Source organism: Sminthopsis crassicaudata, chromosome 5 (assembly GCF_048593235.1).
Source record: "Sminthopsis crassicaudata isolate SCR6 chromosome 5, ASM4859323v1, whole genome shotgun sequence".
Lineage (NCBI taxonomy): Eukaryota > Metazoa > Chordata > Mammalia > Dasyuromorphia > Dasyuridae > Sminthopsis > Sminthopsis crassicaudata.
The window spans coordinates 243195346-243325155 of NC_133621.1; the positions used below are offsets into that span (position 1 = coordinate 243195346).

The window sequence follows — 129810 nt, forward strand, 5'->3', positions numbered from 1 at the left end:
GGGCTGGTGCTCTATCCACTGCACCACCTAGCTGCCCCGATTTTACTTCTGAAAGTGTGTGTATCTGTGAATAGGTTGATTATCAAGTATTTCATAATTCTACAGTTATTTTGAATGGAATCTCATTTATCTCTTCCTGCTGTTTTTTTTTTTTGGGGGGGGGAAAGAAATATATAGAAATTTATGTGAATTTATTGTATATTGTGAAACATTGTTTAAGTTATTGTTTCAATTAATTTTAGTTGATTCTAAGTAATTCATCATATTGATACTATTTGAGTGGTCTAGATTCCTGGTGGTCTAGAGGTTAGTGGCTATAAGAGAGTTATTAAGAATCCCCTTTAAATCGGCCACAGGTTTTAGGAGTGAAAGAATTCACTCATTCCTGAATATTAGTTGCAAAATGAAAGTTTATTGTTAGGTAGAAATCAGTTTACCCAGAGACTGACTTCTATAGTGGCAGATCTATGGAAAATGGAGTTTTGCTTTGAGAATGCAGTTCTCAATGGACAGAAAGTCCTGATAGCAAAGGGAGCTGCCAAGGTCCATCTGCAAAGACTTTAGTTGATGGAAGCTTATTATATTGGATATCTTAGTGGAGGTTGGGAAGCCTGAGCAGATCAGAACTAATGGGGCCGGGTGGCCCAAGCAAGTCATAATGGGGGCTGGGAAAAACCCGGATCTGCTATTGGAATTCAAAGGGATGCTTTTTGACCAGGATTTATAATTGAATCAAAGGCTCTGGCATCCTGGAAAGATAACTTGTCTGGGGAGGATATGCCTCAGTCAGGAGGAGCTGGGAATCTGAAAGGAATTACAGCTCAATAGGAAATACAGGTTCTTAAAGGGACCCCAATCTGCTTCAATATCACCTGCCAAACATGATAATTTTGTTTCCTTTTTGCCTATTATTATTCCTTTCATTTCTTTTTCTTGTCTTATTGCTATGGCTAGCACTTTTAGCACTGTATCAATTTGTTCTCATCCACTCATTCTGTCAGAGGAGGTTTTCACATGCTTGGGGTAGACATTCCCCTAACTCACCATGTAGGTGGCTGAAGCAGGTGTTGTAGAGTGCTTAGAGTGAGCAAATATTAAAGATACCACAGTTATCCACTGCATCACAAGCCAGTAGTACTGACTTTTGTCTTTCCACTAGACTTTGATGACTCTGGAAGAGAGAGTCTGACAACTTTGTGTAATTCTGCTTCACTTAACTCCAACTCACACACAACTCCAGGCATTACTTGTATTGTCATTGGTCCACTTTGGAAATGAAGGAGGAACAACAACTGTTTAGCACATTAAAGAATGGTCTTTAATGTGCTAAATGTTTGTAGCAAATAATGTGCAAAAATGTTTGTAGCAGCCCTTTTTTGTAGTATCAAGGAACAGGAAACTGTGGGGATGCAGTTGAGGAATGGCTGAATAAATTACGGTATATTGATATAATAGAATATTATTGTTCTATGAGAAATGATGAGCAGGCTGACTTACAAGAACTAAGTGAAGTGAATAGAACCAAGGGAATATTGTATACAGTAACAACAAGATTATGTGATGATCAACTATGATAGACTTAGCTCTTCTCAGCAATTCTGTGATCCAAAGCAATTCCAATAAACTTTGGATGGAAAATGCTATGCACAACCAGAGAATTTTTAAGTTTAAAGTATATTTCTTGTAGATCACATATTTTGGATTCTGCTTCCTCATTTATTTGGCTTCTTTTAAAGAATTTTCTATTTCTATTTTTCTTTTAAACTCAAGGGAATATATAGATCAGAGGAGGCATCATATGATTATAGGCTTAGGATCACTTTCACTTAAGAAATGATTCATACAATCATAAGATCATAAATTTTGGATGGAAAGAACTTATTTTACAGATGTGGAAACTGAGGCTCAGAAGGGTTAAATAATTTGTCCAAGTTCACACAAATGACAGAATCAGGATTCTAAATCCTATGTTTTTCTCTGCATAGGGTTACTTCTGAAATAAGAATTAACATTTAAATCACATATTAAAGTTTTCAAAGCACTTTATAAATTTGAACTTCATAACAACCTTGTGAGGTATGAGCTTCTTATTACCTCTATTTTGCAGGTTAGGTATATGAAATAAATCTAGGTTAAGTGACTTGCTCATAGTCATCTAACTAGTAAGTGTCTAAGAGAAGATTTGAACTCAGGTCTTCCTAACTTCCTCGGTACTATTTCTATATGAATACACTGACAAAAATTGCATAAAATGAGAAGGTATAGAGGGTTGGATTCTGAGTTATTAGATGGAATACTTGAACAAAGAACTCAGGAAACATTAAAAGTAAGGATTTCAGGAGTTTCCTAGCTCAATTACCTTTAGACAAATCACTTATTTCCTTAACACAAAACAAGGAATTGAATTACATTTCTTCTAAAGGGTTTTGATTTAATTAAAATTATCCCTGAATAAACATTTCTCAAGAACTTTTATCTGGTCCTTTCAGTAGAACCACTTTTAGTAGATCAATTAATTAATTATGAAGATTATATTGCCAAATAGAAACATTTGCAAAGCAATAGTTTCTTTTCTAGTAAGTTTGGGTGAGTGGTGTCAAACACAGGGTTGTTGAACAGTCTGTAGAACATTAGGAACAAATTACAGTGTAATTGGGAAATAGTTAACAAAATAAATTCAAATACAATAAAATAGTGGTAATGTTAATATGTGATTTTCTAAGTCAACATGAGGCCCATAGGGATTCTTATGTGGTGCACATTACAATTATCTTCTTCCTTCTTCCATCAGCTCCATTACTTTCATTTGGTTCTATTTGGCAATACGAACTTCATCATTACTTAATTGACCTACTGATGATGAGGTCTAGAATTGGGGTACCTAAATGAAATTAGGGTTTGAGGTCTAGTGGCAGGTTCGGGGTACAGGGAGTCAAATAGATCTCCCCTGCAGCCCCTTTGGATTCGGCGCAAGGATACAGAGTTAAATGAGGTCTAGTGGTGGTGCAAGAGGAATTTACAGACCTGAAAACCTAGATTGATAAAAGAGGTTTATTTTGAGGTTTGGAAGTAAAGTTAAAGAATAATTAGCAAAAGGTGAAGGTAGAGATAAAAGGGCACCTGAAATAGGATTCCAGTGGGCAGAGAGTCTTTGGTGCCAGCCATGGTGATGACATGTTTAGACCCTCTGCAAAAAGAGGACTCCAGCTTGGCTCTTTTATAATGAGAGATCTAGCTAAAGGGGCCTGTGGGTGGAGTCCCATAATGGCTCCAGGCTGGGTTTCAGCCGAAGTTAGAATTTGAATTGAATTCAATGGGTTTCAGGACTGAGCAGTCCCCACCCAGATAACAAAGATGAAACAGTTTGTGCTTGGGGTGGGGTCCCCTCCCAGATGAAAAGTAGAAGGGGGTTTTCTTCTTTAAGGATTTTTCAGAGTTTTGGGGTTTCCTCTTCACTACTGTTCCCAGGTGATCCTTAAGATCTATGAAGTAATCTTTTGTTAGTTTGATTGGTATGATGTTGAATTAGCAAATATATTTAAGTTGTATTATCATTTTTATTATATTACCTTGGCCGTGGATTTCTCTAATTTTAGTTCAAATTTCCCTTGCATTTGTTTAGTTGTTTTTTCAATTGTGTCCAATTCTTTGTGATCCTTTTTGGAGTTTTCTTGGCAAGGATACAAGAATAGTTTGCTATTTCTTTTTCCAGCTCATTTTACAGTTGAAGAAACAAAACAAAGACTTGCCTAGGGTCATATAGCTAGTGTCTGAGATCAGATTTGAACGCAAGAAGATGAATCTTCCTGATTCCAGGCCTACTACACTATCTGCTATGCCAATTAGCTGCCCTGGAGTTAATTATATCCAGTATTTATTCAGTATAGGCCAAATGTGCCCAGTTATCTTGGCATACTCTGGGGCTTTTGTTACTTTCAGCCCTTTTCCTGAGAAGAAAATTTTGGAGAGGAGTAATAGAAGATGACTCTTAGGTTATCAACCTGGGTGTCTGAAAGGAATGCTTACCCTAGGGTGTGCAATTACACTTGATCTAAATTCTATGCTTAACTTCTATTGTTAAGTATCTACAATCAATATCAGTCTTTTCTTCCTAAGCACTTACTGTTTATATTCCTTATTTGCTTTCTGTTCTTTTTAGTATTAACTTTTTTTTTTTTTTTACTTTTCAAACTGCTAGAAAAAAAATCAGTCTATATTTATTGGCTCTATTTCTTTTCCTTTTACTCTCTTCTAGCAATCTGACTTCTCACATTATTATTTAACTGAAACTTCTTAGAGTTTGGGAGAGAAGGAGGGAGGTGCAGAGCTAATTGCTACTGTGTCCTTGTTGAATATACTTTCTATGATATGACTAAATAAATCTCCTTATGTTAACTATTGAATTACCTGATATTATCTTATTTTACCCCAATAACAAGCCTGAACTAACTACATGCCAGTTTTAGTCAACGACTTTTCTCCCTACAGGCAGTGAGGTATTGAGGTCTTAAATGAAGTTCAAAAAATTACCTACTCTTCATTATTTCTTTACAAGGAACAAAAATGCTTGCCAGTCAAGCTTGATGTGATTGGAGTACTACTGCCAATTGATTGGCCAAAAACTCAGTCATACCCTTGGTGGCTCTTTACAATGTAAGATACACTTTCTCTAGAAAGTTAGTTAAGAAGAGGAAACAACTCTGAAAAAGATGAGCTTTTTGAGTAAGCTATAAAATGCTTGGGAATCTACCTACCAAGACATATACAGTAATAATATGAACACAATTACAAAAGATTCTTTGTAAAAATAAAGACTTGGAAATAACTGGAGAAATGTTAATTGCACATGGGTAGGCTATATCATTACAATAGTAATGACAATACTACCTAAATAATTTGTTTATTCAGTACTATTGTTGAGGGTGGTATTCTTTGTTTGATCTCCAACTTCTTTTGGGACTTGGACCTTTGATACAAGATGTGGTCAAACTAGTTTGGGCTATCTGAGGTGGCCAGGGTTTTACAGCCCCCATTCTAATCTGCTCAGATAGACCAAATGGCATCAGGAAATTCCTTTTGGGAAGAGACTTCTGTCTATCCCCAAAAGATAACAAGAGAGTCCTTATCTTAATTTACATCACTCTCAGGAACCTCCTACATCACTGCATCAAAAGAGAGAACGGGAATCTTCTCTTTGCAAATGGCCTTGTACTATGCAGCCATTTTGCCCACCGGCTCTCCGGTGTTTCCATTCTAATCAATAAAGACTATGTTTCCATACAGCATTAAGTAGCAAATTCCTTTGCTGCCAAACCCGCCATTGGTTACTTTGGGGAAGGAAGGAGAGAGAGAAAGGAACTGACCTATCTTTGTTTAGACCACAATTTACTCATCATTTACTACTCATCACTATTACAAGTAAATTACCAAAGAATTGATTTATAGAGCCAGAAAAATGATAAAATTCATCTAGATGAATAAAAGTTCAAGAATATTAATTTTTTAAAATGGGAATACCAGATCTCAAACAATATTAAAAAGCTGTAATTGTGAAAACAATTTGGTAATAGGTAAGATAAACAGAGGTTGATCAGTGCAACAGTTTAGATTCATAATATGCAGAAGCAAATGGGCATAGTAATCTAGTATTTAATAAACTCAAAGATAGCAGTTACTGGGACAAAAACTGTTGGAAAAACTAAAAAGTAGTCTGGCAGACACTAGGCCAGAATGACATCTCATATATTGGATGCCAAGATAAGCTCAAAATGGATACATGATTTAGATATAAAGCATTATATATCATAAACAAATTGGAGTGTGGAAGAAATTACTTGTTGGATCTATGAATAGGGAAGAGTTTATGACCAAACCAGAAATATGAAAGTACAGAAAGTAAAATGAATAATATTTAATACATAAAATTTAAAAATTTGTAAATAAAACCAATGACGCTAAAATGAGAAGAAAAGCACAAAACTGGGAGATAATCTTTGCAGCAAGTTTCTTTGAGAAAAATGTAATTTCTACAATGTATAGAAAACGGAGTCAAATTTATAAGATTAAAAGCTATTTCCCAGTTAGTAAAGGGTCACAAGATATAAATAAACAGTTTTCAGAAGAAATACAGGCTAATTAATAAAAATATGAAAAAAAAACCTAAATTGCTAATAATTAAACATAAATTAAGGCAATTTGGAGGTACCATCTTATATCCATAAGACTGGAAAAGGAAAATAACAAATGCTGAGAGGATATGGGAAAACACTAAATGCATTGTAGAACTGTAAACTTTTCCAACCATTTTGGAAAGCAATTTGGAATGATGACTAAAATGTTGTTAAATTGTAAATTGACCCAGTGACACAGCTACTCAGTTTATGTGCCAAAGAAGTAAAAAAAAAGATGAAAAAAAAGTATTTAAAAAATACTTATAGCAGCTTTTTTATGTTGTGGTAGCAAAGAATTGGAAACTGAGGGGATATCCATCAATTGGGTAATGATTGAACAAGTTATTGAAAAAGAATATGATGGAATACTATTATGCTGTAAGAAATGATGAATGGATAGTTTCATTTTTTTTTCTGTAGATGATCATTTTTTTAAATTTTATTTTATAATCATAACTTTTTATTTGACAGTACATATGCATGGGTAATTTTTTATAACATTATCCCTTGCACTTACTTCTGTTCAGATTTTTTCCCTTCCTCCCCCAATCCCCTCCCCCAGATGGCAGGCAGTCTTATACATGTTAAATATATTACAATATATTCTAGATACAATATATGTGTATAGAACCGAATTTCTTGTTGCACAGGAAGAATTGGATTCAGAAGGTAAAAATAACAGTTTTACACTCATTTCCCAGTGTTCCTTTTCTGGAAGTAGCTGATTCTGTCCATCATTAATCAATTGGAATTGGATTAGCTCTTCTCTATGTTGAAGATATCCACTTCCATCAGAATACATCCTCGTACAGTATCATTGTTGAAGTGTATAATGATCTTCTGGTTCTGCTCATTTCACTCAGCATCAGTTGATGTAAGTCTCTCCAAGCCTCTCTGTATTTCTCCTGTTGGTCATTTCTTACAGAGCAATAATATTCCATAACATTCATATACCATAATTTACCCAACCATTCTCCAATTGATGGACATCCATTCATCTTCCAGCTTCTAGCCACTATGAAAAAGGCTGCCACAAACATTTTGGCACATACAGGTCCCTTTCCCTTCTTTAGTATTTTCTTGGGATATAAGCCCAGTAGTAGTAGTATGGCTGGGTCAAAGGGTATGCACATTTTGATAACTTTTTGGGCATAATTCCAGATTGCTCTCCAGAATGGTTGGATTCTTTCACAACTCCACCAATGCATCAGTGTCCCAGTTTTCCCACAGCCCCTCCAACATTCATCGTTATTTGTTCCTGTCATCTTAGCCAATCTGACAGGTGTGTAGTGGTATATCAGAGTTGTCTTAATTTGCATTTCTCTGATCAATAGTGATTTGGAACACTCTTTCATATGAGTGGAAATAGTTTTAATTTCATCATCTGAAAATTGTCTGTTCATATCCTTTGACCATTTATCAATTGGAGAATGGCTTGATTTCTTATAAATTAAAGTCATTTCTCTGTATATTTTGGAGATGAGGCCTTTATCAGAACCTTTAACTGTAAAAATGTTTTCCCAATTTGTTACTTCCCTTTTAATCTTGTTTGCATTAGTTTTGTTTGTGCAGAAACTTTTTAATTTGGTGTAATCAAAATGTTCTATTTTGTGATCAATAATGGTCTTTAGTTCTCCCTTGGACACAAACTCCTTCCTCCTCCACAAGTCTGAGAGGTAAACCATCCCATGTTCCTCCAATTTATTTATGATTTCGTTCTTTATGCCTAAATCTTGGACCCATTTTGATCTTATCTTAGTATGTGGTGTTAAATGTGGGTCCATGCCTAGTTTCTGCCATACTAATTTCCAGTTTTCCCAGCAGTTTTTGTCAAATAATGAATTCTTATTCCAAAATTTGGGATCTTTGGGTTTGTCAAAGATTAGATTGCTATTTTTATTCACTATCTTGCCCTGTGCGCCTAACCTATGCCACTAATCAACTAGTCTATTTCTTAGCCAATACCAAATGGTTTCGGTGACTGTTGCTTTATAATACAGTTCTAGATCAGGTACAGCTAGACCACCTTCACTTAATTTTTTTTTTCATTACTTCCCTTGAAATTCTCGACCTTTTGTTGTTCCATATGAATTCTGTTGTTATTTTTTCTAGGTTATTAAAATCGTTTCTTGGAAGTCTGATTGGTATAGCATTAAATAAATAGATTAGTTTAGGGAGTATTGTCATCTTAATTATATTCGCTCGGCCTATCCAAGAGCACTGAATGTCTTTCCAATTATTTAAATCTGACTTTATTTTTGTGGCAAGTGTTTTGTAATTTTGCTCATATAATTCCTGACTCTCCTTTGGTAGATATATTCCCAAATATTTTATACTATCGACCGTTATTTTGAATGGAATTTCTCTTTGTATCTCTTGCTGTTGGATTGTGTTGGTAATGTATAAAAATGCTGAGGATTTATGTGGATTTATTTTGTATCCTGCAACTTTGCTAAAATTCTGAATTATTTCTAAGATGAATGGATAGTTTCAGAAAAACCAGGAAAGTCTTAATGGATTCATGCAAAAGTGAAGTGAGCAGAATGAGAGCAATTTACATAGTAACAACAATATTATAAAGATAGTAAACTTTGACTATCTTCATTCTAACATATGACTAACCTAATTCTAAAAGACTCCTAATGAAACATGATTTCCATCTCCAAAAAGAAAACTGTTGGACTCGAGTGCAAATTAAAGAAAATTTTCTATTTCTTTCTTTTTTTTGGAACATGGATAATGTAGACATTTGTTTTGAATGTTTATACATATTTGTAATGGGTTTTTATTTTTCTAGCTTTCTAAATGGAGAATTTGCAATAGAAAATAAAATTAAGAAAAAAAGAAAACTTTTAGGCTGTGTCAGGAAGAAACATGCATTTTTGGACATGAACAATTTAGGGAATTTGTTTTGCCTCACTGTGCATATTTGTTTTTTATTTAATTATTTTTTATTTATTTATTTATTTTTTTATTCATTTTTCCAAATTATGATGGCAGGTAATCCCATACATTTTACATGTGTTACAATATAACCTAGATACAATATATGTGTGTAAATACCATTTTCTTGTTGCACATTAAGTATTAGCTTCCGAAGGTATAAGTAACCTGGGTAGATGGACAGTAGTGCTAACAATTTACATTCACTTCCCAGTGTTCCTTCTCTGGGTGTAGTTATTTCTGTCCATCATTGATCAACTGGAAGGGAGTTGGATCTTCTCTATGTTGAAGATTTCCACTTCCATCAGAATACATCCTCATATAGTATTGTTGTTGAAGTGTATAGTGATCTTCTGGTTCTGCTCATTTCACTCAGCATCAGTTGATTTAAGTCTCTCCAGGCCTCTCTGTATTCATCCTGCTGGTCATTTCTTACAGAACAATAATATTCCATAACCTTCATATACCATAATTTACCCAACCATTCTCCAACTGATGGACATGCATTCATCTTCCAGTTTCTAGCTACTACAAAAAGAGCTGCCACAAACATTTTGGCACATACAGGTCCCTTTCCACTCTTTAGTATTTCTTTGGGATATAAGCCCAATAACAGCAATGCTGGGTCAAAGGGTATGGCTGTGCATATTTGTTACTAGGTTTTGTTTTTCTTTTCAGTGTGGGAGAGATGAGGGAGAGAAAATAAAAGCTTGTTAGTAGAAAAACTAAATTAAATTTAAAAAAAAAAAAACTTTTGGGCTTTAGCAAAGCTAATTTTGGGGAAATAGGACTGTTCCTAGAAGGTATGCTTAATATCTAATATGATAACAATTTTGGCATGGCCAATATAAGAATTTTTTTTAAACTATATACATTTGTTACCAGGGTTTTGTTTTTGTTCTTTTCAATGTGGTGCAGGTAGCAGAGAAAATAAATGTTAGTTAGTTGAAAAGCTATGTTAAATTAAAAACAAATAAAAAGAAAATCTATGGGTTAATAGCAAGGCTAAACTTAGGAAAGTGTACTTTCCAATGCACATATTACAAGGCAGACTTGTAATATCTAAAGCAGTAACATTTTTGTTCATATGGCTAAGGTGTGAAATTGTTTTGTTTGACTATGCATATTTGTTGCAAGGATTTTTTTCTTCCCGCCTTCACAATCCCCAGGAGGGATGCTTGTAACTCGAAAAATAAAAAATGAAATTGAACGATATACGTCAGAATCTTGTGAGCTCAAGGCCAGATTGTGACAGAGGCAAAAGCAAACCTGCATCATATAAAGTTTTTTTTTTTTTTTCCCCTCCTTATGGATATAAATGGCTCTAAGGCTTATTATGTAGGTTTTACTTAGTTACCTTTACTTTGCACAGCATTGTAGTTCGGAAAACTGAGCAGGAAGGTTTGAGTTCTATTTGCGGTCCCAGACTGCAGCTCGCCAAGGAAGAGCTCGGCCTGGTGAGCGGCCTCCAACCAGCGAGGGCGCTGTTGCAGCGGGCGGCCTGGCTCTTCGGGGGCGGCTGCGCGGGAGGAGGCGGATCTTCGGAGCCAGCGTGACCGGCGGGTGCAGGTCCCCGCCTAAGTTGGGCACCTGAGGCTTCGCAGCTTGGCTGCCGTGTTCTCACGCCGCTGCGCCTCCGCGGGTTCCCGCAGCATCCCCCATGGCGCCGTCTCGGCTGCAGCTCAGCATTCGCACCGCTTACTCGGCGGTCGGCTGTATGATGGGTCTCTCCGCCTTTCTCGTCTGGACCTTCGTTTTCCCCCAGCCCGGGACCGCCGCTATGGGGGGCCTCGCAGGTACCGGCGGGGGCGGGAGGGCGGATGAGAACCTTCCTTCGGCCTGAAGCTCTTTGCTCCCTCCAGCTTCTTGTGCCTGGGCTCCCTGTTCCTTCCCTTCCCGAGGAAGGTCATCTTCCTCTGCTGCTCGGGGGCTCCGTGAGAGGGCTCATTTGAATAGAGCTGCATAGCTGCCCCGGCTCGCGCCCGGACCTTGGGGTTGCGCTTTTCTGTTTCCTCGGGCACTCGGATAGGCCGGACCCCCGCCCTGTGCAGCTTGGTCGCTGGCCTCCACTCCCACCGAACGCCCGCCTGCGTTTTAGGATTATTCTTAACACCTGCTCTTTACTACCCCGAACTCAAGGCTGAACTCAAGTGGTGAGGGCTCCAGGCGCCTCTTATTCCGCTGGCCTTAGTGTATCTATGCAGCTTTTCTCCATCGGTGGAACTGCGGCCCTTCTCCTAAGGCCTAGAAGTGATGAGGAGGCAGGGATAGGAAGCTGTCAAAGTGGGGCCTGTTCCCGGGGGTTGCCATGGGGAGGAAGGAATTGAGCCACTTCTTTTTGCATTTAGAAATGCCCATCTGGAACCTAGGGCCTTGCGGGTTACAGCTGTCCAGTATTGCCCAAGAGTCTGGTGGGGACCTTTTCTTGGACCCAAGGGTAACGCAGTAACCCTTCCCTCAGGAGCTGGTCAGTGCTGTAGACATTGTTTATTCAGATGGATTCCTGTGCTAACAAAAAGGGTAGGTGGGAATGTATTCGGGTGTGGTAAGAAAATCCTCAACTCTAGGTCAGCAGACTTTACTGTTGTGTCTGCTTTCTCTTCTCTAAAAGATGGCACCATCCCTTTTAAAATAAGATTATCTATGGGAAGCCACTTTGAACAACAAAAAAAAAACAAAATATGAAGCTTCTGTGATTATGCTTGATTATGAATACTCAGGTACTCTGCCTAGATGTTTGAATGTCAGTCTTTGAAAAATGACCAAATCTGCAGATTTTTAAAAATTTATTGCATCTCTGTGTGAAGAAAAATGTGGATTTTGCTACAAAATAGGGCCCTAATAATAAAAGCTTCCATTATCTCCATTGATTCTCATTTATATAAAACCTTTGAGTAAATCTCATTTTACAGATGAAGAGACATGGAGATCAAATGACTTGAGCAGAACTTGAACACAGGTTTTAACTTGCACACCAGTAATCTTTTTGCTCTTTCACATGCTTTGGGTACAAAGATGCCCCATAAAAGTAATGAGTGAAGGGAGTGGGAGAGAAGCAAGGATAGGTGTGTGTTTTTGTCAGTCAGAACCTTGTTCCTTTTACACCTGTTCAGACATGCCACATCCCTTATCAAGAGTAGCTGGCCAGTTTCTAGTCTGCATTCTCCAGCCCTGGCTCTTTCCCTGTCAGTTAACCCTGACTTTCTTTCTTTTTTTTTTTCTACCATAGATTTGCTCTGAATTTTTCCCCTTTGCCCCTCCATGAGACCTGCAACTTGATGGAAGGAGTTACCAAGGAAAATCAGCTGCAAAGTGATGAGATCCAGGGGAGAGAGACCAGTTTCTAGCAATAGAGAAACATTTCTTAAGGATATCCAGTCTGATCCCTTAAAAGGGGCCTGATAGACAAGGAGCTAAAACCTATTTAGTTGAGAAATCTTAAGTCACTTCGGCTTTAGATCTTTCATTTGTAACATGAAGAAATTGGACAAGATGATGTCTGAGGTCTCTTCTTACGATATGATTCTAATACTTAGTCATAAAATTAAATATCTTAACATCTGCAGAAAAGGCCTTCTAGTGTGTACTTTGTGTGCGCAAGTCACAAAAGGCAGAAGTGAGGCCCTAGGGAGTGCTGAGACTCTCCCAGGAGGGTGAATCTCTGGGACTATAAAGTACACCTTAATGTTGTAGCTATTAGTGAATGTATCTAGTGACCCACAATCTGGAACTAGGAGAAGCAGCTGCTTCTTGATAGAATTTGCATGCCATCATCCCTCTTTGCCTCCTAGATATTAGAGTCTTGGGGATAAGGGTGAACTCAGTAATTTTTTGCACAAAAGAAATTACATAGCTAACCTCTTGACTTGAGATCACATGGCTTTTGACCACTTGTTCAGAAAATGCTGAGTCATTGGAGAGCAGCTCCAGCTTTTTTTCTCTTCCCTCCTCAGGGGCATATGTCCAGTAGTGCTGGCATGTGAAGCTGTCTAGCATGATAACCAGACAGCAATGGAGTCATGCCAGAGAGGATAGTAGTGGAAGGAATTAGCTCTTGAGGTAGGTGGCACTGACCAAAATGGGGACAGCAGATGAAAGGACAAGCCCCACTTGCTGGGGCTTGTTTTAGATCTAAACAAAGCATGGCACGAGTTTTTAACATTAAAAAAAATTATGAATAATCCTTTAGCTCCAATGTATTGGGGGCTGGACTTTGTAGTATCATATGACTGATCCATATCTTCCCCATCAGGGGCACTGGAGGGCAGTGGTTCTGGGTAAATATGATGTGATAAGTTTGTTGCTGAGGTCTCATTTTGATGCCCATATTCTATGTGTTTTTTCTTGATGGGTCATATTTGTATTGAATCTTATGTGTGCTAAATAATGCTTCTATTTGGTGAACCCATTTTTTGGATTGAAAATAATCTGACAGGTACCATGTTTTCCCTTGTGCACACAGCTTTTCTGAACATATGTAACCATTTTTATTTAGGATATAGCATGGGCTCCTACGGAAGTTTCCTCAGGTGAAGTGGAGCAATTTGGGTGAGGGGGAGATACTGATGTAAATGATAGCGACATTTTGATTCTTTAATATTTCCACACTTCCTCTTTAAGAAATGAATGTTGTGAAGACTGGAGAGAGGTGGGTGTCTCCTTTCATTTCCCTCTCTTTTTAAAATATGAATCCACATGCCAAGATCCCCTTGGTCAGCATCTCCATTTGTCATTTAAAAAATTTCTAGCTCCAGAAAAAATGCTGAGTCACAGGAGAGCAGCTCTCTAGTCTCTGCTTGAAAATGTGGAGTTGTTGACTAGATTCCATCTTTGGAATCATGTTCTTTGTGATCCCCTCTGACCGTGAAGGACAATGTCTCTGAAATGATAGTCCGTTGAAACTTTTCTTTTCAAGAAACAGTGCTGATGGCATGATAGAGAAATGCCAAGTCTGAGTCCGTGTTTCAGTTATGATACTGTTATAGCTACGTAGCCTCATCTGCATTTAGTGCTTCTTCTTGGCCATAGAAGGGTACTTAATTGTGGTCTTGGCTTTTATTTAGTACTTTAAAGATACTGAAATACTATGGGAATCTAGTAGCCTGAATACCCTTATTTTCTAGAGAGAATGGGATGGTTGTGCTGAGAGCTTGTAGTTGGTCTATCCTCTTTTCCTCTGTATTTTAAAATTATTTTTTATTGTCCACACACATCAGTAGACATGAACATTCACTATAAAGAAAAAAAGTGGATTATGTATGAAACTTCGATGATATAAATTTTTAAAAATTATGTGTGGTTTGTTGTTTGATATCTTTCAAGTTTAATATGGTAATTTTAGCACCATTCTGCTTCTTTCCTTCTGAACTGCTTTCTGTTTTCTTCTAGTCTTTTTTATGGTAATTTTAGCACCATTCTGCTTCTTTCCTTCTGAACTGCTTTCTGTTTTCTTCTAGTCTTTTTTTAAATGATTCATTGACTTTTCTTTTTTATTAGTATCACTATCACTCCTTTTCTACTCTTTCCACTACCTCCCTCCAAAACAAAGGGAAATAAAAGCTCTCCTTTGTAACATATTCACACATTAGCTGTTTGTGGAAATGCATGTCTCATTCTGCACATCCAGTCCATTTCACTTCTTTCACATCAGTTTTTTGGAGTCAAGATTGATCATTAAGTTGATCACACAGAGTTCTTAATCTTTTCAATGTTGTAGTTATTGTATAAATTTTTCTCTCCCCATGTCTTTGATGACTACAGAACCCCTGGGACCATAACCACATTCAGAGGATTGGTGCTAAGCAACTGGCACTGCCTGGCACAGAATGATCCTGTTGTGCTGGCCTGATGGCTACTGTCATCCTGGGAAAAATGCCTCCCCACTCCTGAAGGACAGGTTCAGAGAAGGGTGGTGGCAGTGTGTGTGTGGGCATCAGCCCATCTTTCTTCCCCAAATTCTAACCCTAGGGGTCTCTCTAAGTATTGAAGAGGAACCCTGAAAGATATGTGGCCAGAACTAATCAGATCTGTCTCTTCTGCCATTTGAAAGAGGCAAAACCAGGGTTTGTTTGACATGATAGTTAGGAAATTTAGTGAGAGCATTCCATCAAATGATCTGTACCTGCTGTGAGGAGTAGAGATTTGGGGGGACTGGTTAAGAGAGAGGGAACAAAGATTTCTGTCCCACAAGTGTTATGATGGTCAGAAGTGAGATCCCAGAAAAGTAGGTGTTAGTAGTTTTCTTGTTTATGGAACAAAATATGGAAAGTACTTGAAGGGAAAAGAACAGAGAAGGGCTTAGAAAAGATGTGAAGGAAGGTGTAAGATCCCTTTGAAGGAAAGTGTGAGGTCCCTAAAGAACAGGGACAGGAAAGGGAAAATCACTTAGTCAGATAACTTTAGCATCTACTAATCAGCTTAATCTCCAGGGCTTTCCTTTTTTAGAGATAGGTAAAAGGAGCTTGTCTCTTGCCACTTCAGTTAGTGGGAGTTTTGACTACTGCCCCACTTCAAGAATACCTCCTTCCCCTAGAGGAGATATTCATACCTATGAATCTGTGCTCTTCAGCTTCCAGTAAGGAGGGCCAGGCTGACACTCTGCCCCCTTCTCCAGGTGTTTTGGCTCTCTGGACTCTGACGACACACGTGATGTATATTCAGGATTACTGGCGCACCTGGCTCAAAGGCCTTCGATGCTTCCTACTTGTGGGCATCTTCTTCTCTACTGTCTCCGTCACCGCATTCTGCACCTTCCTTGTCCTGGCCATCATTAGACATCACGGTGAGGGCCTGGAGTCCGTGAGGGTATGCAGCTGGAGTGAAATGGGTATAGGGGAGAGGTCAAACAGGAGGAACACTCTAAGACCAGACTCAAGACATACCATGTTTCAAGCAGTAGTAGTATCTGTGATGCCCATTGATCAGGTAAAAACTGAATTAATGGAGAATTGATAAAGTGTCATGAGTCTAGAGCATGTTCTACTTTCTAGAGATTTGTGAGGAGTATGGTTGTGCTGCAGTATAATAATGCATATGTACATACTGTTTTAAGTTCTATAACACATTTGTTTCAGATTTGGGATAAAAATAAGGTAGGGTGATTGAAGCATAGTAACCGCAGGTTTAAGGATAAAGAGCTATTATGACTGACCATCCTCTCAGATTCATCTTTTAGAAGCCTTGATCATCTTTACTGCCCCAGCCTGTGTCACTGTTTGTACCTACACTCTTTGGACCAGAAAATACTTAATTAGTTTTGGTTCTTCCTGTTGGGATAGTTCCATGATATAAAAGGCATCATGTAGCAGAGTGTGGGAAGGGATTGTTTTTAGCCTTGTATACAATAGCTCCCTTTTACTTGAGTGTTGGCACATAAGAAGCATTATAGAACAGGACCTGAAGTCATCTTTGGGTCTTTTATAACTATCCTTTCCTTGCTTCCTGCAGGCTTGACAGATCCCACCAGCTACTACCTCTCCTGTGTGTGGAGCTTCATCTCCTTCAAATGGGCCTTCTTGCTCAGCATATATGCCCATCGCTACCGAGCCGACTTTGCTGACATCAGCATCCTTAGTGACTTCTGATCTTGACTTCTTAACCTCCCCGATGGGGTGGTTCTTAGTGACTGGACTCAATTTCTAAGAAACAAGAATAGTTCTGTGCTTCTGTTGGGAGGCTCAGAAACCATGGCAGAGGATATGTTATTGGTGATGGTTGGGTGGGAGGGGCAGGGATTTTAGGATCTCCTAGGATATTCCCTCATGCTTTCTTTTTTAAGGTCCCTGGTGTGGTAAGGGCCTTGCCATCCTGCTTCTTGGCCTGTCTAGGGAAGAAGGGAATACTTTGTACTTTTTCATATGGGTCTATTTTCTTATCATAAGGTAACCCCTTTTAAAGTGGAAAATGGAGCAGTGGTTAGGAAAAGAATGCTGTGGACTTGTGTTATGGGCAAAACAATGGCTTAGGAAACCATTTTTATTGGTAAGGTCTGGAGATGACTGGAAGGAGAGGTAGTTTAGGTTCTTTCAGCTTGAAAGACTCCTCCCCTATTAGGGGCAGGATTCCTATAAGGGCAGGATTGGGCCTGAAGATTTTGTTAGTGAAACTATGGGAGCCCCTGAGAGAAGATTTCCCAGCTTCCCTCATTCCCTGTCCCCAAGAAGAGCCCCAAGAAGTAGAAAAAAAGGGCTGTTTCTTTTATTCTCCCAAAGGGTTTTCCCCTCTCTATAGACCCTGGGGTTAGGCAATAATCCTGCAGCTCTCAGAGCAGTGTTGTCTTGGGAAACCCAAATTAGGTGCAGATGTATTGGCAAATACTAGGGGCAGATGACCTTAAAAGAGATTTGGGAAGTTTGCAAAATAACTCAGACTGGGAGGGATGTTTCTTCCAGGTCAACCCCCATTCTTTGTCAACCCCCTCTTCTATTGTCCATCCAGTTTTACCTAAGCCACTTCCCTGGGGTTGAGGTAATCTACTATAGGCCTCTTGTTTTCTTTCCTTCTTTTAACTTTTCTCCCTATTTCTGGACAAAATAACTACTTTCTAATGCTGTGCCCTGACCCAGGGACCCTTAATAGACTGTAAGGGTCTGCTATATTTTTACATCATATTGGCATTGTGCATGCTTCAGTATTTAGCTCTTTGCTTCCCATTTCTAAAACTAGTTCTTGTGCCCACCCCAACCTCAATCATATTCCCATGTCAGTTACTTTAAGAAAAATACAACAGACAGCTGCTTTATCACTAAATGGCCTCTAGGTGTCACTTGTGGGTGTGAGAGCTCCTGAGGAGACTTGAGGATAACAGTAGAATGAAGGGACTGCTAGAAATGGGAGTCATCAGAGGTTGGAAGGTTATCCCTTCATAGAGTCAAACAGAGGGAAAATGAGGCAAGGATATTCATGGCCTTGGTTATGAAGTAGCTAGGTGGTATAAGGAATAGGGTGTGGAACCCTGAACTTAACTTGACTCTCATCTGTAAAATGGGGATAATACCTCCCTTTCAGGTTGGTTATGAGAATAAAGTGAGATAATATTTGTAAAGTAAAAAACTGTAAAAATGCTAGTTATTAGAATGAGGGAAGGGAACAAGCATTTTAAAGCAATGTATTAAGCATTGTTCTATGCATGCAAGATCTTATTTGAGCCTCACAGCAATCCTGTGATATGGGTATTATTATTATCCCCAACTTGAGTCAGACAGGTAAAGTGTCTTGCCCAGGGTCCTATAGCTAATTTGAGGCTAGATTAAAACTGGTCTTCCTGACTCCAGGTCTAGTACTCTTATCTGCTGCTCCGGGGAGCTTCCTAATATTATGTGATAAGATACATTCTTATGGAGTTGTCAGTGTACTTTATTCTAGATTTATGTTTTATTAAATTTTAATATATTATTACTGGACCAAGGTAGCCTGGGCCTTTCATGGTGCCCATTGTTTGTTCTGCAGTTCCAAGGAACCAGAAAGGGAAAGGGAAAGGAAGAAAGAACCATGGATTTTCAGCTCCTGGTGTGGAAGAAGGATCTCTGCTTCACCTTTTTTTCCTCCCCAGCAGGTGATGCGTTGTTAGTAACAATGTACACCACAACTAACTTTGTAACTTATTGCCCCCTTCCCCAGGCACAGGGTTTAGACCCATGGTGACTGGCAGCATTTAATTTCTCTGCTTAATGCAATGAGCCTCCAAGAACCACTGCCATACTGTTTTTTTCTTTGTACTTAAATAATTTGTCCCTTTCTGTGTACTCTGTCTATGGAATAATGTCTGGTCAAACATGTACAAGATATAGAGGAAATAATATCTCTAGATTTTGGAGAGTCTACCTTTCTCTGGCACAGTGGACTAAGCACTGGTTTTTGGAAATAGAAGTTCAGGGTTAAAATCTAGTACGTATTACCCATGTGTCATTAGAGTTATTTAATCTCTGGACTTCAGTTTCATCACCTATAAAATCAAGAGAATAGGTGAAGAAATCTTCCATCTATGGTTCCAAAAGCGTTAACAATATTCTTTCAGAAAGATGGGCTGGCACTGGCACCAGCAACCACATGTTGGGGAGTGGGAATAGAAGGAAGTTAAGCAAATATTAGAACCAATCTGAGTATTTTCAGAAAGGCGAGTATGAATAAAGAACAAGTACAAAAATTGCCACATCATCTCTCAAATTCTCTTTTCTATGTCTGACCTAGATCTATGCTCCCATGTACATACATATATACATGTGTGAGAATATGCACTCTTATGCACTTTATGTGCATATTGTGGCACACACTTTAACCAATTCATCACTAGGAAGTCTTGTCTTATGCAGTTTTAAAGCAAATAAACTTTTATTCAGGTTTTTTTCTTTTTTCTTAAACAAAAACATGCACATACACAGGAGTTTTGTGGAAGAGACATACATGCGCTCACACACACAAATACTTCTGGCCCCAAGCTGGAGCTAGGAAGCTTCTGTGCTGATGTCTCCAGGAGCAGTCCTCACTGACCCACATCTTAACCTTACCTCCTCTTTAGCTAAGGCAGTTCTATGTGGGGACAGGGAATGCAAGCCTGAATGGAAGCCTTAAGATGGAAAAGCTAAGGCTCCCTGTAAGTTATGTTGTATCCCAGAGAGAAGATAAAGGAGTTGGCACCATCTGCTTGGGAAAAAGGGACAGCTTGCTCACTTCCCAGGATAGTGAGATGGTTGAATCAAGGTATACACAATTCAGGCACTGAAGATGGGGTGGGGTGGATAATTATCTTAATTAGCAACTCTTAAAGATTATGCTATGTTCTAGTGCCTGGAAAGGGTGTCCCCAAAAGCTGAATAAGTTTGGGATAGAGAGATGACAGGATATCTAATCATGTACAGGGAGGAAGAAGTCACATAGGGCCTCACAATGGACCTATCTTCTCTCTTGAGCTCTAACTTCAGGAACGAGAGTTCACATTTCCATACAGATCTTGAGGCTCTGTGGCAAAGGGACTAGGGCCCCTGGAGTGGAGATAGGCACTTGGAGACTCCTGGATGAAAGCTGTCATCTTCGGTGAGCCAGAGGTCCTAGTAGGCCATGCTCCAGAGGGCTAGAGGAATCTGGCCTTGAAGAGGTACAGGAGTGGGAGAATGGCAGAGCACCATTCATTCTCTTATCTCTTTAATTTAATTCCTTTATGGAGACTTTTCCCTGTTCCCCTCCCTAGGGCTTGGGGATCATCCCAAGTTCTCTGGGGTGACTGTTAAGGAAAGGGAAGGGCCGACAGGCATCAGACCCTAGAACCTTTAGAATCTGAAACCTCAAAATGGTGGCCATTGATCTAGGTCTGAAGGTGATTTAAGTAGAAGGTGGATTGATTTGTCTTGAAGCCTTAGAGATTCATAGGCTCCTCCTCTTCCTCCATCAGCTGTTCTGAGGGCCTGATTTGGGAGGGAGAAGAGGCAGAAATTGGCTAGAGTTGGGAGAACAGAGGGAATGCTGAGGTGAGTGGGAGACCCTGCCATCTCTGGTTAAGCACTGAGAACAAAAGAAAAGTTAGCAAAGGTTAGATATACTCAAGAGAGAGAAGACTGGAGATCTGTGAATAACAGGTAAGATTCCTAAAGAGATTGTTGGTGGCACAGAGTAGGGGAGTTACCTCTTTTCAGTCAGGATGCCCACTGAGAGGGAGGCCAGTGCTGACACTGTCTCCACTTCTTCTGTGTCAGCCATTGCCATCGAGGGGACCCAGGAATCTGGACTGGAGGCCAACCACTGCATTGAACCCCAGTACTTACCTGTAATAAGAAGCAAGATTTAGGATTGATTCAACATACCACCCCCAAGAGTTCTGAACTCTATGAGTTCAGAACAGCTCTGTAGGTTCAGACATTGACATAAGCTCAGGCCACGCTTTCTTCCCCTTAAACCTCACTATGTGAACCCATTTTGCACTGTTTCCTAGCTCTCAGATAAAATGTGCAATGAAAGCAGACTTAAGAAAATACAAAGAAAAGCATGAATAAAGGTTTAGAGGCTGACAGGATAGTAAAAGCCAATGTGGAAGGGTGTGAGTAACAAGGGATCAGTTCTTAACATAGAAGAGAAAATGTGGGCTGCTGTGCTATTTAGCCTAAAGCATTTAGAAAGGCTCTCTTATTGATCAGTTTTGTGAGATTTGTATCCTTGTCCTGCTTCAAATTTGGGACTCAGGTAAATTTGTATAGGATATGCTTTCTGAAAGCCCCTTACTTGGACTATAATTGAGAAATCTACCCTATGGCTCTATTCCCAACCCTTTCTAGTACTGTTCTTATGAGCAACAATGTTTTCACCTAGTAGATTTCAATACCTATAGATTACATTTTGGGGGACTAGATTGGATTTTAATTCCCCAAATTTACACACACTTGAAATCCCAGGAACATTTACACAATTCCCAAATCAGGTAGGAACTAGAACCCTTATTAAGGTCTAAGCTCTGGCTAGCTGGCATAGGAGTACTTGCTATCAGGGGCATAGGATATCCCTTTACTCACTGTGCACCCGGATCACAGCTTCCAAGGATCTAATGGCATTTAAGTTGGGTTTCTGTTTCCAGCTCTCTTCAGAGAGGGGATCCACCTATAGGAAATGTACATACCGATCACCTATAGGGTCCAGATATCTTACCCTCACCCATATGTAGAGTCTCCTGGATTCTTGGCCTTGACCTGGCATAGAGATGCAGTTCTATGCCATAAGAACCTGTCTTCTCCATCCCAGTTAGGTACACAGAAGTATCTTACCTTGTTGCCTAGCAGGGCAGTCACACAGGCTTCAGAAGCATCGCAAATGGCTGTGAGATCATGGCCACCTTCCAAGGCCAAAACTACTGCTCCTCCTGCCAAACTCATCAGTTGCTGTGTCATGTACCCAAAACCTGGGATAGGAATGGATGGGGGGGCGGGCACAGAAGCAGAGGCTTCTTGTGCTTCTCTCTTCCCTATTTATTTTCTCTAATGCCTTGGGACCTCTTTATTCTCTAGGATGTCTCCCATCTATGACTATTTCCCAGGGCCAAGCTGGCTCCTCACCCTTGTGTTTGCCTCCTAGTCTCATCCATTAACTAGAAGAGCTGCCAGTTCAATCTGGGATACAACATCCTTGGGAGATGCCTTTATTGCTGACTTATTTCAACTGCTAGATTGTGGCTTGCCTCCCTAGGGAATTGGGGCAGTACCTTGTGCCCATAGTTCAACAAGATGAATAGATAATATGAATTGATAATAGGTCTTGGTTAACAGTTCACTAGGACCCTAAAAATTCCCTAATTTTGAGTGAGACAAATTCATCATGTTCATAAACACAAGCTGACCAAGGCCATATCCCTTCTCCCACTTCCCACTTTTCATGTTTCAGTCTCAGGATGAACATAATCTTTTTTACCCAACCTAGAAGTCAGTCACCCCTTGGGAATCTTCTTACACTTGGCTGAGACATGGTAGCCTCCCAGAGGTGGAGGGTGGCCATCTGCAGCATCAAACCCAGCCGACACCAGGACCAGGTCAGGAGAGAATTCTTGGGCGATGGGCATCACAACTGTTCTGTGGGGGCATATATATTCTCATTTGGGGAAGAGTAATTTTTGGGAGCAAAAGGGAACATTATCTGGAGCCTCAAAACCTGGTAAAATTCAGTCCTAGTGACCCAGATCATGGAACCTGAGAAAATCAGAACTGGCTCCCATTATCCCCAGACTTAGGATGGAGAGGGCCATAACTTACACAAATATTAGATTCTCCCAAATGAGAGAAAAGTACAAAGTTTTTGAGAATCTGTTTTCCCTCCCACTCTTCCATTGTCAGATAACCAAATATGTCTTTTTTCCTTTGTTAAGTTTGTTCTGTCCTTTTCTTAAATAGATTTTTTTTTTAAATTAAGGCATTCCTGGGACTTTTTACAATGTGATGAATTCTCCAGTCTTAATAATACTAGTCTCCTTACTTCCCACAATCGAAGGACTGTAAAATTGCTCCTCAAAGCTCATTTCCTTCACAAAGCCTTTTCTAACTAACCCACCTCAAATAGATAACTCTTAATTTCCATATAAGGAAACTGAAACAGAGAGCTTAACTGGCTTGCTCAGGCTCACACAGCTCCTATGTGTCTAAACTAGGATTTGAATTTGGGCCTTCCTTACTCCAGTCTAGTAATTGGGCCACTCAAGTGTCTTTCTGTGGTGATTGTTTAGTAGGTGGCTGGTTGTCTAACCTGGAGCTGTTGGAGGAATAGGCAAGACAGAGGACAATTTCAACCTATCTATCTTATTTTATCTCCCAAACTGCCTCAGAAATCCTGTTATTGAATACAGACCTGAAGGCTGCCAGGTATTCAGGGTCTCCCATGGGTGGGTCGAGACCTCCAGCCCAAGCAACATTAATGTTGAAGCCTTCTCCATTGCCAGCTCCCACCTTCAACACAGGAAAGAGAATGATAAAAGAAATCAAATGAGAGTCAGAGACTCAATGTTGGGAAGAATTTGAGAGATCATCTAGTTTTTAATCCTCTTATTTTATAGAGAAGAAAACAAGGTTAATTAATGGCAGAACTGGGACTAGAATTCAAGTCCCCTGATTCTCAATCTTAAGCACCTGCTGAGCAATTCATGTTGAATTATAGACTCTTTAAGCAAAGAATCAATGCTCTCAACTACCGCATCAAGAAGGGAAACATCATCCTTAGGGCCATCTTTACCTCTTCACTCCCACTCTTATATCCAATCAATTGCCAATTCTGTCATTTCTACTTAACTAACATTTCTTGTTAATATGCCCCTTTCTCTTCTGAAACTGCCATTATCTTATTGCAGGCCCTCATTATCTCATATCAGGACTGGTGTAATAGCCAGTCTCCCTGCTTCAAGTCTTTATACATTCCAGTCTATCCTTCCTTCAATTGCCAAAGTGGTCATAGGTCTGAATCGGTCACTCCTTCCCCACCTTTAACCCCCACATATATTTTCTGACAAATTCCATTGTTTCACTATTATCTTCAAAATCTAATATAAAATCCTGTTTTGACTTTTTAAAACCCTTCATAATCTGATCCCTTCCTATCTTTCCATTATTCTTATTTATATATTCTCCATGCACTTTGTAATCCATTGACACTGTCCTTTTTCCTCTTTCTCACACAAGACACTTCATCTCTTGCTTCTTTAATATTTTCACCGACTGCACCCCCCCCCCCATCCCTATTTCTGGAACTCTCTTTTCTCATCTATACCTCCTGGCTTCCTTGGTTCTCTTAAAGTCAATGTTTTGGATTTTTTTTCCCTGTGATAAATATTTCCTTCCCTTTGATTATTATCTTCAATGTATCCTGTCTATCTTGTTTGCACACAGCTGTCAGTATATTGTCTGTGCCATTAATATGTGAACTCCTTGGCCTTTCTTGTATCCCCAGCGTTTATCATCATATTAGGTATATAGTAAGCACTTACTAAATGCTTTTTGACTTTACCTGTTGGTAAAGATCCAGAAGAGTAATAGTAGTTGAAAATGGTCTGTACTTTTGTCCTCTGTTGACAATGCCTTCCTATATTCCTAGCTTTATGAAATATCCCTGCTCCTGAAGAATGGCAGATAAACTGAATATCTTTTCTATACTAAGCAGCTTGTAATCTAAAAAAATCCTGAAGGGATTATATGAAATGTGACAGGAACACTGGATTTTATGTCAAATGATCTGGTTTTGGGTCCTGACTCTGTTACTCTATAATTTGGGACAAATCACATGTTTGGGCTACAGTTTTCTCAAATATGAAATTAAAAGATTGAACTCTTAAGGTCCCTCCTGTTAGTAACATCCAATGGTTTAGTTTAGATGACAGCTTCTAATCAAACCTCACACCTGTGCTCTCTTCTATCTCAAATTATTTTGTATTCTATTATTCTAATTGGAAGATACAACAATATACACAAATGTTGTATCTTCCAATTAGAATAATAGTTTGAAGGCAGGAACTGTTAGTTGTTTCCTTTTTGTCACTGGCTCTTCATAACTTAATTTGGAGTTTTCTTGGCAAAGATACTAGAGTGGGTGGCCATTTCCTTCTCCAGCTCATTTTACAGGTGAGGAAACTGAGGCAATTAAGGTAAAATAACTTGCCCAGAGCCATACAGCTAAAAAGGTCTGAGGATTTGAACTCATGTCTTCCTGATTCCAGGTCTGGCACTCTAACCATTACACTACCTAGCTGCTTTAGTATTAAGTTTTATTTTGTTTTATTAAATAAGTTTTATTTATTTAGTATTTAGCTGCTTTAGTATTCCTAGCAGCTAACATAGAGAAGGCATTTAATAGATACTTTTTGAATTAGACTTAAGACAATTATTGTACTCAAGGACACTCAACATTGTTGAGGAAAAGAGGTTATACCTAATTTTGACTGAGACCAGGTATAGACATGTAAAGCATAGAGAGGCTACTCCATTCTGATCTCTTCTTTATCTCATACGTTTTCTCAATGTTTTTCTGCACTGCCTGGGCTGCCCCTACTGCAATCTCTCTCCTCAAAGAAACAGGGCCATTGATTTATCTTGCTGTCTTAGAAAAGCTTTAGAGAATCTAGGCACAAGAGGTAGACATTTCTTATTACTTAGAAAGACTCAGCCAAAAGGACTCTACAACTTTACCAATTCTAGATCCCTGGAAGGATTAATTATCCTGCCAGTCTCTATTCCAAGGAAGATGATAATCCCTGGAAAAGGAGTCAGTTTTTTGTTTTCTCTCTTTCCTAACCAGTTGACCCTCATTCTTCCATTTTACTGATAGTACTAAAATCCGAACTATAAGGGATTAAAGACAAGAAAGCTGACTGCCTATAGGATGATAAACCAGCTTGTGTCCACTGCTTTTTGTCAATATTGATAAGGCAATAGATGGAAGGAGGGACGGGGTTCTAAATGTTACCTCATCAACAGCCCCACTGCCTGGAAAGAAGTTGCCATCATCATGTCGATGTAGAGAGATATAGAGCACACTGGGGTCTTCATAGAAGGTTTGCTGAGTTCCATTGCCATGGTGAACATCCTGTTTTTGATGAAATGAACATTAGTGATGGAGGGAATAGTCTTAAGAACTAAATAATAGAATTGAGTAGAGCCTGGAGCCTGGGAGAGGACTGTGTTACCAGGCCAGCAATTTATATGACCATTAGAACATGCTTCTCACGTAAGGCCATATGAAATAAAGGGCTGCCCAATAGACTAAGGAAGGCCAGGTACAAGGACAGGAAAAAAGGCAACTGTAGATATCACTGGCAGAAGCTTTCTTCTACTTTGACTCCTAACCCCAAACTGCTGTACACTGCACACATACCTAGCCTATAAAAATAGTTAACAGTGAAGCTTTTACACTGATGACCTGATTGATCACTTGTGTCTAATTAAGCAAAGCAAGTTATTGTTATATGAAATATTGCTGGGTGTCATATAACTATGACATGACAAAACTATGATGCTCCCAGGTTGTGTGATACAGGGAATTCCTCACCTGAAGCACTGGAATCCCACTCCCTAATGTCTAGGTTTTTTGGTTGGTGTGTGTCCTTGGGAACCTGCCTCGCTGGGTTTGGGTCTAGAGAACAGTGTTGATTTGTGGGTCCTAGCAGAAGCCCCTTCGAGGGTTTTGTTAGTCAGTGTCTGCTCTGGTCAAAAGGATTAGAACTGGTCAGTTTTCTACAGATGACTGCTGTTCAACCTCTGCCACTTAACCTAGGCTCAGTCAGTTCTTGTGTAGAAGTAGAGTTTACCATTCATCTCAACTTTCCAGGGGGGACTTCTGACAAAAAAGCCAATACTGAGTCCTGGTTCTGCTGAACACTGACAGTTCTCTAAGCCTCTCTGAATCTCATTTCCCCATCTGTAAAATGAGACTAAGAGTATTGGTGCTACATCCTTCCTGGAGTTATGAAAAAAGTGTTCTGAAAGAAGAAAACTGTCTAACCTTAACATCACACCTGGAGAAAGAAAACAAATACTTGGTGGGCTAAGAATGTCAGACAGGGCTTTATCATCCATGATTGATCAATCTTGAGTAAGTCAATATATCCTTCTTGGGCATCAATTTGACTGTTTATATCTAGCTCCTTTACTTTTTTTTTTTTTTTTTAATATTCTTTTCCAGTGCTAGAGTAAAGCTATAATGAAATTCTAGAAAAGAGAGAGTTTCTGAGGAGAAAAGTATAAAAGACACATGAAATAGGCTTTAGAGGAACAATGATGTCATTCTTTAGCACCAATATCTCATTCTCTTAGGCTGTAGCCAGTAGAAACAAATTAGGGCAGCTGCAGTCAACCCAGCTTTGGAGCCTCCCCAGGTTTAGGAACTGTGTCCGGAGGAAAGCAACAGACTTACCCAGTCCACAATGAGTATCTTGCTAACCTTCCCTTGCTGCTGTAGCTGCCGACTTGCAATAGCCACGGAATTGAAGAAGCAAAACCCCCTGGGAAGAAGAAAATATTCCTATCAGTTTGAGCTTTCCCTAGGTCCCTCCCTCGATATAGCTCATATATAGCCTATGCATTTGTCTCTTCTAAGGAAGACACAGAGAGGGAAACTGGGGACAAGGAATGGCTTGCAAGCCTTCCATTTGGTAAATCTCTCAAGGGGCATTTATTTGTGGGTATACTGTAGAGATCAGCCTATTGCTTCTCTGGGAACTTTCTTACCCTTAACCTTCCCCCTCCCAGGCCTCCTACACCCAGCCCTTACATGGCAGTTGAATGGTCTGCATGGTGTCCTGGGGGCCGCACTACTGCAAAACCATTCTGGGGACAAAAAACATTAGTGTTAGAATTATCCAACCAGACCTCTGCTTCACACCTCTCTTCACAGCTTGATACCACCCTACCCTTTTCTTATACAAACTGATCCTGAAGCCCAGGCTCCTGGTTGTTATCTTGGCTGCCCTGATTAGGTCAGGAATGATCATGACCTCCCCAGTCCTAGTTTTCTCCTCAGTGCTTCACTTACATTTATATGCCCACTATAAGCTATCTTACTGTGACTTGACCTAGTTATTAACACTTCATCTATCATCCAATAAGCATTTATTAAATAATTACTATGTGCTAAGTACTATATAGAAGGCATGAAAAAAACAAACAAAAAAAAAAACCCAAGACAAGCTCTACTTTTAAGGAGCTTCCAGTCTACCTTGACTGGCTGATTTTACTTTGTCATTTTAATTATTTTTTGAGTCAATTTGTCTTAGATTCTAAGTGCTTAGAGTGTTCTGGAGAACCAGAACTAGGATTAAGCCAGATAGGTAGCCTCCTCAAGTACATACTAGGTGTGTGTGTTGGAGTATTGAGAAGGGGAGTTAGGGAGAGGAGGGATGAGTATAACAAAGGACATTGGTGACTTTAATTTATGTATTTTAATACCCCTGGATTTCATTCTGTGTGTGGCACAAAGGAATGTTATGTGCATGTGTGTGTATATAGTAATGTCACATATTTTATATAATGATAAAGGCATAACGTCTTTGGTACACAGTAATAAACGGGTACATTTTCCAAATTGTGTATAGAGAAATTAGGGTTAATGCTGTTAAAAGATTACATATATAGCCATTTTTTTTTATTAGGGATTGCAGGTTTTAAGAAAGATAATGTAATTATGAAGTTTAGAAAGAAATCAATCTCTACCTATACTATAGGGTGGTAAATTTATATCACTTATAAATATACATGAATCCAAAAGCTTCTTTGAGTTCTGGTGTCCAGCAAAAGGTCACATACAGAAAAGGGCACTTAAAGAATTTCTAAGATCTTAGAGCCAGAGAAGACATTAGAGAGATGACCTCATCCAATCCTCATTTTTAAAGACAGGAACTGAGGCCAAGATTGAAACCTGCCCAGAAAAGGCTAAGCTGTTTACTCAGCTGGTTAACACTTATATTTTGGATGGTTGAAATAAGGACCCCCCTCAAAGATAACTGAACTTACCAGTCTATAATTCTGAGTTCCTCTACCTACTAAATAATTGGTATTTTAGGGTTGAAACCCAATGTTGGACCTGCCTACCCCAATCCAAACCCTCACAAATCCATGATAGATTATAGGATAACTGCTGGATCTGAATTCTTAAAAACATCGTAATCCTGTTTTCCACCTCCTCTAACCCTCTTCTACTTTCATCTCTTACCTTTAGTTCTCGGGCAGCCACCTTGAAGGCAAGGTCAGTTACGCTTCCAGCAGCCCAACGGGCTGCATTTGAGGAGTGCAATTCATTCCAGATTGTATCTGTGTCCACCTGTAGGGGCCAGAATCACAGCCAATATCATCTAGGATTCTACAAATAGTGAAATGGTTTAAGGGCCCCCCCATAGAACAGGGATCAAAGCAGGCAGTAAGATGGGCAGTGCCCACTCCATGGCAAAAATGCCAAAGGTCAAAGATCTGGGTAAACAGTTCTGCCCCTCAAGGCTGAAGAAGGTAAGTGCCTTTCACTGTCCAGACTGGGTCAGGCCTGTTGAGGCTCTCAAATCCCATGTGCTTCCCCCCCCCCCCATTTTTAAGTCACTGGAACTAGTTCCAGATTGGTGGCACATCCTGCCACTGATATTATCCCTGCCTCCCATTCAGGTAAAGGGACATGGCATTACCTGGGTGGAGCTCAGGGTTTTAGTCAAGCTGGGGGTTTAAACCTCAGCTGACTCTGCTCAGGCCCTTTGGGATGGTCCAAGCTGGAGGGGCCGTCTGTACCACTGTCTTCCACTCAGGGCCCTAGCCTGGGCTGGGAGGCCTCCCTCAACCGAGCCCCAGGGCCATGGTTCCGCTCCCCTCAAAGGCTAGTGAGGGGCCAGGAGGGAATGGAAGGGAGGTGGGACAAGGTGGATCAAGAGAGACAAGGAAGGTAGAAAGTCATAAGAAACTGAAGAGAGAGAGAGAGAGAGAGAGAGAGAGAGAGAGAGAGAGAGAGAGAGAGAGGAGAGACAGACAGAGGTAAAGGGAAAAGGGAAGAGAAAACAGAAGTAACAACAGTTGGAAAAACCAGAAAGTGGCAGGAAATAGGGAGTTTTAAACAGGGTAGTAGCTGCTCCCAAATGGTCCTACCACCATTTGCAGCCTTCTGTTCTCCTTCCTGTACCCAAATACTGGCCCTGAATTTTATAATTTCATACTCCAAATTATAGCCATATATAGTAGTCTACTAGGGCATTCAGCCCTCCCACTAACTGGTGGGCTACAGCATGAGATATGAACATCCAGCATGGAAAAGACCCATTATGGTGGAGCAAAAAAGGATCCTATGGATACATTGATGCTCTCTGGGATGTGGGGCCACTAATCTATACCTGGAAGGCTAGACTTGTTTGATATTCATAAATAGCCTGATTAACTAGGTCTGATCACCAATTATACTTCAGGATAGGGATGAATGGAATCTAGAGCTTTTGCACAAGGGAGGCCCTGATATCACAAATTCAGATCTTGGTCCTGCTTCTCAGGCTCATGATTTATTCAGTCAATAATGATTTACATGTTTATTATGTTCTAGACAGTGTTCAGTGGTATGAAGGGTCCAAAAGAATCAAAGACAAATTGTTATCTTCCCTGGCCTTATGATCTAACAGGTCTTCTAGTCAATGGCAGGGAAGGAAAAGGGCTAAAAAGCTCTTTCTGGCATACAAACTAGGTAGGGAACTTAAGCACTAGGGAATGCAGAAAGGGAAAAGGAAGCTGGTAGAACAGGAATGTTGCCAGCAGGTATAATGCTCACTCAGTGGGCCACAAGGGAGCACTTACCCCAACCCCACCACAAGGCAGCATCACAAACATCCTCTGTGCCAGGATCCCTGCAGGGAGAGTGGGTACACAGAGAATTTTATGGCATATGAGTCTTCTCTACCCAATAGCAAAAGGATAGAAGAAATGGGGCAAAGGTGAAGAATGGAGAAGCAAAAGGAAAAGAGGATCTAAAAAAAAAAAAAAAAAAAGATGGTTGGGGTAAGCCCATAGACAAGGAGCAAAGTCTAGGACATCAAAGCTAGGTGACAAGTTGAAGAAGGGCAATAGAAAACTCAGGGGAAGGCCAGATCAACATTTGTGAGGATGTGAGGGATAGGTTTGGGGCAGGAGGTAGTATAGAGGAAACAAAATGGGGGAAAGGCTAGAGCTGGGAATGATGAAAAGGTTTGCAGAAGCTATAGGATAAGAAAGGCTAGACAAGATTTCCTACCTGCAAGCTTTCCATTGTCTAGTTTGAGTCGGCTGAGGGGGTTGGTGCCATAAAGCAGCACGTGTCTCTCATCATGGACTGACTGTAGCTCCTCCAATGAGGCCTTCCTGCCTCGGAGACACTGGGCAAACAGAAGTTGTTACAGCCCAGCTGAACTCCTTACTGCTGCTGCAGGTCTACCCTCTTCTGCTTGCTCCTCATCCTCCATACTCCTCTGTCCCCATTCCCTTTTCCTTCCACCCCCCATCCCCATCCCTCACCTCACACTGGCTCCGTAGCCCCCGTTCCTGTAGCCGTGACCAGATACTTTGGATTCGGCCTGCATGTTCAGGATGATTGCTGTTGTCCCCACAGGAGCACTGGTGTTTGAGCATCACTGAATCATAGACCAACCCTGCCAGGATGCCAGGCAACAAGATATTTTTTTTTGTGTGGGGACATCTCCCCACAGAACTATAGCTATGTTTGGTACTCTCAGATACCAAGTGCTTGGTCAAAGCTCAGCTTCCTTTTATAGGACCTAATGTAATTCTCTACAAACATTCTCAATTAGGACATTGTTCATCCTGATACATCTCCTTTTCTCCTTAAAACTATACACAGCTGCAACCATTGGTACTCTGCTAGCCTCCCATGTAGTTTCACAGATTCAAACCCACATGACTTTAGCCCAACACCTCCTCCCAAAGTTCAGAGTACTCATCCCAACAACCTCCTTACATGCCTACAATCATCATGACACAAGCCAATGTACCTCAGTTCCAAGCATGCATGCACATAGAAGTCACATTCAGACACAATTATAGACATGCAAATTAGCATATGTCTGTGTTGCCATGCCACAAGGCAAATTAAATGATAGTCTCATAGGATAATCTTAACACTGAATGTCTTAATGCTAAAGAGGTTTAGAGATTAGAATCTTGAAAACCTAAATGGTGGTATGGTGATAGCTCAGTGGATAGAGTGCCAGGTCTGGAGATTCAAGAAGAGCTGATTCTGGCCCTAGACATTTTCTATTTATAACTTCTCTGGTGAAAGAAATGGGAAACTACTCCAGTATCTTTGTCAAGAAAACTCCATGGACAATATGATGTGCAATTATCCTCAGGGACACAAAGAGTTGGGCATGACTGAATGACTGAATGATATTCCACAGTGCAGTAAATGAGAAATCTATCTATCTATCTATCTATCTATCTATCTATCTATCTATCTATCTTCTTTTACCCTTTATATCACTGCCATTGCACCAAGGTTTGAGGTGGAGTAATAAAGCACTCAAATAGTTTCCCATTATTTTTCTGATCACCATTCCTGAGAAAGAGGCAAGGGAGAGCAGAAGACAGAAGAGAGGACTGAAGTAAAGAGAAAAAATAAAAGAAGAGGAAAAGGAAAAAGAGAAACAAGGACAGGAGGAACCAACACACAAAGGAAGCCAAAAGACACTATGGCCATTCTTGTATAGTTTTAAATGATTCAGAAGCTGGAGGATGGAATGAAGGCCCCTTCTAGACTTTAGTGAGATAGCTCAGGCTCAACACTTAGCTACTTGGCCTATTCTTTGTTCTCTATCTCCCTCTCATCACTATTGTTAAAGCTCAGGTTGTCTGTCCCCTTTGCTCAGGATACCCTCCTGTACCTTCTATTAGAATTTCTACTTTCTTTCATAACATAGCTCAGAAGTTTACTACATGGGACCTTTTCAGAAGGGACCTCTTTCCCCAGTATTGAGTGCTCTCTGTGCTTTGATATCACTTTGTATTTATAAGGCAGGTGGTGGTGCTATACCTACAGACAGGAAGACTCCTCTCCCTGAGTTTAAATCTGGCCTTAGACACTTAACTAGTTTTGTGATTCTGAGCAAATCATGTAACTTTGCTTGCCTGTTTCCTCATCTGTGAAATAGGCTAGAGAAGAAAATGGCAAACCACGAAACAACTGAACAAAAATATTTTGTATTTGTACTATATGGCTTTAGGGACACATAAAATCCACAGGAACAGTTTTCTTGGCTTCATTAGCATCTTGTATACTTAATAGACATTTAATCAACATCTGTTAAACTGAACTGACCATCTTGTAGCTTGGCTCAGGCAAATCTCTGGAGAGAGCTGAGACTGTGTCTCCAGATAGAGACAAGGTACCGTAACAGGTCTAGGAGAAAAGACCTGCCTTCTGCCCAGTCTTTTCTTTTGGCTTACTGGGTTCTCTTGTCAGGGAAGGAAGGGGAATAGACTTCCTTCTCAGTTCTGCCTACTGAAATCCTGATCTTCTGGAATGCGGTTTTCTTTTTGAAGCCACCTCTGACTCTATTCTTCCCTACCAGACTATAGAAATGTTCTCTACATCTGTAAAATGTTGTTCAAAAACATATTGGGTCTATTTTTTACCCTCTCTATCACATACTATACATACTGTTTATGTACTGATTTCCGTACATAAACCATCCTCTTTCCTTGTGGTAGATTATAAGTTTCTTCTTTGCTTTTTTAATGCCAAGGAACATGGACATAATAAGTTCTTAAAAGATACTTTTGTTGTTGAAATTAAATATATGAGGATACTTCAGAGGATGTGGAATGGATAGGAAAATAGAAAACTTGTTTTCTCAGGTATCTCATGGAACCCGAGAGAAGATAGCTAGGAAGGGAAGGATTCCTAGATATAGGACACCAAACAGAATCTGGACAAATGCATCTTTCCTGGGCATTACACACTAAAGAAGCAGGGCTTCAGAATTCATGTACAGGGGCAGCTAGGTGGTGCAGTGGATATTGCACCAGTCCTGAAGTCAGGAGGACCTGAGCTCAAATCTGATCTCAGACACTAAACATGTTCTAGTTGTGTGACCCTGGGCAAATCACTTAACCCCAATTGCCTCAGCAAAAAAAAAAAAAGAAAAAAGAAAAGAAAGTGTAAAGGGATAGAACTGAGCAATGCACTTGGATAATGAAGCTTGTGAGACTAATTGCCAATTGGACAATTACCCTATTAACTTGTTTGAAGGTTGACCCTCCCCAGCTGTTCTGTGCTGACTTGATTGGTGGGACAAAGAAGGGGAAGTGACATGGGAGGAGTTGGAGGAGGAAGAGAAATTGAGACACAGAAGCTGACTCAGTCTCTCCCGGCCTAAGCCCCTGACCTTGACTGTAAAAGATCAAGAATAAAGATTTTTAGTGATCCTGACTCCAGCTGATTTCTGGGAAGACAGAGTTCCAGCAAGAAAGAAAGAAAAAGAATTCATGTACAAGAATGGATAAAGAGCAAGGGTTCTTAATTTGAGGTATATCATTTCTTAAATATTTTGATAACTATTTCAACATGATTGTTTTCCTTTGCAACTCTATGTATTTTGTCTTATGCATTCAAAAACATTATTCTGAGAAGGGAATTGTAGGTTTTACCAGACACATCTTAACCTACACACACACACACACACACACACACACACACACACACACACACACACACATTCTCAGTCTTACCAGTTGTATAGGGCAGGGTCCTGGCAGGGGTTTCAGGGCAAGATAGTGCTAAGGTCTGGTTAGGTGCTTCTAACGTTGGCAGGGAGATGGGAGCAGCTGGGGAGGACTGAGCCCTGGACAGGGGCCGATGTCCACTCTGGGTAGAGGGCAACAGTACTGAGTCCCCCAAACTTCCCCTGGGAAGCTGACCCAACAACTGTTGCTGCTGTTCCCACAGGAGTATCTGTAAGAGAAGACAGCTTTTTAATAATTTGATTTCTCCAGCCCTACACACTACTTATCTACTCTTGCCCCTACACAGTAGTTTTAAACTCAAATCAAAACACATGTCTGCTGGCTGCATATTGACTAGAAAACCTCAAATTAGCATTCTCTATATTGTTTTGTATTTTTATCTTGTTAAACATTTCCTAATTATATTTTAATCTGGTTGGATCAGGGTGCACTTGGGAATTTTGCCTGATGCATCTGCCAGCCCTCAAGTTTGACACCTGTGTTCCAGACTTCATAGGATAATAAGATGATAGATCTTGAAGCTGGAAGGGAATTTGGAGGCTGTGGAATCCAACCTTCTTATTCTATAGGTGAGGATACTGAAGTCCAGAAAGATTCAATGACTTCAGGGATAGTATCTGAACCCAAATTTTCCAACTCTAAAGTCAGAAGTCTTTCTTACTATATCAACTTAAAGTAATTTCCCCAGAAAGCCCTACCCGTGGATTCTACTGCTCATTACCACTGAGGCCCTTAGTGTTTCCCCAACTTCAAAAAGGCCTGGCTTAATTATTGTCATCTCTCAAAGACCCAGATCTTCATACTCCAGAATCAGGACCCAAACTGGGTTTTCCAGCAGTGTTCCTGCTAAGTAAGGTCAGAGCTGTTTCTTCTAGAAAAGGCATGAAGATTTCCCAGTGTTCCTCACTTAAGGGTGAATGTGTATTTAATCTTTGGCTAGTTAGTTTAGAACACAGAACTAACTAGTTAGAATACTAAGTCAATAAGGCCATGATCACTGTTCATATGGAAAAATTAACTCTGGTTTCCATAGCCACAGATTCAAACCTTAAGCTCCTGCCGATTGCCCTAAAATGTGTGCTGCTGGTCACAAAAGAGACTAGATGGGAAAATGTGAATGGTACATCCCTCTGGAGACAAAACTCAGACTGCTTGCCCTCTTGTGATGGTGAGCTGTTAAAATATAAGAAGGCTGTAACATTTTTGTTGTGTGTATATGACTTAAATTCAGTTGAGCTAATGCCATTGTGAAGCAGCTATTGTGGTGAAGCAGGAAAGAAAGATATTAGTGCCTTGGAGTTGCTTCCTGCTCTGATGGTCCCATCTCCTTCCTGTCCTGGCTGTGCTCCTATAACCCCTGCCCCCTGCCCAGAGAACTCTGTAAAAATGGGAGTCTCTGGCTGTTGAGGCTGTCTGTCTACCTGCTGGTGTTGCTGGGAGGAGGCAGCACTACCAACTTCAGGTTTCCCATGACCGGGATCTCTGTGTTCTGGGCCTTGGATGAGTGCCTCATTTGTCTCTAGGTCCTCTGCTGAAGGTATTTGCCGAAGTCGAGGCTTCTCACTTGGTTTTGTGGGCCTCTGAAGAAGAAAGATGCCAAGGGCTGTTAAGTGCAGTGAAGCAGGGGGTAGGAAGGAAGTAAGGTGGCATGGGCAAACCTGATCTGTTTACCCTGCCACTGACTCCTAGGAATCCATGTACTTTATCTGGTTGAGAGTAATTGCTGCCAGCCCACCCTGGTCTTAACGCCTTTCTCTCTAAACTTCTCCCTCCTCTTTTACATCAACTCATAGTAACCAAGTTTAGCACTTTATCAATATGCTCCCTGAATCCCACTTCTCCTCCTCCCCTCCCCACTGCACTTCCCACCTCACCTTGCTCTGTGAGTGCTGTTTTAGCCAATCCAGGTGGGGTTGCAGGGATCCCGGTGGCTGCGAAGCAGTGGTGCTTGGGGGCAGGGGCTCTGAGCGTGTCCGGCTCAGTGGTGTGTGAGGGCCTGACCCTGAAAGCCGTTCACTGGAGAGTAGTGATTGGGCAAAATGGAAGGGTAGTGGCCCAATCCCAGGCACTACGGAGAATGAGAATTAGGTGAAGAAGGAAGAAGGCAAACATGAAGAACATCTCAGAAGCTCAGAGTAGTTGGGTAGGGAGGAAGGAGGAGGACATGGTCCCTGGAGGAAGGGGGGGGGTGGAAATGTGGGCATAGAGGGGTGGGGCTTAGCAAGGAAGTTTGGAGGGCGGTTGGTAGAAGAGTTATAGGAGAGTCTTTCTGGGAAAAGACCAATCACTTCTGGCTATATATTTGTTATACATACATTTGGGTATAGGGACCAGTTCTCCTACAGTCTATTCTCTTCCTCCCTAATACCTTTCTCAGGAGTAAGATGAGACCTCACCAGTCAGCAGTGGGGGATGAGATATTGAGGGCTCCAGAATGAGGATGGGCTGTAGGTGGGATGCCAAAGTACCCCCTGCCTCAGATTCTAGGCCTGGGGGGAGGAAGAGGGGACCATGCGGGCTCCCCAGAACAGATCCCCGGGACCCCAAAGCAGGATGAATCCTTCGGTCACCATCAGCCTGGGAAAGAAGCAGAGGGTGAACTGGAGGAGGCTAGCTAAGAGAGAACTGAGTTATAGGGTAAGAATAAAGAAAATTTAAGATTGGATTGAGTGGAGGTTGATGAGGGAAAGACTTAGATGAAGAAAGAAGGAAGAAACAAATGCCAAGTAAGAGTTAGAAAGAGGTTTGGGGGCTTAGAGTGGAGAGGAAATACCCTGGCCACTTACCCTAGTGGTGGCAGGCAGGCCCAGGGTGATTTCTGGAAGTGTAGATACCGTTGACAAAGCAAATGGGGCGAGTGAACTTTCCTGGAGTCGAAGTCGTTGTGCTAAAAGTTCCTACCATAGGAAGCAGGAGGAGAGGTCACATCTTTCAGATTTTTCCCCAAATGAAACCATTCTCTCTAGGATCTGTACCCTAAATTCCCAAGAGTGCCAAGTTGAGTTCCAAAAGCTTGAAAGTACTCCAGTGGCCCTCCCTAGGTCCCATAAACTTTGCTTGGCAAGTATTTATAAGGATGGGGTATTTACCTCCGAGCCCATAGCAGGTATAGGACCATGTTCACTGTCATTGGGGGAGCTGCAACCTGAAACAGGAGTGCTGCTACTGCTAGGGGATGAATCTGGAATATTGGGAAAAAGGAAAGATGTCCAAAGATGAGGAACAAGGTCTAGTTCTGCTAACTCCTCAACATTCTCTTCTCTCATTCTTGCTCTCCAAGAGCAGACTTTTCATTCACCATTCTCTGCGTAGCCCCAACCCCAAAGTCAGTCTAGCAAATGGAATCCATTTGCTTAATCGAACTGCCCTTTCTCTGAAGTCAGGGATCACCTCCCACTGCTACCCACATGGAACTTTGACCTGGTTCCTGGCCTGTTTGGAAAAGTTCCCCTTTCTTCCCTAAATCCCCCTCACCCCCAAGGGGCTCAGTTGGACGTCGACGAAGGCTGGGAGGAGCACTCTCTTTGCGGAGGAGTGGATTCTTCCTCAGCTCCAAAGACTTCTTGGGCTTGTAACGTAGCTTCAGGTTGGGCTCTGAGACTGTAGAGAGTACTAGAGTCACCTCCTTGCCTCCCCGCCACTGACCCTCCAAGGAGTATCCCTCCCCTTATGTTTCCTTCCCTCTCTTATCTGTCCTTATATCCCCTGACATGAGTTATTTCTCCCATATTTTCTCTTACAGTCCCTTCCACCTCTTTCCCCTCTCCCCTTTCTCCCCTCCCTTCTCTCCCCAACTCACCTGTCTTACGAAGGGGAAAGTGTTCTGGAGAGTCACTGAGCAGGCTGGGGACCATAGGCAGGAAACTGTTCAGCATGGTGGAGGGTGTTCCTTCTGTTTCTAGAGACCCCAGGGTTCTGTGGAGAAGATGTTCAAACTGTTCCACAAGAGCTGGGACCCTAATGACTGGAGCAGCCTTTCATGTAATCATATCTATCTAGGTACCTAGGCTACCTCCATTACCAATGCTTCTTATAATCCTGGTGCGATGCATTGAGAGGTGCAGAACAGATTACACTGGGGGGTCTCTCAGGTAAGAGAGCAATGTGCAAGGTCAAGGGTCTGGAGTTAGACAGTGGGGAGGGGCACAAGGGATCACAAGCTGCCAGAAGACAGTTTTTGAGGCAGCTAGCTAGACCTGGGCCGGGCATTAGGAAAACCTGAATTCACATCTGGTTGAGTCACTTAGCCTTGCCTCAGTTTCTATGTCCATAAACTGAGGATAAATAATAGGACTTATCCCCCCGTTGTTGTGATGGTCAAATAGAATAATAGTTGTACAGTGCTTAGCACAGTGTCTGGCCCATTATATATATAAATACTAGCTCTTATTATCCCAGAAGGACATCAATGAGTTTTAGTAACTTTTTGTGTCATTTCATAGGACCATAGAATTTAGAGCTAGAAAAGAACCCAGATATCATTTAAACCAACCAATCATTTGAAACATGAGGAAACTGAGACCCAGTGGAAAAAAGCTGTTCAAGGTTACATCAGTGGCCAAGTCAGGATTTGAACATAGGCTCTCTGACTATCAATCTAATGGGCTTTCTTCTGTTTCAATCCCCTCAGTTTTCATAAGCAAAGGAACCGAAAACTGGAGCTGACTTGTCCAAGCTCACAGAGGTCGTAAGTAAAAGAACCAGGATTCAAACTTGGTCCTTAGATTCTGTCAGCATCTTTTTCATTCTACCCCACTGCTTTTCTGGACAGGCAGGAATTCAGTTACCCTCCACTGACCACTTATAGGCTCCCAAAGGCAGTACTGTAATCATAAATGACCTTTGCCTTAAGTCTTTCCTTTCTCTAAATCATACTCTCTTAGAGATCATGCTCTCCTAGAGCAAAGGTATCCTTTGTTCAATAAATTCCGGTGACTCCCATTAGTATCTCTAGGATCAAATACAATCTTTTCGTTTGACATTTAAAACCCTTCACAACCTGGCTCCAACCTATTTCTTCAGGATTTTTATATATATTCTGTACTCTGTGGTTCAACCAAACAGTCTTTGTCCTTACATATAATGTTATATATCTCCACGCCTTTGCATATGCTATTGCCCTTGCTTGAAATGCTCTTCCTCCTCTCTTTAGCTTCTAGTTTCCTTCAAATCCTACATAAGGCCTTTTATTATCCTCCCCAGCTAGTGGTGCCCCCTTCTCAATTACTTGTATATATTTATAAAAATATAAGTGTATATGTATTTGTATATATTTATAAGTTTCTTCTAATAGAAAGCAAGCAGATCTTTGAAGGCAGAGACTAATTGTTTAGCAACATTCCCGGTACACAGAAATCACTTAAAAAACTCTCAGTGATTAATCAGAGTAGTTCAGTGCACTATTATCTAGTATTTTGGAGGCTTTAAGGCTCTTGGGTCAGGTGGTCAGACCAATGGAGCATGGATTATTCTGGCTACTGAAGATGACCTGTCCTAAATATTGTGACACATGTTTGTATTGAAGAGGATTTTAAAGGAGGGGGACTTTGTAGGTAGTGGGCTGCTGTTGGATTTGTGTAAGGTATATATGTGTGAGAAGGCAACTGTGTTCTTTTTGTGGGATGGTTGGTGTCAGAGAGCTTGAGGGAGGTGAGGGAATGGAGGAAGCTGGTTTGTATGTGCTTTTGGGGTCATAGCTTTTTTGTTAGAAAGTAAGGAGTTAATGTACATTGATGAGAGGAGGGGAGGAAAGGACTCACCTGAAGGGGATGCTGGAATGGGTAGTTCTTTCCAATGCTGCCTGCTGCTTCTTCAGAATGACTTCAGCCAATTTCTGTTTCACAGCATGGCTGGCCACAGCACCTGGGGGTAGGGGAAATTAGAGTGTTGGAAGGAGTAGGTGGATGGTTCCTCATACACTCTCTGTCCAGCTTAGGCCCCTAGCACTGGATGTCCCCATCCCCTAGGCCTTTCTGCTCTTCTTCTCTGTTGAAGCCAGCAAACAAAGTTATACAACACATATATGATTAAGCCAGATAAATTGCTATGTTGGAGCTGACAGTTATGGAGAGGACCAGAGAATCTACAACACTTCTTTCTACCCCATCCCCCCTCCTTCCCTTGTCTCCTATTTCCCACCAAAGAGGTGGACAACCAGGGAAAGCCAACCAGCCCTGGTACTTGAACCAAAATGAGTCAGGGGCCTCTGGGGGTGAAAACCAATGAGATGAGATCTCCTTTATTTACTCCGTTTGCTCTTGTCCTTGTAGAGAAGTTGCCTAAGCTCCTGCTCTTGATGGCCTCCTGATGCCTCTTGCACTGGAGTCTCCAGGGAGAGCTGGGGATAGAGTGATGAAGAAAGATCAGGAGAGTAAAGGGGATAAGGGGCTGAGGGGTAGAAGCTTGAGTCTGGGTAGACACCAGTGAGGGAGACACTTAGGGACTAATGTGTGGTTGTATGGGGTAGATTTAGGGATGTATCTAAGGTCCTGGGAGAGACTTACCTGAATGTGTTCTACCTGTTGATGCTGGAGACCAGCAAGAAAGAGCTGATGGTGCAGATGCTGAGAGCGCTGAAGGGCCAGCAGAGTTGGTTCTGATGCAGGCTCCACAGGGGGCCTCTGCCCCACCCGAAGGTCCATGGGCTGGACCTGAGGAACTGACAGCCCAGAACAGATGGTGGAACTGGCTGAAGACACAAATTGGAAATACCAGGAAGCATTGCACAAAGGTGCCAGAGACCTACCCTGATCACTTCTCCTGCCCATCTCATCCACACACATGGCTTACAACTGAGGCTCTCTCTATGGGGCATAGCCAGCAAGCTTTGGAGTTGTTGAGCGAGTCCCTTTGGCCCTCTGTTTTGGCCCTCAGCCCCTATCATGCCCTTAATCCTTCTTTTATCTATGACTAATCCTGCTTTCTCTAGAATTCAAGGATCTCTTCCCAGTAGAGATAGACTTTAAATGGACTAAATATCAAGTTAACAGTTTGTTATGAACTCATTCAACTCCTCCACCAATATGGTAGGACCTAGACTCCTCTTGGTTTCCCCATATGCTAAATAAATAGAAAGGACCTGCATGAGAAGAAGCTAAATGGCTGGTACCTCCAAATTACAGTTCTTTAGGCTCCTAACTCCTGGTTACTGGGGCAATTTTAGCCACGAAAATGAATCGTTCAGTGCATTTGGGTCTATGCTAATGTAATGCCTGCATCCTCCAGTGCCCTCTGTACCCAGTGGCACAGCAGGGACTACAGGCACAGCTGCCTCTTCCTGGAGTGCCCTTCCCACCCACAGTCAGGCCAGTCCTTCCATGGTGCTAGGAACCCTGCCAAGGTTTTGGATGAAAATGGCTATTTATAGCCAGCTCCCAGAGCAGGTTCCACCAAGCACAGGCGGTCCCTTCAGTCAGAGAAGCTCAAGGTGGGGAGGAGGGAAGGAAGGAAGGAGGGAAAGTTGTAGAAGGTGGAGGGTAGTGCTTGTCCTACCTGGTAACACAGAACAGAACTGAAGAAATCTTCTAAAAGAGAGAGAGGGCTTTTATCTTTTTAAACATTGTAAATTAAAAAAAAATTTAGGGGGACATTTATGATGTAGGGAGATCCTTTAAAAGGGACTCCTTTAGCATAGCAGATTAGCATTCTTCCAGGCAATTTTTAATCTTAAAGAAGTGCCTGGGGCAATGGGAGGCTAAGTGAATTACCCCCAGGTAATTCCTAACAGTGCTCACAGAACCTCTTGCCAGACTGCAGGGCAAAAAGTTTTCCATTGAAATGGATGTCAAATGTTCCAAGGCTGAGCTTCCAGCCTCAAAGGAGGGCACACAGCAAGAAGCCATGCTGCTGGGTGTTAATGGAAAGGTGTGTAATATAGTAAGGAAGGATCCTAGCTTATGATCCAGGAAACTAGAGTTCTAGTCTTGACTCTTTCACTATCCAGCCATGGGACCTCAGAGGAGTCATGAAATTATAGAGATTATATCTCTGTGTACCTCAGTATCCCTATCTATAAAATAAGAAGTTTGGATTAGATCAGAAGTACTTAACCTTTTTGGTTGGACCTGGAAAAAATTATGTATGCTTTTTCATAATAACATTTTTAAATATTGAAGGATTATGACAGTAAAAATGCTATTCCTTTCCTCTGTTTCAAGTTCATATATTCTCTGATACTTTCTAGTTATATCATGCAAGTCACTTAATCTTTATATACTTCAGTTTCCCCATTTGTAAAATGGAGATATTAATAAAGGGAAGGCAGGCAGTAAGGGGAATTACCTTTTTAAAGGACCTGCCATGTGCCAGGTACTGTACTTTAAAGTACTTTACACTGTATTTTAAAATATTATAATAATGAACTAATAATAGCATTAGCAATAATAGCACCCTATTTGTGAAGACCAAATGAATTAATGTAGTACGCCAAGTTCTTTGCAGACCTTAAAACACTATCTACATCAATACAAATTTATATCAACTGACACTCAGTTAGTGGGCTTTTCAAGTGGGAGGGTTGCTGCCTAGGTACCTGGGAATCCCTCTCAAAGGAACCCTCCACAGTCTATCCTTATTGCTCTCTTACATAAACTCTCTGTTCCAGTCAAACAAGTTTATTCGCTGTTCATAGAGCACTCCATGCATCTATCTGGCTTCATGCTTGTGTTCACATAGTTCCTCTTACCTAGACTGTCCTCTTTACACTTTGCCATTTATCTTCACTCTATCTAGTCTTCAAGGTCCAACTCAGGGTTCTTCTCCTCCATGGTATCTTACCAGATCTATAGCATTTATTCTCTGGACCAGTTATCTGGCATTTTCCCCAATCTTCCTCACTAGTTTCAAAATTCTTCCTCCCACAGTATCTAAAATGGTATCACATGTATACTGGGAGAGTGGTTTTCCTTGTTACATTTTGTAGTAGGAGTCAGGCCTTCTTTTGTACCTTCTTTTGCTTTACTTTCCCTGTAACTCCTGCACATCTCAGTCTCTCTCTGTCCCCTACCTCTTCTCCTCATAGATCTCAGACACACTCGGTTCTTTCTTCAGATGAACCCTGTACCTTAATGTCCTAACTTATCTAACACAGGATGGATGTGGAAGTGAGGAGAATTGGGGGCATTATGGATTGGTCACTAACCAAGATTTCAGGTAGCTACTGGAAGTGGGTATGTAGAAGTAGATATTGGAGATATGGGAGTATGAGATTAAAGTTATAGTGGAAATCTCAAAGACTTTCAGTGGACCTGAAGCTGGAAGGCCTGAGTTAGAATCCTAGTTCTAGTGCTGGATACTGGGTAATCTTAGGCAAATGGTTTTTCTGAGCTTCAATTTATTCATCTATAAACTGGGAATAATAATACTCACTCTTCCTTTTTTACAGGGTTATTGTGAAATTATGTATGTGAAAATGATTTAATGCATATATGTGTACATATACATATGTAAAAATAAAACACACTGAATAACATTTGGTTCTAATCCCTCCCAGGCTGACCAGCAAGAGAAAAAAAAGGAACCCTAGGGTTTCAAGGAAGTTGTAGAGCAGGAGGTGGGGAATGGCAAGACATGGACAAACTGTACATAACCTCCTACACAAGGATTAAGCCTAAATAACAGAGCATAGATGGTATTCTTCTCCTTACCTCTCTACCCTGTCTCCTTAATAGATTCAATAAAGATAAGAAGAGGACCTGTCTTCTTCCTTCATTTTAAGCTCCCTTGAACCAGGGATGAGATCTAGGACTTTTAATTCTTCCCCATGAAACAAACCAACTTTTCTCCCTATTCACCTGAAGCTTAGAATTCTACCCCTACATTTTCATTCCATTTTCTTAAAGGTTTGCCTCTTCTCCTTTTCTTGTCCTTCAATTTCCTATTCTTCCTGTGCCCTGCCTATAGTACTCCTTCAATTCCCTAACTTTGAGGTCCAGCTCTTACCTGTGCCAGGGGGGCTGGGATACTGGGGGCCAGGGCTCACCTGGGTCCCATCTGCAAAGACAGAAAGATGAATGAGGAAGCTGCAGTGAAGAAAGTAAAATTAAGGAGAGACAGGGCAGAATGAAAAAAAAAAAAAAAAAGAAAGTACCAATACTAGGGGATCTCTGAGGCTTTCTATTTCCTCAACCTCATATCAGCCTGAGCTGTCACAAATCTGAAATCTTTATCATCAAATACAGATGTTGGCTGAGAGCATGTTTCTCAGCCTTCTTTCCTATCTATCCAAATGAGGTTCACATACATATGATCATAAAATCTAGATCTGAAAAAAGCCCATAGAGATGATCTATCCCAGAGATTCTTTTCTGGGGTTCCATTAATTTATTAAAAAATTTTTTTTGGTAACCCCATTTTGATATCGTTGATTCCCTTTGTAAGTAATCTGTATATTTTATATTATACATTTAAAATATCACTATGACACCCAAATCTTTGACATTATCAAATGGTTCAATGTCAAAAACTGATATAATTTTATCAGTAGAAATTACAACCTGTTTTATCACTGTACCCTAAAGACCTTGGGGCTTTTCCATCTGGCAAGCAATGGAAATCTTACCTATATGTTGCCTCCCTCATTAAAGGTGAGTTCCCTGAGAGTAGTGACTATCTTGTTTTTCTATTTGCATCCTAGTACTTAGAACAGTGTTTTGCACATAGTAATCTCTTCATAATTGCTTTATTCACCTATTCATTCATTTTCACTCATTTATTCAATTGTCATTCATAAGATTCATGAAGCTGCCAAAGAAGTCCATGACATAGAAAGCTCTGATCTATTCTAATCTCCTCTTTTTATGAAGAAACCAAAGATAGGAACAGAAATGATTTGCCTAACAGTATGCAAGGAGGAAGTAGCAGAGGTAAGATTCCTACCCAGGTACTTTGACCACAAATCTAAACACTCTTTCTTTCAATCTATTCCACTTTCCATCATGTACCTGTCTAGTCTAAAGTTGCTTCATGATAAGACAACTGCCCCATTTTGACAGTTCCCTTCTTATAATCTCTAAATCCATATAAGGATTTATCCCTTCCCTGAGACAGTCATTGTTCATCAGCGTGATGATGAGACACTCTCTTCTGTAGCTTGAATGTGAGAAACAGGAAGGACCCAGAAAAGAGAGTGTTGGATAAGTCTGAGACTAATAATTGGTATTAGAATAGTACATGGCATATGCTAAGTATTTAATAAATGCTTTACCTGAAGACCCAGAGAACTATTATTCACCCAATCTTGCAATTTCATTGCTACAGGAAACACCCAAATGTTTACTAATGCAAACAATTTCTGTTATGTAGAGTCTTGGAAAATTTCCAGAGAGACTTGTCCAATAGTCATATTCTCAGAATGTGTCAGAGATGAAACTTGAACTCAAATCTTCTTGATTCTGAGGCTAGCCTTTTATCACTATTTTACCTCTCAAGATAATAAAAATATTTTATATGATATTAAATCATTAAGAAGTATTTACTGCTGTATCCTCATAAGATTTACACTTTGGGTAGATATTATAAGTATTATCTTTATTTTACAGATGAGGAAACTGAGGTTGAAATATTAGGTGACATGCTCAAGGTCATACAGCAAATAAGTGGCAAAGTCAAGTTTGAATCTTAAGCCCAGAATTCTGGGTCTGGAGGAAAAGGCTGAAGTGAAAATGCCAGTCAGTAGTGGAAGTAGAGAATTAAGCCCTAGGAAAACTGGAGATGAGTGAGAGAATATATGGGACCTAGGAGAAGGGAAGTGAGGTTTAAGTGGCAGGGCAGCTATAAGTTGAGATATTGGGGAGAGGACCCTTAGACTAGGGCCACCTCTTATCTTCCTATCCTCTTCCCTACTTCCTTGCTGTAAAGATAGTCCCTTCCTGGCACAGCTTTCTTAAGCTGTTGGACCCAACTCATCTTTGTGCTTGGAATCAATATGGCCCTCAAGTTAGAACATGGCCCAAAAGTCATTCAGAAATGGCATCTGAGACCTCTTCTGGAGAAAGGAGATGAGACAGGTAAGAAAGAATGAGGCAGAGGCAAAGGTCTGTGTGCTTAGGGAAGATATTGGAAGGAGAAGGAGCCAAAGCCAGTGAAAGAACTTAAGGAAAAGGGCAGAGATACCTAGTGTGATAAGCCCTACTTCAGACTGTAATCTTAAATTCAGCCCTGAGGCTGGAGAAGAGGAAAGTTATCAGGCTGAAGTTCTGAGGCTACTTGGAGAGGTGCCAGTTTCAAAATTCTTTGATCAGAATGAGTAGATGTTGGTAACTCTTGCCTTCCTCAGAATACCTAGAGAAATGAAGAGAAAGGTAGGGAGAGGTCAAAAGGACTCAGGAAGAAGTGAGAAGGAATAGTAAGAAGGAGAACACACTGAAGAATGGTGCCTTAGGTGAACATACTCAACTGGTTAGTGCCGTTTTGTTCTGGTTTCCCGTTTAGCAGCAGCTATTTCCAAAGACTGAGATCAGAGAATTCCCATACAATTTAGGGGATGGAGAGGGCAGGACACAAGAGAATATAGAACTATACTTATTCATTGTCTCCTCTCTCTCATTCCCCTCAATTTGTTCAGCTTCCAAATCACACCAAAAACAGTCCTGACTTAATATTTTAACTCATAACTTCTGGGGCTGCTCTTATTCTCACTTATCCATTCTTCAAAGCTCAACTCAAGTATCAACTCCTCTTTGTAACCTTCTTTAACCACTCTAGTATAAAATGATCTCTATTTTCTGACTTCCTTAACTTCCAAGAATCTTGATGACTTTTCACAGGAACCACATACCATGAGTTTGGACACTTAACTTTGCATGCTGTTGTGCTCTTTTTAATCCACTCCTTTTGTCTCTTTAAAGTTTCTCTCACACTGTATTCTACTATCTCCATATTTCCTAAAGCTCCTACCACATTGTAGGGTCAGATGGTTACCACTGCAGACGCCCAATAGTTATTTGTTCAACAGATAAACATACTTCCTAGCCACCTTTCATATATCATCAGAATGGTTCTTTAGAAGTTGGCATTTTATCTTATAATCTGAGCAGATACCCCTTCCCATGTGAGAATTCTTCCTCCATTCTGGGACCAATAAGACCTTCATTTTTCCAAACAAATTCTACCTTATATCTCCAGAGAAGATGAGATAAAGGCCCATGACCCTCCAAGATTTTTGAAAGACAAGCTAAATCAAATCAACACCTATTTATACAAGTCTGTCTCTGTAGTTTTGACTCTATGGGGCATACTCAATCACCAATCAATCTCTTTTAGCCACTCTTCCACTTTATCCCAGCCCAATCACCTTAGGTCAGTGGATGTTACCACCTTTAATGCCCTTGAATTCAGCCAGATTTCCTTAAGCTTCTGCTTAGGGCTAGTAACCTCATACATTAGGCCCCATACTTACTTTCTCTCCAGGGAGGAAAAGAATCAATGGCTCTAAACTCTAAAGGGTTTGTTACTGGGCTTGAAAAGGATTTTTTCTGAAAACCGAGGTTATAAAAAATGTTCAAAAAAGCCCTATTCCTGGCAACTCGAACTGCTTTTCTGAAAGCAATTCCTGGTGAAATCATTTGGCATCCCTCTATACTGTGCTTAGCTTGGAAGCCTGAAGCCATATGGGGCAGAAAGGGAAATACCTCTTTCCCTTTGTCACACAGGCTAGAAACAAAGGCTTAGAGTGGAAAAAGAACCCTTTTAAGGTTTTGAAGTACAAAAAAGAACTAGAACGTAAACATGGATTGATTCTTAGTCTGGTGCTGAATTTGGGAACCTTGCCCTTTTATCATCTTCAAAGAACTGTTTTACCTGCAGTTAGGAAGAACTAAAAACAATGAGCAAAGAGGGAGGAAATGGGACTACCCTAGAGATTAGAAAAATGGAAGTGGTAGGTTGAGGATGAGGTGGGGCAGAATAAAGAGTGAGGAATGACCTGCCCAACTAATCATAGTAGCTTGAGGAAGAAAACTCTCCTTATATTCAAGGATCTTTCCTTTCAGCTTCTTTTTTTAAGAGTCCCAAAGATGGACCTCATTTTGCCTTCCTGGAGAAATGGAACCTTAAAATGTTTAGGTCTTGTTGAGGTTGTGTCCATTGAAATACCTTATTTGCCCTATAATTAGGAACCTGGCCACATTGGGCTAGACAGCCCTTAGGAACTTATGTCTCATCTTGCCCTGGTAGATTCAACCATAAACTATAATAGTGTCCCAACTGGCAGCAAGTAACCCCAGCAAGTACAAGTCTACCAACCCCAGTCCCTTCAACCTTTGTCATTATACTATTCTCTCCAGCTCCTGATTTATGGTTCAAGCTTGTGGCCTTAGCCTCATTTACTCAGCAGTTTAGAAGTAAAGAAAGTGCTGCAGAAAACAAAACACTATATTGACAGTAACAATAGTCAGTGAGCTTCAAGAAGTTGCTCAAGCTCTCAGTCTTGTCCCACACCAGACACATCACTGGCTGCACTGTATGGAGCGTATCAGACTAATGGCTCAGTTTCTATCCTAGACCCCAACCTTCTAAATCAATCATACCTTCCTTTTTCAGCCAACCAGGGGAAAGAGCAGGGGTGCCCTTGGATCACAGAAGTGCTGCCCCAGTAACCAAGTGAGGACAGAGAAAACAGATCTAAAAGGCAAGAATTCTACATCTTTGGTTGAATACCCCTTCCATCCCTCTTTGAGCTTATTTTCATTTTTGATTGGAAGGGGAGGTCATAGAAGTGAGAACAGTCATGAGAATTAAGAGCCAGAAAGGACTTCAGGAACCATTCAATCCAACTCCTCATTTTATGTATGTAGAAACTTGAGACCCAGAGAAATTAAGTGCTCAAGGTGATATAGATGGTGACAAGTGGGATTTGAAACCACACCTGATTTCTAATCCAGTTTTCTTTTCTGTTGGGTCATATTTGCTCAATAATATTTCCCTGCCAGAGCTAGGAAGAAAGTAAGCAATCTTAGGCACGAGCTGTTTTCAAGATGGATTCAGAAATCCTGCCCCACAAGTGTGACAGTAAAACAGGAAATTTAAGGATAGTCTTTGGTAAGAAGGGAGCTATTCTTCCTGCAAGAGGGCATAGGGTGGGAAAAGAATCTGGCAGAAATGGATAATAATCTCTAGAAGGCTTTGTCTTTCATGGGGAAAGTTTGTTAATATTTGGGCCTAAGATTTTTACTTCTTGCTATACAATCTTCTAAACTCAAAAGAGCTATTATTATTATCACATAAAACCTTGTCACCATTAATAGCTATTTGCCTACTTCTTCTACCATCTGAATCATTCTCTCTGGCTCAATTTCTTTGCATCTCTGGATGGAAAATTTCTATTTCATCCCTCTTACTATATTTTCTCTTCATTACCTCTATTTTATCTTTGTTCAACTCTCCACCTACCCCTGATCCCTACCCGTTCCATTCTTCTCCCTAGCTCTGTTCCCATTTCTCTTTACCATTCTCCACATTCTGTGCTCATCTGCTCCCCTTTTTCACTCCTGATCTCCCTACAGCTTCTCTCTGCACACAATGACTCTAATGCAGAGCTAGACCTCATCATCCATCTCCTAAAAGAACCACTCACTTTTTTTTTTTATACGCACTACATTCCAATCAAACTGTTTTCCTTGTGAATTATATTTCCTGCATTTGTGTGTTGGCAAGGTGGTCCCCTCCATCTAGAATCTCTCCTTTCTTCATCTCTTCCTTGGAGAACTCCTAGCTCCTTTTTTTTTTTTTTTTTGAGGCTGGGGTTAAGTGACTTGCCTAGGGTCACACAGCTAGGAAGTGTTAAGTGTCTGAGACCAGATTTAAACTTGGGTCCTCTTGGGTTCAGGGCTGATGCTCTATCCAGTGCGCCACCTAGCTGCCCCCTCCTAGCTCCTTTTAACTTTCAACTACAGTGTTACCTTCTTAAAGAGATCCTTTTCCAGATTTTCCCAGTTGTTAGTGTTCATAATCCCTTCACTATGTATTTATTTTTGCATATATCCTATATTTCTTTGAGAACATGTTATGTTCCCCTAGAATGCAAGCTCCTTGGTGGGAGGGACTGTCTTACTTGTACATTTGAATCCTTAGTACCTAGTGAGTTCTATCTAAATGCTTGCGGACTGGTTGCTCCTTCCACCATCATTTCCATTTGCACAAATCACCAGATGTGGACAAATACATGGTTGAAGATTGAGAGGAGAGTGAAGATGGGGAATAGGATCTTAGGATTTAGTGCTAAAAGAGGACAGATCTCACTCATCTAACTGCTTAATTACAGAGGAGTCAAATAAAGCTCAGAATAGTTACGTGATTTAAAGGCAAACAGGATATTTTTGTTCATAAGGATAATTTTTTCATATTTTTCATTCTTAGTCTGATATATATACTAGGCACTTAATAAATATAAATTTATGAGATGAACTGAAGCATATCTGCAGCAAGTTAGTTAGGTGACAATAGATAGATTGCCAGGCCTGCAGTCTGGAAGATTCCTCTCCTTGACTTCAAAATTGGCCACAGATACTTCCTAGCTGTGTGACCCTGCACAAGCCAATTAACCTTGTTTGTCTCAGTTTCCTTATCTGTGAAATGAGCTGGAAAAGGAAATAGTAAACTATTCCAATAAATCTCAAGAAACCCTAGATGGTTTTTCAAAGAGTTAGATATAGCTGAAAAACAACTTTAAAAAAGGACAAAATGTAGGAATAAATTTGAACAATTAAGAAGAAATGATGATCAACAGATCAATCAATAAGCATTTATTATGTACCGATATGTGCCAGGCACTTGCTAAACACTAAGGATAAAAAAAAAAAAAAAGATAAAAGATAAAAGATGATTCTTGCTCTGAAGGAGTTCATAGTCTAATGGAGGTGACAATAAGATATAGACAGGATAAATCAGTGATAATAAATAGAGGAAAGGCCCTAATTTTCTGCTGAACAAAGCAAGTAAGCTCTGATAGTGTCATGGGACAATGAAGCAGTGGGAAATAGAGGGAGAGGAGCAATATCAATAGTGGGGAGGGGGCTATTAGCGATATTTCCCTATGTCTAACCTGGTTCTGCTGTACTAATCCTTGGGTAGCTGATGGAACCTCAAGTTAGAACCTAATTCCACTGGTTTATCTATGCCTCCTGATTGTTTCATACTTATTATATAGGCAGTTGTATTGGTCATCAATGAGTCAGCTCCTCTGACAGTGGGGTAGAATAGGGGCCAGGTGGGATATCACACACCACAGGGACACCTTTTTTTTTTTTTTCCCCCTGAGACAATTGGAGTTAAATGACTTGCCCAGGGTCACATAGCTAGGAGTATTAAGTGTCTGAGGCCAAATTTGAACTCAAGTCCTCCTGTCTTCAAGGCTGGTGCTCTATACACTGTGCCATCTTGCTGCCCCACTACAGGGACAGCTTTACCTATCAGCAGAAGTGAAGCATCTTTAGAAGTTGGGAGTAGAAGGGAATGGTGCTAATTGAACCCATGGCAAAAGAGTGGGAGCACATTCCTGCTCAGGAGAAGGGTCAGGTTGAGCCAGGCTGAGACAAAAGTGTTAGAAACACAGCAGGCTGGGAAACTGGTTGGCAGGTACAGTAGTAGCTTTCTTCCATTGTAGGTTGTTGTACTCTACTCCCCTGTGCATCAGCCACCTTTGAGGCAGCCGCAATAGAGTTATTTTTAGCCTGTGACACCTGGGTATTTTGCTACCTCAGGATGTCCGGTTTGGAGCCTCTTTCTGGGAATCCCACAGGCTGCCGTTGTAAACAGCCCCACGAGGCCAGCAGTGTCGCCTGGGAGCCTGCCCAACCCCTTCTTTTTGCTCCTGCTTAGGGTGAGTCAAACAGGAAGTGGCTGTAACCATGACAGTGGGAGGGAAAGCTCCATGGGGGTGGGAGAAAGGCTTCCCTGGCTCCTTGCCTTTTGAAATCAATTAAACAAGTATTTATGAGTCAATAAGCATTTATTAAATGCCTACTATGTGCAAGCCTATATGTCTGGGGGATGGAGGGGTACAAATATAAAGAAACTTACTATCAAAAAACTTAAATTCTAGCAGGAGAGATAAAAACATATTTTAAATATAGAGAATAAATACAAAGTAGTTAAATACTGTGTAGTTTAGGAGAGGGGCCCCTAGCAGGTCATGAATGTGGTGGAGGGGAGAGGAAGGGATCAGGAACACAGATCAATCCTACTGGCAACAAGTGCTGGGAGCTGCCCAGTCTGCATATGCCAGGGACAGTGAAGCTGCCAAGTCCGAGTCATTAAACTCCAGGGAAAATCAGGATGCTGTAAAGGCTAAGGTCGGGGAAATCAAGGATATGAAAAACAGAGTCCTTTGAAGGCACTATTATTATCGCCATTTTACATTTGAGGAAACAGGCTACCTCAAGAGTTTGAGGCCAGATTTTAAATTCCTCACTTCCTCCCAATCCTTCAGCCATAGATTTTTCCTCATTGAGTTGAAAATTGAAATGGGGGCTGAAACAAAGGTTAGAAAACACAATGTTACTTCCTTTAATCTGGACTTTTTCCACAAAAGCTTTGGAGTCTATAACCTTCTGAGAATTATTCCTAAGATTTCTTTTCTCTAAGATATCCAGAGAGTTCTTATCATGACAGAAAGATCTTCAGGGACAGTTTGCATTCTCCCCCACCCGCCCATTTATAGGTGGGGGCTGGGAAGTTTGCTGAGATGTTTACCCAACATATTTATTATTTTAATCAAGTTTTGGGTGCATGAGTGTCAAAACCTGTCCCTGGTCAAAAGGAAATGAACAAGCCATTTTCAAAGAATATTTGCAAACTATCAGCAGCCATATGAAAGGCTGCTCCAAATCACTAAAGATAAGCAAATTAAAACAACTCTGAGGTTTCCCTTCACATCAAACAAACTGGCAAAGATAACAAAAAATAGAAATATTCAGTGTTGGAGGGGGTGTCAGAAGACAAAGTGCGCTGATACTCTAATGATAGAGCTTACTATAAGTTGGCCCAAACACTTTGGAAATACTCAAGAAAAGTCACTCAACTATTTATGCTCTTTGTCCCAAAGATCCTACCTACAAGTGTGATACAAAAACAAAATAAAACAAAACTCATTAAAAAAAATTCTGTTTAAAGCTATTTTTTTAAAAATTATTATTCCTTTCTTATATCAAGGAACATCCTCTCATCTCTCCTAATAGGCCTTAAAAGAGCCTTGGGGAATGGGCTAAGATTTAAAATAGAAAGGTAGTCAAACTGTCTGGCATTTTTGGGATCTTATTGATGTGAAAAATCAAGGAGGTGTGATTTGCTTAGAGTCTCATAATCCCCAGAAGGGACCTCAAAAGCTATGTAGTAAAGACCCATGGGAGTTGGGGGGAACCCACTAGGAACACATCCCAGTCTATTTTTGGACAGTTCTAATTGGCAAGAAGTTTTTCGTTATTACAAAGAACCTAAGTTATTCCTTGTTTTATTTTTTCACCTTCCTCATGAGATTGTGAGCACCCCTACTCCTTGAAGCTGTTTTTCTAAATAGTTCTAGGAGATTCTACTTGAGAAGTAGAGGAGGGATTAATTGGGACACAGATTACTCCCTCTGACTTTGGTATTCCTTCCACTACACCAGAAGTTCTCCAATTTATGTACTCAATATCTTTATACTATTAAAAATTATTAAAGATCTATCCAAAGAGTTTTGTGGGTTATATTTATGGATATTTATCATGTCAGAAATAAAAGCTAATTTTGAATTTGTAGACTCTGAAAGGGCTTCAGGGACCCCCCAGGATCCTGTAGTTCTTTTAGAACCAGTACACTACACCATGTTATTTCCTAATTCTGTGGGCCAAGGAAGTCCTATATACACAATAGTATATGGCATACTAGTATATAAGCATTGTATATTATTGAAGCTCTTTGTATATTACTGGCTTTGTTTTGATTTTCCAGTTCCTACAGATCTGTTTCTTGATTTTTAGGCTCAGTTTTGAATTACCTGCGTTGTTCTGGACTCTGGTATTTAAGTCTTCTTGGTATGGGTTTGTCTATCTGGATTCTGGCCATTTTCATTTAGACCTTGATTCTCCATCTTGCCTTGATGGTGCCTGTTGATAGCATAACCTGCCTAATCTTTTTACTCTCTAGCCTAATCTTAGTTCCTTCAGTACTAATTCCTAGCTCAGTATCCACTGTCCACTGACTCCCCCACCCTAGTATGACACTGAAATTGCTTAGAACAAAATCTTCCAACCTCCCAGATTTGTGCCTAAGAATCAACATGTTTCTAGAACTCTTTAGGAAAGATGCCTCCCCACTCCTTGTCTCAAGTCCTAAAACAGATGTACCTTGAAGTAAACTCTAGGCAAGAGATGCTGCAAAGATATCCATACAATGGAAAGAGTGCTGGATTTGGAAATGAGATTCATATACCAGCTTTGCCATATTTTACTCTCTGTTTAAACTTGGAGAAGTGACTCTATCTCTCTAAGCCTTAATTCTTTATCTATCAAATGTGGGAATTGTACTGTTGACCTCTAAGCTTCCACCAAGCTCTAAATCTATGACCCTCAAAAAGGTAACCTGGGCTAGTAACACAACTCAACCAACTTCAGTTATTTTCCAACCACATGCCTTCAGTCTTGCTCATGCTGACTGCACCTCTTACCCCAACTCATTTTTAATTTTTTTTTTTTAACCCCAACTCATGCTGTAGGGAATAGGCATTTGTCACTGTAGGAATCTTGCTTCATCCTGGTACCTGGAAGTAGAGGGTTATACATCTTAGGCCAAGCAACCTCTCTGGGAAGGCTCCCAGCCATTGTGCCAGTAGTGTCACAAATATTCATAAATCCACAAATAGCAAAAAACAATGAATGCTGGCACTCACACTGATGTCACATTAATATAATATTTGTATGAATTAATATGGCTCTTTGTTTCTAGTAGATGCCAAAGTACTCCATCTCAAACTATAGCCTGATTTTTTTTATTCCTCTGCCTGTTATTCTAAGAGACTAGCAAAGGCTGGACCAGTAGTATCCTCCATATTATCTCTGCTGTTTCCTGAACGATATAGTGGGAATACTTATAGAGATACATTGTAGGGAGTTGTTTTTGCTCACCTTATGGGTGACTAGACAGGATTACTAACTAGTTTCGCTTTCTCCTAGGAGTAGATGATGGCTGGCCAATATTCTTAGGGCAAGAGATAGCATTTCTACAAGCCTGGTTGTTGCTATTGTCTCCCTCCACTCAGAAAACCAAATTAAAAAAAAAAAAAAAAAAAGGCAAATCAGCTGTCATCTGGGTTGGTCATGCTCTCATTTTTGTTTCACCGTCTCACAAACCTTTAAAACACCTTCCACCTTCTTGCTGTCTAACAGCAATTCTTGCTATTTAGGGCTTCTGCTACAGAATTTTCCTTTTCTTCCCATCATAGTCTCAGGGTTCTTTAATTAATCAGAATTACTTGGAACTGTATTCCCTAGAGCTACAATTACATATCTATATACTCAGCAGAGTGCTAGACACACATTAGGCACCTAATAAAGGTCTTCTGACTCATTAATTCATGAACCGAGAAATGTTTTATACAACTTACTAGGCCTCTGTGCTAGAAATACTAGAGACTGACATCAGTGGCTTTCTCATTTCTTTTTTTGTCCCATGTTCATAGGATGTTTCAGCTGGAAGGGTCTCTCTTCGGGTATGCTAAGGATAGCGTTCCCTAAGTGCTTACAGAGATAGTGCTCCAAGTAGGGGCCAACAGAGGTTATTCCATTACTGGATGAGACAGCAGCCAATCTGATTCCCAGATCCAGGTGATTGACCCCTGGCTGACTTGGAAGATCTGCTTCATTAGGAAAGGTTGGAGGATTGGGGTGAGAGAAAATTTTAGATCCACGACAAAATTCTGGCTGCTGACATACCTGCTTTGCCAAGTCCCTCATAGGTGGAGGAACCTGACCTGGAGAATTTGGTCTAGTTCTCCCTATGTAGAAAAACTGAGTGAAATTGTTAATCTCTTATCTCCAACAATCCTGTCCCTACTCAGCACATCCTACTTCTACTCTACAATATCTTCAATCCAATTGTTCCCTTCCAAGGATAATCTGTTCTGAGTTGTCCCGTTCCCCCCCCCCCCCCCCCAGCAACAATTGCATCTCTTAATTGACAAAAACCAAGAACCTCCCATGGTCATCCAACATTTCCCTCCAAGTCTAGGTAGGGCAACCTCTCTCCTAGGCAATACTGATAGGTAAACACAGGTAAAGAGTTAATATTAGAAACCAGACAAGGATCCTAAGCCCCTTTACAACCTCAAATATCTGAAAAGGAGATTCCATATCCTCCTTCAATCACCCCTTCTTCATAGGTCCTACCAACTTTGAGATTCAAACAAGTAATTCCTGGAATATAAATTCCCTTTCTTCAAGGACCAGAAGGGGCTTAGGCATCCATCTCTGGGGTGATAGGGTATAGGGGTAACAAGGCTACTTGTCAGTATCTCCAGTGACTCACACCCAGGTCTCAGGGGAAACACAAAGCTGGGGCAAACAGCACTTAATCTCCACCCCCACCTCTATGCTGCCAGCCTCACATTTGCTAACTGAAACCGTTCTATTTTTAATTCTTAGGCTCCCCCTTGTCCGGGGTTCTTTCCCCCACCCCCAGTGCTACCAGCCCTGTCATTCTGAGAACACATTTCCAAATCCGAGACACTCTAGGTAGCTGATGTAGGGTTAATGGGGCCTAGGCTTAAGGGACTGGAGACTCTTAGCAAAACAACAACACTGTAATTGTACTCCCGAATTCCCCCACCCCAGACTCTTTCCGAAACAGTAGCCCCCAGCCCAACTCGACAAAATCCTGGTATCCTAGGAATTATTTGGGGTCCTGACAGAGCAGAATATCTACTGTAAGGATAAGAATCTGGCTTCTTGGAATTTCAGGAAGAAACAAAGAAAGATTCCCAGAGGCCAAGTTACCTAACAACTAAGACTGGGGAATAGAGCTGCACCAAACTATAGACTCCTTATAGAAAGGTTTCTGGATATTTAATCTTTCTGACAGTCAACAACTGTTGTTCCTTGCAGGGTCTCTCATACCCACTCCAGGGAATAGGATAATAGAAAATGGAAGCATATAAGAAGTCAGGGCAAGCCAGTGAAACCCAAAGTATATCTAGGCCCTTTATTATCACCCTAGCCTCCTTGCCCTATAATCTGCCAAGAAACATAGGGCTGATCTCACTGGGAAAGTACAGACCCCCAAAGATCAGGCGCATAGGAGATAAGCAGGCAATTGTGCTCTGTGGGGGTTGTATAGGAGGTCTGAGAGTAGGAACACATTCTTCCAGCCAATCTAGTATGGGAATGAATGACACAAAGACTAGGGTTGCTTCCTTAAGTCAAGGGGCAGGGAAGTCAGAAGACAGAATGGATGAGAGGATGTGAATGTTGAAAGTTGGTAACAGAGAGCTAACTCCAATCTAATCCTAAAGACAATTATAGTACAAGATAACTTGCCTGCATGGGGATAGAAGTGAGGGCCTAAGTAGCAACAGTTTTTCATTTAACTTATGAAAGCCTTAATTGGACTTAATCCCCTGACCATGGAAGCCTCACACAATTTAGGAACCAATGCCTCAGCCATTCTCCAAAAAGAAAACAGGAACAATCTATAACGGAGGCCTAGCTCTGGCTACCAGCTATCCTCTTTTCCCTTTAGCCTGGAATCTCTTGACTAGTTTGGTCTTGTCTATCTTCCAGACTATGTTTCTTCTTCCTGACTCTAACCCTTCTCTGGTTCTAAAGCTTGTTTCTGGTCCTGTACTAGTTTTGGCCTCTTTCTGACTTTGAAATTCTCTTTGGTTCAATTTTCTCAATAGCTATGGTGCCTCTCCCTGTTCCTGTCCCTTTCCTCTAGTTATTTCCCTTTTAGGCCATATTTCCTGTACAAGGTGAGGGTAGAGACTTTAAAGTATTCCAGAAACACTGCAGAGGAAGCAGAAATAGCAAGGCTGGGCCTAAGAGAGAGGAACATGGCTTACTGAAGCTCTATGTGGGTTGATAGAAAGGAAGAGAAAGAGGTAGTAGTAGGCAAAAAAGAGGCAAGGTTACTGGGCAGGAGACTCCATATAGGAATGTAACCCCATTACCACCATTCAATTAATCTAAAGGACCCTGAATATATGGTACTAGGGAAGAGAGACTCATGAAGAATAGATAACCTAAATGAATCATGAGAGCCAAGCCTTATCTAGTATGTCTCTTCCTTTCACTTGGTCTGTACCTCTTCCTCTTTGGCCCCAATCCTGTCTCCCCAAATTTCCTCTTTAATTCTTCTATTCCTTCCTAAACTTAGACTAAATCAGTCCCTTAGCCTCACCCTACAGCCTGGCTCATGATATCTTTGAAAAGGCAGCTTATTTTATATTCTGGGACATGGCCCCTCATCTCTCCATCAATTTCTCAGGATTTAATAACGAATACCACTACTTCACAAATGCCCAATGCCAGCTCATCCCATTAGCCAGATATAGCTAGAGCATAAAATGGGCTGGGAAGGAGGTGGGAAGGTGGATATTTCAAAGTATCCCAAAGAGAAAATACTAGGTACAGTAGCTCTGAGTTCAGGAAAAATGGTTTGATTTATGATCAAAAGCATCTGATCTATCAACCAAAAAAAGCTCCAGGTTTCCCCTGGAGAGGGATGAATTAAAAAGCAACATGGGTCCAAAAGAGGAAACATATCAGAGGAAGGAAATGATGGCAGCTGTAGAGCATTGTCCAGAGAACCTAATATGAGCATCATCATTATGTCAGGTGTATATGCACATACAGAGGTACAGTGTAACCCCTGTCCAAGAAACAGATGATGCTGGGTTCTTTAGTGAAAAGGGTATCTAATTTAGGCTCTACTGTTAACTGAGTAATGTTTGTCAAGTCATTTCATCATTCTTCTAAACTATAAAATGGAGTACTTGGAGTAATTGCACTAACTTCCTCACATATAAACCTTAAAGGTATGTTGGTGGTAAGGTGGATATGGACATGGAGCTGGGCTTGGAGTCAAGAAGAAATGACTTTAGATCTGATCTTTTAGCATTTCGTGCAATGCTGAGCAAGTCCTTCAGTCTCTTTGCCTCAGTTTCCTCAACTGCAAAAAGGGGATAATGATAATAATAGCATCTACATTCCAGGGTTGTTATGAGGATCAAATGAGATATGCACTTAGCACAATGCCTGGCACATAGCTGGTACTTTATAAATGTTACTCCCTCTCCCTTAACCCCATATCCATGTCAATTAATCTTATTTATTAAAGGTAATATTATTCTCTTCTCAGCCCTGCCACTAACTACATGTATAAGCCTGGGCACATCACTTAATCTCTTTAGGCCTAGGCTTTCTCATTTGTGAGAAAAATGGCATGGATTGATTATGATCTCTAAGGTCTTTTCCAGATTTAAAATCTTAAGTCTATGATAACATATTCTTATATGGATATACATATTCTACAAATAGGTACACACTTGCCCCCTCACACAGTCTACATATGTACAAATCCTTCAGAGACCATACTTTATACCCCAACATATCCTACAATATCATATAACTAACACAAACACACAAGGACATGCATCTTCCACATATACCATCTCAGCACACTTCCATATACCAACCAACATTTACTTGTACCTATATATGTTTTTATATAAACATATTGACACAAATAACATATTGCCTTATCTACAGATAGTCAGAATTTATTCCGCTACTTGACACTAGTCCAAGATCTGAATCATTTCATTCTAGTGATGCTCCCTCCACCCCATTTGCTCTAGTCAGAGAAACATATCTGTCCATCTCTTACTATATTACATTTTGGAGTTAGTTGACAGAGGAACTCAGCAAGGAAACTGGGCTTAGAGTTGAAGACCCGGGTGGTGCATTCAGTACCTTTGACAAAATTATTCTTATGTCAGCTTAACAATCGAAATGAGGAGGAGGCAAGGAGAAGCAGAAGAAAATGGAGGAAATAGGGACTCAGCCTAGATTCCCTCCTAGCTATTTCTTTACTGGGAAGAGTTGCCCCTATTTCCTTGGAGATCTAAATTCCTATTTTATATGACCTAGACTCCTTCAGTTTTACTCCTGAAAAAACAAAGAAACAGAATAGCCTGAGGATGGGAGGGGCTACTTAACCATTGCTTTCCCTTCCTTCCAAACTCCACTAAACTTGTGGGCATACTCTCCAACCTCTCCCAATATCATATGTATGACTGAAGGATCAAAAAGGTTAGGATTTGATGTGATGTAAAGTTTTTTGCTCCAATATTTGTTACTCTAAGGAATGAGCTGCCTAGGGGCATTTCCCAATGGCCTAGACCCCTGAATCCCTTTGGGAAAATTACCACAGAAACAAAGGAAAATATTACAAGGAAGCACAATACCCGGCTAAATCACCTGCTGACCCAGCTTCCTGCTGTGTTGGCCCTTCCAGCCTTGGGCTCCCCTTCTCCCTCCTCCCTCCTCCCTTTAGCATCAGCCTTCCCACTGATGCCCTCCCTCGGCCTGCTTCCTGGGGGAGGAGGATGGAGGATGGACATATTACAAAGGCCAATATCCCCACCCCTTCTACCTCTTTAAATCCACACAACAATGGTAGAAATGTCCCCAATATAAAGCCCCCCACCCCTTATCCCCCCCTCAAAGGAAATCTAAACTTCCTGTCCCAGAGGAAGTGCCCCATCTAGTGAACAGATTCAACATACACACCCAGTCAAAGGGGCCTTGAAGACTGGGCAGATCTCCCACCAAAGGTCTAACTTTATCTTCTGCTCCAGGACTATCCTACTATATGGCCCCCTCTCCAATCTCGAGCCCAGAATATGCCCGAGGCCATCGATTTTAGAGTGGGTAAGCAGAAAGGGCACAGGGCAGGCTGTTCAGGAAGCCAGGAAAGAGATGAAAATATGGATAAAGAAGGACTGAGTTAGGAATAAGAAGGCTGTAACCTAAGCAGCATGGTGCAGGACACGGGTACCTGCCCCAGGATTCAGGAACTTTTAGTTCTGCTACCATTAAGATTAGTTACCTTCAATTTCATCATCTGTCAAGTGGAGAAGGTTTAACCACTAAATGATCTCTAAGGTACATTTTCTAGCTCAAAAATCTGTTATTGTCAAAAGTCTGTTATTGTGAGAAGACAAGTTGACTTTGAGCTAGTTTCCCTTCCAATTCTTTTAGATTAGAGTTGCAAGTGCCTCTTCCAAAGAATGTCTCTAGGAATGCTCCTGGATCTTCAATGTGGCCTTACCATGAAGATCCTTACTCCTTCCAACTTTTACTCCACTAGCACATGTTTCCCACTTCATGGGATGGCAGTGAGAAAGAGTTTGAATTTCCCAGCCCTCGATTCTCTGAAGGTCCAAGTTAGGAACAAAATAGAGTTAAAGAATGCCTATAATGGCACAAGACTGGACACTAAAGTTGAGATTAGAAAGGCTAATTCTAGCCTCATCTGCACCAAATCTGCACCAAAAGCAATAAGACTTTTTTTCTCTCTGTTTTATTGATAGGAAAATTAAGGATCAAGGTTAAGGAATAGTCACTTAGGAAGGTTAAGAAAGCAGAATTTGGGGGGAGAAAAGGTCTTTCTGACCAAGCTGAGCATCCCCATTCAAGGCTTGGTTGCCATAAACAACAACAACATTTTGCAAATGTCTATTATGTACAAGACATGGTACCATTTCTCCTACGTGATCCTTTCCACCTCCACACACACATGAACACACCTATATACATATTTAAACACACACAAAGGAAACACAAAAATTCAAAGCTCAAGATCAGAGATTGATCCTTTTTTCCTTTGCATTTAAGCACAAGGCCTTACATGTAGTAGATACTTAATAAATGCTTACTGAGTGACAAAAATGTTATATTGTGTTACAAATTCAACTCTGAAGAAATAAGCACACAACCCAATAAATAATGAATTTGTTTACATTCACAGATAATCTTAGACATAAAGTCAGTAAAATACTATATTGAGGATATAACATCTTGGATACAACATCATGAGACAACTCTGACAGTGAAACAGCCCTCATCTGTAGCTAAAAGGCAGTGAGAGAATCCCTTTTTAACCCAGAATCCCTGAATTTCTATTGTAGCCTCATTGGGCCACATTCAATTAGCCCAATTCTGTTATGTGCCTTCCTAAGTCACAAGTAGGCAATATTCTAGTCCCCATTTGCTAGAGCAGCTGTGAAGAGGATGGTGGTAACTTGTTTTACATAATAAAATAGCAGACAGAATAAGGAGACAAGCTGAAAGACCAGGAAAGCAAAATTTCAAGAAAGGGCCAAGGACATTATAGCTTCAGGGCTGAGAAGAGAAGTTACTAAGATTAAGTGGTAAGGAAAGAGAATCCTTCAAGGAAATCCTAAACCATAATGGAGCTCTTGCTATTGGGAGCCTTGTGGGAGATTACAAGAAAGGTGCAGATTTAAAGCTTGAAGATAACTTTCTAAAGAAGCTGAATTCCCAGAAGATCTAGGTCCCAGACTCAATGCCTCATTTTCCTATCATATAAATTAAAAGGAAAGGCACAGCATCATAAAGTTTTAGGCAGACCATAGGATAGGTGGATTGGAATAGGCAGTTTCTCAGTGGAGAGGAGAAAAGCATAGGGGCCCCACGGAAATTAGAAAGATGGACAACAAAAAAAGGGTGGAGGGCATGAATTTTGTACAGGGGATCATATGCTGAATGGGACTCAAAGCAAAAAGCAAAACAAAACAAAACCATAAGTTGCCCAGCTGAGTTTGGCCTGAGGAACTTCTTCCTTTCTCTTCGAAGAAGCCTTCCCCCATTGAAAACACTTGTGTTCTAGAAGGAAATGCAGCTGTCTATGGCCCCAGTACCAGAGACTCTAGTCTTCTAGTGCAGACTCAATCTCCCCCACTCGGCAATTCTCCCATCCCCCAAATGCAAATTGTTATTCTCCACTTGCTTTGCCCTGGAACCTGCCAGGCGGTGCCTCCACTTTTCACTTTCAGACACGGGTCTCTATAAACATTAATGAATATTGGGGGGCAGGGGTTAGAGAGATGTAATGATCTCAAGAAAGCTCTCTTGGGCCCTAATTCTTCTGGTTTTTGATTTCTTCCTCTATAAAAGAAGAGTTCAACTAGATGCTTTTAGAGGTCCTCTAAAAGTCTATGGTAGTACCCCACACGGCAGGAGAGGTGTGACTTGGTCCCCAGGGCCTGGGGAGAGGTGATGTCTTACTTAGGAAGGCACCACAAGACAAATGGCCAGCACTGGTGCATAGCCCGGTCCCTTCTTCCCCTCTTTCCCTCCTCCCTCCCCTTCCTCCCCCCAGCAACAGCCTAGTGGACTGGCTTGGCATTCCCTCCCCAGGCTCAGGAGTGGGGCATGTAGACTCCGGGCAACAGAGCACAGGGAAGGCAGCCCGCGGGCCTCCCTCCCCTGATATGCTGCTACCCCAGGAGCGGGCCAATGTGGGAGCCCCACGGCCCAGGAACCGGCCCTATCTGGAGCTAGTCCCCCGTGGGGCCCAGACAATCCAAGGGCCCCAACCGTGGAGGAGAGGGAAGAAAACTCAGCACCAGCTTTGCGTCCAGCTGCATTGGAGGCCCTGCGGGCTCGGGGTGCGGTGGGAGGCCGGGACCGTGCCAACGCAGGGCAGGGGAGGAGGAGGCGGAGACCTGAGGCCGGGGCAGGGCCGGGCCCGGCGATGTACTCACCAGCACCGGGTCTGTGCATCCAGGGACCGGGGCCCTCAGAGCGGGGGGCTCATGGTGGGAATCTGGGCTGGCGCTAAGGGTCGGAGGCGCCGGCCTCACATCGCCGGAGGCACCAGAGGCTGCAGAAAATCAGCTAGACCTGGAGAGGAAGGGAGGGGGCCGAGAGGGGGAGGGTTCTGGCTGCGGGGCCGTCCGGGTAGGATGACAATGGAAGGAAATGCTTTATCTGAGTCTGAGAGCGGGCCAAGGGGGAGGGGAGAGGAGGGGAGGAGAAAAGAAGGGAGGAGGGTGCGCACAGCCCGCCCAGCCCAGTGCAGCCCAGCTCAGCCCAGCCGAGCACAACCCAGAGCTGCACTGGTCCACACACTACCCAGATACAGGCGCCACACTGAGGCTCGAAACAGACATACATAGTACAGCCGAGCAGAGACACACACAGCAGAAACTGACAAGCCTTACAAAGCCGAGAAGGCACGGCACCCAAAGACAGCTGACAAAGGGGATGCACAAAAATCAGATGCCCAGATGACACAAATACAGCAGCCAAACCCACACAGATGCACGCAGGAGCATAGTCACACACATATACACGCAATCCCTGATAATAGAGACACTCAAATGCATGCATAAACGCCCAGACTCATATTCACATATATGATATACACACCCATGATTCAGTAAGCAGAAATATACACCTGCAGAGAAAAAAAAAAAAAGATACATGGATACACATCTAGACATATACATTAAAGCACAGAAACACGGTAATTAATTTACGGGCAGAGTCCCACGCTTGGAATTCCTGTTACACACATAACTTTTGCAGAGAAAAGTTTCAAGATCTGATTTGAATCACTGCCTACCAATTTATCCCCACCCCCTTCCAATCTTCCTATCTTTGCTAGGGGGGATAAAAGGGAATTGCCTGATCCTATAAAAAGAAAAGAGGGTCACAACAATGTTTATTTTGAAAGTTTTGAGTGTTTTTTTAAAAGGAATTTCCCAAGGGATTTCCTTTCCTCCTACTTTCTCCTTCCTCTCTTCTCATTCCTCCCCCTCCAATTCCAGTTCCCCCTCCACCCTCCCTGTCCCTATGAGTCAAACTTCAGCAATGTGCCCAGTGTCTCCCAGTGCATTACAGTGAATTGCAGAAATGTTCCCATCTGTGAGTCGGAATGCAGCTGCCTTTAGTCCTCCCTTCCTAATAAATCTAGGGCAGGGATAGCCTGATCACAGAAATTCCTAACCCCCTCTCCAAACTGGAAGTAGAGGTCAGAGTCAAGGATCAGAAGCTAAGGACCTCCCTGCTATTTTCTGTTGGCCATTGGCTGGGTCCCTGGTTAAGTCTGAAATGCCACCACCTCTGGGATAGGGTGTGTCAGCCACTGTGAAGCAACATTGGCCCCTCCCATGTGTTGGGGGCCTTAAACTTGAAAGCAGGAAATGTCTTCCCAATTCTTCTCAGGATTAGGAAGCTACACCATTCTCTGTAGTCTATAAAACTCCTAAAGGGAAACTGAGGCTCAAAAGAAAGGTCTATGGGCTATAATTCATCGGGATGCCTATGTTGGAGCCAGAAACTTAATTTGTCTAAAAGAAAGAAGAAATTTGGGCCTAGTATAGGATCATAACCCTAAGAACATTGCAGAGAGGGTATCCTCCTCTCCCATGCACAATTCTTCCTCTTGTTAGCCATAGCCATACCCTAGGGCCAAGGCCTCATCATTTTGTACATTGGATGATTACTACAGAATCCTCCCTCTCAGCCTCCTAAAGACCTAGGGGTTTTAATGGACACCATGTGCAATATGAGTCAGCTGTGTGATGAGGTGGCCAAAACAATTAATTCACATTTAGACTACATAAATAGTACCCAGGGGGAGAATGTTCATAGGCAGTGTGGTACCATTGAAAGACTTCAGAATTTGATCCAAGAGACCTTGATGAAAAAGAGCCAATTACAGCCTCTCAGAGCCTCAGTTTCCTCATCTGCCAAATGGCAATGTAACTAGGGCAAAATAGGGCCTGGGAAAACTGCCCTTCCTTACGCTGGCTTAGAAGTTGGGTACTTTGGGAATGACAGGGCTCAGTGCTGCAGGGCTCTCCCTTTGAGACAAAGAAGCAATCCCTTCATTGGCCACTGAGTAGGAAGAGCCAATGATTCAGTAGACCTTTAAAAAGAGAATTACTCTGCCCTTGGACTCACTTCTCTTCCTCCTGAGGAGCATATGAGGAACCTCTTGCTAGAAGGATGGGGGAAGGGCTGATGCCCTTCTCCTATCCCAGCCTCTTGGTGATAGTTGCCATATATCACTGAGAATAGGATCTTCATGAAACTAATTTTTCTCACTGGGGTTGGGAGCAGGCACTGCTTGGATGGTACCTGATCTAGACTATATGCATAGAACCAAAGCTGAGAAAGGCTCCCTACTGATATAGGGAATAGGTGCAGTAACTTAGCCCCCTAGGTCCAGCTCAAAGAATTTAGTGGAGTACTATATATAATCCTTGCTTAATGCCATATCAGTTCAACAAACATTTATTAAGCATTTACATTAAGCCAGACAAAACTGGATCATCTCTAAAGAAGGGTGACCAGAATGTTGAAGGAACCTAGAAATAGAGACAAAAGTAAAATAGTTCCTGCCTCAGAGGAGTTTACATTTAACAGGGGAAACACTTCATCTTGCCATCTGCAAAACACATATGGGTATATGTCTAGCATATATAAAAAGCAGATCAGATACAAAGTAACTTTGGAAGGGAAGGCAGCTTGCCCAGTTTCCAGCAGTGAGGGAATTGGAAAGGTCTTGAGCTGATACTTGAAACAAACAAGAGGAATGAGTGCATTCCAGGCATATGAGAGAGAGAGATGGAGTGTTGTGTGAGGAATGGCAAATAGGCCAGGATGGAGTGCCCCCAGAGAATTAAGGTATAAGAAGACTGCAAAGGTAAGATTCGGCCAGATTGTAAAGAGCTTTAAATGCCACACAGAGTGTTTATAGTTAATTTTAGGATTAGTAATAAAAGGTCATTGGAGTTTATTGAGTATGGGGTGACAAGATCAGATCTAAATTTTAGGAAAATCACTTTGTTTACTATATAAAAGCTTGAAGTAGAGAGGAAAATAAATAGGTAAGAGGTGATGAAAAACCTGAACTAAGGTAGTAGCTATGTGATTAAAGGAGCATATTTGGGAAATTTGTTAAGAAATTGTATGTCAAATGAGTTGAGAGTAGATTTGAGTGAAACACTTAGGATTTGTATCTGGGTTCCTGGAATGATAGTGTTGCCTTTGATAGTAATATGAGAGTTCAGAACATGGGTAGGTTGATGGAAAAAAATAGTTATGTTTTGGATGTGTTTAATTTGAGATGCATATTACATATATATAGATAGATAGATATAGATATAGATATAGATATAGATGTAGCAAGTCACATAATTCTGTTTGTTTCAGTTCCTCCTCTGTAAGTCTATTGAGTGTGGGGTGGCTGTTGGAAGTTTGATTTTATCATTCCCCAAAATCAGGAGAGGGAGTGGCAGGTAGATTGAGGTCTGCTTGCCCCTCACCCATGCTTCTTCAACACTTTCCCATCCTTATTCCCCTCCCCTATCCTGACTGACCATCAGATTAATCCTGCCTGTATAGGTATGTGTGAGAGGGGGGAAAAAAGTCAGCCCAAACCTATTGATACATTTGAAAAATGAATGTAATGTGGGAGAAAAACCCCGGGAAGGGAGGCAACTAGGTGGCTCAGTGGATGGAACTTTAGACTTGGAGTCAGGAAGACATAAGTAAGACAAATCTGACAGAAAATCCTGCCTTAGATACACACTAGATGTGTGTGACTCTGGAGGACGTTGTGAACTTCAGAGTCTAGAGAATTCAGGACTGCCTATCTGTTTCCTAGAACCAACTTGGATCTAATTGATCCAAGGGCAATGTTTCCATTGGCAGCCAAAGACAGACTGGACATAGATTTACAGCCCTATAAGAGGTCCAGCAAGGAAGCTATATCATGACTAGGGAACTTTTTGAGCATTCCAAAATATGGGAAAAAGGACTTCCAGCTGCCTGGAAGAGACTATATTTCTCCTTTTCCACATGTACTCTCTGAGCTCAAGAACATTTTCCCTTGACTCTGTGCTATAGTGAAAGTGTGTCATAGCCAAGGGAAATTTTTTGTTATCACTTGCTACTGTACCATCTTAACAAATACTCCTTAGAAGCTACTTAAGGCTGACTAAAATGATTCTTAATTAGTTCATAAGCATTTTTCAGTTTTTCATAGATGCACCCCACAGCACTCCAATCCTTCAAGCTATCCGAGAACCCTGAGAAGATATAGTAACTAATCTCTGGAGATCTACCTCATCTGGATGAGTTGGATGTGGAATACGTACTTCACAGAATGCATTGCTGGAATACCAAAATTTCTTCATTTGTGTGCCCTTTTATAATATTTTTTCATTATACCTTAAAACATAGATGTGTTCATGATGCTGAGTTTTGTTTTTTTTTCATCATAGAAGTGGGGTTAGAAGGGACTTGGCTCCCTCCATTCAGGCTATGGCACGGAGATAAAGATTTAGGTAAGGTAAAGCAAAAGCTCAAGGATTGGAGAGTTCAAAAGCAAATTCTCCAAGGTTCCAGTAAGAAATGCTGAGGAAGATAGCCTTAATGGCAAATATAGCATAATTGTTTGACAAAAGCTGGCATTTGATAAATATTGTATAGACTTAGCACTAACTGAACATATTGAATAAATTCCATTTTGGAGATTCATCAACAACTGTCCCCCTTCAGATAAATTTAGGAACATCAGAAATTAAGGCTCTCTCTGTCTCTCTCTGTCTCTGTCTCTGTCTCTCTCTCTCTCTCTCTCTCTCTCTCTGTGTGTGTGTGTGTGTGTGTGTGTGTGTAGACCTCTGTGTTGTTTTTTTTTGTTTGTTTGTTTGTTTTTTTAATTAAATTAGTTCCTTTCTAAGATATTCAGTTCAGTTCACTTGATAGTAGCCAAGGCTCAGGGTTAAGGTTAGCATTTTGAACAAAAACATTTTTTATTATGGAAAAAAAAGATAAATATATGAGACTCAAGATTCTAGTTTGAGGAATAACCTCCCCAGCAATAAAGAAGTTCTTATAGTGTGAGTGGGATTTGGGAGGTAATGCTAGAGCCAATTGATAAATTTTCCCTGAAAATTTACACCTTAAAAATTGGCAAACTATAAATCAAGGCTTGATTTATTGTTTTTTTCTAGAATTAAGGAAGCAATGGGGAAATATTAATAATGCAGATTAAATTTTAAAGTGTGTCTGCATACATTTTGCCATCCTTCTCCCCTCCTCTCCCAGGACCAATTGTTAAACATTTACCAGTACATACCTGGTAGGTTTGGAGTTTTTTAGGTGAAATTAACATCAATAGTTTCTTCTGGTTTCCCTTGGCAGTCTTACTAGGCTCAATCTAAGGTCTTAGAGAGGCCAAGTAACTTCTCTGCTTGTTCACTGGATTAGGGGACTGTTTATAGTTTAGAAGATGCTTCATTTGTTCCAGGATTAGGTTTCTTCTTCCTCCTGTTGCTCTTTTTTTCCTTTTTCCCCCTCTCCTGTCTGTTTCTAGTTCATAAGGTTCTGGGAAATATGGTTCTTGCATGCCTTTTATTAATGTAAACATTTTCTTATGTTGTAGGACTGGGAGTAAGAGAGTTTGGATGATTAGTATTACTGGTGGGAAAAATAGTTATGTCAGAAGGGCTGGGTCATGATACCTAGAGGGAGGAGAGAGAGTAGTTGCATCAAGTTATAATACCCACATTTCAAGATGGGAAAGGGAGTGATCAGAGGAAGAAGAGATTGGTTTTTAATTTTTGATTAATTAAAAAAATAATACAAACTTTTTCTCAAAGGAAAAAAGTGGTAGAAGAGGAAAAAAGCAATCCATAAAACCAATAAATACATTGAAAAAAAATCTGAAAATATATTCCTGTGTTCTGTACCCATGAACCTCCCAGCTCCTCATTTCATTTTTAACCAAAGTGTGATATCTGAAGGTAAAGGAATATTATTGTGACATAAGAAATGATGAATGATATAATAAATTAATAATGAGTAATGATTACAGTAATATAAAAAAGAAAAACAAAAATTCCACCAAAACTGAGTATTCTGTAATTATAATGATCAGATTGGCTGTAATGAAGAACTAAGAAAATTCTGAGGGAGATAAAATGTATGTGAAATATTGTGTCTGCTTTGTTGATACATTTGATTCCCCTTGCCTGTTTTTGGTTTTTTTTTTTTTTTTTACTCTTTGTTACAAAACAAGAAAGGGGGTAGCAATATATTCAGAAATGAAACTGATGCAAAGTCAAAATAATTTGTTTTTTAAATTTAAGGAAAAGAAAATCACTTGGAGTAGTTGCTTTGTAGAGAAAGATAGAGCATTGGATAGAGAGGAGTAGGATTGCTTTACTGTAGAGGGAGACCCAGTTGAGATTAAATTGCATAAATTTGTAGTTGTCCCAAGCAGCATGGTTTTCCTCCATGTTCAGAAACTTATGATTGGAAGTTGAGGCAGATAGCAGAAGTAATCCAGGATGGAATTTGGCAAGGTATGGAGTGATCAGACAAGGGTTTAAAGGCTTAAAAGTAGAGAATAGAAGCAAGATGAACTAGTTCACCAAAGGATTGAAATTAAGAATATTAACTGGTGCAGGGGTGAAAGTAGTGGAGGCAATGGCAGTCACAGTAAGAGTGAAAAATAGTTTTTAGACTTTTAATTGAGATGATGAGAAGACCAGATCTCCCACAAACTGCAGCAGATATTTTTAAATTACACCAGAAATACTAATGCTTAAGATAACTAAAAAAGGCTCTTCTCTCCAGTAAAAACAAAACAAAGAAAAACAAAACTCTCAGAAAAGGACCCCAAGAAGTTGGGTAGAAAACATGCACCAGGAAAGCCTGTACAAGCTTTTGCAAATAAACTTTAAGTAAGACAGTGCTCCAAATAGGGAATCTAAATAATGATACCAAATACTAACCCCAGACTATCAGAGAGAATCAAGGAAATAACCAACCTCTACGGGTCACAGTGTAAAGAGACAGGGTTTAGACAAACTCTTCAGAACACTGGGAGTCATATGAACTGGGAGTCACATGGGAAATAGAGAAATTCATCATCTGAGCATACATAAGGGTAGTAGTGTTGGAGATTGTGGGAGGTGTACAGGAAGCCTGAAACCAAAGAAGGGAAGAACCATTTCTGATTTGGGACTCCTTTAAGAAGAATACAGATGCCAATCAAAGACAAAGCCCATAGTTCTCACATTAATCGCTAAGAGGCAATTAAAACAGAAGCCAGAGATTGAGGTAGAAGGTGAGCCTAAAACCAATCCTCTTTCTTCCCTTTCCCCACTTCCCCCCCCCCCCCCCCCATCAGCATTGGAAAAATCACAAAATTCCAATGCAAGGACTGAGACTGAAAATAATACTAAACAGAAGAAAGTACCAACACAATGAAGAAATACTATGGGTTAAGAGAAGCCCAAGATGTAAACTGAGAAAAAACAAGTAATCCCAAAACAAATACAGGCTGATGCTCAGAAAAAAACAAAATGACTTGGCCACAGGGACTTTAATAAAGATGGATGGAGGAAATAAGGTAAGAGATAAAAAGTGATAGTAGAATTCTTGAGGGAAAAAAAATAAAAAGAAAATAGCTTAGGAGATAAAATAAAAACCCTACCCAAATAGTGGACTCCCTGAAAAAATTGAATAGAATAAAGAAAACTCAATGGCAATATGAAACAACAAAAAGTATAAGAACAACATAAAAAGATTAAGAAAAGAACAAAATATATCTACTCTTTTTTTCTAAAAAAAATTAACCTTATTTTTTACTAAGTCAAGGAGAGATAATAATCACCAAATTTCCTAAAAACCACAATTAAAAAAAAAAAAAAAACTTGAACACCGTATTTAAATATATCATAAAATAATATTCCCCAGACCTATTATTAACCAAAGGACAAAGTAAAAATAGAAAAAATACAATCACTTTTTGTAAGAAACCTCAAACTGAAAACATTGAGGAAATTCAGTTAAAATCCAGAGCTTCCAAAACAAAGAAAAAATGCTTTGAGTAGTTATAAAGAAAAAATTAAAGTGTCAAGAATCCACAATCAGAATCACATAAGATTATGCTGCAATTATGCTAAGGAAAAGGAAATTTTAAAATAATAATTTCCAAAAAACAAACAAAAAAGACATAATAAAGAAAACTTACCCTACAAAACAATATAAAAATATAGAAATGAAAATAAAAATGGAATTGTAGTAAAATAAACTTTTAAGCATTCCTGATGAAAAGACAGAGATAAGTAGAAATTTTGAATTGCAACCAAAGGAGTCAAGAGAAACTTAGAAAAGTAAATACATTTGAGCAATTGGAGAAGGATAAACGATAATGAAATACTTATAGTCTAACTAAGGCTGAGAAAAGAGAAAGAAGTATTCTTAAGAATTCTGATGGGGTTTTTTTTTGTGTGTGTGGTTTTTTTTTAACAGTTAAATATTTTATTCACTTTGCAAGAATATTTAAGACAGAAAAATTGAGTGGGATGGCATATACACTAGTGAAACCAGATAAAATCAGGTAGATTGCTATACCTAGAGTCAGGAAAACACAAGTTCATTTCATACCTCAAGCATTTCCTACTTGATAGACCTTGAGCAAGTCTATTAAACCCTTGATTGCCTCCGTTTCTTTATCTGTTAAAGTGAGCATTATAATAACTTCCTTCCCAAGTCTTCTGAGAATCAAATAAGATGATAATTGTAAAGCACTTAGCATAATACCTGGCATATAGGAGTTTTTATATCAAGATTAAATTATAATTATTTTTTTTTATTAAGACAGTATAAAAGGATTAATTTGTCTCAAGTGCTTAACTGAAATCACATAAGATAAATTGGCAGGATACTCATTGAGTACAGTATTGTGATTTCCTTCAATTTGGAAGAATACTCACTGCCTAGAACATTCTCATTATCATCATTAAGAGGTAACATTTATACAGTGTTTAAAATCTGCATAAAACTTTACATGTTATCTCATCTTATGATAATTTATATATGATAATACATTTATAGGTGAGGAAACAAAGGCTGAGAATGGCTAAATAATTTGATTGGAGTCTCGAACTAGTTACTAAGGAATTCTGATGTTTTTAAGGTCAAAGAAGGAATTAATAAGACAAAAAAACATGATTTTGACATGTTTTTGTTCTGATTTGTTATTTTAAGAGAGGATAGAAAAGAAAGAGAAAATGAATACCTTGGAAAAGAAATAACAAAAGAGTAGGAACTTATTATTTTATGTGAATGGAGTGTTTGAGAAGAGTATACACATATGGAGAAAGGTGTAGGGAGAACAGGTGTCTAATATCCTTATTGGAACCATATAAAAGAGTTGAACATGCACATTGTAACACAGCAGGAAAACCAGGAAAGGGGTGAGAAGTTTAAGAGAAAGATTAGACTTAGGTAGGTAATAACCATAAGTAAAACAAACTTCAGGGATTGATCAACATAAGGACAGAAAAAGTATGAGAATCAGATATCACAGTGGGCTTGGTTAAGGAAGAAGGTAGATAGGTGTAGGAACGGCCCACTTCAATTATAGCTTACTAATGTTGATTAGATTTCTTCTTTCATTCCTGCCTTTCTTATTAAAGAGAGAGGTGGAAAGGAGAAAGAAAAAATACAATAGTGAGAATGTGAAGAAAGACAATTCATAATTAAAAACATAACTGAACTTAAATAAGAAATCACCCACAAAAATGGAGGAAGTATAGCAAGATAGAGTATAAATAACCGATCAAATATGCTATTTATAAAAGACACAATTGAAATGTAAAGTTTCAGATAAAATCAAATTGAGAGACTGAGATAGGATCTTTTAAAGATGTAGAGATATCAAACATAATCAAAGACAAAGCAACAATAGTCAATAGCAGCATACTTAAAAGAGATAAGCAAAGTGACTACATTAAGCTTACAGTCACCATAGATAATGAAATAAATACAGTATTCTGTATGTACATATGTATGTGTAAATATGTATATGCATATGACATTTGTCATAGTATCTAAGTACTTAAAGAAAAGTTAATTTAATTATAAGTGGAAAAGAGAGGAGAACCACAATATGTAGACCTACATTTTTGCCCTTTAAAATAAGCTTTTTTCCCTCAACCAAATACTAAACTTGAAATTCTAAAATTAAAAGGAGAAATTAAGAATATTGAAAGTAAAAAAAACTATTGAATTAATAAATAAAACTAACAGTTGGTTTTATGAAAAAAAAAACAATAAAATAGATAAACCTTTGGTAAATCAGATCAGAAGAAGGAAAGAGGAAAATCAAGTTGTCAGTCTTAAAAATGAAAAGGGGGAACTTTCCAACAATGAAGAAGAAATTAGAGCAATAATAAAAAGTTACTTTGCCCAACTTTATGCCAATAAATTTGATAACTTAAATGAAATGGATGACTATCTCCAAAAATATAGGCTTCCCAGATTAACAGAGGAGGAAGTAAATTGCTTAAATAGTCCCATTTCAGAAAAAGAAATTGAACAAGCTATTAATCAACCCCCTAGGAAAAAATCCCCAGAACCAGATGGATTTACATGTGAATTCTACCAAACATTTAAAAAAGAATAATTAGCCCCAATGTTATATAAACTATTTGAAAAAATATGGAATAAAGGAGTCTTACCAAACTCCTTTTATGATACAGACATGGTATTGATACCTAAACCAGGTAGGTTGAAAACTGGGAAAGAAAACTATAGACTAATCTGCTTAATAAATATTGATGCTAAAATCTTAAATAAGATATTAACAAAAAGACTACAGAAAATCATACCCAGGATAATACATTATGATCAAGTAGGAGTTATACCAGGAATGCAGGGCTGGTTTAATATTAGGAAAACTATTAGTATAATTAACCATATTAATAATCAAATTAACAAAAACCATATGATCATTTCAATAAATGCAAAAAAGCATTTGATAAAATACAACATCCATTCCTACTAAAAAACACTTGAGAGTATAGGAATAAATGGACTATTTCTTAAAATAGTCAGGAGCATACATTTTAAACTGTCAGTAAGCATCATATGTAATAGGGATAAACTGGAATCTTTCCCAGTAAGATCAGGAGTGAAACAAGATTACTGACTATCACCATTACTATTCAATATTGTATTAGAAGTGCTAGCCTCGGCAATAAGAGTCGAGAAAGAGATTAAAGGAATTAGAGTAGGTAATGAGGAAATCAAACTATCACTCTTTGCAGATGATATGATGGTATACTTAGAGAACCCCAGAGATTCTAATAAAAAGTTATTAGAAATAATTCACAACTTTAGCAAAGTTGCAGGATACAAAATAAATCCACATAAATCCTCAGCATTTTTATAAATCACCAACAAAATCCAACAGCAAGAGATACAAAGAGAAATTCCATTCAAAACAACTATCGAGAGTAAGTATAAAATATTTGGGAATCCATCTATCAAAGAAAAGTTAGGAATTATATGAGCAAAATTACAAAACACTTGCCACAAAAATAAAGTCAGATTTAAATAATTGGAAAGACATTAAATGCTCTTGGATAGGCCGAGCAAATATAATAAAGATGACAATACTCCCTAAACTAATCTATTTATTTAGTACTATACCAATCAGACTCCCAAGAAACTATTTTAATGACCTAGAAAAAAATAACAACAAAGTTCATATGGAAGAATAAAAGGTCGAGAATTTCAAGGGAACTAATGAAAAAAAAGTCAGATGAAGGTGGTCTAGGTATACCTGATCTAAAGCTATATTATATAGCAGCAGTAACCAAAACCATTTGGTATTGGCTAAGAAATAGACCAGTCGATCAGTGGAACAGATTAGGTACAAAGGACAAAAAAGGGTACATCTATAGCAATCTAGGGTTTGACAAACCCAAAGATACCAACATTTGGGATAAAAATTCATTATTTCAAAAAAACTGTTGGGAAAACTGGAAATTTGTATGGCAGAAATAGATATGGATCCACACTTAACACCATATACCAAGATAAGATCAAAATGGGTCCATGATTTAGGCATAAAGAATGAGATCATAAATAGATTAGAGGAACAGAGAATAGTCTAGACCTGTGGAGGAGGAAGGAATTTATGACCAGAGAAGAACTAGAGATCATTATCGATCACAAAATAGAAGATTTTGATTACATCAAACTAAAAAGTTTCTGTACAAACAATACTAATGCAAACAAGATTAGAAGGGAAGTAACAAATTGGGAAAATATTTTTACAGTTAAAGGTTCTGATAAAGGTCTCATTTCCAATATATCTATATATATATAATATATCAAAAGATATGAACAGACAATTCTCAGATGATGAAATTGAAATTATATCCACTCATATGAAAGTGTTCCAAATCATTGCTGATCAGAGAAATGCAAATTAAGACAACTCTGAGATACCACTACACACCTGTCAGATTGGCTAAGATGACAGGAACAAATAATGATGAATGTTGGAGGGGATGTGGGAAAACTGGGACAATAATACATTGTTGGTGGAGGGAGCTGTGAAAGAATCCGGCCATTCTGGAGAGCAATTTGAACTATGTCCAAAAAGTTATCAAACTGTGCATACTCTTTGATCCAACATTGCTGCTATTGGACTTATATCCCAAAGAAATACTAAAGAAGGGAAAGGGACCTGTATGTGCCAAAATGTTTGTGGCAGCCCTTTTTTTAGTGACTAGAAACTGGAAGATGAATGGATGTCCATCAATTGGAGAATGGTTGGGTAAATTATGGTATATGAATGTTATGAAATATTATTGCTCTGTAAGAAATGACCAGCAGGATGAATTCAGAAAGGTTTGGAGAGACTTACATGAACTGATGCTGAGTGAAATGAACAGAACCAGAAGATCGCTGTACACTTCCACAACAATGCTGTATGAAGATGTATTCTGATGGAAGTGGATATCTTCAACATAAAGAAGATCCATCCCACTTCCCAGTTGATCAATGATGGACAGAAACAACTACACCCAGAGAAGGAACACTGGGAAACGAATGTAAATTGTTAGCACTACTGTCTGTCTACTCAAGTTACTTATGTCTTCAGAATCTAATACTTAAAGTGCAACAAGAAAATTGGATTTACACACATATATTGTACCTAGGTTATACTGTAACACATGTAAAATATATGGGATTGCCTGTCATCTAGGGGAGGGAGTAGAGGGAGGGAGGGGAAAATTTGCAAAAATGAATACAAGAGATAATGTTATAAAAAATTACTCATACATATATACTGTCAAAAATTATAATTATAAAATTTTAAAAAATAATAAAAAAAGAAAAAAATAACAAAATTCATATGGAAGAACAAAAGGTCGAGAATTTCAAGGGAATTAATGAAAAAAAATCAAATGAAGGTGGCTTAGCTGTACCTGATCTGAAACTATATTATAAAGCAGCAGTCACAAAAAAACATTTTGTATTGGCTAAGAAATAGACTAGTTGATCAGGTTCACAGGACAAAATAGTGTACAACTATAGCAATCTAGTGTTTGAGAAACCCAAAGATACCAAGTTTAGGGATAAGAATTCATTATTTGACAAAAACTGCTGGGAAAACTGGAAATTAGTATGGCAGAAATTAGATATGGACCCACACTTAACACCATATACCAAGATAAGATCAAAATGGGTCCATGATTTAGGCATAAAGAATGAGATCATAAATAGATTAGAGGAACATAGGATAGTTTATCTCTCAGACTTGTGGAGGAGGAAGGAATCTGTGACCAAAGGAGAACTAGAGATCATTATTGATGACAAAATAGAAAATTTTGATTACATCAAATTAAAAAGCTTTTGTACAAACAAAACTAATGTAAACAAGATTAGAAGGGAAGTAACAAATTGGGAAAATATTTTTACAGTTAAAGGTTCTGATAAAGGCCTCATTTCCAAAATATATAGAGAATTGACTCTAATTTATAAGAAATCAAACCATTCTCCAGTTGATAAATGGTCAAAGGATATGAACAGACAATTTTCAGATGATGAAATTGAAACTATTTCCACTCATATGAAAGAGTGTTCCAAATCACTGTTGATCAGAGAAATGCAAATTAAGACAACTCTGATATACCACTACACACCTGTCAGATTGGCTAAGATGACAGGAACAAATAATGATGAATGTTGGAGGGGATGTGAGAAAACTGGGACACTGATGCATTGTTGGTGGAGTTGTGAAAGAATCCAACCATTCTGGAGAGCAATTTGGAACTATGCCCAAAAAGTTATCAAACTGTGCATACCCTTTGATCCAGCAATACTACTACTGGGCTTATATCCCATGATTTCCTCAATCATTCTTGCCATGGATGAAAACTCATCCCTTTTAGTTCTGTTCTTTTTTATGCCAAAAAAGTGCTACTATGAATATTTTTCTTCATATGGGCCCTTTCTTTGTTTTTTTTTTTTCCTTCTGGTTTCACATCTACATTAATTTTTAAAATATACATTTCTTTATAAATCATATTGGGAGAGAAAAATTAAGAACAAAAGGGAAAAACCATGAGAGAAAAAAAAAAAAAGGAAAAAACGGGGGAAAATTGAACACAACATGTGCTGATGTATATTTAGTCTCCACCTTTCCTTCTTTCTTTGATCTAGCCCTAGTAATGAATCACATTCATTACATAATCATAGGTGAATCACATGGTACGGGCTAGAACTTGAAACAAGGTGCTAAATCAGTGGAATTGATAGAGACAATGATTATTTAGCATGGTATTTAACAGTTCTCTAGTTTAGTACATGTACTTAGTACTTACTAAAGTTCCACAAAATCCACACCATTAAGAGAGCATATATAAGCTAGGAGTCTCAACCAGATTCAGTCCGGGAGATTCAGAAGCCAGAGCTCAAGCTCTCAGAACCAAGACACAGAAGACCTCTAAGAAAGCTAACTGAGCCACAGAAAGGAAACAAGACTTGGAAAGAGACAATAAAGGATTTATAATTTAATATCTGGCTGCATTTGGGGCGATTACTGAACTGAAACTCAACAGAGAATATTATAGAGAAGAATATTACACCGTGCCTTTTTTTTTTTTTAAATAGTTTCAAATTAATTTCCAGAAAGACTGGGATCAACTAATACTTCTAATAAGTGTGTATTAGTGCAGCTTTTTTCCTCACAGCTTTTTTAACAATGGTCACCTAAAATCTGTATTAATATACCTTGGGTTTCAGACTTTTTCAAAGAAATTCATTACAAAGATTTTCTTTCTCCAGTTTGGTGTTTCCCTTCAAATTTCAAGTTTTCTGTATTAAAACTGAGCTTATATCCCAAAGAAATACTAAAGAAAGGAAAGGGACCTGTATGTGCCAAAATGTTTGTGGGAGCCCTTTTTTTTGTGGCTAGAAACTGGAAAATGAGTGGATGCTCATCAATTGGAGAATGGTTGGGTAAATTGTGGTATATGAATGTTATGGAATATTATTGCTCTGTAAGAAATGACCAGCAGGAGGAATATAGAAAGGCTTGAAGAGACTTACATGAACTGATGCTGAGTGAAATGAGCAGAACCAGGAGATCATTATACACTTCAACGATACTGTATGAAGATGTATTCTGATTGAAGTGGATATCTTCAACATAAAGAAGATCTAATTCAGTTCCAGTTGATCAATGATAGATAGAAACAGCTATACCCAGAGAGGGAACACTGGGAATTGAGTATAAACTGTTTGTACGATTGTCTTTCTACCCAGGTTACTTTTACTTTCTGAATCCAGTTCTAATCATGCAACAAGAAATTTGGTTTTACACACATATATTGTATCTAGCATATACTGTAACACATTTAACATGCCTGTCATCTGGGGGAGGGGGTAGAGGGAGGGCAAAATTCAGAAAATAAGTGAGTACAAGGGATAATGTAAAAAAATTACCCATGCATATGTACTGTCAAAAAATTATAATTATAAAATTAATAAAAAAAAGATCGAATGACAAAAAAAGCAAGTTCTCATTCATAGTAAGTTGAAATCTGATTTGATTTGTCCATTGTAATAAAAGCTCTTCACAGACAAAAAAAAAAAAAATAAGCTTTTTTTTTTTTTTTTTTTTAAATTTTCAACCATTTATTTAGGTAAAGTAAACACAGTTACAGAACTTCCCAAGTTATTCTGTTACAATGAATGAGTTCATTTTCCAAACATCTCCAATGTGATTTTATTTAAAATTTTTTTTCTAGTTACATGTAAAACAAATTTTATATTTGTTTCCAAAACTTTGACTTCCAGATTCTTTCCCTTTATACTCCTCAATATGCCCCTCCACTTTGAAAAGGTACATGCCAAAAAATAACCACTCTCAATCACAATTTATTTAGCCATAACCCAATAGGATAGCTCCTTAGTTTTAATTTTTAATTATCAGAAAAAGAATTACCATAAAATATTTTTGTACAAATAGATCCCTTTCTTCTTTCTTGATTACTTTGGGGTATCAGTTAAGTAAGATGATATCTGAGTAGGCATAATTTTTTTAAATTTGGAAGCATAATTGTTGATGGAGGGGGTGTGATCCAATCATTCTGGAAAGCAATTAGGAACTATGCTCAAAGGGCTATAAAACTGTGCATATCCTTTGTCCCAGCAGTCTCACTACTGCGTCCATATCCCAAAGAGATCACACAAAAAGAAAGAGAACCCACATGTGTAAAAATATTTGTAGCAGCCTTTTTTGAAGTGGTAGGAAACTAGAAATTGAGTCGATATTCATCAGTTGGGAAATGGCTGAATAAGTTATGGTATATGAATATAAAATACTATTGTTTTATAAGAAATGATGAGCAGCTTAATTTCTTTCTTTCTTTTTTTTTTTTCTTGAGGCTGGGGTTAAGTGACTTGCCCATGGTCACACAGCTAGGAAGTGTTAAGTGTCTGAGACCAGATTTGAACTCCAGTCCTCCTGAATTCAGGGCTGGTGCTCTATCCACTGCGCCACCTAGCTGCCCCAAGTAGGTTAATTTCAGAAAAGCCTGGAAAGATTTACTTGAACTGATGCTGAGTGAAGTGAGAAGAATCAAGAGGACATTGTAAGCAGTAAAAAGAAGATTATGTAATGGTGGTGCCAAGATGGCAGAGATGACACACATTTCTCTCTGACCTTCTCTACAACCCTCACACTAATTAGGAAATCCAGCCTCTGAATTAGCTCTGGGCCAGCAGAACTCACAAATATTGGGAGTGCAACAAATTATCAGCAGAAGATAATTTCGAAGATAGCTAGAAAAGATCTGTTTCAATTGGAAACAGGAGAGAGGCAGATAGTGCAATCAGCTGATTACAAATGCCAGCACAATTAGTGTAGTGGCAGCGCAGAGTCCATGTGGCAGAGAATCTAGGAGAGGAAACAGACCACAGTTTCAATCAGAAAGGGGAGGGAGGCAGCCAGCACAACTCAGTACACAGCTGAGTACAAACACCAGCACAGACAGTGCAAAGTTCTGGGGCATTGCTGATTCCATGAGGTGGTACCAACTCCACATGGCAGAGAATCTATGGGGAAGAATCTACAGGAATCTATAGCAATGTTGGCCACTCTACCCTGATTGCAAGCTAGTAGATCAACAGAGAAGTGATAAAACATTCAACACAAACACAAAAGATTAATCAATTGTGAACCCCAAAACATCAGAATCTCAAGGGACATGGCCACACCCACCCAGCACCGGGAATGAATGAATCAGCATTGACCCAGTGCATCTGTGGTGAAAAACCTCCCCTGCCCTAAAGGCAGACCTAAACTTAAAAAAAAAAAAAAAAAAAAAAAAAAAAAAAAAAGAGTAAAAAAGTAAAGAGGACTCTGACAATAGATAGCTTTTATGACAAAATAGAAGAACAGATTTCAAACCCTGAGGAGACTAAAGGCAGATTGTCTCCAGATGAAGCCCCAAAAGGTGATATAACCTGGTTCTCATCACAAAAGGCTCTTCTAGAAGAAATTAAAAAGGATCTTTAAAAAGAGCTAGAAGAAAAATGGGGAAAGGAAATGAAAAATTTTCAAGAGGATTTGGAAAAGGCAGCACAGAAACTATCTGAAGAAAATTCACTACAAAATAGACTTAGTGAAATGGAAAAAACATATAACTCATTAAAAGATAGATTTGATAAAATGAAAAAAGGAAGCAACTCCCAGAAAAACAGAATTTGTGAAACAGAAAAAGAAAATAACTCTTTAAAAAACAGAATTTGTGAAATGGAAAAAAAATTCCATAGAACAAAACAACTCATTAAAAAATTCAATTAGACAAATTTTAAAAAGAAGTAAAAAAAATTGAATAAAGAAAATAATTCACTAAAAATAAGAATTGAACAAATGGAAATGAATGACTCCATAAGACAAGAAGAATCAGTCAAGCAAAACCAAAAATAAATGGAAAAATAGAAAAAAAATGTAAAATACCTAACAGGGAAAATAACCAACCTGGAAAAATAGACCTCAGAGAGACAATCTTCTAAGGGTTATTGGACTCCCTGAAATACATGATGAAAAAAAAGAGCCTAAACACTATCTTTCAGGAAATCATCAAAGAGAACTGCACAGGTATCATAGAAATAGAAGGTAAAATGACCATTGAAAGAATTCACTGTATACCTCCTGAAAGAGAGCACAAAAATAAAACTCCAAGGAATATCATAACTAAATTTGAGAACTATCAGACCAAGGAAAAATATTACAAGCAGCCAGAAAGAAACAATTCAAATACTGAGGAGCCAATAAGGATTACTGAGAACCTAGCAGCTTCCACTTTAAAGGATGAAGGGCCTGGAATCTGATATTCTGAAAAGCAAAGAAACTTGGAATTTAGCCAAGAATAAATTACTCTGCTAAACTGAGGATTTTTTTTCAGGGAAGAACATGGACATTCAATGAAACTGGTGATTCCATTTATATTTGATGATGGAGGTCAAAAAATTTGACCTCAAGAGAAGCATAAAAAAGTAAAAAGAAAAAAAAAAACTCTTGAGAACTATATTTCTGTTATGGGTTTACATTGAGAGTATATGTATAATCTGATTTTACTGTTATAAAAAAAGAAACTAGAGATGGAAAGGGGATTGTAACAGAAAAAAGGGGGAAAGTGAAGGTAAAACGAAGGAAATTACATCTAAGGAAGAGGCAAAGAAAACATATTATAATTGAAGGAAAGATGGGAGGGTGACGAATAGTGTGTGAATCTTACTCTCATCAGATTTGGCCCAAAGAAAGAATATTAGATATATTTGGTTTTACCAAGAAACATCTCTCATTTTACAAAAAGTGGGAGGGCAAAGGGAAAAAGGGAAGAGGTAGGCTAAATAAAAAGGAAAAGAGAAATAGTAGGGGAAAGATATAAGAAAGGGGGAGGATCTCTGAAGTGGGAGGACTGCTTGAGGCACGTAGTGCTCATAAGTAAAATAATGGGAAAGAAGGAAAGGGTAAAAGAAAAGAGAAAAATATAATTTGGGGTTAATAAGATGGCAGAAAATATAGAATTAGTAGTTTTAATTATAAATGTGAATGGGGTGAACTCTCCCATAAAATGTAAATGGATAGCAAATTGGATTAAAAGTCAGAATCCTACAATATGTTGTTTACAAGAAATACACTTAAAGCAGAGTGATATATACAGAGTAAAGGTAAAAGGCTGGAGCAGAATCTATTATGCTTCAGGTGAAGTAAAAAAAAGCAGGGGTAGCCATCCAGATCTCAGATCAAGCAAAAGCAAAAACTGATGTAATTAAGAGATAAGGAAGGAAACTATATCTTCCTAGAGGATACCACAGTTAATGAAGCAATATTAATATTAAACATATATGCACCAAGTGGTGTAGCATCTAAATTCTTAAAGGAGAAGTTAAGAAAGTTGCAATAAGAAATAAGACAGCAGCAAAACTATAATAGTGGGAGATCTCAACCTTGCTCTCTCAGAACTAGATAAATCAAAGCACAAAATAAAAAAGAAAGAAGTTAAAGAGGTAAATGGAATAATAGAAAAACTAGATATAATGGATCTTTGTGGAGAAAATTGAATGCATACAAAAAAGAGTACTCTTTGTTTTTGGCATTTCATAGAAACTATACAAAAATTGGCCATATATTAGGCCATAAAGACCTCAAAATCAAAGGGAGAAAGGCAGAAATAGTAAATTTTTTTTTCAGATATTGCATCAGATGATGCAATAAAAACTACATTCAATAAAAAGCCAGGGGAAAACAGACCAAAAAGAAATTGGAAACTAAATAATCTCATCCTAAAGAATGAGTGAAACAGTAAATCATAGACACAATCAATAATTTTATTCAAGAGAATGACAATAATGAGACATCATACCAAATTTTGTGGGATGCAGCCACAATGGTAATAAAATAGAGAAAGAGAAGATCAATAGATTGGGTTTGCAACTAAAAAAGCTAGAAAAAGTGCAAATTAAAAAACCTATCAAATACCAAATTTGAAATTCTAAAAATAAAAGGAGAGATTAATAACATTGAAAATAAAAAAAACTATTGAATTAATAAGTAAAAATGAATGAAAATAAAAATGAAAAAACAAACCCAACAAAATAGATAAACCTTTAGTTAATTTGATTAGAAAAAAGGAAAGAGGAGAATCAAATTGTTAGTCTCAAAAATGAAAAGGGAGAACTATCCAACAATGAAGAGGAAACTAGAGCAATTATCAGGAGTTACTTTGCCCAAATTCATGCCAATAAATTTGACAATCTAAGTGAAATGGAGGAATACCTACAAAAATATAAATTGCCAGATTTTTTTCCCCCCCCTGAGGCTGGGGTTAAGTGACTTGCCCAGGGTTACACAGTTAGGAAGTGTTAAGTATATGAGACAAGATTTGAACTCTGGTCCTCCTGAATTCAAGGCTGGTGCTCTATCCACTGCACCACCTAGCTGCCCCAAAATTTAAGCACAAGCTTTTAGGTCCTCCTTTGTCTCCTTATACTTTTTTTTTTTTTTTTTTTTTTTTTTTTTTTAAGGCTGGGGTTAAGTGACTTGCCCAGGGTCACAGCTAGGACATGTTAAGTGTCTAAGACCAAATTTGAACCCGGGTCCTCCTGAATTCAAGGCTGGTGCTCTATCCACTATGCCACCTAGCTGCCCCTAAATTGCCCAGATTAACAGGAGACAAGAAATTACTTAAATAGTCCCATTTTAGAAAAAGAAATAGAACAAGCTAATAATCAACTCCCTATGTAAAAATCCCCAGTACCAGATGGATTTATATATGAATTCTACCAATCATTTAAAGAACAATTAACTCTACTACTATATAAACTATTTGAAAAAATAGGGAATGAAGCACTCTTACCAAATTCCTTTTATGACATAGACATAGTACTGATACCTAAACCAGGTAGGACGAAAACAGAGAAAGAAAATTATAGACCAATCTCCCTAATGCATATTGATGCAAAAATCTTAAATAAAATATTAGCAAAGAGATTATAGATAATTATCCCCAGAATAATACACCATGACTAAGTAGGATTTATACCAGGAATGTAGGGCTGGTTCAGTATTCGGAAAACTATTAGCTTAATTGATTATATCAATTACCAGATTAACAAAAACCATATGATTATCTCAAGAGATGCAGAAAAAGCATTTGACAAAGTCAATACCCATTCCTATTAAAAACCCTAGAAGTATAAGAATAAATGGACTTTTTTCTACCCAGGTTACTTATACCTTCGGAATCCAATACTTAACGTGCAACAAGAAAATTGGATTTAAACACATATATTATATCTAGGTTATACTGTAACACATGTAAAATGTATGAGATTGCCTGTCATCTAGGGGAGAGAGTAGAGGGGAGGGAGGGGAAAATCTGGAAAAAGGAATACAAGGTATAATGTTATAAAAAATTTTCTCATGCATATATACTGTCAAAAAATGTATAATCATAAAATTAATAAAAAATAGTAACATCTATTTAAAACCATCAGCAAGCATCATGTATAATGGAGATAAACTAGAACCATTCCCAGTAAATTCAAAGGTGAAACAAGGTTGCCCACTATCACCATTGCTTTTCAATATTGTTTCATATGATGTTTTTTTTTTTTTTTTTGTTAAATTTGTTATTTTGATTATTGATATAGTCAATCTGCCTAGGGAAAGTCAGAAATTACATAAGTAAAACTACAAAACACTTTCCACACAAATAAAGTCAGATCTAAGCAATTGGAAAAATATCAAATGCTTGTGGATAGCTCGAGAGAATATAATAAAGATGACAATACTCCCTAATCTATTTATTTAGTGCTATACCAATCAAACTCCCAAGAAACTATTTTATGAACTAGGAAAAATAACAACAAAAGTCATCTGGAAGAACAAAAGGTCAAGAATATCGAAGGAATTAATTAAAAGGAAAAGCAAATGAAGGTGTCCTAGCTTTACCAGACCTAAAACTATATTATAAAGCAGCAATCATCAAAGCCATTTGGTACTGGCTAAGAAATAGAGAAGTTGATCAGTGAAATAGGTTAGGTTCAAAGCACAAAATAGCCAATAACTATAACAATTTAGTATTTGACAAACCAAAAGGCCCCACCTTTTGGAATAAGACTCTTTGACAAAAACTGCTGAGAAAATTGGAAACTAATATGGCAGAAAGTAGGCATAGACCCATACCTAACACTGTATATACCAAGATTAGGTCAAAATGGGTTCATGATCTAGACATAAAGAATTAGATCATAGGATAGCTTACCTCTCAGATTTGTGGAGGAGGAAGGAATTTGTGACCAAAGAAGAACTATTATTATTGTGACCAAACTATTATATTGTGACCAAAGAAGAACATTATTGATCATAAAATAGATAATTTTGATTATAGTTTTGTACAAACAGAACTAATGCAGACAAGATTAGAAAGGAAACAATAAACTGGAAAAACATTTTTATATCCAAAGGATCTGATAAAGGCCTCATTTTTAAAATGTATGGAGAATTGACTTAAATTTATAAGAATTCAAGCCATTCTCCAATTGATAAATGGCCAAATGATATGAACAGAAAATTTTCAGATGAAGAAATTGAAACTATTTGTAGCCACATGAAAAGGTGCTTCAAATCACTATTGATCAGAGAAATGCAACTTAAGACAACTCTAAGATACCATTACACACCTGTCAGATTGGCTAAGATGACAGAAAAAGATAATGAGAAATATTGGAGGGGATGTGGGAAAACTGGGACACTGATGCATTGTTGGTGGAGTTGTGAATGGATCCAACCATTTTGGAGAGCAATTTAAAACTATGCTCAAAAAATTATCAAACTGTGCATACCCTTTGATCCAGCAATATTTCTACTGGGATTATATCCCAAAGAGATCCTAAAGGAGGGAAAGGGACCCACATGTGCAAAAATGTTTGTGGCAGCTCTCTTTGTAGTGGCAAGAGACTAGAAACTGAGTGGATGCCCATCAATTGGAGAATGGCTGAATAAATTATGTTATATGAATGCTCTGGAATACTATTTTTCTGTAAGAAATGACCAGCAGGATGATTTCAGAGAGGCTTGGAGAGACTTATATGAACTGATGCTAAGTGAAATGAGCAGAACCAGGAGATCATTATACATGGCAACAAGAAGACTATACAATGATCAATTCTGATGGACGTGGCTTTCTTCAACATTGTGATGATTCAAACCAATTCCATTCATGCAGTGATGAAGAGAGCCATCCACATCCAGAGAGAAAACCATGGTAGCTGAGTGTGGAACACAACATAGCATTCTCACTCTCTCTGTTATTGCTTGCATTTTGTTTTCTTTCTCAATTTTTCTTTTTCTTCCTTCTTGATCTGATTTTTTTGTGCAACAAGATAACTGTATAAATATATTGGATCTAATATGTATTTCAACATATTTAACATGTATTGGACTACCTGCCAGCTAGGGGAAGGGTTAGGGGTAAGGAAGAGAAAATTTGGAACAAAAGGTGATGCAAAGGTCAATGATGGAAAAATTACCCATGCATATGCTTTGTAAATAAAAAAAGCTTTAATTAAAAAAAGAAGACGATTATGTGATAATCAACTGTGATGGACTTGCCTCTTTCCTACAATGCAATGATTCAAGGCAAATCCCATAGGGCTTGGGAGAGAAAATGCCATCGCCTCTAGAGAGAGTATATGGAGACTGAATACGTGTTAAAGCATAGTATTTTCACCTTTTTTGATTTGTTTTTATCTTATGTTTTTTCCCCTTTTGGTCTGATTTTTCTTGCAAAACATGACAAATATAGAAATATATTTAAAATGATTGTATATGTTTAACCTATATCAGATTGCTTGCTGTCTTGGGGAGGAGGGAAGGAAGGAAGGAAGAGAAAAAAACTTGGAACACAAAGTCTTACAAAAATGAATGTTGAAAACTATCTTTTTATGTATTTGGAAAAATAAAATACTTATTTATAAAATATTTGAAAATTTAAAAAAAGTTGAAGGAAGTTTCATTTTTCTTTACATCTCAACCAGCAGTGCATTAGTGTACTACAGCCCTTACAATATTGGTCAGTTTCTTCTTATGTAATTTTTTTCAGTTTAATAACCATGAAGCCTCAAAGTTGTTTTAATGGGTATTTCTCTAATTATTTGTGATTTATGGAATTTTTTTCATATGGTTCTTGATAGCTTGATATGCCTGTTCATATCCTTTGACTATTGGAAAATGGCTTTTAGTCTTTTTTTTTTTTTTTTTTTTTAGTTTTTATTTACCAGATATTTGCATGGGTAATTTTACAACATTGACAGTTGCCAAACCCTTTGTTCCAATCTCTCCCCTCCTTCCCCCCCCCCCCCAAATGGCAGGTCCACCAATACATGTCATATATGTTAGAGTATAAATTAAATACCATATATGTATACATGACCAAACAGTTGTTTTGCTGAACAAAAACAATCAGATTCTGAAACAGTGCACATCTAGCTTGTGAAGAAAATCCAAAATACAGGTGGACAAAATCAGAGGGATTGGAAATTCTATGTAGTGGTTCATAGTCATCTCCCAGAGTTCTTTCACTGGGTGTAGCTGGTTCAGTTCATTACTGCTCTATTGGAACTGATTTGGTTCATCTCATTGCTGGAGAGGGCCATGTCCATCAGAATTGATCATCATACAGTATTGTTGTTGAAGTATGTAATGATCTCCTGGTCCTGCTCATTTTACTCAGCATCAGTTCATGTAAGTCTCTCCAGGCCTTTCTGAAATCATGCTGTTGGTCATTTATTACAGAACAATTCCATACTATTCATATACCACAATTTATTCAGCCAATCTCCAATTGATGGGCATCCACAAAGTTTCCAGTTTCTGGCCACCACAAAGAGGGCTGCCATAAACATTCTTGCACATACAGGTCCCTTTCCCTTCTTTAAGATCTCTTTGGGATACAAACCCAGTAGCAACACTGCTGGGTCAAAGAGTATGCACAGTTTGATAACTTTTTGGGCATAGTTCCAAATTGCTCTCCATAATGGCTGGATGCATTCACAGTTCCACCAATAATGTATCAGTGTCCCTGTTTTCCCACATCCCCTCCAACATTCAGCATTATCTTTCCCTGTCATTCTAGCCAATCTGACAGGTATGTAGTGATATCTCAGAGTTGTCTTAATTTGCATTTCTCTGATTAATAATGATTTGGAGCATCTTTTCATATGACTAGAAATAGTTTCAATTTCTTTATCCGAGAATTGTCTGTTCATATCCTTTGACCATTTATCAATTGGAGATTGGCTTGATTTCTTATATATTAGAGTCAATTCTCTATATATTTTGGAAATGAGGCCTTTATCTGAACCTTTGACTGTAAAAATGTTTTCCCAGTTTATTGTTTCCCTTCTAATCTTATCTGCATTGGTTTTGTTTGTACAAAAATTTTTCAATTTGATATAATCAAAGCTTTCTATTGTGTGATCAATAATGATCTCTAGTTCTTCCTTGGATACGAATTCATTCCTCTTCCACAGGTCAGAGAGGTAAACTATCCTACGTTCCTCTAAATATCTATAATCTCATTCTTTATTCCTAGGTCATGAATCTATTTTGATCTGACCTTGGTGTAAGGTGTTAAATGTGGATCAATGCCTAGTTTCTGCCATATTAATTTACAATTTTCCCAGCAATTTTTGTCAAACATTGAGTTCTTATCCCAAAGGCTGGGGTCTTTGGGTTTGTCAAACACTAGGTTGTTAGAGTTATTGATTATTTTGTCCTTTGGACCTAACCTATTCCACTGATCAACTAGTCTGTTTCTTAGCCGATACCAAACGGTTTTGGTAACCGCTGCTTTAAAATATAATTTTAGATCTGGTACAGCTAGGCCACCTTCATCCGATTTTTTTTTTCATTAATTCCCTTGAAATTCTTGACCTTTTGTTTTTCCATATGAACTTTGTTGTTATTTTTTCTAGGTCATTAAATTAGTTTTTTGGGAGTCTGATTGGTATAGAGCTAAATAAATAGATTAGTTTAGGTAGTATTGTCATCTTTATTATATTTTCTTGCCCTATCCAAGAGCATTTACTATTTTTCCAATTGGTTAGATAGGACTTAATTTCTGTAGAAAGTGTTTTGTAGTTTTGCTCATATAGTTTCTGATTTTCTCTTGGCAGATAGATTCCTAAATATTTTATACTATCAGTAGTTACTTTAAATGGGATTTCTCTCTGTAACTCTAACTGTTGGACTTTGTTAGTGATGTATAAGAATGCTGATGATTTATGTGGATTTATTTTGTATCCTGCAACTTTGCTAAAGGTGTGGATTATTTCTAATAGCTTCTTAGTTGAATCTTTGGGATTCTCTAAGTATATACCATCATATCATCAGCAAAGAGTGATAATTTGGTTTCTTCATTACCTACTCTAATTCCTTTAATCTCTTTCTCCACTCTTATTGCCAAAGCTAGCAATTCTAATACAATATTCAATAGTAATGGTGATGGCTTTTAGTCTTATAAATTTGATTCAGTTCCCTATATAACTTGGAAATAAGACCTTGTTTCAAAGATCTTTTCCTGGTTATCTAGTTTCTTTCTAATTTTTAGTACATTAGATTTGCTTGTGTAAACTCTTCTTAATTTAATTTAATAAAATCAAAATTGTCTATTTTATCTTGTGTAATATTGAGCACTTGTTTGTCATGAATTCTTTCTCTGTGCATAAATCTGAAAGGTAATATATTCCTTGCTCTTCTAATTTGTTTATGATATGATGTTTTATATCTAGGTCATGTATTCATTTGGATCTTATTTTTGTGTGTGGGATGAGGTGTTGGTCTGAAACTAACTTCTTGCCAATCTGCTATCCTGTTTTCTTAGCATGGAAATAAAATATTTTTGTCTTTCCTCTAGTTAATGGGGTCTTTGGGTTTATCAAACACTATGCTACAGTATTAACCTCTTTATTTTTTATATCTAATCTGTTCCCCTGATCAACATTTTTTAAAAATTTAGAACAAATCCTTTGAAAGGTCACTTTTTTGTAATTCATTTTGAGATGTGGTATTGATAGACCTATTTCCTTCTCACTCTCATCCTTATTCCCATTGTTCTTGATGCTCTTGATCTTTTATTCTTCCATGTAAATATAATTTTTAAAAATAACTTTATGTAAGGGATATATGATGAAAGGCTTAGTTACTATCATGAATTTTAAGAAGCTTAATTTATTTATATTAATTATTAAGTTACATTAGTTATTAAATTATATTAATTTATATACTAATTATATATTAAATTATATTAAATTTATTTATATTAATTTAAGAAGCTTAAAGAAAAATGAAGTTTAAGTATATCATAGAATTTTAGTTTTAAATCTGGAAAGAATCTCAGAGGCTATGCAGCCCAACTACATGGCCTCAAAGGTCTAGATCTAGGATCCTCAAAAGTTGAGTAATACCAAAGAAAACTTCTATTCTAGACCTAATTCTGGCCAACAAGGAAGCCATTGCTGGTCCATCTTAGAACTAATTATAAAGAAGGGATAGAGAGGACAGATGAAAACAAAACTGTGCCAATGGCTATGAAATGACTGAAGGAGGAGTGCCTGGAGCTGGGTAAAATATCGAGAGATTCCAAGATCATTCACTGTATCCTAGGCCATTGCCTGTCACATTGACTTTTGTTTTGCAATAGATTTCTATGTATCTGGAGGAGAGAGTGTGGCTGATGACTTTGCACAACTTTTCATCACTTAAATCCAAATTCACTCACAAGACACCACCTTGAGATGTTAATGGTCCTCTTTAAATTGAAGGATGGATAGTAAATTTAAGGAGAGCCCACTTTCAGCTAGACTGGATGGAGAAAAGGAGAACCTGCATTGCAAAGTTGTCATGTGAGCTAAACTTTAAAAAATTAAGATATTGGGAAGGATGTATGATATATGGAGTAGACCATAATAACTGACAACTAGGAAGAAATTGTAGGTAAGGCATTAAAGGGAAAGTCAATATGTATGTTTGAGTTTTGTAATATAAGGGCAGAGAAGCATATACAGCCTGGGGAGGCTATAGAGAAGGTTCATTTAATAGTTCACAAAAGTCTATGAGATATAATGATTACTATAATGTAAAGGAAATTAATGATAAAGAATTCAGAACCAATGACTAATAGTATTGACTTGATGATGCAATCTGTCTCCTTCCCCTTGGTAGAGAGATTATGAACTAAAGATGTGAATTGAGGTATATGCTGACAGATAAAAAAAGAGAGGTCTAGACAAAGTGTTGCAATTCCTCATCAGCAAAGAGGCTGATGGGAAAGTGTAGTTCAGTAAGAAGAAGCTGCAGGATCATAGAGGTAGTCAGGATTTTTGAGCCCAGAGTTGAAGACAGAGGTCTAGAGAATATATAGATGTCACTAGCATCAATAGCCAACCAATCACAAGGGAAGATCATTATTACCTTTGGGTAATTATATATATATATATATATATATATATATATATATATATATAATGGAATTAGGATGACCAGCTTAGAGTCCTGGATAATAGTTCAGGGAAATACTTAATGAAGACTTAAATTGAAGGGTTGGAAGTATAAGGGGAGAGAAGAGGAGAGAGTTAAAAAATATTATCAAGATAGCATTGACAAAACTAAATAATTTATTGGATGTGGGGCATATGGTAGATGAAAGAGTGGCTCTGAAATTTTAAGACTGGGTAGATGGAAAGATGATGATATAATCAACAAAATTTGGGACTTCAGTTCAAAGGACAGATGTTTTGGAAATTATTATGAATTCAGTTTTGGATATGTTGAATGTGAGGTATCAATAAGTTGAAGTGCCTACAGAAATGAAGATTTCCCATAAGCAGTGAGAAGTGAGAGACTGGATCTTCAAGGAGAGTGGGGCTAGATATATAGAATTATAACCACCCATCTAGGGTTAATCATTGAAAAGAGAGATGTAATTAAACTAGCCAAGGAAGAGAATAGAAAGATAGAAGATAAGATGATTGAAGTTTGAGTCTTGGGGGTCATTCACATTTGAAGACAGGGAGGGAGGAGAAAAATAATCTAGCAAAAGAGATTATATAGGAGAAGCAGGAGAAAGGATGGCTATGAAAACTAAGAGGAAAGCATATCAAGAAAAAAGAGAAAAATCAACAATTGGAACAGGCAATTAAGCAGTTGTTGGAGTGGTAGAGATAGAAACTAGATGAGAGATGGCCTCTGAAGTACCTTTCAACTCTGAAATTCCATAATTTCATCATCCATACAACAGCCAGAAGCATTTTCAGAAAATCACAATTTTATTTTTTGCTGAGGCATTTGGGATTAAGTGATTTGCCCAGGGTCACACAGCTAGGAAATGTTAAGTGTCTGAGACCAGATTTGAACTTAGGTCCTCCTAACTTCAGGGCTGGTACTCTCTCTACTGTACCCAGAATCATAAAATTTTAAAACTAGGTTGAATACTGGAAATAACTTAAAGTGAAGGAAGAGGAGGGCAAAAAATTGCTGCCTTAACCAACTCTCCCTCATAATTCAATTGATATAATCACTATCCCTTTACAAATATAAATCCTTTCCCTTTTTATGAACCAGAAGAGCAATGTAATTGAAAAGATAATAATTGGTTATCCCTTCCCAACTTAAGAGAGAATCTAGTCAGTTTAAATTAGAGTAAAAATTAGCAGTTCAGGATGGGGGAAGGGAACAATTGAGAGGATATTTTTCTTCTTCCCTAATAACCATGGAAGCTAGCATCAGGGATGTTCACCCAGAAGGTGAGACTATAACTTAAATTTATAGTCAGTACAAGAGAATTCAAGGTACAGAAAGACATGGATACCAAAGGACATTCACTTGAGTCTGATTCTAGCCTTATGGAGCTTGATTGTTGATAGTGATGGAGAGCAGTTATGGACTTATGAAAATCACTATGTTCTATTAACCATTTTCCAATGACTAAATAGAGACAAATTATAAACTATTGGCAACTATATGAAAGAAATGTAAATTAAGGCATCTCCAGATTTTTGCCTTACACTCAGAATATTGGCAAATATGAAAAATTATATTAGAGGAGTCATAGAATGAAAAACACATAAATATGTCATTGGAGCTGTGGGAGGAGAGACATGATTCAGTGGAAAAAAGAAACAGGTTTGCAATCACACAACTTGAGTTCAAATCCTGGCTCAACTATTTACTTGTCAGTATGTCTTTAGAGAGGAGACTTATACTCTCTTTACTTAAGTTTCCTCATCTATAAAATGAGGAGACCAGAGCATATTCCATTGCAGGTTCTTTTCAACTCTAAGTCTATGATGACACTATGAATTGGTTCAAGAAATTTGGAATTATGCTAAGAAAATATCCATTTCTATTGACCCAGAGGTTTCACAAAACACAAAGTCTGTACCCACCAATTGTTAAATAGCTATAAAAATTGAGACATATGAATGTGATGGAATATTATCTTGCCATAAGAAAGTATGAATATGAAAAATTCAGAGCTACATCTCAAGATTTACATGAATAGATACAAATTAAAGTTAGCAGAACTAAGAAAACAATATATGAATATACTACAATGTAAATGGAAAGAACAAAAATAATTGAAACTTAACACTGAATAATTATAATGGACAACATTTTTCCTTAGAGAATGTACCTCCGGGGCAGCTAGGTGGTGCAGTGGATAGAGCACCAGCCTTGAATTCAGGAGGACCCGAGTTCAAATCTGGTCTCAGACACTTAACACTTCCTAGCTGTGTGACCCTGGGCAAGTCACTTAACCCCAGCCTCAAAAAGAAAAAAAAGAAAGGAAATGTATCTCCTTTTCATCTTATGAGTAGGGAACATTCAGACTATTTGCTGTTTTGATTAGTTTTGCTGAATACCTTTTTTCTGCCTTATGTTCCTCCTTTTTGTTACAAGGAATGGTTATTTGAGTAAAAGAGAGTGGAAGGATTTTTTTTTTTTTGGAAATAAATGTGATGTAAAAATAAGAAATATCAACAATTTTTTTTTCTGCTGAGGCAATTGAGGTTAAGCGACTTGCCCAGGGTCATACAGCTAGGAAGTGTTAAGTGTTTGAGGCTAAATTTGAATTCAGGTCCTCCTGACTTCAGGGCTGGTGTTCTATCCACTGCATCACCTAGCTGCCCCAACAGATTTTTTTTTTTAAATAAGAAAAAATAAACATCTAGTCTCTACTTATCTGAGAAAATAGATCCCTAAAGTTTAATTGACTTGCCCAAAATAACAATAGTAAAAAGATTCCAGGTTTTCTAACTTTTAATTGAGGGGTCTTTATACCACATCAAATTGATTTTGTAGATTAATTTAGGCTGTATCAATCTCTTTCCTTGGCACACAAATTTACGAATTGTAAGAAAACCAAAAAACATTACATTTTGGTGCCCAACATGGGACTAAGGACCTACATCTGTGACCCAGAATTAGGGTAAGAACAAAAATAGACAAGAAGGAAACTTTGTAAAGGGCTAAACTAGTGAGTGCTTCAGCTGAGATGGGACAAATGTTTAGAAAGGAGACTTCTTTTCCACTTCAAGGAAAATATGTAGAGAGCCTGGTTAAACTCATTAAAAACCAAGGTTTGATTGTAACTTGGATGCAGATCATTGAACTCTTTGAAATATTACAATACACATCTCCTTGGTTCTCTAAGGAAAAAGAATTAGATCCAGATGAATGGAAATTAGTAGGAGAGCAACTATGTGAATATTACTATGATAATGGACCTGATTCAATTCCCAAAGAAACATTTTATACATATAACTTAATACAATTGGCTTTAAGAAATTATATAAGTATTAGAATAAGAAAAAAGAATAAAGAGCAGGAGGGGGAAGATCCTGACAAGTTAGGTGAAAAGGATGAAGAATTAGATGAGAAAGGAGTTAAGTACAATTCTTATGAAATTAAGGAATGTGGTGCATCACAGCAGGAGCCATTAGAGCATTTCCCAACCCCTGACCTACCCTCCTCAATTAACCCTTCATGAGTGGAGGGTGAAGGAGGAAGGAGAGGGCCTATGACAAGATTACAAAAGGCACTAGTGAAAGCTAAAAAGGACAGAATATATCTGATTTGATAAATGCATACTCTGTGATTGAAGAATTTGATTCTTCAGGTCAAGCCAGGAGAAGATACACTCCTTTTGATCTGGAAATTATCAAAGATTTTAAAAAGGGTTGCACTCTTAATGGGGCTACATCATCTTATGTTAAGATGATATTAGAGAATTTGGCTTATGAAATTTTAACCCCTAGTGAATGGAAATCTATAGCAAGGACATGTTTAGAACCTGAACAAAACTTGTTGTGGCTTTTGGAGTATAGTGAATTATGTAAAATATAAGCCCAACAAAATAGGCAAACTGGAGTTAATATACAAATCACCTTTGACCAACTAGCAGGTAAAGATCAGTATGCAGACACTTCAACACAGATTAATTACCCAATAGCAGCATATGAGCAAATTGCTTCTGCTGCAATCAAAGCATAGGGTTCCCTCCCAGGAAAAAGATGGAGGGGAAGCCTTCACAAAAATAAAACAAGGTCCAAATGAACCCTTTGCTGATTTTGTGGGATGTCTGTAAACAGCTGTCATACGAATGATTGGAGAAAATGCGGCTACAGGAATAATGATCAAACAACTTGCAAGAGAAAATGCTAATGAGGCTTGTAGAAAAATTATATGGGGACTACACAAAGTTGCTCCTTTAGAGAAGATCATAAGATGCTGTACCACAGTGGGTACAAATGCCTTTTATACCCAGGCTATAATGCAGAACATGGAAAGAAAGGGTCCCTCCTGGCAAGGGACTTCCAGAGAGACTTGTCAATTCTTTCAATGTGGAAAAATAGGGCATGTTAAAGCTGAATGTAGGCATAGAGATAGAGTGAGAGGACAGGATGGGAGAACAAGACCCAAGACCCTGTGTCCAAGAGGCTTCCACTGGGCTTCAAACTGTAGATTGACACAGGGAAAGGAGAGGCAGGGCCCAGCTCCCAGACCTAAAAAAAAAACAACAAAAAAACAAAACAAAACAAAAAAAAAAAAACCAGGCGGGGCATGATGGCAGCTGAGTTTACATCCAAAGAATCTTTAGAAGCTCAATACTCTGATATGATTAATCAACAGAGAAGCAATCTGATAAAAGAAAGGGATTATATGATCAATCAGACAAAAAGCAATCAGATGGGAGAAAGGGATTACAATTGAAAAGAATTTAGGCTTTTTAACCCAACAGAAGAGCAGTATCCAGTGCAAGCAGATACAATGTAATTGCCAGGTGATAAGGAGATATTTAAAAGTGGTAAATGGAAAGGACTAGATAGGTTAACTTCTTGGGAGAGAGTGTTTGCTTGTATTTCTACAGATGGAGAAGGAATTAGATGGAGAGAGACAGACCTGAAGAGAGACAGAAAAAGAGAAAAAACCTTGAAATAGGAGAAGACCTATGCAGGACTTCAAAATCTGCAGGAATCATTGGATTCCCTAACAAAAGATGAGACTATTGCAGGACTTCAAAACTTGCAGGAATTATTGGATTCCTGTCACATGAAGTAATGGACAATAGATTGGTTTTGGACTATTTCTAGGATTTATGGACATGTATAATTCCTTGTGTTGATTCATGTTATTTGTTACATCACTACTAGCCTGTGTTATATTGCTATGTGCTTACGTAATAACTCCCATGTTGATGGATTTATGTATACCTGTTTCAAGTGAGACCCTTCAAAAACCTGCTAATCTGGTTTGATTCCCCATTTTCCTTTGGTTTTCATTTCCCTTCCTGTCAAGATGTCAAGGAGGGTGTGATCACCTCCTTTTTTGTTGTTTTCACCCCTCTTTTGAGGAGTCAAGGAAGGTGTGATCACCTCCTTTTGGGGGTTCTCACCTCCTTGAGGGGTCAGAGAGGGTGTGACCACCCTATGTTCTAAAACAAAAGAACGTGGGAGATGTTACGGGCCAGAACTCTGAACTTAAAACAAGGATTCTTACAAGGTGTTGTCAGTGGAATTGATAAAAACAATGGTTATCTAGTTTAACATGGTGCTTAATAGTTCTCTAGTTCAGTACATGTACTTAGTATTTAATATAGTTCCACAAGATTCACACTTATGGTAATGGAATATATAACAGCCAGTAAGGATGGATGAGATTCATTTTCATCCTCAGTCAGGCTCCTGGTGGCTTTCCTGGGGTACTGAGAGGCTTGGAGATAAAGCCACAGAAGACAGAGAGTAGAAGGTAGGAGCTCAAGCTCTCAGAGCTAAGGAAAGATTCATTTTTCCATCTTTATCAGTCTTGAGGTGTCTGACCTGAACTCCTGCATTTTCTCCACTGAAACTAAGTCCCTTTGAAGTCCAGGAGAAAGCTAGCTGAAGCCCCGCAAGGACAAGACTTTGAAGGAGATAATAAAGGATTTGGACTTTAACACCTGACTATCCTGGTGGTGATTACTGAACTGAAAAGAAGGCTGCCCCAAAGACCCCAAGAAAACCAGATTTTCCCTTTTGATCTTATTTTTTTGCTGCTCATTAACACAAATCCAAATTCTAGTTTTCAAAGTTACTGTATTAACTTGTTTCCTACCCATTTTTTATGATTGTCAAACTTGATTTTCTGTATTATCTATGCCATGGAACATTAAGAAACTTCAGCTCAAGATGGCTGCCTGAACAGAAAGTAGAAAAGCAGCTCTGCTTCAACTACTTCACTGAAAACATAAAAACTGTACCAGGCAAAATAATTATCAGGAAGTGATATGATTTCTTCTACCCCAGATCTATATTAAAAAATAGATCAGAAGTGCATGGAACATAGGAAAAGGGGATGTCAGTAAAGTCAGCATAAGTTCAAGTTAACAAGGTACAATGAAACTAGAGAACATCTGGAAACATTTTGAGAATTCCACAAAATCTATACAGATCTGTATGCACACAAATATATGTATATATTAATATATATTATATATATGTATTTATGTTTACATATTACACATATTGATTTAGGCTTATAATCAAGAATAACTTATTCTGTAAAGCTGAGCATAATCCTACAGAGAAAAAAAAATGGACCTTTAGTGAAATAGAGTATTTTTTTCTTACTAGTATTTTATTTTTCCAAATGAATGTAAAGATAGTTTTCAATATTCAGTTTTATAATTTTGAGTTCCTAATATTTCTCTTTTCCTTCTTTATTTCCTCCACCCTAAGATAGCAAACAATCTAATATAAGTTGTATATATTTTATATACTTTCAAATATGGAAATATATTTGTATGTTGTACAAGTAAATCAGACCAAAAGGGGGAAAAAACACAAGAAAGAAAAAGCAAACAAAGAAACAAACAAAAAGATGCTATGCTTCAATCCACATTCAGTCTCCATAGTTCTCCCTCTGGATGCAGATGTTATTTTCCATATCAAGTGAAATAGAGTATTTTCAAGAGTTCTTGATGAAAATACAAGAATTGAGTAAGAATTTTGAAGTACAAATACTAGGATCCAAAAAAATCTCAAAAGATAAAGTTATTTGAACATTAGGAAGGAGCTATGGATCCCTTCAGAAGTGTAATAAAGGTTATTGAAAGTAAAAAACAAAATAAAACAAAACAGAGGTCCCAGATGGGATTGATTCTGGTCAGAGGCTATTTCCTGAAAAAAGCAGGCAAAGCTACTCCCTGTAAATACAAGGGAACTCTATGCTCAAAGCCACAGCTCAGACCAGCACAGAAAATTTGGGATTGTACTTCCTTTATCCTAGGAGCAGAAATCAATCATAAAAGTAAAAAAGAGGAAATACCAAAAGAAAAAAATGAGCAAGAAAGAGAAAAGAAAGCTACTATTGTGATAGGGAAGACCAAAACACCAAATCAGACAAAGAAAAAATGTCCACAGAGGAAATTTAAAAGCGTGGTGATAGGAATTGGTCTCAAGTCCCCCCTTCTTCATCAAGCCAAGCACTTCTTGGAAGTGCTCACAAAAGACTTTAAAAGGCAAATAAAAGAGGTAAAAGATAAAATGAGAAATAAAATGAGATGTATGTAAGAAAGACTCAACAGCTTGGAAAAGGAGCTCCAGATCTCATGGACATTTTAAATTCAACATGTCTACAATAGGACTCATTATCCTTCTCCTCAAATGCAACCTTCTTTTGAAATTTTTTTCTGGATGTACTTTGTTTTTGCATTTTATATATATATATATGTATATATATATATATATGTATATATATATATATACATATATATATATATATAAATATATTCTTGTAATGTAGCAAAATGGTTAATTAAAAAATTCAGTGACCTCATTTGAAAGGATGAGAACATTCTACCTCAATAACAATTCTATCTCTCTAGAAAAAAAAATTGACAGAAATCTATTTTCTCTTCTTCCCATCATCCACTCCATTGTGGGGGGGGGGGGAAGGTAAAAAAGAAAAATAAATTCCTTTTAATAAACATACATAGCCAAGCAAAACAAAATTTTAAACTATATACAAAAATATGTGTATCCATCATCTTTCTGTCATGGATAGCATGTTTCATCATTGTTCTCTGGAATCATAGATGACCATTGTATTGTTCATAGTTCTTACAGCTTTCAAAGTTCTGTATGAATTATTTTCTGGGTTCTGTTCACTTCATTTTCTAGTCTCACATTATTTGATTTGTAGACATTATAAACTCAACATCAAATTGAATTATTTGTTTTTTCCAACTCCTTATTCTCACCTCTTCTAAATTTTCCTATTACTATTGTTAAAAGCATCTCTATCCTTTTAGTTATTACAGACTCAAAACAAAAGTTTCATCCAGTTTTGTTAGACTCATATCATCTCACAATATTCCCCCTTCTCTATTAAACAACTACCATACTGGGACAAGCTCTTATCATTTTATAACTGGACTACTACAATAAATAGCCAGTTGGTCTACTGGCCTCAGGTCTCTTCCCACTTCAATCCATTATTTATTCATTGCCAAAGTTATTTTCACCCCACCCCCACCCAATAATGGTTTCCTATTTGGGAACTTCTCTCCCTGCCCCTTCCCCACCGGAGTTTCTCCAGGATCAATTTTTTTTTTTTTTTTTTAAAGCTTTGGCATTAAAGTCCCTTTCAACCTAGTCTCATCTTATCCTTCCAGTCTTCTTATACTTTACTACCCACATCCAACACATACTCTAAAATTCAGTGATATTGGCCTTATTGTTCCTTGAGCAAGATTCTTTATTTCCAAACTTCTGCATTTTCATTAGCTTTCACCCATGACTGAAATATTCTTACCTGACTTCTTCCAAGTGTCAGCTCATATTCTACCTACCTCAGAGGCTTTTTCTGGTTCTCCCCAACCCCCAACCATTGCTAAGTATTTTCCCTCTGAGATTACTGTTCAAGGAAAATTAGCACATTTTGTATGAGAATTTGCTGAGCCTTTTTCAGGATTGCTTTCCACCTTCGGTGTCCACCTGCCACTCAACTCTCACCTATGGCTCCAAATGACTTCAAGAAGTTCCAAGAAGAATGCACAGTGACTCTATATACTGGTAAAACTGTCTTGACAAATGGGTTAAATCAGTTTGAGGGTAACTGACTGGTCTGAAACTTCTCAGTAGTAAAGGGAATGTCTGTCTCAAGTGTGTAAAAACTTCCCTTGACAAAAAGGTCAGAGAAGAACAGTTTGTTCCATTGGCCAAGAAGATGGCTGAAGTAGATGCTGTGAAGTGTTGAGATTGGTCAGATACTGAAGATACCAAGGTCATTCGCTGTATCCCTTGCCATCTCTAATCATGTTGACTTTTGTCTTGCTACTGGATTTCAACAATTCTGGAAATGAGATTGAGGCTGATGACTTTGTGCAACTCTGCTTCACTCACAACCAGAAGTCAAAACATTACCTTGAAATGTTGTGGTCCTTCTTGAAAATGAAGAACAACAATACTCTTTATCTTCTCTGTGAATATCTTGTATATACATAGTTCTTTGCATGTTGTAACCCTTATTAGAATATGAATTCCTTGACGGTGGTGACTGTGCTTTTACCTTTTTTTCCTACCACAGCACTGTGCCTGGTATGTAGTAAGGGTTTAATAAATGCTTATTGACTGATATAAATATGAATTATCCGGCCATTTCCCGTTTTTAATTTACACATGAATATCTTCCATGCCCCCAAAAAGAAATAATTCTTCCTTTTCAAGGTGCCAGTTGCAGAGAGGCAAATTTCAACTTAATTTAAGTGTAACAGGATTTGGTTTGGCATAGATTCCACAGAACATGTGCTGATCTGCCCTTGGTTGATTCCTATAGGCCACATATGCAGGCTCAGTACTGATGGATTTAGGTATTTTAGGATGGTGAAGCAATTTCCTTATTAGTCTTTTAGTCCTATGAAAAAAAGAGTATCTACATGAAAAGGATCAGTCATTGAGCCAGGAGTGACTGACTCAATAAATGTTACTAGAGTGATTCCACTCTCTAGTTTGATTTCTTTCTTCCTATCTTCCATTGGTGGCAGGACTCTTCGAATTTTTCTCTGGAGGAGTGGGAGATGGGCTGGTACCAGTAGAAATGGCAAATGAATAAACAAACAAACAAACAACCTTCCTCCATCCCCGCCCCCCCAAAAAAACTTGCATTTATTAGTTAGAGTAGGGGTTTACCTACGTGAACCGAGCCTGGTCTTTGAACCCTAGGCTGCCTTTTCTTCTTGTTGTTTCCTCCCCTGAGCCTAGATGACTGCACAGCAGTCTCAAGATTGATGTGTCCAGTCTTGTGAGTTCTAAATGGTAGAACACCTGAGTACAATTCAATTCGAGGAAGCAGAGGAAGTTTCTGTATTGTGATCACTACAGATAGTTGAAATAAGTTGTTCCAGAGATCCTTTCTAATTGTGTGATGATTTTGAGATGCCTTATGAATCTTTGTTTCTATCACTTTATCTAGAAGTAATTATCTTCTTTCCTTTCCCCAATCTTCATACTTCTCTAACCTTTTCCATGCATTTTTCCATTTTGATATGTATTTCTCATAGGATAGTACATGCTGGGTCCACTCTCCTAAATCTCACTCCCATCAACAAGTAGGAATGGCTGTTGGGGTTGTAAATATAACACAAAAGATTGGAGGTGTGGATTTCTTATGCTTTCACTTATAAGCCCATCCCAATTTGCTTCCCCCATTGATTATCAATTTATTATTAATTAGTGTCAATTATCAATTGATATCAGCTATTCAATAAGACTTAATTAGCTTTAAACATTTATTTGTTATATTAATTAATTCCAATATTAAAAAAATTATTTGGAATAATAGACAAAAAAAGGAGTCCTATCAAACTTCTTTTATGAAACAAATATGATGCTAAACCTAAACCAGAAAAAGAGAAAGAAAATTATAGAATAATTTCACTAATGAATATTGACAGAAAAATCCTAATAGCAATGTGTCACAAAGATTGTACATTGTGACCAAAAAGGTTTTATATCAGGAATGTAAGACTGTTTCAATATAAGAAAACAACATAATTGATTATACCACTAACAAAATTCACAACAATCATATGATTAAATCAATAGATGTAGAAAAAGCTTTTGACAAAAAAAAAATCAATTCATTCCTATTTTAAAAAAAACACCACTTAACATATATACAAATGTATTTTTCCTTATCATGTAAGAAACACCTGCCTAAAACCATCAACTACATATCTGTTGTTTCTTTTTTTTTTTTTTTTTTTTCCCCTGAGGCTGGGGTTAAGTGACTTGCCCAGGGTCACACAGCTAAGGAAGTGTTAGAAGTGTTAAGTGTCTGAGACCAGATTTGAACTCAGGTCCTCCTGAATTCAGGGCTGGTGCTCAATCCACTGTACCACCTAGCTGCCCCATATCTGTAGCCTTCTCAGGGTCAGGAATGAAGCAAGATTGCCCATTATAACCACTATTATTCAACAGTGTACTAAAAATTCTAATAAGAACATTTTAAGAGAAAGAAAAAAAAGGATTCAGAATGGCAATGAGAAAATAAAACTATTTTGTAGATTATATAATGATACACTTGGAAAATCTTAGAGATTCAACTTAAAATTAGTTGTTAACAATCAATAATTTTTTCACTCAAGCCACATGAATTGAAGTTTTGAAGCTCAAATGAATAGAATTTTCATGAGTCAATTCACTTTGGAAATAACTTCTCAATATGCTTCACTATTTTTCACAACTCAATAGAATTTGGTATCTTTTTTTTTCTTAAACAATACTAATCCTTTGGTTTTCATGCTAGTCTTGTAGTTGAATGCTTACTTGAGTTACAAACTCAAAGGATCTTTCCCTCTTTTTCTTTGTGGAATATTGAATGAAGTTGGGATATGCTTCTCAAGTGTTCCACTAATACTGAGATATGTTTCTTGTCTCTGAAGATATTCATCAAATGCTTTCAGGGCCTGAGATTTTCATATTTTTTATAATCTCAAATGCTGTGGCTTTAAGATTTTTTAAAGCAATTTTAATACTTTTGTTTACTTCAGGTATCTGTTGTTATTGTAAGCTTTCATTTTAATTTCTAATCAGTGTCTTCCTCAGGAAAGACATGGATCCTTTCCTGAGAAAAATTCTAAGCTAAGTCTATTATTCTATGATGTGATGTAATATCCCTTTTGCTATGGGGAAGACTATTAAGCTCTATGACTTTTTTTTTTTAACATGTATTCTGAGAATTTTACATAGACCTTTTCCTTCAAGTTAATTATTTTTTCCCCCTGAGGCAATTGGAATAAAGTAATTTGCTCAGAGTTAAATAGGAAGTGTTAAGTGTCTGAGGTCAAATTTGAACTCAGGTCATCCTGACTTCAGGGCTGATGCTCTATCCACTGCATCACCTAGCTACCCCTCAGGTTAATGCTAATGATTTTTCTCCAAGATTTTTCTCTTCTTAATATAATTATTAGGTCAACAAATCCTCTATATAAAGAGAGACTAGCAAGAGATTCCAATAACTTTTTGAAACTCCTGTATTGCTAGGAATTTTAGAAAAGTTTAAATCCTCTATTAATTATTAAATTATTAACTATTAAAACAAGAACAGATAAGCCCTTATTTTTCTTAAATTTTCCTTGTGTTTTCCCATGTTTTCGGCAGAAATAGGAATAGCAATCAAAATTATTGATTGTAGCAACTAATTTTTTAAGTTGAATCTCTAAGATTTTCCAAGTGTATCATCATATCATCTACAAAGTAGTTTTATTTTCTCATTGCCATTCTGATTCCATTCTCATTGGTATAGGAAACCCCTGGATGAGTAAACTGTCTTTGTCAACAAAAGTTGCCACCTTTTCTGTAACTTATAGTGAGGTGTCCAGAACTTTGAGGGATTAAGTGACTTGCAAATGTTGATAGAAGTTGGATGCATCAGAAATAGAACTTTTTTCCCCTCTGGTTTTCCTGGCTTATGGCCAGCTTTTTGTTTATTGCAACACATAGTCTCTCACATTTTAAAGAATATCTTGAAGGCAGAGCCAAAACGGCAGAGTAGCAGGAAGAAGTCCAGTAAGCTCCCTACCCTCCACCACCCCTCCAAAAATCTACAGATCTAGGAAATGAAGCAAATCAATTCCTGATGGGGAAATCTATGAAAAATTCACAATGAATCATTTACCAGCCTAGGTCAACATATAGATATAGAAAAAGAGGTCAGTGAAAACAAAGGCATGAGTCTGGCCAGGAAGGGAGCACTTCAGAGTCAGAGAAAATTCTAACTCCATCTGACTCGATCTCCAATTCTGCCTCTAACTCATGCTGGTAACTAGGGTAGGAACACTTGCCACGTAGTACCTATTTGTCATCTACTACTCAGTTCTGATTCACAGATCCAGTATAAACTGAGAAGAGGACCTGTGCCTTATGGTATTGTTCTAGGAATGATTGTAGGCCCTAGGTTATGGAAGTTCAAAAAGTTCAGAAGCAAGTAGTATATATTAGCTCAGACTTCTGGGAGCAGAGCAGAATCTCAGTGGCAGCCTCTGTCCTTGTCTAAAAACTGCAGAGGAACTGCCAGAATAGGAATCCCAGACCAGAGAGAATTCTGTCTTTTTGAAACAGCAAAACTTCCTAGTTAGTTGATAGTGGTTGTCCATTATTCCTCAGGACCCAAACTCAGGTCAGGAACATGTAGTGTTCCAACTAGAAGGGCAGGAATACAGTTTGTACTGAATCAGACTACTCTGGGATTAAAAATTTACAGATTCCCATCTGAAATTTCCCAGTGATGGTAGAATAACATATTCAATTCTCTAATGGGAATGTCAAGTCTGAAGCCAGGAAGTAAACTAGAAGAATGAGCAAATTAAAGAAAAAAACGTTCATAAAAACTCCAATATTACAGTGATAGGGGTGCTCAAGATACAAACTCAGAAAAAAGAGAATGATTCCAAAATATCCATAAGCAAAGTCTCAAGGAAAAACATCATTTGTACATAAATTCAACTAGAATTCCTAGAAAAGATGAAAAGAGTTAAAATATTAATATCTTTGTTTCTTAGCTGAAGTGGTAATCCTTTAACTAAGAGTCTGCTGTGTGACTATTTTTATTGATATTCATCAGCACTCTAGACATGAAACATCTGTATTACCCATATTAACTTCTGTACTTAATAATAAATTCCTCACATTATGAATATTAATACTTAAATATTCAAGTAATCAAAATTATATTGTAGAATCTGGTTTTATTTATAAAATGAAATCACTGGGAAAACTTTGTTCAAAAATATCCAAAAAATCCTTAATGAAAATCTCTCCAATGCAAAGGGTACCATCAATAAATCCCAGACAAGCTCTCATGATGTAGCCTGGAGATAACTTAAACTCTCACTCTTACTCTTTGGGGTGGCTTATTCACCCAGGCTGCACTCTTATGAGCAAGTCTTTTGTTTATGAGAACAATAAACTTTATCCCCGTACTAGAATCACTGGTCTGAATTAACTTGAATCTGACCTAGAAAAATACCTATGATGGCCTAGCTGTACCTGATCTAGAACTATATTATAAAGGAGCAGTCACTAAAACCATTTGGTATTGGCTAAGAAATAGAATAGTTGATCAGTGGAATAGATTAGGTTCACAGGACAACATAGTGAATAAAAATAGCAATTTAGTGTTTGACAAATTCAAAGATCCCACCTTTTGGGATAAGAATTCATTATTTGACAAAAACTGCTGGGAAAACTGGAAATTAGTATGGCAGAAACTAGGCATGGACCCACACTTAACACCACATACTAAGATAAGATCCAATGGGTCCATGATTTAGGCATAAAGAATGAGATCATAAATAAATTAGAGGAACATAGGATAGTTTACCTCTCAGACTTGTGGAGGAGGAAGGAATTTGTGACCAAAGGAGAACTAGAGATCATTATTGATGACAAAATAGAAAATTTTGATTACATCAAATTAAAAAGCTTTTGTACAAACAAAACTAATGCAAACAAGATTAGAAGAGAAGTAACAAATTGGGAAAACATTTTTACAGTTAAAGGTTCTGATAAAGGCCTCATTTCCAAAATATGTAGAGAATTGACTCTAATTTATAAGAAATCAAACCATTCTCCAATTGATAAATGGTCAAAGGATACAAACAGACAATTTTCAGATGATGAAATTGAAACTATTTCCACTCATATGAAAGAGTGTTCCAAATCACTATTGATCAGAGAAATGCAAATTAAGACAACTCTGATATACCACTACACACCTGTCAGATTGGCTAAGATGACAGGAACAAATAATGATGAATGTTGGAGGGGATGTGGGAAAACTGAGACACTGATGCATTCATTGTTGGTGGAGTTGTGAAAGAATCCGGCCATTCTGGAGAGCAATTTGGAACTATGCCCAAAAAGTTATCAAACTGTGCATACCCTTTGATCCAGCAGTGCTACTACTGGGCTTATATCCCAAAGAAATACTAAAGAAGGGAAAGGGATGTATGTGCCAAAATGTTTGTGGGAGCCCTTTTTTTAGTGGCTAGAAACTGGAAAATGAATGGATGCCCATCGATTGGAGAATGGTTGGGTAAATGATGGTATATGAATGTTATGGAATATTATTTTCTGTAAGAAATGACCAGCAGGATGAATATGGAGAGACTTGGAGAGACTTACATGAACTGATGCTGAATGAAATGAGCAGAACTAGGAGATCATTATACACTTCAACAACGATACTATATGAGGATTTATTCTGATTGAACTGGATATCTTCAACATAGAGAAGAGCTAATCCAATTCCAATTGATCAATGATGGACAGAATCAGCTACACCCAGAGAAGAAACACTGGGAAATGAATGTAAACTGTTAGCATTTTTTGTTTTTCTTCCCAGGTTATTTTTACCTTCCGAATACAATTCTTCATTTGCAGCAACAACAACAACAACAAAATTTGGTTCTGCACAAATATATTGTACCTAGGATATACTATAACATATTTAATATGTATGGGAATGCCTGCCATCTAGGGGAGGGGGTGGAGGGAAGGAGGGGAAAGATTCGGAACAGAAGGGAGTACAAGGGATAATGTTGTAAAAAATTACCTATGCATATGTACTGTCAAAAATATTATAATTATAAAATTAATAAAAAAATTAATAAAGGTGTAAACTCCAAAAAATAAAAAATACCTATGAGCTGCAATTGGCATCAAATCACAATTTAAGTTACCATAGTTTAACCAACTCTGGTGTTAAAAGAAAAAAAATAATGATAATGATGCAATCTGAAGTTTAGATTAAAGTCAGCCAGAAATAATTTTATTGAATTTGGCATTAACCTATATCTAAGGCATCTCCATCTGAGAGAAAGAAAGAGAAGTGGAAGCAGAGGGAAAAGGAAGGAAGGAGAAAGGGAGATGAGGAAATAGGTGGAAAGGAGGTGTGTGTGTGTGTGTGTGTGTGTATGTGTGTGTGTGTGTGTGTGTATGTGTGTGTGTGTGTGTGTGTGTGAGAGAGAGAGAGAGAGAGAGAGAGAGAGAGAGAGAGAGAGAGAGAGAGAGAGAGAGACAGAGACAGAGACAGAGACAGAGACAGAGAGACAGATAGACAGACAGACAGAAACACCAGAAAGAGACACACACAGGAAATTGACAAAATCTACCATGCCTTCGCAATAAGACTCTTTGCCCTCAAGAAGATTATATATAACATTTAGAGGAATTTTGAACAATGAAAAGCTCAAAATATGTTAAAATGCATTAGCTTCCACTACTATTCAATTTTTTCTTGGATCACTTTCCTTTAAGTGCTCTGTCTTGTGATGAGTATTTTTTTCTTTTTTTCTTTTTATTTATTGAACTAAATAAACAAAACAACAACAACAACAAAAAACAGAATAGAAAAAAAAGAAAGACAGGAAAAAAAAAAGTCATGTGCCCAGCAGAACATCAGGGAGGATTCAAAATATATAATAATAAATTTTGCATATTAACAATAGAGGAAATTATATTCATTTCCACTTTTTCTTTGCTTTCTTGTATAACTTCTTTTATTCTCTGCTGAGCATTTTTTACTTTATTCTTTCTTCTCCTTTCATCCCCCCCTCCCTTAAGCCAGTTACAATTATGCACAAATATGTTTATATATACAGACATATACATACATAATATATATACATTCACACCCACACAAACATATACATATATCTATATTCACACTTTCATAGAACTACATCCGCACATACCCCCATAAACTCAGACACACACACACATATATCTATCTATATCTATTCTATATCTATATCTATATCTATATCTATATCTATATACATGTATTTACCTGATATGAACATGCATCTAAAACAGTAATAATATGGCTGACATATAATGTAGATTTCTCTCTTGATTGAATCTTTGAGTCTTTTTGACTTTGTCTAAGATTAATGATTACTAGCCCTTACTTGTTTTTCTAGCAAATTCTACTCCTGATCCTTTTTGTAGTGTTTCTGTATAAGTCTTATTTCCTATTCCTGCTAACTCATATATTTTAATTCTGCTCCTTAATTTGTCCTGCTATTATTTAACCTCCCCCCACCCATGGAGCCCTCCCTTATCTTCTCCCCCCACTCTTTCCTTTTCATATCATTACTATTGATTTACACACTCCTGTTAATCTAAATATTCTTCTGTATCCCACCTTATCTTATATTATCCTTTTCCCCTCTTTATCCCTTTCTTATTAATCTGAACTCCTAGTTTCTACTATCCTTTATTCCTTGCCCATTAATCTGCACACCTTTTTCTACTGTCTTAAATCTACATATCCTATATCCCACCATAATATTCCCCCTCATCCCTCTCTCCTTATTTCTTTATAGATTTTGGAGGGTGCTATACCACTTCATAATATATACATTGTGCTGCCTACTTAACACCATTCCCAATGTGAATAGATTTTGAGAACTATGAGCCTTTCTTCCCCCTCTAATGTCTCTGTGTCTATTCTTGCTCTGCAATTCATTTATATGACATAATTATTACTTTTACCTTTTTCTAGACAGATGTGTGTATGTATGTGTGTGTGTGTATGTGTGTTTGTGTGTGTATGAGAGAGAGACAGACAGACAAACAGACAGATTGATAGACAGAAAGAGACATACATACAGGTAAATTGGGAAAATCTACCATGCCTTCCAATATGACTCTGCCTCAAGAAGATTATGTATAATATTTAGAGGAAGTTTGAACAACAAAAAGCTCAAAATATGTTAAAATGCATTAGCTTCCAGTACTATTCAGATCATACTCTTGGATTATTTCTTACATTTTTGTGTCAAAGTTCTTTTTTTGGTCACTGCTTTCAGATAGTCCAACAATTCTTAAATTTTCTCTTCTTGATCTGTTGCTTTTCTTATGTTTCACATTATGTTCTATTTTTTCATTCTTTTTTTATTATTTCTTAGTCTCTTATATCTTCACTGGCTTCCCCTTGCCCAATTATAATTTTCTTTTCTTTTTTTTATTATAGCTTTTTATTGACAGAACATATATATGCATAGGTAATTTTTCAACATTGACCCTTGCAAAAACTTCTGTTCCAACTTTTCCCTTTCTTCCCTCCACCCTCTCCCCTAGATGGCAGGCAGTCTCATACATGTTAAAGTATATCTTAAATACAATATATGTGTACATAGTTATACAGTTTTATTGTTGCACAAGAAAAATAAGATTTAGAAAGGTAAAAATAACCTGGGAAGAAAAACAAAAATGCAAGCAAACAACAACAGAAAGCGTGTAAATGCTATGTTGTGGTCCAAACACATTTCCCAGTGTTCTTTCGCTGGGTGTAGCTGCTTCTGTTCGTACTGATCAATTGGAATTGAAATGTATCCTCTCATTACTGAAGATAGCTACTTCCATCAGAATTAATCCTTATATATAGTATCGTTGTTGAAGTGTATAATGATCTCCTGGTTCTGTTCATTTCACTCAGCATCAGTTCATGTAAGTCTCTCCAAGCCTCTCTGTATTCATCCTGCTGATCATTTCTTACAGAACAATAATATTCCATAGCATTCATATACCATAATTTACCCAACCATTCTCCAATTGATGAGCATCCATTCAATTTCCAGTTTCTAGCCTCTACGAAAAGGGCTGCCACAAATATTTTTGCACATACAGGTCCCTTTCCCTTCTTTAATATCTCTTTGGGATATAAGCCCAGTAGTAGCACTGCTGGATCAAAGGATATGCACAGTTTGATAGCTTTTTGAGTATAGTTCCAATTCTAATTTTCAAAGAATTATTTTTTCTTTAAATTCTATATCTCCTTTTCTAGTTGGTTAGCTTCCCCTCCCCCCAATAATCTTGTTTTTCTTGGATGGTTTTTAATTATTATTTTTAATTTTTCCCTCAATTTTTCTCATTTGATTTTTAAAATCTTTTTTGAGTTATTCTATAAGTTCTCTCTGGGCAGGGAGCAAATTAAGTTACTTTTTGGAGAAGAAGCAGCTTTTTTTTTTTTTTTTTTTTTTTTTTTTTTACTTTAGTGTCCTCTGAAGATGAACCCTTCCCTATTCCCATAGCAAATTTTTATGATTGGGTTCTTTCTTTTTTGCCAGTTCATTTTTAAAAATGGGAAGTATTTGTATTAGCACCTCTAATTGTGGGGTGGAGGGATTGTGCCTCACTTCACTTCAGCTCTCCCCTCTGACCTGGAACCCCAAACAAAAAGCTCCACCCTCCTACAAGTGTCCACAGACTTCCACTGCTTCTGTACTTAAAAAATGTGCTGATTCCTTCTCACCCAGGTCTACCTCTCTGCAGCACAGCTGTTCCTGGCTTTCCTAATCAGCTGAGAGTCCCTCAATCTTTCTGGACTCAGACTCCCTGACTCCACATGCATTGAGAGATGGAAGTTTCTGTGGTTTGTGCTGAGACTTTAGCCAAACTCAGCTCACCTTGGGAGTTCCCACTTGCAGTTTCTGCCGGGAAGACTCCTGTTTGGTCCCAAATTCTCTTTGTGTTTCATCAGTCTATGTTCATCCTGAGGGGCAAATTTGTTCTGTTTGTGGGAGAAATATGGAGAGCTTGAAATGTACTGATTTCCATCTTCTCAGAATCATCTCCCATGTGATGAGTATTTTAACCTTGACTTTCAAAAGAGAAGGTTCTGTCCTAATGTGCATAATTGTACTCCTCTTGTCTTATTTAGACAAGAGTTTAGTGTTACTTCATTTCAAAGGGAGACGTTAGTTTTTGCATGTTCCCAATTGGCTAAAAGAAAAGATCTTTAGAGGTGTTAGGCTGGAGAAATATAATTTTTTTTATTAAAGCTTTTTTTTTTTCAAAACACATGTATGGATAATTTTTCAACATTGTCCTTTGTAAAACTTTATGTTCCAAATTCCCCTCCTTAACCCCTCTGCCCCTTTGCCTAAGTGGCAAGCAACTCAATATGTGTTAAACATGTTAAGATATATGTTAAATATATGTATACATATTTATACAATTATCTTGTTGCACAAGAAAAATCACATCAAAAAGGAAAGAAATTGAAAAAGAAAACAAAATGCAAGCAAACAACAACAAAAAGAGTGAAAATGCTATGTTGTTATCCACACTTAGTTCCCACAATCGTCTCTCTAGGTGTAGATGGCTCTCTTCAACACAAGAGAGTCATTTACACCTCAGTCATCTCATTGTTGAAATGAGCCACTTCCATCAGAATTGATCATTGTATAATCTTGTTGTTACTATGTATAATGATCTCCTGGTTCTTCTCATTTCACTTAGTATCAGTTCACATAAGTCTCTCCAGGACTCTCTGGAATCATCCTGCTAATCAAGAAATACTATTTCTTAATATTTCTAAAAAAGACTAAAGGAAATCTTAAAGATATGCATCCACAACATACCCACTAATTAAAGTGAAAGACAGTCATAATATTAAAATTTAGGGAAGACACATCTTATGCAGTGTCTATGAAAGCAAAGAGCATAGAGCTACATTACAGATGCAAATATGAAGGAAGGAGCCCACAGAAAATTTGTTGAGGTTTGGAATTATGGACAAAACTTGGAGAGATAAAGGATAAAGGGCATAGAGACCATGACAGCCCAGACAGGCAAAATTGGGAAAGCAGAGCTATTTTTTGTGATAAATGTAACCTGGATGAACTTATGAGTGATACTAGCACCTAAGAGTTGAAATTGGCATGTAAGAATCTGAATTCCATGAATTGAATCTTGGGAAAAGGAGATGGAACCAACCAGAGAGGGAGGTTGCCCCCAAAACTAGAAGAATAATCTCATTACATTTATTTATTAATTTATTCCTCCTAGACTTATAGGACATTTTATTTATTTTATTTTTATTTCTTCCTCCTAGACATATATAAAGGTGACTGAAAATGTGGAATGGATTGCTATACTGGACAGTGGATATTATAATTTAGTCATTACATGACTATGAGAGATGTTTGAGAGAAATACCTCTACAATCTTTGAAAGGGACAAGACTTAGAGGATTGAGTGATAAACACTACCCATAATTGGGATATGTTGGGATATGTTAGAGCAAGGTTGAAGCCTTCAAAGGAAGTTGTTGGTGTCAGTAGGAAGGTGGATGTCAGTAGGAAGCTTGGTAAAGTATGCTTAAGTATGCTCAGGTCTACTAATTAATGCTGCTGCTGCTGCTGCTGCTGATGATGATAATGCTTTTTCAGAATTTTAGGCAATTTTCTAAGACTTTAATATTCAGATAAGGTGCTGAGTTGAATTGAAAAATGGAGTTTTCATACCTGGATGTTCTTTATATTAATAAAATCACAGGTCTAGCCTTTTTCAAATAATAACAATAATAGCTAATATTTATATAGCTTTTTAAGGTTTGTGAGATTTATATCATTTGATTTTCACTACTATCTTGTGAGGTGGGATGCTGCTATTATTCCCATTTTACATATAAGGAAATTGAGGTTTGAGAGAAGATGTGACTTTTCTGGGTCATAAGTATCAGGGAAAGCATTTTAACCCAATTCTTCCTGATTCCCATTCTAGTACTTTATTATATTGTCTATAACTAAAGGATCAATGCTAATTGAAACTAATTCAAGTTTATTCAAAATACTGCCAGGATATTGTAAGCAATGAGTTTGGACTCAGAACCTGCATGCTTTGGCTACCCATGAAACTTGGTCAGAAGCCTACAGGGAGATAGAGGTGGTAAACATTATGAGGTCACTGGCAGTTCAAATTAGGAAATAAATCTCGAGATATGTGATTTTGGTGACTTTCCAGTGGAAGGATTGGTTGAGTCAGAAGCCCAGTAAGAGCACAGGCATGTTCCCTCTGCAAGAGTGGAATGTAGGTAGTGCCTGGGGAGCTGCTGACAAGATCTAGTTTACCAACTCTTGGCTATTTCAGAAATCATCTATAATATTTCTTATGTGTGAGATGGAATGTTTCAAAAACTATTTTAAAAAAACCCTAAACTGTTGGTCCATGTCATCAAAAAGAAGGGAGAGAGCTGACACCTCTAAAGAGGTGAGAAATGAGTAGTGATTAGGGGAAATTTTCAGTAGCTTCAATGGCCCCAGCAAGTCAGGTCTTGTTAGCTACTACAAGGTGGGGAGTTACATCCTCTTCACCCAAGTGGCTCCAATCTCAGGGTCCTTATGGAGAAGGAGGAGAAGAGAAGAATGAGACTGATGATGGGACTGTCTATACTAAGCTAAGCATAAGCTAGACAGAGAAATTACTGAGCCTGTCTATGACCAGAAAGCATTTGGTGAATTTTATACTCACATCCCATAGTCTCTGCCTCTTGCCTCTTTCTTCTTTTTCTGTCTGGGAGAGAGGAATCTATTGTCTATCAGTCTTTCTTTATAATTGTTGGGAATATAATTATTGGGAATATGAGGGGTCTTGGAGCTAAAGTGAAAAGATATCTGATTCATGTTTTTAAACTTCCCCAATGCAGAGAAAGACCAATAGAGTCTGGATCAAGGGAACCCAGATACAACTAAACCTTTGAGAATTCCCTTGGGAAAGAGCTGGAGTTAAGTCAATTGTAAACTTCAGGCATTTTGGTACCTTTGTTTTTCTGGAGAGTAAAGAAGCCTATTCCTCTGAGAGATGGGGATGAGAGTTGTGACATAAGAGAAAGCCAGATCCAAAAGGATGAGTTGAGAATTATTGGCACTTCCCAACCTAAGTGGACCAAGTAAGCCAGAGTAAGTAGTTCTGTTCATCAACTTTTACTGGAAGAACCCTTATTCTCCTCTATCATATACACACTGCTAGAAACACATACATTGGCCATTAGAAAGTGTTCAATGAGGAAATTTATTTTAGGATTTTTTTTCCCCTTTGTTTCTTTTTTTCCCTAACATTTCTAACATTTTTTTCTCCGCTTTGGAAGCCTGAATATTGTTTTGATTCTTCCTTCTTCCTCTAAGTAGATTATTCAAGAATTATTTCTACAAACATTGGAGGTAACTTTACTATAAATTCTTTAAAACATTGTTGTTTTTCTTTTTTATGTTATTTTATTTTTCCTTTGCTGCTTTGAGTTTGAAATGGAATTAAGTAGTAGCTTGCTATGATTGGTAATTTGTCAACTTGTATAATTTTGATATAATTTGTTTTATTTTTGAAGTGTGCCTCTTTTATACTATTTTATTTTCTTTCTTTTTCACAGAAATTTTTCAGTTTGATTTTGTTTTTAATTTAGTTCCTATTTTTGTTTTGTTTTGTTTTGTTTAGCAATTTTTTGTTGCATTTGATTGCTTAGTCTGATGTGTAGTAAAAATTTAGTCCTAACTGTTTCACTGAATTCCTATATTGAATTATGAAAGCATTAATGGAGCTAATTCTGACATCAAAAATTATTTAGTTTCCTGTTGGTGTGCAAATTAAAGGTTAACATCATTGGTTGGCATAGTGCTTCATAAATGCTTGTTGATTGATTGCTAATACTTTGCATATTTACTATATTATTATTTTCCATGCTAATTATAAAGTACATTATTTTGTTGCATTATCATGGTATAATATTGCATAGATAATTAATTTTCATCCTGTCATTCATGAAATATATTATATAGCAATATTTGAAAATGTGTGAGTAAGATATGGTGAAGAACTTACAAATCAAGCACATATTGCTCAGAGACCGCTAGCTAACGTAAACCAGACCTATAGGCCCCAGTCATGTGAAGGCCTAGGTTGCATTCCATTGCCCAAATATGGCATGAAGTGACCAAAGATTGTAAATCACCTTGGTGGCTGCCTTCCACTGACCAAAAGAGGCGAGTGCAGAATTGTATGACCAATCACAACATGTGGAGAGTGGGGTTTTGGAGGTTCTTTGTCTGAAATGTATAAAAGTTGTGAACATTTTCAAGGGAGTGGCTCTCTCCTACTGTGAATTTGGCTCACAGACTATGGGGTCTGCTTCTCAAGATTCTAATAAATAATTTTGCATTTCTATGAGTGATCTCTTAGTAGTCATTTTTGGATAGGATTTTCTATCCCTCACAAAAAGATGAGAGTTGCATTTGAAATGCCAAGTTTCTGGGTCACAGATGTAGGTTCTTAGTCCCACGTTTGGAAGCCAAAATGTAATGTTCTTATTAGTTTTCTGGAGGTCTTTTGGGGCAGCCTTCTTTTCAATCAAGTAATCACCATAAGAATAGCCAGGAATTAAAGTCTAAATGCTTATTGTCTCCTTTGCCTGGTACTCAGCTAGCTTTCTCTTGGCCTTCAGAGGGGACTTGGAATGAAAAGTGAGATTTACCAAGGTGGTATGAGATGAAGTGAGTCTGAGTCCAAGGATTTGTGCTTCAGCATCCAGACACCACAAATGAAAAGAATCTGTCTCTGCTTCCTTTGGCTGAATTTGTCTCAGCTTATATGCTCTACACTGAGTATAAACCAATTATTATATCATTAGGAAACCATTATTTGTTGTAAGATTCACCATACTAAACTAGATAACCATTGTCTCATCAGTTTTACTGACTTAACACTTTGTAAGAATCCTTGTTTCAGAGTTCTGGCCCATAACAGAAATGCATTACCATTTAATAAGCATTAGGATACATAGAGTACTATTGGAGTAGATTCTGGATATGAAGTTAAGGATATTATTAGACAAATATACAAGATACAATTTAGACTTTAGATGCAGGGGTCCTGCGGGCCAGATGTGCCGGCTGAGGACCTTTATGCTGCCAGCCGGGTTATGACAAATGGGCTGAGGGGCAGAGACAGAGTGTGAGTTTTTGTTTTTACTATAGTCTGGCCCTCCAACAGTCTGAAGGACAGTGAACTGGTCCCCAATTTAAAAAGTTTGAGGACCACTGCTAGGATATCTGTGAAATAACTTATGGTTGAATGAAGTCAGGAGAATTCATTAAAAATGCTTTTTGTCAATTCCAGACCCACTTGACCACTCAAAAATTTCTGACAAAATCCAGGTAGTGGACATTGGGAATTGGTTCTTTAAGACATTTTCAGATTTAATGATTAAAGGAGGAAAGTCAGCAGTGATTGAGGGGCAGACTGAAATTGCAAAGAAACTTCATGTGTAGAGGGAGCTCAGACAAGATTCTTACCTTAAGAAATAAGATTCTCTGGATGGAAATGATTCCATAATCTGTTGAAAAAATAGAAGTTTTACCCTTGCATAAGAAGAGGGTTAGATTCCCTAATTTCTATAGAAGAGCAGGGAAGGAATTTATTTGTAGGAATATACCTAAAGTAATGTTGAATGAATTAAGTGGATGGCTGGTTGGCTGGCTGAAAAAGCATTTAAGTGCCTACCAGGTGCAAAGCATGGTATTAAGCACTGGGGAATACAAATAAAAAAGTAAAACACTTTATGGTATTTTCTGGAGCTCATTTTAAAGATAGAGACAATGAAGAGCAAAAAAATGGAAAGGTCTCATGGGTTTTAGGGTGCAGCATGTGTTAACATCTTTATCGTCTTTTTTAAACTGATAAAGTCATATCCACTTTAAAAAGTTTTTATTGATCTTTGATTTTTCACATGATCATAATTATCCCCAGCATTCCCCCACACCTCCCAGACAACCATTCAATATAGTAAATAGTGTTTTTAAAGAAAAATAATCCTCCGTGGGAAAACTGGGACACAGGTGCATTGTTGCTGGCGTTGTGAATGAATCCAACCATTCTGGAGAGCAATCTGGAATTATGCCCCCAAAGTTATAAAACTGTGAATACCCTTTGATCTAGCAGTGCTACTACTGGGCTTATATCCCAAAGAAATACTAAAGAGGGGAAAGGGACCTGTATGTGCCAAAATGTTTGTGGCAGCCCTTTTTGTAGTGACTAGAAACTGGAAAATGAATGGACGCCCATTGAGCAGAATGAGCAGAACCAGGAGATCATTATATACTTCAACAACAATACTGTATGAGGATGTATTCTGATGGAAGTGGTTATCTTCAACATAGAGAAGAGCTAATCCAATTCCAATTTATCAGTGATGGACAGAATCAGCTACACCCAGAGAAGGAACACTGGGAAATGAGTATGAATGGTTTGCATTTTTGATTTTCTTCCCAGGTTATTTTTACCTTCTGAATCCAATTCTTCCTGTGCAACAAGAAATTTGGTTCTACACACATATATTGTATCTAGGATATACTATAACATATCTAACATGTATAAGACTGCCTGCCATCTAGAGGAAGGGGGTGGAGGGAAGGGAGGGAAAAATTGGAACAGAATGTGAGTGCAAGGGATAATGTTGTAAAAAATTACCCATGCATATGTATTGTCAAAAAAAAGTTATAATTATAAAATTAATAATAAAAAAAACAAAGATGCCTGTGGATCCTTGCACAGAATCAGGGTTAGTATCAGGGTAAGACACTGCTACTCTTCTTAGGCTCTTTTGGGATGCAGGATTCTGAACATTCATTGCATTCTGAATGGAGGTGATAGAGGTAATTGCTAAGCAAATGTTCCTTCCATCTCTCTTCCAGCAGGCTGTAATACTCCAGCAAACATCTGTCAACTCATGCTTCAAATTTGGGGAATATCTTTGGAACTTGTTTGCGTTGGCTGTATATCTATAACAGGAGATAGCAAGAATGTAAGTTTTCATATCTTAGAGGTAACTATGTGATACAGGTATATTTAATTGATAGCCACGGCAACCATAGTGGCCAAAAGTATGTGAAAGAAATATCTCTCAGTATATTAATCCTCTGCCATGATTCATTCTGACCAACTACTACTTAAGGAGATGTTAGTTTTGGCAGATATAACCCCATAGCCTGAACATTTCAAGAGTACAGTGATAAACATGTTAGAAATACTGGCAGCAGAACAATAATCTCAGTAGAGTTAATATATACCTCTAGTACATGTGTACAACTCTACTAGGAAAGCAGGATTTAAATGATGTTTGAGTGAAAGCAACATTTGTCACATCTGCAATCTGAACTTTGGAGTTCCAGAAAATGGAGATGTAGATGCTCACAACCAAAATATTTTTCCTACAGAGAGAATTTGAAAGAAGTTACACCTTGCCAAGATTCCAGATTATAAGAACAACATCAGAGTTTGAGGCATTCAAAAATTGGTGGGTTAATGGGATGTTACTCTATATTAAGTTTTTGAGAGACTGTGTAACTGTTTACAGGATAGTACCCAAAATTTGTGAAGACTCTATAAAGATAATTCAAAGGCATAATCTATTGTCAATAGGAAAATTAATTAATTTCTAATGAGAAGTAAAGAATATGGATATTTAGCTCAGTAGACTTTGAGTAAAAGAAACAGTTGTACAAAGACTGTCTGAACTAAATACTGGTTCAAACAATAATGTTACTAGGGAAAAAGGCACTTTGTACTATAACTTAGGAGAACCCTGGTTTCAAAAGAGGAGATAATTGTATTCAGAGATAGCAGCTTTGTGGCCTAGATGATCAGTTGTAAAAATTAGAAAAGAGAGAGACAATTCTATAAAAAGAGCAAGGAAATGTTGATAGCCACCCTGAGCCCTCAACAAGTTTAGCTTTAGGAATTTAAGCTATATATCTAAAAATGTGGGTGAGTCTATAACATCCATCAGCTTAGTCATAGGAGCTGAAAATGGAATATGTCATAATAGAGTTATACCTAAGAAAAGACTTTACAATGTTAAAAATGAAGCTAGGGAACTGGTTATATATGTAGCCAGATTATAGTGCCACTATTTGCCCTTATCATATATGCTTGTCATCTAACTTCATATTTATTGATATACATGTTCATTATAGCATTTTCTAAGTTATGAACCTGTTTTATTATTTTACCTTTTCTGTTTATTTGTTTGTATAATAACCTCTTTCCAGTCTTTTTATATATTATTCCCATTTATTTATTTATATTATTATTTTATTATTTTATATTATTTTATATAGTTTTCTGGAAATATTTGGTAACAAAATAACAGATTATGTTATAGTATTTGTGAATAGCCAGGCATTGGGACAAAATAAAGACTTTTCTTGGAACCTTCCTCATCTTGGATCCTCCACTTCATGGTACTTGTAGATTCAGTGATATTCTTTTATATCTATTTACCTTCTCTGCCATAATACAGTCCTCCTTTAAAAAATAATCCAACATAATTATGTACAATTTAGTTTATTTTTTAAAAATAAGATGTTTGTTAATTATTTCATTATGCACACTAAATATATTTAACTCTTGGGTATGAATTATAGTAGTTTGCCAAAATATGTACAGTTCAGTCACCAGATTCATCAGGCAAAATGCAAGCTAGTTTATTAATTCAGATATTATTATATGTCATTTGTTCCATATTATTCTAAGTTGATCAATGAAATAGATGTCCACTGGACACATTATTCCTTTTCTATAAATTTTTATAGATATTGGCAATTCTCCATCTCTAAAATAAAAATGATTTTAATTAATGCAACATTTAGTGCAGTCAATAATGGAATCTTCTCCATGGCGATCATTAAGCACAGGTAGAATAACCATAGTTAAGGGTATTGATGATTTTTCAATAGGATTTGGATAGATGGCTTCTGAGATTTCTACCAGTTCTAAAGTTCTGTGAGTCTATACCTTTCAACAGACAAAAACCTATACAAAGATATAGATTTTTTTCTTATTTTTTTTAGAACGGTATCCTGTAGAGCCAATTTTTTTAAAGGAACATTTATTTTTGGATTTGATTTTCTGGATGTACCTCATCATCATAAAATTCTTCTGATTTCTTTATTTGTAGAACTAGCAGATAAGTTCAATATGATTTTCCTCCTCACAATTTCTTTTTTCTGTCTTCCCAGCCATCATGGTTGCCAATCTTGTCTCTTTGTCAGACTTGGATTTTTTAAAGGAGATATTCAAAGTACTGCTTCTCTTCCTCATCAGTGTCAATTCCAAAATTCTTCTTCTAGGATTTTAACAGGACAGCATCCATATCTTTCCTAAGCTGGGTGAGGTGGATTTTCTGCAAATCTTCTTGGAGTAGAACCTGATTGGGTGCTTACCCACAATCCTTTCACTCCTCTGCTGACACACACACATCAACTGGACTGATAGGATTGGTTGAGTTCAGTGGAGAACTCCACATATGTCTGGCATGGGAGGATCAATAGCAGCTGAACTTAATGCTGCCCCTTTGGGATGGAGATTTGGGGGTGGAGCTCCTCCAAAAATAAAAGAAAGGGAGAGCCACAGGTAACACTAGAGAACTTCTAAACTTAATTTTATATGCCATTATTTTTTTTTTTTATTTTTGATGGAGATGCACTGGCTTTAGCAGACAGGTTTCAAAAGGCACTGGAAAGGTAGTGTCCTGTGCAAGTAGCTCCACTATCTTTAGATAATCACCAGATGATGTGGAGAGATCCCAGAGAGTGGTGAATGGAAGGGACCATATAGGTTAACCGCTTGGGGGAGAGGGTTTGCTTGTGTCTCTACAAATGGAGAAGGAATCAGATGGGTGCCAACAAACCATATCCGCCTTGTCCATCAGAGATAGATGGAAAAAGAGAAGACCTTCAAAACAAAGGAGAAGACCCAAGAAACATCAGGTGATTCCATTGCTGACTGTGCCTACCACTGAAAGAGCCTGGTAGTTAACACTTTGTGTATGGCAATTGACTCATGAACATCAAAAATAATTCTCAGTAAGACTGATACAGGACTTCAAAACCTGCAGGAATCATTGAATTCCCTTTCACATGATGAGACTGTTGGAGGACTTCAGAATCTGCAGGAATCATTGGATTCCCTGAGACATGAAGTGATGGACAGTAGACTGGTTTTAGACTATATCTTGGCTGCTGAAGGAGGTGTATGTGGTTGTGGATTGATAGTTATTTTTTATACCTTCCTTCTTGGACTCATGGAAATCTTTTATAAGTATTTTATTTATTCATATTGTTTGTTATGTTACTACTTGCTTGTATGATATTACAACTTGCCTGTGTGATTCCTCCCATGGTGATAGATTTAACCACTATATATACCTGCTTCAATTAAAACAAAAGAAAGAGGGTTACAGTCAATGGGGAAACTCTGGATAAGATATGAGATCCTTCAGCACAGCACACAGAGGGAACCTGCTAACAATGTCTGGTTTGGCTCCCCATCTCTCCTAAGGACTCTTGGCCTTCCTGAGAAGTCAGGAGGTGGTGACAACCTGTGTTGTGATTGAAGTAAAGTGACACATCAGGTGGAAGAGTGATACCAGGTGGCAAATTATATACAATAGCAAGTTGTTTATGTGGTCCCACTTTCACAGTATATACTGGGTGCATGCCCAGTGATTTTGTTATATAAGGGTATGAGGGTATAAAAAGAGAAAAGTCCTTGTAATAAATGGACTCCATTTTTTCACCATCCTCAGGAGTCCTGCGCCTTGTTACTTCTCCACTAGGAAAGCATATTTTAATCACCCAGGTGTGGGGGCTCTAGAAAGCACAGTATGTTTTGTCACCCCAACTTATGGGCTCTAGAAAGCAAGACACAACACCAGATGCTCAGAATTTCTTTCTAAAGTTCTAAGATAGAGTCTCTTTTATATAAACTTAGGGTATTATCTAGTCTCTCACACAATGACTGATTAATTTAGGGAGCTGTACAGGCCCTGGTTGTTTGATTCTATCAAAAAGTTTTCTCACCAAAAATGGTTCAAAAGATTTCATTCCCACCCTTACACTTGCACTCATCTGTATATTATAAGTATATACTTATAAATGTATATGTTATCACCATAGTTAGAATGTAAATTCCTCAAGAATAAGAGCTGTTTCATTTTTGTATTTGTGTCCTTAGCACATAGCACTTGGCATATAATATGTACTTAGGTAATGTTTATTGATAGATTGACTAATGAAGTATAGTAACATCCATTTGGAATTTATTTATTTGCATATATATGTTTTTTATTATATAGCCCTATTGATTTTGTTGTGATTAGTTTTGAAGGTTTTTTCTGCATGTGCTAATTTATATATATAATAGATAGGTAGATACTATTAGGATATGTGCATGTAATATATATTGCATGTAATTTGGATACTTAGTCATTTGGACTCTGAAAACCTATTAACATTTCATGGCATGTCTACTGCATATCATTTTGTTTTGTTTTAAGTTCAATTTACTTAATATTTGGTTTCAAACTCTATTCTCAGTAAAAGTCACCTAACAACAGAAATGATTTCAAGTGTATTTTTTAAAACTATTACCAAATTAATTTGATGATCACAGCTTTATAGTATAGTTTGAGATCTGGCTCCATATTTTTCCAGTTTTTTCATTGTTTCCCTTGAGATGCTTTTAAAAGCTTTTGTTTTTGCATAATAATTGAAACATCTTTTTTCTAGCTGTAAAGAACATACTTTGGTAGTTTTATTGTTATTTCATTGAATAAATAAATTAATTGAGATGGTATTATCATTTTTATGATATTGGAATGGCATACCCATGAGAAAGCAAATTTCTCCTCTTAGATCATCAGCAGCAGCAACAGCAACAGAAGTAGCAGCACTACCATTATTACCATCATCATCATGATGTCTTTATTTCTGTAAAGAATGCATTGTAGTTGCATTCAGATAGTTCCTCTGTATATCTTGGTACATAAATTCACAATTTAGGGGTTTTTTTTTGTTCACTTGTTTTTCAGTTATATCCAACTTTTTATGATCCCATTTAGGGTTTCTTGGCAAGATACTAAAGTGGTTTGCCATTTCCTTCTTCAATTCATTTTACAGATGTGGAGACTAAGGCAAACAAGGTTAGGTGACTTACTGCTATGTTAGTAAATGTCTGAGGCCTAATTTGAACTCATGAAGATGAGTTTTATGATTCTAAATTTAGTGTTCTATCCAATGCACTAACTCACTGCCCTGTTATACAATTTTATATTTCTTTAATTGTTTTGAAAATAATTTCTCTATTTCTTCCTGCTTGATTTTGTTGATAATATTTAGAAATGATGATTTCTTTTATAACCTGAAACTTTGCTAAAATTATAGTTTTCCTTCAACTTTTTAATAGATTTTTAATTCTCTATATTGACTAGATTTTTAGATAGATGCTAATTACTATATCAAAGAAAGTGGTATTTATTCCTATGTTTTCATGTTTGTGTACATACACATTGGCATGTGAGTGCATGTATTTTAACACAAGTGAGTATTGTATTTTGTCAAAAGATTTTTCAGTATCTACTAGAATTTGTTTTTATTACTGATATGGTCTATCATATTTATAGTTTTTCTTGAGGCCCAACCTAGTCATAGTGTAAAATATTTTTATTTTACTGTTTTATCCTCTGCTAATATTTATTTAATAATTTCATCTGGGTGTTCACTCATGATATTGGCATACTTTCACTTCTCTGCTTTTCCTTTCCCTGGTTAATATATCAATCAATCAATCAATAAACATAATTACATCATAGAAGAGTTTGAAAGAATTTTACCTATTTTTTTACCTTTACCTAATTTTACAAAGTTTCTTAAAATATTGAAATTAGCTGTTCTTTGAATCTTTAATAATTTGTAAAAATCATTTTTAAATAAAATTAACTTGCAAATCCATCTAGTCTTGGGGTTGTTTTTTTTTCCCCTTTGGGAATTCACTTATGTCTTTCTGACATTGGGTTATATAAATAATCTTTTTCTTCTCTTAATTTAGCCATTTTATATTTTTGTAAATATCTACCCATTTCATCTAAAATATCAGTTTCATTGACATATGGGTTAGGAAAATGGTTTTTGCTATAATTTCCTTTATTTCAACTTCAATTATTTTGAATTTTTTCTTTCTCCCTCCCTTCCTCCCTCCCTCTGTTCCTTCCTTCCTTCCTTCCTTCCTTCCTTCCTTCCTTCCTTCCTTCCTTCCTTCCTTCCTTCCTTCCTTCCTTCCTTCCTTCCTTCCTTCCTTCCTTCCTTCCTTCCTTCCTTCCTTCCTTCCTTCCTTCCTTCCTTCCTTCCTTCCTTCCAACTTTCTCTCTAAATTACAGACAATTCAGTTTTTATGTAAGGCTTGTTATTATATGTTCTGAGTCATTAACTCTCCTTACATGCCCAGATTTACCTCTGTCCTTTTTGTGATTCTGATAGGTCCCAACCAGATATGTTAATGGTGCTGACAAGCAAGTCTCCTGGGAGTCCCTAGATGATCTGCTTCCTAGGAATTTCCCAGACGCTTTCTCCTGCTGTGGTTCTGGTGTAGGTCACCTGGGCACTGGGTTGTTGGAATGCTATATTTAGGCCTAGGCCTGGGCACTAAGATGCCTAAGCATGTCTGGTCCTATTCCCTGTTATGCCTTATATAGTCTCAGGGTGACTAAATATGGAGAATAACGAAGACCAGAAATTTCAGACATCTTTTACCCTTCTTGGAAAGATTGAGTCTCAGGTCTGTTATGTGATAGGTGATTTGGGAAAGTCAGTTTATGGTAGATACAAGGTAATAATAATAAAGAATAACATCGGGAGCATGAGTGCCATAATGCAGATGGTGATATTTCCAGCATAACCACTGGTTTTCATTCAGGTCAGTAATATCTATAGCAAGATAGAAAAGAGGTCATTAACCTCTTTCTTATAGTCTATCCTGATGTCAGGGTTGATACTGAGATTTGTAGGTTACTACCACTTTCTTATTGATCCCTAGTCTGCCAAAGACTATTTATTATATGACTCACTTTAGGTCCTTCAACACTATAGCCTCTTCTGGACTCCACTCAGAGGAGATAATCTTGTAGGTAACTCTGTAAATGGATTTCATAATGAAATCCATGTAGGGAATGTGGGATCCCAGAAAGCCAAATAAACTATAAGCCTTTGAGTTTACATTTTAGACTATAAGGAAATGAATGTTAGAAGCTTATTCTAGATTGTTTCTAGAATTATCTGGGTTTTTTCTATTCCATGTGTTCCCAAAACATGACTGAATGGGCTTGAGCTTGACATTTTCTTCATCACCTACCTTTTGTCCTTTGTATGATCTACCACTCTGGTTTCTGTGGCTGTGGCCTCATCTAGCTTGATCAAAATTACCATCAATGTAGTGGTAGGCATCAGAATACTAAAAAAAAAGAGGATCTCTTTCAATTTCTGTCCTCCAGAGATAGTGGGGTAATATGAGGAAGAGTGCAAGTAACCCTGAGAAAGGATGATAAAGATATACTGGATTTCTTCCCAGGCTCCAACAAGTCACAAGTATAAAAACAGAGAAAAATATATTATACAAGTAAAAAATTTCATACCACTTATTGGGGCTCTGGTCTACATGGTACATTTCATCAATGAGCCAAGAAGTACTCTTAATAGTCAGCAAACGATGACAACTGTTTTCAGCTAAACTACAGGTATCTTTTGTCTTCTTCCCTGGCACCTTGTACAAACTTACTGTGGAAGTGGTGTAGTGAAGAACTGTGGCCTCCTTCCTCTCCATCACTAGGGAGGAAATAGCTTTCACTTCTCTGGGGACCTAGTGCCAACTACAATGGATGGCTTAGGCAACTTTAAGGTTTTCCATTTGGGCCTACCCATAATAGCTAGCGTGGAGGTTGCTTGTTGTGATACGGAAGCCACCTGCCAGTGGCTCCTGGAGATCTAACTCAGACATGTAGAATGGAAATCTTTTCTTCATGTAAGAAGATGATGATGATACAAAAAGACTGAGAGGCAGTTGTGTTCTCTGACCTCTCTCCTCTTCCCTCTTGCCTCCAATTTATTTCATTCCTCGTTCTACAGGGAACATATGCATTAATAAAGGCTGCTTTTCAACTCCTTCAAGTTTATGATTCACAGCTATGGAGGCTCTCAGAGAATTGACCTGCCTCTTCACCTAGGCATGGTCCTTAACAATTGCTGTAAGTATTTGTAGTTATACCAGCTTCTAAGATCACCTTCTCTCATGTTTCTTCCCTATTAAGCTCTTCCCCCCAAATCTAGGGTAACTTATTAAATTATTGGGATTCCCTAGCATACTCTAGCACTTGGTATCCAACTGTCCTTTATAACTTTAGAGGGTGCCTTAGATTTGGGTGGGTGCTGTTTGTTATGATACAGTTAGCCTACCACTCCCCCACTGGCTAGTAATTTATTATTTCCTTATAAAACTCTATTTTAGGATTCCTGAACAAATTGGTATTTATATCCAACAGAAAGTTTGGCACCCAGCAAGTATGAGATACCTTATCTTATAATTGCCAGAGGACCTTTTTGCACTGAGTTAGTTACTTTTGCTGGAATAGTAACAACTGTGTTAATATCTCTCTGATTTTACCTGTTGTTCTTCTACCCATGCCTCTAGGATGGCATATCTGGTGTTCTGCCTATAAAGCAGCATTCAATTGCCATTGATATAGGCCAGGTAGAGGTAGAAATGGATTGGGGGTGGTGGTGGCTGGTGTAGAGTCAGTTTTCCAAATATATATTTTAGGAATTTTATTCCTACTTATCATCATACAGATCCTTCCTCAGAAAACTAGATGCAAAGGGGACTCATATTTCTGTGCCA

The 129810-nt window shown here is 38.1% G+C and overlaps 2 protein-coding genes across 8 annotated transcripts; one reads left to right on the forward strand and one right to left on the reverse strand.

The window, feature by feature from the left end:
• The first annotated feature begins 10638 nt into the window (after positions 1–10638).
• Positions 10639–19261, forward strand: SLC48A1 (solute carrier family 48 member 1). The gene is made up of 3 exons (XM_074270703.1): positions 10639–10909; positions 15727–15894; positions 16560–19261. Exons 1-3 carry the CDS (start codon positions 10774–10776, stop codon positions 16694–16696), a joined length of 441 nt encoding a protein of 146 aa, XP_074126804.1. The 5' UTR covers positions 10639–10773; the 3' UTR covers positions 16697–19261.
• HDAC7 (histone deacetylase 7) lies at positions 15796–65881 on the reverse strand. Of its 7 annotated transcripts, XM_074270695.1 has the most exons (28): positions 65702–65881; positions 65230–65257; positions 64563–64701; positions 44747–44797; positions 41311–41495; positions 41054–41144; positions 40567–40669; positions 38607–38722; positions 38282–38407; positions 37897–37988; positions 37594–37704; positions 37204–37384; positions 36682–36875; positions 36229–36387; positions 34793–35015; positions 31565–31698; positions 31305–31425; positions 30872–30921; positions 29268–29375; positions 27831–27886; positions 27474–27561; positions 26028–26147; positions 23427–23524; positions 22539–22657; positions 21860–21993; positions 21611–21695; positions 20731–20869; positions 20239–20512 (listed from the first exon to the last, which is right to left on the reverse strand). In XM_074270695.1, the coding sequence occupies exons 3-28, from the start codon at positions 64579–64581 to the stop codon at positions 20464–20466; spliced, it is 2952 nt and encodes a 983-aa protein (XP_074126796.1). In that variant the 5' UTR covers positions 64582–64701; positions 65230–65257; positions 65702–65881; the 3' UTR covers positions 20239–20463. The 7 variants fall into 7 exon arrangements, with proteins under 7 accessions (XP_074126798.1, XP_074126796.1, XP_074126797.1 ...); XM_074270696.1 differs by lacking the exon at positions 65230–65257 and having other exon boundaries at positions 65680–65878; XM_074270697.1 differs by lacking the exons at positions 20239–20512; positions 65230–65257; positions 65702–65881 and adding an exon at positions 15796–15925 and having other exon boundaries at positions 64563–64848.
• Positions 65882–129810: the final 63929 nt, after the last annotated feature.

What these genes read in the sequence shown, in the direction of transcription:
- SLC48A1 (XM_074270703.1), top strand. Translation starts at nt 10,774, where the DNA reads ATGGCGCCGTCTCGGCTGCAGCTCAGCATTCGCACCGCTTACTCGGCG. An exon ending in CGCTATGGGGGGCCTCGCAG is followed by an intron (nt 10,910 to 15,726) that starts GTACCGGCGGGG and finishes CCCCTTCTCCAG; the next exon opens with GTGTTTTGGCTCTCTGGACT. An exon ending in GGCCATCATTAGACATCACG is followed by an intron (nt 15,895 to 16,559) that starts GTGAGGGCCTGG and finishes TGCTTCCTGCAG; the next exon opens with GCTTGACAGATCCCACCAGC.
- HDAC7 (XM_074270695.1), bottom strand. An exon ending in TCCCAGCCCCCCTGGCACAG is followed by an intron (nt 41,496 to 44,746) that starts GTAAGAGCTGGA and finishes TTGTGTCTTCAG; the next exon opens with CCAGTTCCACCATCTGTTCT. An exon ending in GGCTACGGAGCCAGTGTGAG is followed by an intron (nt 31,426 to 31,564) that starts GTGAGGGATGGG and finishes CTGTTTGCCCAG; the next exon opens with TGTCTCCGAGGCAGGAAGGC.